The sequence below is a fragment of the Kogia breviceps genome, chromosome 12 (genome assembly GCF_026419965.1).
Source record: "Kogia breviceps isolate mKogBre1 chromosome 12, mKogBre1 haplotype 1, whole genome shotgun sequence".
Lineage (NCBI taxonomy): Eukaryota > Metazoa > Chordata > Mammalia > Artiodactyla > Physeteridae > Kogia > Kogia breviceps.
In genome coordinates, this window is record NC_081321.1 from 61,631,417 (window position 1) to 61,736,271 (window position 104,855).

The 104,855-nt window shown below is 38.9% G+C and overlaps 1 protein-coding gene across 1 annotated transcript; it reads left to right on the forward strand.

Annotated features, from left to right (window-relative positions):
* The first annotated feature begins 16,371 nt into the window (after positions 1 to 16,371).
* Positions 16,372 to 62,138, forward strand: GLIPR1L2 (GLIPR1 like 2). Its single transcript, XM_059081730.2, has 7 exons — positions 16,372 to 16,611; positions 30,741 to 30,986; positions 32,803 to 32,906; positions 51,677 to 51,762; positions 53,902 to 53,928; positions 54,011 to 54,219; positions 61,539 to 62,138. Exons 1-7 carry the CDS (start codon positions 16,378 to 16,380, stop codon positions 61,635 to 61,637), a joined length of 1,005 nt encoding a protein of 334 aa, XP_058937713.2. The 5' UTR covers positions 16,372 to 16,377; the 3' UTR covers positions 61,638 to 62,138.
* The last annotated feature ends 42,717 nt before the right edge of the window (positions 62,139 to 104,855 follow it).

The following is a 104,855-nucleotide window of genomic DNA, read 5'->3' on the forward strand; positions in this document are numbered from 1 at the left end:
CGTGCCCTGGTCCGGGAAGATCCCACATGCCGCGGAGCAACTAAGCCCGTGAGCCATGGCCGCTAGGCCTGCGCGTCCAGAGCCTGTGCTCCACAACGGGAGAGGCCACAGCAGTGAGAGGCCCGCATACCACACACACACACAAAAAAAAGACATCAGATAAGTTGCTCAAACCCCTTAAGTACAAGATTATTATATATAGAATATATAGAAACCAGGGCTTTTTGCAAGACTATCAAGAACATATTAAACTTTTAATATGTAGGTTAAATGCAGGTTAAAAAAATTGAAGAAGTAAAACAGGATCTTCTCCAGAAGAAAATATGCAAATATTGGCTTTTATTTATAAAACTCTTTATTCATACTATATAAATATTTACAATCATATGGGAAGATTTGCAAACAATATTTGTCTTCTATTAAACCAAAAGTAAACAAGCATCCTCATTTGAACTTGTGTTCAAAGACACCAAGGTTTTACTTTAAAACTATTTGAACCGTTTTGCCATGGAAAATAAAGCACACACTTATAGAAACCTTCATTCTATTTTCCCAACATTATTACACTGATCTAAATGTCACATGGTAGATCCTACAAATAATACACAGCCAGATGCTAAATGGTTATGAAATTATCCTGTCTATTACTACAGATACTAGAATATTATATTTATGTGCATCTGTTTGGATCTGGAAAATTTGTTTTGAAATAAAAGAGATCAAATAATCCCATAACTTTTGTTACTCTTTCAGCTAAACACCATGTGATTTAGTCAGTTCTAAATAGTTCCTACATGCGTTAGAAAAAAAAGCTGATATGCCGCATCTACTTACAATTTATCATTTTTTTACCTACAGTAAAATGCTAAGTAAATACAACCATCAAACCTCCCTGAAAATACATTATTCTTATTAAGAGTTAACTGAATGAAGAATTGTACCTAAGTGCTCTCATAAAGTATGGCCAGTAGTATCATAAACTATGTTTTCAAACCTTCGTAAAATTCAAGATTCACCTTTGTGGTATGCTTGTGGAAAGCCATTAAATTTATTATGTTTACTTTGCTCTTATATTCATGAATGGTGAGTTTAGTGGCCATGGCTCACGGGCTTAGTTGCTCCGCGGCATGTGGGATCCTCCCGGACCGGGGCACGAACCCACGTCCCCTGCACCGGCAGGCGGATTCTCAACCACTGCGCCACCAGGGAAGCCCTATTTGGGTCTTTTTATACATCTTTTACATTTTGAAATTTTCTCAGTAAGGTCTTGCATCTTAAATTAGATTGCTTGGTAATCTATAGTTGATATTATAAATGGTATTTTTAAATTATATTTCCTAATTGATTTTTTTGCTGATCATAGAAATATAAATTCAAGTCTTGTTCTTTCTTCTAATCTTTATATCACTTATTTGTTTTATTAATATTAATAGTGAACTCTCTAGTGCAGTGTTGAACATAAGCTGTAACAGTAGCACCATTCTCTTATTCCTGACTTTAAAGACAATGTTTGGCCATTATGCATATTTGGTTTAGATTGTTTTTAATTAGTCCTCATTGCCAGGTTATGGAAGTTTTCTCTTTTCCTCATTTTGCTGTGAGCTTTTATCTTGAATAAATGTTTAATTTTACCAGATTTTTCTTCTGCATCTCTTGAAATGATCCCCAATTTTTTTCCTTTAATGTCTTAATGTTGTAAATTACTTCAAATGATGTTTTTCTCTTCTTTTTTTTTTTTTTTGGAAACTATTTGGAAATAATATTTTGTAACTTTTAAAAAATTACTTGTGCTTTAAATTCCTCTTTGAGTAAATGCAATTTTTAAAATTGCCCCATTTCACAAATATTTTCAAGTTATTGTAAAGAGGTAGGTACATGATGTTTTTTTAAAATTTTTATAATCTTTTATTATATTCTCTATCCTGTTTCCATTTTGTTTATTATTTCTCTTATTATTTTTTCAAACTTTTTTGAACTATGATTGACATACAAAAGCTGTATATATATTTAGTGAATACAACTTAACCAGTGAGATTTATGTTTTCATATAGATATTGGGAGTTAAGTGATAGCTCAGTAATCTGAGTTCATTTTAAACTATTCTTTCATTCCCATGATAAATCCAACTTAGTCATGAGGTTTCTTTTCTAGATGGCTAAATTCTTGTTAACATTTTACTTGTAATTTTTGCATTTAATTTCAGAATTATGATTGGCCTGTAGTTTTCCTTCTTCATTTCTCCTCATATGATTTTGACTTCAAGGTTGTATTAGCCTCATAAAAGGAGTTGAAAGTTGGTAACATTACTTCTATTAATATTTTGGTTATAGTTTGTGTAAGAGTCTCACTTATTTTTTGAATGGGAGAAATTTTCTGTAAAACTATTTTGTTCTGGAGTGTGTGTGTGTTTGTAAATGTTTAATTACTGATTTAACTTCTTTAAATGTTATGTGATACTCAGGTTTGGGGGGGAAATTAGCAAATTTTTGTTTTATTCAAGTTTTAATGACATTCTCTTATATTTTTATCTCTGCTATATCTGTTGTGTTCCACTTCTTTAAGTCCTATGACTTTTGACTTATACTGATCAATTTCTATAGAAAGCCAACTTTTATCTTTTTTTACTTCCTTTTTGAGAACAGGAGATATAACACAATGGTTAAATATATAGGCCTTGTAATCAGATAGCTTAACTCAGGAGGTGATTAAGAGGATTAAATATGATAAACCATACAGAGTGACTTAGGCCCCAAAAAAGTAGGTTCTCAATAAGTTTTAGCTATTAACATAGTTAAGTTCCTCATTATTTTCTATCATTTGAACCTTTTTATCACACTAATCACTCTCTGAAATGATATTTTTAATCACTTTTATTCATTTATTCAATTTTAAAATTGATGATAGATTTTCTCCCCTTACTCTTCTGTAAGGAAAAGAACTTTATTTTTTTCCCAATCACTATTATATCCAAAACCTAGAATCATGCTCAATACATAGTAGACACACAAAAATGAATAAAAATAAATGAAATAAATAAACTCTTAATAAACAGCAGAATCCTGGTACCCAAACTCAATATGAAGGAATTATTATCTTTTTCGGGGACTTTAAATGGGTATGATAGAGTGCCAAAAATAAAATTAACTACTATATATAGTTTTATCTATTTCAGGCCTTTGTGCCTTCAGTATGAGAGATGTTCTAGAAATATTTGTTGACATGGCATCATTGTCAGGGCATATCATACAGATTTTTAAGTAGTGTGGGATTTGCAGAGAAAGCTTTAGTTTTCTTAAATTAAAAAGCCAAGCTAGGGCTTCCCTGGTGGCGCAGTGGTTGAGAATCCGCCTGCCGATGCAGGAGACACGGGTTCGTGCCCTGGTCCGCGAAGATCCCACATGCCGCGGAGCAACTAAGCCCGTGAGCCATGGCCGCTGGGCCTGTGCGTCCGGAGCCTGTGCTCCGCAACGGGAGAGGCCACAACAGTGAGAGGCCCGCATACCGCAAAAAAAAAAAAAAAAAAAAAAAAAAGCCAAGCTAAGTTTTCTAAGTTGATGATCTTATTCAAAAAGCCACAAAAGCAAATGAATGATTTTAATTTGTAATATTTTTTTTCTATTTTAGAAAATAAAGAACGTGATAAAACTCGAAGTACGTATCAGAATATTTCAGTATTAATTCAATTACTTCCTCTCCTTGAAACTAAATTGAGCTCTTAACTATTGTTTTTTATTGACAGCATATCCAAATTGGAATCCACTGGGGATAGCACCTCAGCTGATAGCATGTACTCCATTGTACCTGATTTCTGTTTTTCTGAGACTATTTTAATTGTCATTTATGTACAAGGGAAATTCTCAGACATGACAACAAAGGAATAGTTTATGGTTAAATGTAACTCTTATCTGTTTAATTATTAAAACTTCTAAACTCTTATCTGTTATCTAAATTTAATGTCTGTTTTTAATTCAAGATGTACTGTAGTATAGAAGAAGGGTAGCAGTTTAAAAAAAAAACTTAAGGTGATTTAAAAAATTTTTACATGTATCAAAAGATTCCTGTTCTCTAGTATTCTAGATTGTCATTTTAGTTAGAGTAAACTTAAAGAATTAAACATTTTAGATATTAGATATTTTCCTTATATGCCAATAGTTCCCTTTAAGAATTCCATCAACATTATTCAGAAACAAAACGTTATTAAGTTTCAAATAGCATGTAATGTCATATTATGGTCATAGTCAATAGTTGGGGAAATGGATGAGAACAGATTAAACTCAAAAGGGAAATCAATTAAATTTTAAACCTTTGAAAGGTAAATATGTGTTCTGAAATTAAAATCACACTCCTTTAGGATTAAGAGATTTTAATCTCTTTTAGGAGATTTTATTTTTAAATGTACCCTGTATAAAGTAACAGGATGTAGGTATACCTTTTAAAACACTGTACAGAATTATCTGTAGTATAGTTAACAACATCTCTACAAACCAAAGAACTGGTGAATTCTGGCATTTCTTTTGTCTGAAGACCGAAAAGAAAAAAAAAAAAAAAAAAACAGTTTATTCAGTTAATTCAGTTTTTAAAATCGCTTATGTTGAATGATTGACTCCTATGGACTAAATTATCTAGATCTTTTTCTTCTCAACTAAAGCAACCACTAACTTCCCTCAGCTATAAATATTAAAAATCGTAATATTTTTATGATGCAAATGTATTTTTATGATGGTAAAATGTAAATGTGTTTTCAATGTATTTTTAACATGATTGAGATTTACTTTGTATATACTTCCAAATACCTAGGAATTTCCACATAGTGGAGTGATTGATGTTATTCTTAAAAGAGGAGCCAAGTGGTTTTATATTTCAAATCTGCTTGTATTACTCAAGGTTTTCCAGAGAAACAGAACCAACAGGGAAGGGGGTGGGGGACACAGGTGAGGAGAGAGAAAGGAGAAATTTTAAGGAATTGGCTTACACGATTGTGGTGGCTAGCAAGTCCAAAATTTGTAGAGCAAGGTGGCAGGATGGAGACTCAAGACTTGCTGCTGCAGTCATGAATCTGAAATCTGGGAAATCAGGCAGAATACCTATGTTGCAGTCTAAAGGCAGAATTCATTCTTCTTCAGGAAATCTGTCTCTGCTCATAAGGCCTTCAACTAATTGGATGCAGCCCACTCACATTGTGGAGGGTAATCTGCTTTACTTAAAGTCAACTAACTGTAAGTGTTAACCACATCTAAAAAACACCTTTACAGCAATATCTACACTAGTGTTTGAACAAATATCAACCAGCATAGTCTAGCCACACTGACACATAAAATTAACCATCACACTGCTGTTCAGCATCATGTACATGGAGTCACTATCTTTTTAGTAAAATAAACTATTGCTGTTTGCTTAACTATTGCATGGTTAAAATTTAGGTTCATGATTAATTACTCCTTAACTTGCAGTTTGAAACAGGCTACAGGTAAATTGACATATACATAGTATACTTTTCTACCTGTTTTATTGTTTATTGTTTATTGTTGTATTGTCTTCATGGATTTTTTTTTTCTTTTTGCTGCATCGGGTCTTCATTGCTGCACGTGGGCTTTCTCTAGCTGTGGCAAGCAGGGGCTTCTCATTGCGGTGGCTCCTCTTGTTGCAGAGCATGGGCTCTAGGCACAGGCTTCAGTAGATGCAGCACACAGGCTAAATAGTTGTGGCTCACAGGCCCAGAAATTGTGGTTCATGGGCTCTAGAACGCAAGCTCAGTAGTTGTGGCACATGGGCTTAGTTGCTCCATGGTATGTGGGATCTTCCTAGATGAGGGATCGAGCCCGTGTCCCCTGCAATGACAGGTGGATTCTTAACCACTGCACCACTAAGGAAGTCCCTTCATGGTTTTTAAATAAACTTTTTTCAGTAATTAAAATCTTCTGATTTTTAATATAATTACTCTATTACTTCTTTAGATTCCTTAATCATCCAGGACCATATAAGTTTCTTTAGGTGAGATGAATTGAAATTCTACAGCCCACATTAAAAAATGAATTTTTATAGAATTATATTCTCTGATTTTGGAGAAATATTTGTCAGAGATTATTATATTAGCACTGCTACAGGAACTTGCAAGTAGTGGCATTTCTCAGATAATGGGGTCTCTACATGCAGAGATTTCCATCTACTCTGAAGCTGTGAGCAGAGGCTGGGCAGGTGGAGTGCCTCTGCCTTATCAGTGGGGTTTCCTCCCAATAGCAAGAAGAGAAAATTCTGGACCAAGAAAATGTCTTTTCCTTGTGATCATAACCACAGTCTCTTGACAGGATATCTTAGGAGGCCTGGCATCACTTTGATTCTTTTACTCTGAGCAGATCTTGCTCTTGATAGTGACCATAAGTAACCCTTGTATTTCACTCAGTTTGGAATTACTAGAAAAACAAGTCTGGATTCGGCCTTTTCAAATTACTTGAGGCCAGTGAACTCAGGATTTGAAAAGTGCATTTTTCTGGGGATCCTTTTGTCCTACTAGGCTATGTTTCAAGTTTCTAGAAATTGCCTAATCATATGGAGGTAAAGTGATCAGACTTATCAGTCTTAACTGGGCCTAGTGTATCCCATTCTTACCCCTTGAAGGATGGTGAAAAGATGATTTAAACAGTAGTCTCTGTAGGTTTTTTGATTATGCATCCCTATTGGTAAAAAAGTATTGTAGAGTGACAAACATTCCTGGTTTGCTTGGGCCTGAGGGGGTTACTACAACATAGGAAAACATGATAAACCCAGGACATTCCCTAACGAACCAAGAAGTTGGTGACCCTAAGCTAGAACCAAGAGTATGTATGTACCATTAAATTATATGTATCATGTGTGGTTTTATAATAGAGTAATATTGTTTAGCCTCCATGTCTTTGTATTTTTTACAGTTTTTTTCATGTAATTGATATCTAGTCTCATAGCACTGTGGTCAGAAAAGATACTTCACAACAATTTCAATTTTCTTAAATTTTCCAAGGCTCGATTTGTGACCCAAGGTATGGTCTATCCTGGAGAATGTTCCATGAGCACTTGAGAAGAAAGTATATTCTGTTGTATTTGGATGGAATGTCCTATAAATATCAATTAAGTACATCTTGTTTAATGTGTCATTTAAAACTTGTGTTTCCTTATTCATTTTCATTTTGGATGATCTGTCCATTGGCAAAAGTGATGTGTTGAACTCCCCTATTATGATTGTGTTACTGTCGATTTCCCCTTTTATGGCTGTTAGCATTTGCCTTATGTATTGAGGTGTTCCTATGTTGGGTGCATAAATATTTACAATTGTTATATATTCTTCATGAATTGATCCCTTGATCATTATGTAGTGTCCTTCTTTGTCTCTTGTCACAATCTTTATTTTAAAGTCTATTTTGTGTGATATGAGAATTGCTACTCCAGCTTTCTTTTGATTTCCACTTTCATGGATTAACTTTTTCCATCCCCTCACTTTCAGTCTGTATGTGTCCCTATGTCTGAAGTGGGTTTCTTGTAGACAGCCTATATACGGGTCTTGTTTTTTTATCCATTCAGCCAGTCTGTGTCTTTTGGTTGGAGCATTTAATCCATTTACATTGAAGGACATTAAATAACCAAGAGATCACTGAAGAAATCAAAGAGGAAATCAAAAAATACCTAGAAACAAATGACAATGGAGACATGATGACCCAAACCCTATGGGATGCAGCAAAAGCAGTTCTAAGAGGGAAGTTTATAGCAATACAGTCCTACCACAAGAAACAAGAAAAGTCTCAAATAAACAACCTAGCCTTACACCTAAAGCAATTAGAGAAAGAATAACCAAAAAAATCTCAAAGTTAGCAGAAGGAAAGAAATCATGAAGATCAGATCAGAAAGAAATGAAAAAGAAAGGAAGGAAACAATAGCAAAGATCAATAAAAGTAAAACTGGCTCTTTCAGAAGATAAACAAAATTGATAAACCATTATCCAGACTCATCAAGAAAAAAAGGGAGAAGACTCAAATCAATAGAATTAGAAATGAAAAAGGAGAAGCAACAACTGACCCTGCAGAAATTCAAAAGATCATGAGAGATTACTACAACCAACTATATGCCAATGAAATGGACAACCTGGAAGAAATGGACAAATTCTTTAAAAAGCACAACCTTCCGAGACTGAACCAGGAAGAAATAAAAATATAAACAGACCAATCACAAGCACTGAAATTGAAACTGTGTTTAAAAATCTTCCAACAAACAAAAGCCCAGGACCAGATGGCTTCACAGGCGAATTTTATCCAACATTTAGAGAAGAGCTAACACCCATCCTTTTAAAACTCTTCCAAAATATAGCAGAGGGAGGAACACTCCCAAACTCATTCTACAGGGCCACCATCACTCTGATACCGAAACCAAAGATGTCACACAAAAAAAGAAAACTACAGGCCAATATCACTTATGAACATAGATGCAAAAATGCTCAACAAAGTACTAGCAAACAGAATCCAACAACATATTAAAAGGATCATACACCATGATCAAGTGGGATTTATCCCAGGAATGCAAGGATTCTTCAATATACGCAAATCAATCAATGTGATATACCATATTAACAAATTGAAGGAGAAAAAGCATATGATCATCTCAATAGATGCAGAGAAAGCTTTCAAAAATATTCAACACCCATTTATGATAAAACTCTCCAGAAAGTAGGCATAGAGGGAACATACATCAACATAATAAAGGCCATATATGACAAACCCACAGCCAACATCATTCTCAATGGTGAAAAGCTGAAACTGTTTCCTCTAAGATCAGGAATAAGACATGGTTGCCCACACTTGCCATTATTTTTCAACATAGTTTTGGAAGTTTTAGTCATAGCAATCAGAAAAGAAAAAGAAATAAAAGGAATCCAAATCAGAAAAGAAGAAGTAAAGCTGTCACTGTTTGCAGATGACATGATACTATACATAGAGATTCCTAAAGATGCTACCAGAAAACTACTAGAGCTAATCAATGAATTTGGTAAAGTAGCAGGATACAAAATTAATGGACAGAAATCTCTGGCATTCCTACACACTAATGATGAAAAATCTGAAAGAGAAATTAAGGAAACATTCCCATTTATTATTGCAACAAAAAGAATAAAATACCTTGGAATAAACCTACCAAAGAAGACAAACAACCTGTATGCAGAAAACTATTAGACACTGATGAAAGAAATTAAAGGTGATACAAACAGATGGAGAGATATACCATGTTCTTGGATTGGAAGAATCAACATTGTGAAAATGACTCTTCTACCCAAAGCAATCTACAGATTCAATGCTATCCCTATCAAACTACCACTGGCATTTTTTACAGAACTAGAACAAAAAATTTCACAATTTGTATGGAAACACAAAAGACCCCAAATTGCCAATGCAATCTTGAGAATGAAAAATGGAGCTGGAGGAATCAGGTTCCCTGACTTCAGTCTATACTACAAAGCAACAGTAATCAAGACAGTATGGTACTGGCACAAAAACAGAAATATAGATCAATGGAACAGGATAGAAAGCCCAGAGAGAAACGCATGCACATATGCTTACCTTATCTTTGATAAAGGAGGTAAGAATATACAATGGAGAAAAGACAGCCTCTTCAATAAGTGGTGCTGGGAAAACTGGACAGCTACATGTAAAAGTATGAAATTAGAACACTCCCTAACACCATACACAAAAATAAACTGCAAATGGATAAAGACCTAAATGTAAGGCCTGACACTATAAAACTCAAGGAGGAACACTCTTTGATATAAATCACAGCAAGATCCTTTTTGACCCATCTCCTAGAGAAATGGAAACAAAACAAAAAATAAACAAATGGAACCTAATGAAACTTAAAAGCTTTTGCATAGTAAAGGAAACCATAAACCAGAAGAAAAGACAACCCTCAGAACAGGAGAAAATATTTGTAAACGAAGCAACTGACAAAGATTAATCTCCAAAATATACATGCAGCTCCTGCAGGTCAATGTCCAAACAACAGCCCAATCCAAAAATGGGCAGAAGACCTAAATAGACATTTCTCCAAAGAAGATATACAGATTGCCAACAAACACATGAAAGAATGCTCTACATCAGTAATCATTAGAGAAATGCAAATCAAAACTACAATGAGGTATCACCTCACACCAGTCAGAATGGTTTTCATTAAATCTACAAACAATAAAGGCTGGAGAGGGTGTGGAGAAAAGGGAAGCCTCTTGCACTGTTGGTGGGAATGTAAATTGATACAGCCACTATGGAGAACAGTATGGAGGTTCCTTTAAAAACTAAAAATAGAACCACCATATGACCCAGTAATCCCACTACTAGGCATACACACTGAGAAAACCGTAATTCAAAGAGTCATGTACCAAAATGTTCATTACAGCCCTATTTACAGTAGCCAGGTTATGGTAGCAACCTTAGTATCCATCAACAGATGAATGGATAGAGAAGATGTGTCACATATATACAATGGAATATTACTCAGCCAAAAAAGAAATGAAATTGAGTTATTTGTAGTGAGGTGGATGGACCTAGAGTCTGTCATACAGAGTGAAGTAAGTCAGAAAGAAAAAAAGAAATACCGTATGCTAACACATATACATGGATTCAAAAACAAAAAAACAAACAAAAAAAAAACGGTTCTGATGAACCCAGGGGCAGGACAGGAATAAAGACGCAGATGTAGAGAATGGACTTGAGGACACAGGGAGGGGGAAGGGTAAGCTGGACAAAGTGAGAGAGTATCATTGACATAAAAACACTACCAAATATAAAATAGATAGCTAGTGGGATGCAGCCACATAGCACAGGGAGACCAGCTCCATGCTTTGTGAGCACGTAGAGGGGTGGGATAGGGAGGGTGGGAGGGAGATGCAAGAGGGAGGGTATATGGGGATATATGTATACATATTGCTGATTCACTCTGTTATACAGCAGAAATTAACACAACATTTTAAAACAATTATACTCCAAGAAAAATGTTAAATTAAAAAAATATATTTTTTTAAATACACAAAAATTGAACCTGAAAAGGATGACATAAAAATGAATTTTAAAATAACTGCTAAAGAGATGTTTTGCCAGGAAGATGAGTCAAACAATCAACAGTGTGTGCTTGCACTTGTATCTTTACAACTATAACTGATATGCAATATCCTTTCAGCTATTTTTTCAAGACATATCATTTTGGGATGCTTGGCTTGGTTAAAACTAGGTAATATAATCTGTAATTCAATTCACCTGAGTTCACATACTGCAGCAAAAGAAACAAACAAATCCCCTAATCGTCACTCACAGGGGAACTCCCATTTTCCTTCAGAAAAGCTCCATACCACTTGACAATTCCCCCTAGTCAAAAATCACCAGAAACCACCCTGGAGGTGCATACATTGTGCTTGCTCCTTGTAGCTAGTGAGACCACACTGATTATCATAAGAATAATTCTATAAATATGTATTAAGAATGCATACTGTGGTAAAATGCTAAGTGCTAAAAATGTAATTTAGTCCTTGTCCATATAATAAGTGAAAATGAGATAGTATTTATTAACAGTATTAATTTCATAATAGTAATAACTAACACTAAGTAACATTTCTAATGTGCCAAGTACTTAGTGCTTCACATATAGTAATTTATATAATCCTCTCAACAATTCTTTGAGGTAGATGCTATTAATTTTCATTCCTTGAGCTACTAATAGATTTAAACATTTTCATAAACAACATTCAGATTTATAACTATGTATTTTGAGACTTATTAAGATAGTCTGGGGGAATGCTATCCTTTGGTGGAAGAATTCCTAGGAGTTGTTGCATACATAAAACCATGCTAAATAAATATTAAGCTGCAGAATACAGGAGTAATGTAAATTGAGAAGTCAAAATTGTATATAAATTTTTTTAAAATTTTATATAAATATTCCCAGACTTATACTCAATTTTATGACTTTGACTTTCAGATAGAGTAGTTCCTGAGACTCAAATTCATACTGGAATCTGGATGCATACAATCCATCTTATCAATATATGATAAGAATAGAGGCAGTATGAATATTTCCACTACACAGTTTTGCCTCTTTTGTGTTTTTTGGTGGGTTCTTTTGTTGTTGTTGTTTTGTTTTTCTAGTGGTCAATGCCTGTTCATCTCCTTCATTCATTTTTCTAATGGTGCTTGTTCATTTTCTTAGAAATTTTAAATGATTCTTAAATGTGCCTTAATAGCACATCAGTGACTTTAATCCCTTGATATTTATCTAGCAAGTATCTTTCTCAGTTGTCCTTCATTTACATTTTAATAAAGTCCATCTTTCCACTCTTGAATATTGGATTTTATTTGTAGCATCATTTTGGTTTTCTCTTGTAATGCTTCTCATGCACGATTTTCATAATTTGAGTTTCTGAATTATAGGAAAGATCAATCAAATGAGGACTGATAGAAAAGTGAAAAAAAGTAAGAAAAAAATGAATAAAGTAAAAAACAATATATCTTCCCAATACCATCTATACAGAGAACAAAATTACACCCATCAGTATCTTTAGCCTTATTTCATGATCATTCTCCTCACATACACATTCAAATAACATATTTTTGAACTTGCTAGCTTTTATCAAAATCAGAAAAGGTATAGAATTAGAGTATTATTTCCTTAAAATTTCAGGCACAGTGTACAGAAACTGAAAACTTAAGGAAGTCTAAAATCAACTGAGATAAGCAAGGTGCTTAAAGTCTATTTACTAAAATTGCCCTTATTTTTTAAGTGAAAGCAATATTTTTGTTAGACACAACAGAAAAGTAAATTGGTGTTCAAAAAGTACATTGGTAGCAGAACTTTAATGAAAGAACATAGTGACATTTAATTTTCACAATGCTTATAAAAAACAATAGATGATTCTGTTGATATCCTCCAACAATTCCAATGCCTTCAAGAAACAATGTGTAAATTATTTCAACACTTTAAAAATTAAGAAAGTTAAAACTTCTTTGAGCTGAATAGCCCCAAATTTCAAAGTTTAAAAAGTCATAAGCTATAAAAGCTTATGAGGAAACTAACACATCTTTTGATACTGATGTATAATCTGTGATTTAAGACATAAGATGTCAAACAGTGACTAAATAATCCTCAAATGTTATATGCATCTTTAAAGTTTTTGAAAAAAATATATTTTAAAATGTAATACATTTAAAATATTTTTTGTATGAAGTACATGATGTCAGCCAATTCATTGACAGATCTGAAAGGTTGAATGTTTGAAAAACATCTTCAGCAAGCTTGGCCTCTTTCTACACAAACCAAACTAGACGTCTTCATTTCCTGTTCCTCTGTACTCCTGTGTTAGTCACCTGAGTTTGAAAACCAGCTCTAACACTTACTGGCTGGGTGACTTTAAACAAATTACTTTACTTTGCTTTTTCTCAGCTTTTCCATCTGTAAAATGGAGATAATAATAATATCTGTTTCTTAACAATGGGGTACCATCTCACACTGGTCAGAATGGCCATCATTATAATAATAATAATTGTCTATAAATAATAAATGCTAGAGAGGGTGTGGAGAAAGGGAACCTCCTTACACTGTTGGTGGTAATGTATATTGGTGCAGCCACTATGGAAAACAGTATGGAGAGTCCTCAAAAACTAAAAATAGAGTTGCCATATGTATGATCCAGCAGTCCCACTCCTGGGCATATATCCAGATAAAACCCTAATTTGAAAAGATACATGCACCCTATGTTTATAGCAGCACTATTTACAAGAGCCAGGACATGGAAACAACCTAATTGTCCATCAACAGATGAATGGATAAAGAAGATGTGGTGTATATATATATATATATATACAATGGAATATTACCTAGCCATTAGAAAGAATGAAATAAAGCCATTTGCAGCAACATGGATGGACCTAGAGATTATCATACTAAGCACACTAAGTCAGAAAGAGAAAGACAAATACCATATGATATTACTTACATGTGGAATCTGAAATATGACACAAATGAACATATCTATGAAACAAAAACAGACTCACAGATATAGAGAACAGACTTGTGGTTGCCAAGGGGATGGAGAGGTGTGGGAGAAAAGGATTGGGAGTTTGGGATTAGCAGAGGCAAACATATATAGGATGGATAAACAACAAGGTCCTACTGTATAGCACAGAGAACTATATTTAATATCCTGTGATAAACCATGATGGAAAAGAACATGAAAAAGAATATTTATATATAAATATAACTGAGTCACTTTGCTGAACAGCAGAAATTAAACACAACATTGTAAATCAACTATACTTCAATAAAAATTTTAAACATAATATCTGTTTCTTAAGGTTTTTATGATTTAAATGAGTTGATATTTTCCAAACATTTAAAATCTCACCTGATAGTTCTGGAAACAACACAGTGAATGTAATCGACACTGAATTTTCCACTAAAAATGGTTAAAATGGTAAATTTTATGTTATGTATACTTTACCACAATAGAAAACAAACAAAATAGCTCCTGACACACAGCAAGAATTTTTTAAATTTTAAAATAGCACTTATTACTCTGTATTATATTTATTTGATGATTTGTATCACCTTTAACTAAAAGCTTCATGTGGATAGACTACGAATCTAATTTGCTGAGAATTTGTAGATCTAACACCTAGCATGGGTCTGACACATAGAGGTCCTAAAGAAATACTTAGTAAATTAATGAGTAAGATGACCAGCAATGGAATGGGCTGCCTAAGAGATGGTGACTTCCCTGCTAACATAATTATTTAAGCAGAGGATATGGTGATCTCCTGTCAGTGATGTTTCAGATATGTCTAATACAGTGGGACGAGGAAAAGGCTAAAATTTCCTCCTAATCTAAGTCTGCATTATTGTATTTATCTTGTGCTTTAATATAGCAGTTTTCATATCTAACAACAGTACCAACATAATAAAGGAATTCCATCTTTCAGCACTTGCCGCCTTGACCCCCCACAATACGCTCTGGTCATACTAAAACACTTTTAGCCTTTTTTGATCTCCTAGCATACGACATGCAGTTTTCTTTGTTTAGAATGCACTCTTTAAATTGTGTGCTTCACTTTCTTGATGTCACACTCCCCAAACAGGCTTACCTGGTCCTCAAAAAAGGGTGTTAGTTGCCCCACACATTATGCCATAGCACTTTGGCTTTATATTTATCCATGGTATAAAGTCACCGATTTGCTAGTTCTCTAGACTGTAAGCTACTTGGAAGCAGGGTTTGGGTCTTGTCCACTGGCCTTTCTCATCCACCTAACACACTACCTGGTAATACATATTTATTAAAAGAATTAAGGCATGAATGAAACCATCTTGTGAAGTCTACTGCTTTCAATTGTGTACACCATAGATAATGTTTAAAAGCACATTTATTTTTAGATATTTTTTTGTCAAGCAGTTGCAATGCTTTCTTTGTGGCAAAATTCTGTTCCTGTGTCAATGATTCTGAATATCTCCTTAATGCTATCCAAAACAATAAGTGATATGCAAATATGTACCCCAAAACGAATATGTGTTTTTATTTTGTGCCTACAACTTACATTCTTCAAAGCAAGTTTTCTTGAGCCAAATACTTGAAGCTAAAGAAACCAGGCCAAAATCTGCTAGGACACTAGCCATTTTTGTCTGAAAGAAATGAAAACCAAAAAAATGAGTTCTTACCTACTGTTAACATGACAATTTGTCAGAGAAGATGAATATTGATATTCCAGACATGCTGGTGAAAGAAAACAATGAAAATATTTTAACTTTATGAGAATTTGATGATCCCTAGTCTACCCCCTACCTGCTGAGCTTTCCACTTTTCCCATTTATCCTGCGGTTTCCCACAAATGATCATTAAAACATTGAGAAAATCTCAGTGGGGAAGTTGGCCTAAAAGAGGATATTCTTCCATCCAGGAGGAAAATAAAAGGAAGGTCTTGTATTAAATTCCCAACTTAACAAGTAAGGATTTTTTTTTTTTTTGGTTGAATTTTCATCAGTGTCACAGAAGAATTAGAAGGTTCCTCAGACATGTTACTTATTCAGCAATTGGCATTTACTGGGCAGTTGACACATTAATAAAGGATGACACATCATCTAGTGTCAGAAATCGACTCTGGATATTTAACTACATTAGTTTAGTGAAAAGCTTGCACTCATTTAACTCAAGCCTCTGTTGTGGTTAGTTCTGCAGACAGCTTTCACGGGCCTTCACTCAGTTCTGGCTTCTCTTCATCCTTTTCCCTCCGCTCGCGGGGAGGCGGGGCCAGACGTACCTGCACCGCCCCTCCTCGTTGATTGGCAGGTCGCTGGGGCGGGCCGGCGCGTGCGCACTGGCCTGGCCAGGGCCAGTGAACCATGGAGACCCCGAAGCGCTTCTCTCGGGAGTGGTGCGACCAAAGGCTTCCTCGGTCTCAGACGGTTGTTTGGAAGGTGTGGCTTTGTGAGTTCTGGCTACTACTGCTGGGTTCCGGTTTGAACGCGCGCTTTTTGCCACACGAAGAGGACGTAACGTTTATCAACGAGTACGTGAACCTCCACAATGAGCTCCGGGGCAGCGTCATCCCCCAAGGGGCTAACTTGCGCTTCATGGTGAGGCCCTAAGGCGGTTGCCCAAACCTCCAACAGCCCCTCTCAGTACCTCCCCCTCGGCCGTGGAGAGTCAGGGTCACTGCTCTGAGCCTTAAGGATCGCGGACAACCGCGCTTAGAGTTTGGGTTTTTAAATACATATAAAGTTTATATGTTCAAGGATAAAAACCACTGTCACTCTAACACATAGTTATTACCAAGGGTTTGCACAGGGCTTCGACTAGGGTGAGTAGAGGTACTCACCAGAGCTGCAAAATTTAAGGGAGCTTTAATTCGAGAAAATGATAGTTTAATGCAATTTTTTAAATTTAAAAATCAATGCAAAAGTATTATTGATGAAACAGAATCACTTTAAACAAAGACGGGATCTTTGAGCTTGAATTTGGGAGAGGCAAGTGAGGCACTCTCAGGATAATGCAAATGAAAGGTCAGATTATGTTCTTATTTAAAATTTTGAATTTTTATCATGGATGTTTTCACACTAGTTTTGCCTTTTTAAAATATTTTTTATCTTGATTATTGAGTTTTTTGGTATCCAGCCTAAATTTTGCTCCCTAGAGGGTGTTTCATTCACCTCATTCTAGACCCGGCCCTGATTTTGCATTCCCTTACAATATAGTTCTTGCTTCTTTCCCATTTTTTTCCCCGTATTTCTTTGAAATGTCTCATTAGCTGTTCCCCTGGTGCTATAGAGTCTTCATGATTGTCATTAAAAATAAAGGCAAAAGGTACTGAGTAAATATCGGGCAATTAGGAGCTTCCAATTTATGTTGTAAATATTACAAGGACTGTCTCCCTAGATATGTCTTTTCTTCCTTCTGGATTAGTTCCTTAGGAAAAATTCCAGAAATGTGATAAATAAAGTATGTGATTTTTTTTTTATTTATACGATACGTAGCAATTGCTATACTGAAGGACTGTGCCAAATTAAGCAAATATCAGCAGTGTAGAAGTACAGTAAGTCCCCTACATACAAACGAGTTCAGTTCCCAGAGTGCGTTCTTAAGTCCAATTTGTTCCGAAGTCCAACAAAGTTAGCCTAGGTACCCGACTAACACAATCGGCTATATAGTACTGTACTGTAATAGGTTTATAATACTTTTCACACAAATAATACATAAAAAACAAACACAAAAAATAAAACATTTTAAACCTTACTGTATAGTACCTTGAAAAGCACAGTAGAACAGTACAACAGTTGGTGTACAGGGGCTGGCATCGAGTGAACAGGCAAGAAGAGTTACTGACTGGAGGAAGGGGAGGAGGTGGGAGATGGTAGAGCTGAAGGACTGTCAGCAGTAGGAGATGGAGGGGAGGCTGCAATTTCACTAACACCTGTAGTTGATGGCACAGGTTCTGGTTCCTTGCTGGATTCAATTCTGTCTACCCTCTTGAAAAAGCAATCCAATGATGTCTGGGTAGTAGCTCTTTTGTTCTTGTCACAGATGACATGGTAGCACTGGATTGCATTCTGAACAGCTGCTGTAACTTTGTGTACCATACTACGTTCAGGTCCTGTGCCTTAGAAACTAACAGTGCCTCCTCAAATAAAGAAAATCCCCTTACCATTTCCTGCATCGTGAATCTCTTCTGTTCTTTAGTTACTTCTTCTTCCTCTAGTCTCTCTTTGTCTGTTCTCTGGGCCTCCAATTCCATCAGGTCTTCATTAGTAAGCTACACAAAGTAAGTACACAAAGCACAACCACTTGTAGAGGATGCACGCACATGACAATGTACGCCAGACACGTGAACTAATTTACTGGACTGGACATGTGACATATCATACGTACATGTGACTGGACATACCACATCTGACTGGCTTGGGCATTTTCAATCACTTGCTAAACTAATAAATTATAAAAGGGAACTTTGCTTTAATGTTAATTTTAAAATGTTATTTTGATTGGACGTATTTTGTTCTTGTTCATTTTCTTTACCTTTTGAATTGTCAGTAAGTTTCCTCTTCTGTTTATATATTTTCTTATAGAAATATATAAATATTAGCATTGTATTTGCTGAAGATAGTTTTATCCAAGCCAATTTTAATCTTTTGAATTTAATTAGAATTTGAGGATATTTGAGAGTTATATCTATGATTTCCCACCCATTGTGATTAATTCTGTTTCTTCGAAGTTTGAAGATTAGCGTTCCTCCTGATAATGAATAAACACAAAATATTTTTAATTCAACTTTTTATAGGTTTTGTATTACTAATGTTTAAATTTTTATTTCAAACATAAAGCAAAGTGAATAATATAAAGCATAATATTGTGTCCCCTCAATATATATCTTAATATATGAACATTTTTGAAGGAATAATGTTTAGGGTACAGTTTAAAGCTCCACTCTAAATTTTATCCTTCTCTTCTTTCTAAAAATTTGTATATATTTTTCCCATGGATTTTACTTGGATGTAAATAATAACTATAAATAGTATAGTCTATAATAATAGTATGGTCTACGTAGAACTTTTCCTTGACAGGTTTGGAAATCATACATTTTATCTTTATTATTTATTGGTTATGCTTAACATTTTAATGTATCTACTTTACAAAGTCCAAAGTTAATCAACATCTATAACCTCCTTCTAAATATTAAAAAGATATTACAACACATAAATTCTTTGTCTTCTGCCCATGTCCATGCTGTTGTTATTGTCACCTAGTATTTTTGTTCTACCTTGTTTTTTTTGTTTGTTTGTTTTTTAAATTTTATATTTATTTATTTATAGAAATAACAATAAGTTTATTCAAATTCACACTATGACTTTACCACAGGGAAAAGGCAGCTATTAATACATTAGAAAATAAACTAAAGAGACAACTACAATTGATTTGGACAATAATACATGTATGGATGTTAATTTCATAGTATCTAGAAATTTATATGAGCAATGTTTTACACTTATCTATATCACAATTTTAATTTAAATCAGATATTTGGGAATCCATCCAAAATACTTTATTTATATTGTTCATTTCTAACCAGTAAAATACACACATACCAACTGTATATTTGTTTTCATTCCATTCTCTATAGCTGTTATAATTCAACATAAGGTATTATGTTCTTTTATTTTTAAACATCTTTATTGGAGTATAAATGCTTTACAATGGTTTGTTAGTTTCAGCTGTATAACAAAGTGGATCAGCTACACATATACATATGTTCCCATATCTCTTCCCTCCTGCGTCACCCTCCCTCACACCCTCCCTATCCCACCCCTCTAGGTGGTCACAAACCACCTAGCTGATCTCCCTGTGCCATGCGGCTGCTTCCCACTAGCTATCCACCCTACGTTTCGTAGTGTACATATGTCCATGCCACTCTCTCACTTTGTCACAGCTTACCCTTCCCCCTCCCCATATCCTCAAGTCCATGCTCTAGTAGTTCTGTGTTTTATTCCCGTCCACCCATAGGCTCTTCATGACATTTGTTTTTCTCTTAGATTCCATATATATGTGTTAGCATACAGTCTTTGTTTTTCTCCTTTTGACTTACTTCACTCTGTATGACAGATGCCAGGTCCATCCAACTCACTACGAATAACTCAGTTTCATTTCTTTTTATTGCTGAGTAATATTCCACTGTATATATGTGCCACATCTTCTTTATCCATTCATCTGTCGATGGGCACTTAGGTTGCTTCCATGTCCTGGCTATTGTAAATAGTGCTGCAATGAGTATTGTGGTACATGAGTCTTTTTGAGTTATGGTTTTCTCAGGGTATATGCCCAGTAGTGGGATTGCTGGGTCGTATGGTAGTTCTAGTTTTAGTTTTTTAAGGAACCTCCATACTGTTCTCCATAGTGGCTGTATCAATTTACATTCCCATCGACAGTGCAAGAGTGTTCCCTTTTCTCCACACCCTCTCCAGCATTTATTGTTTCTAGATTTTTTGATGATGGCCATTCTGACCAGTGTGAGATGATATATCTCATTGTAGTTTTGATTTGCATTTCTCTTATGATTAATGATGTTGAGCATTCTTTCATGTGTTTGTTGGCAATCTGTATATCTTCTTTGGAGAAATGTCTGTTTAGGTCTTCTGCCCATTTTGGGATTGGGTAGTTTGGTTTTTTGTTATTGAGCTCCATGAGTTGCTTATAAATTTTGAAGATTAATCCTTTGTCAGTTACTACATTTGCAACTATTTTCTCCCATTCTGAGGGTTGTCTTTTGGTCTTGTTTATGGTATCCTTTGCTCTGCAAAAGCATTTAAGTTTCATTAGGTCTCATTTGTTTATTTTTGTTTTTATTTCCATTTCTCTGGAAGTGGGTCAAAAAGGATCTTGCTGTGATTTATGTCATAGAGTATTCTGCCTATGTTTTCCTCTAAGAGTTTGATAGCGTCTGGCCTTATCTTTAGGTCTTTAACCCATTTTGAGTTTATTTTTGTGTATGGTGTTAGGGAGTGTTCTAATTTCATACTTTTACATGTAGCTGTCCAGTTTTCCCAGCACCACTTATTGAAGAGGCTGTCTTTTCTCCATTGTATATTCTTACCTCCTTTATCAAAGATAAGGTGAGCATATGTGCATGGGTTTCTCTCTGGGCTTTCTATCCTGTTCCATTGATCTATATTTCTGTTTTTGTGCCAGTACCATACTGTCTTGATTACTGTTGCTTTGTAGTATAGACTGAAGTCAGGGAGCCTGATTCCTCCAGCTCCATTTTTCATTCTCAAGATTGTATTGGCTATTGGGAGTCTTTTGTGTTTCCATACAAATTGTGAAATTTTTTGTTCTAGTTCTGTAAAAAATGCCAGTGGTAGTTTGATAGGGATTGCATTGAATCTGTAGATTGCTTTGGGTAGAAGAGTCATTTTCACAATGTTGATTCTTCCAATCCAAGAACATGGTATATCTCTCCATCTATTTGTATCGTCTTTAATTTCTTTCATCAGTGTCTTATAATTTTCTGCATACAGGTCTTTTGTCTCCTTAAGTAGATTTATTCCTAGATATTTTATTCTTTTTGTTGCAGTGGTAAATGGGAGTGTTTTCTTAATTTCACTCTCAGATTTTTCATCATTAGTGTATAAGAATGCCAGAGATTTCTGTGCATTAATTTTGTATCCTGCTACTTTACCAAATTCATTGATGAGCTCTAGTAGTTTTCTGGTAGCATCTTTAGGATTCTCTATGTATAGTATCATGTCATCTGCAAACAGTGACAGATTTACTTCTTCTTTTCTGATTTGGATTCCTTTTATTTCTTTTTCTTCTCTGATTGCTGGGGCTAGAACTTCCAAAACTATGTTGGATAAGAGTGGTGAGAGTGGGCAACCTTGTCTTGTTCCTGAACTTAGTGGAAATGGTTTCAGTTTTTCACCATTGAGGATGATGCTGGCTGTGGGTTTGTCATATATAGCCTTTATTATGTTGAGGAAAGTTCCCTCTATGCCTACTTTCTGCAGGGTGTTTATTATAAATGGGTGTTGAATTTTGTCAAAAGCTTTCTCTGCATCTATTGAGATGATCATATGGTTTTTCTCCTTCAGTTTGTTGATATGGTGTATCACATTGATTATTTTGCATATATTGAAGAATCCTTGCATTCCTGGAATAAACCCCACTTGATCATGGTGTATGATCCTTTTAATGTGCTGTTGGATTATGTTTGCTAGTATTTTGTTGAGGATTTTTGCATCTATGTTCATCAGTGATATTGGCCTATAGTTTTCTTTCTTTGTGACGTCTTTGTCTGGTTTTGGTATCAGGGTCATGGTGGCCTCATAGAATGAGTTTGGGAGTGTTTCTCCCTCTGCTGTCTTTTGGAAGACTTTGAGAAGGATAGGTGTTAGCTCTTCTCTAAATGTTTGATAGAAATCGCCTGTGAAGCCATCTGGTCCTGGGCTTTTGTTTGTTGGAAGATTTTTAATCACAGTTTCAATTTCATTACTTGTGATTGGTCTGTTCATATTTTCTATTTCTTCCTGGTTCAGTCTCAGCAGGTTGTGCATTTCTAAGAATTTGTCCATTTCTTCCAGGTTGTCCATTTTATTGGCATAGAGTTGCTTATAGTAATCTCTCATAATCTTTTGTATTTCTGCAGCATCAGTTGTTACTTCTCCTTTTTCATTTCTAATTTTATTGATTTGAGTCTTCTCCCTTTTTTTCTTGATGAGTCTGGCTAATGGTTTATCAATTTTATTTATCTTCTCAAAGAACCAGCTTTTAGTTTTATTGATCTTTGCTATTGTTTCCTTCATTTCTTTTTCATTTCTTTCTGATCTGATCTTTATGATTTCTTTCCTTCTGCTAAATTTGGTGGTTTTTTTTGGGGGGGGTCTTCTTTCTCTAATTGCTTTAGGTGCAAGTTTTGGTTGTTTATTCGAGATGTTTACTGTTTCTTAAGATAGGATTGTATTGCTATAAACTTCCCTCTTAGAACTGCTTTTGCTGCATCCCATAGGTTTTGGGTCATCATGTCTCCATTGTCATTTGTTTCTAGGTATTTTTTGATTTCCTCTTTGATTTCTTCAGTGATCACTTTGTTATTACATAGTGTATTGTTTAGCCTCCATGTGTTTGTATTTTTTACAGATCTTCTCCTGTAATTGATATCTAGTCTCATAGTGTTGTTGTCGGAAATGTACTTGATACGATTTCAAGTTTCTTAAATTTACCAAGGCTAGATTTGTGACCCAAGATATGATCTATCCTGGAGAATGTTCCATGAGCACTTGAGAAAAATGTGTATTCTGTTGGTTTTGGATGGAATGTCCTATAAATATCAATTAAGTCCATCTTGTTTAATGTATCATTTAAAACTTGTGTTTCCTTATTTATTTTCATTTTGGATGATCTGTCCATTGGTGAAAGTGGGGTGTTAAAGTCCCCTACTATGATTGTGTTACTGTCGACTTCTCCTTTTATGGCTGTTAGTATTTGCCTTATGTATTGAGGTGCTCCTATGTTGGGTGCATAAATATTTACAATTGTTATATCTTCTTCATGGATTGATCCCTTGATCATTATGTAGTGTCCTTCTTTGTTTCTTGTAATAGTCTTTATTTTAAAGTCTGTTTTGCCTAATATGAGAATTGCTACTCCAGCTTTCTTCTGATTTCCATTTGCATGGAATATCTTTTTCCATCCCCTCACTTTCAATCTCTATGTGTCCCTAGGTCTGAAGTGGTTCTCTGTAGACAGCATATATATGGGTCTTGTTTTTGTATCCATTCAGCCAGTCGGTGTCTTTTGTGGGGCACATTTAATCTATTTACATGTAAGGTAATTATCAATATGTGTTTTCCTGTTCCCATTTTCTTAATTGTTTTGGGTTTGTTATTTTAGGTCTTTTCCTCGTCTTGTGTTTCCTGCCTAGAGAAGTTCTTTTAGCACTTGTAAAGCTGGTTTGGTGGTGCTGAACGCTCTCAACTTTTGCTTTTTTGTAAAGGTTTTAATTTCTCCATCAAATCTGAATGAGATCCTTGCTGGGTAGAGTAATCTTTGTTGTAGGTTTTTCTCCTTCATCACTTTAAATATGTCCTGCCACTCCCTTCTGGCTTGCAGAATTTCTGCTGAAAGATCAGCTGTTAACCTTATGGGGATTCCCTTTTATATTATTTGTTGTTTTTCCCTTGCTGCTTTTAATAATTTTTCTTTGTATTTAATTTTTGATAGTTTGATTATTATGTGTCTTGGCATGTTTCCCCTTGGATTTATCCTGTATGGGACTCTCTGTGCTTCCTGGACTGGATTAACTTTTTCCTTTCCCATATTAGGGAAGTTTTCAAGTATAATCTCTTCAAATATTTTCTCAGTCCCTTTCTTTTTCTCTTCTTCTTCTGGGACCCCTATAATTCGAATGTTGGTGCGTTTAATGCTGTCCCAGAGGTCTCTAAGTTCTTTTCATTCTTTTTTCTTTATTCTGCTCTGCAGTAGTTATTTCCACTATTTTATCTTCCAGGTCACTTATCCGTTCTTCTGCCTCAGTTATTCTGCTATTGATCCTACCTAGAGTATTTTGAATTTCATTTATTGTGTTGTTCATTGTTGCTTGCTTCCTCTTTATTTCTTCTAGGTCCTTGTTAAATGTTTCTTGCATTTTGTCTATCCTATTTCCAAGATTTGGGATCATCTTTACTGTCATTATTTTGAATTCTTTTTCAGGTAGACTGCCTATTTCCTCTTCGTTTGTTAGGTCTGGTGGGTTTTTACCTTGCTCCTTCATCTGCTGTGTGTTTTTCTGTCTTTTCATTTTGCTTAGCTCACTGTGTTTGGGGTCTCCTTTTTGCAGGCTGCAGGTTCGTAGTTCCCGTTGTTTTTGGTGTCTGCCCCCAGTGGCTAAGGTTGGTTCAGTGGGTTGAGTAGGTTTCCTGGTTGAGGGGACTAGTGCCTGTGTTCCGGTGGATGAGGCTGGATCTTGTCTTTCTGGTGGACAGGTCCACGTCTGGTGGTGTATTTTGGGGTTCTGTAGCCTTATTATGATTTTAGGCAGCCTCTCTGCTAATGGATGGGGCTGTGTTCTTGTCTTGCTAGTTGTTTGGCATAGGGTGTCAAGCACTGTAGATTGCTGGTCGTTGAGTGAAGCTGGATATTGGTGTTGAGATGGAGGTCTCTGGGAGATTTTTGCCATTTGATATTACATGGAGCTGGGAGGTCTCTTGTGGACCAGTGTCCTGAAGTTGGTTCTCCCACCTCAGAGACACAGCCCTGATGCCTGGCTGGAGCACCAAAAGCTTTTAGTCCACACGGCTCAAAATAGAAGGGAGAAAAAATAGAAAAGAAAGGAAAGGAAAGAAGGAAGGGAGGAAGGAGGAAGAAAGAAAGGAAGACAGGAAGAAAGAAAGGAAGAAAAGAAAAATTAAAGTAGGATAAAATAAAGTTATTAAAATAAAAAATAATTATTAAGAAGAAAAAAATTTTTAACTAAAAAAAGGAGGGGGGGGGACGGTCAGAACCCTAGGAGAAATGGTGAAAGCAAAGCTATACAGACAAAATCTCACACAGAAGCATACATATACACACTCACAAAAAGAGAAAAAGGGGAAAAAAAATAATATGTCTTGCTCCCAAAGTCCACCTCCTCAATTTGGGATGATTCGTTGTCTATTCAGGTGTTCCACAGATGCGGGATACATCAAGTTGATTGTGGAGATTTAATCCGCTGCTTCTGAGGCTGCTGGGAGAGATTTCCCTTTCTCTTCTTTGTTCGCACAGCTCCTGGGTTTCAGCTTTGGATTTGGCCCCGCCTCTGAGTGTAGGTCGCCTGAGGGCGTCTGTTCTTCGCTCAGACAGGACGGGGTTAAAGGAGCAGCTGATTCGGGGGCTCTGGCTCACTCAGGCCAGAGGGAGGGAGGGGTACGGATGCAGGGCGAGCCTGCGGCGGCAGAGGCCAGTATGACATTGCACCAGCCTGAGGCGAACCGTGCGTTCTCCCGGGGAAGTTGTCCGTGGATACCAGGACCCTGGCAGTGATGGGCTATACAGGCTCCCAGGAGGGGAGGTGTGGAGAGTGACCTGTGCTCGCACACAGGCTTCTTGGTGGCGGCAGCAGCAGCCTTAGCGTCTCATGTCCATCTCTAGGTTCTGCGCTGATAGCCGTGGCTTGCGCCCGTTTCAGGAGCTCCTTTAAGCAGTGTGCTTAATCGCCTCTCCTCGCACACCAGGAAGCAAAGAGGGAAGAAAAATTTCTTGCCTCTTCGGCAGCTCCAGACTTCTCCCGGACTCCCTCCCGGCTAGCTGTGGTGCACTAACCCCTTCAGGCTGCGTTCACGCAGCCAACCCCAGTCCTTTCCTGGCTTCCGACCGAAGCCCCCTACCTTGTTTTTAAACTCAAAACATTTATTGGTTTTTTTTTTTTATTGTAAAATATAGATAACATAAAATTTACCATTTTAACCACCTTTAAGTGTACAGTTCTATGACATTAAATACACTCACATTGTTGTGCAATCATCACCACCATTCAACTCCAGAACATTTTCATCCTACTCAATAGAAACTCTGCACCCATTAAACACTAACTCCCCATTCCCTTCTTTCTGCTGACTGCTACCATTCTACTTTCTGTCTCATAAATTTGACTACTCCAGGTACATCATATAAGAATCATAAGTGTTTCTCTTTGTGACTGGATTGTTTCACTTAGCATGATGTGTTTGAGGTTCCATTCTGGGACTTCCTTGGTGATGCAGTGGTTAAGAATCCACCTGCCAATGCAGGGAATCTGGGTTCGAGCCCTGGTCTGGGAAGATCCCACATGCCTCAGGGCAACTAAGCCGGTGCACCACAACTACTGAGCCTGCACGCCTAGAGCCTGTGCTCTGCAACAAGAGAAACCACTGTGATGAGAAGCCTGTGCACTGCACGAAGAGTAGCCCCTGCTCTCCACAACTAGAGAAAGAGCACACAGCAACAAAGACCCAATGCAGCCAAAAAATAAATTAATTTAAAAAAATTTTTTTTAAAATTTCCATCATTTTAAAGGCTGAATAATATTCCACTTTATGTATATACCACATTTTGTTTATCCATTTATCGCTACATGGACAGTTGGGTTTCTTCCACATTTTGGTTATTGTGAATAATGCTGCCGTGGACATAGGTATGTGAATAAATATCTGTTCAGTTCCCTGCTTTCACATTTACTAGGTGTATACCCAGAAATGGAATTACAAAAACATGTACAAATTCTACGTTTAATTTTTTGAAGAACTGACATTCTGTTTCCCATAGTGGCTGCACGTTTCACATTCCTACCAGCAATGCACAGGGTTTCAATTTCTCCACACCCTTACCAACACTTGTTTTAATGGGTGTGAAGTGGTATGTTATTATGGTTTTGATGTTCATTTCCCTAATGATTAGTTATGTTGAGCATATTTTCAGGTGTTTATTGGCCATTTGTATGTCTTCTTTGTAGAAATGTGTGCACAAGTTCTTTGGTCATTTTTTGGTCAGGTTGTTAGGGTCTTTTGGTTAGCTGAGTTGAAGGAATTCTTTATATATTCTGAATAAAATCCCTTGTCAAATATATGATCTTCAGATGTTTTCTCCCCTCCATAGGTTGCCTTTTCATTCTGTTAATAGTGTCCTTTGATACACAAAAGTTTTTAATTGTAATTAAGTCTGATTATCTATTTTTTTTAATCTTGTTGCCTGTACTTTTGGTGACATATCTAAGAAATCATCGCCAAATCCAATGTCATGAATCTTTTCCCCTTTATTTCTCATAAGAATTTTATAGCTTTAGCCAACAGGTAAATAAAAAGGTTCTCAACATGCCTAATCATCTGGGAAATGCAAATTAATGTCTATCACCAAAAAAGACAGGAGATAACAAACATTGGTGAGGATATAGAGACAAGAGAAGATTTGTGCATTGTTGATGGGAATGTATATTCGTACAACCACTATGGAAATCAGTGTGGAGGATTCCTTAAAAAGTTTTAAAAAGAACTACCATATGATCCAGAAATTCCACTGTTAGGTATAAAAACAAAGGAATTACAACAGAATATCACAGAGATGTCTGCACTCCTGTGTTCACTACAGCATTATTCACAATAGCCAAGATATGGAAGCAACCTAAGTGCCCATCGATGGATAAATGGACAAAGAAGTGGTGTGTATATATACAATGGAATATTGTTCAGCCATGAGAAAAGAAGGAAATCCTGCTATTTGCAACAACTTGGATGGAACTTGAAGGCATTATGCTAAGTGAAATAAGCCAGACAAAGATAAATATTGCATGGGATCACTTATATGTGGAATCTGAAAAAAAAAAGTCAAACTCATAGAAACAAGGGAGTAGACATTCCAGTCAGTGGCAGCAATTCCACTTCTGGGTATTTTTCTGAAAGAAAAAAACAACAACAAAAAAACCCACTAATTCAAAAGGTATCTGCACTCCTGTGTTCATTGAAGCATTATTCACAATAGCCAAGATATGGAAGCAACCTAAGTGCCCATTGATAAATGAATGGATAGAGAAGATATTACTCAGCCATAAAAAAGAATGAAATCTTGCTATTTGCAACAACATGGATGGACCTAGAAGGTATTATGCTAAGTGAAATAAGTCAGACAGAGAAAGACAAATACCATATGATTTCACTTATATATGGAGTCCAGAAAACAACAAACATAATCAAACAGAAACAGAGTCATCGGTAAAGAGAACAAACAGGTGATTGCCAGAGGGGAGTGGGCAGGGGGGATGAGTGAAATAGATGAGGGAAATTAAGAGGTACAAACTTCCAGTTACAAGATAAGTGAGTCAGGGGAATGAAATGAAATACAGTCAATAATAATGTAATATCTTTGTATGGTGACAAATGGTAACTAGACTTGTGCTGATCATTTTGTAATGTATGGAAGTATTGAATCACTATGTTGTTCATCAGGAACTAACATAGTAGTGTTGTAGGTCAATTATACTTCAAAAAACAATGAAAACAAAAAAACTCATAGAAAAAGAGATCAGATTTGTGATTATGGGGCTGGGGGCAGAGGGAATTGGATGGAGGTGGTTAAAAGGTACAAACTTCCAGTTATAAGATAAATACTAAGGATGATGTCCAAATGATTAATATAACATTACTGCCGTATGTTATATCTGAAATTGTTAAGAGAGTAAATCTTGAGTTCTCATCACAAGGGAAAAAAATTTGTTTTTATATCTCTATGAGATAATGGATGTTCACTAAACTAATTGTGTTAATCATTTCATGATGTATTATGCTGTACACCTGAAACTTACACAGTGCTATGTGTCAATTATATCTCAATGAAAATGGAAGGAAAAAAGCCCACTTAGAATAGTGACATGGTTCATTGTAAGCATGTGGTGTGTAAACAATATGCAAAATTAGGCAGTAGAAAGATGGTCCATGGAGCATTGTTTGCAAATGGCAAAGAATCTGAAGGGCCATTAATAATGGAACAGTAACCTTTATTACATGCTGCTAGCCATACTATGGAATACTATGAAAAGTTTGCAAAAAATTAGGTAGATATAGTTGTGCTAATATGGAACAATCTCTCTAAGTGAAAACTGCAAGTTATGGGCCAATAATATTGTGTATGGTATGATTAAAACCGTGCAAAGACAAAAATCACAAAATACTCATCTAAAACACCCTAACATATCTTATATATGAATGTGTGTGTATATGGAGCTAGAGAAATTTATACATAAACAATTTTTTTAACAATGGTTACCTCTGGGGAGGGAAATAGTGTGGGGAGGGAGGGGATATGCTAAAGTTTTCTATAATATATTTTCTGTATTGTACTTCTGTATAATCTATGAAATTAACCAAGAAAACTCTAGAGAAATCTTAGTATTGTTTTTCAGAAATGTTTATTTTCAGATTTACTGTAACGTATATATATTTACCATGTTGGTTTTACAAATATTTTGTTGATTTTTCTATTTGTGTTGTTTTTGTTCTTGTCCTTAACTAAACAATGAATTTAATGAGGCTCTAAATATGTCAGAAATACACATTTCTGGATATTTCCATAAATGGAGGGGAGCAGCATCTTGTGATATTTTCTTTCATTTCTGGGAACATCCATAAAACTTTACATGTGCCTCTTTTATAACATTTACCAACTACCACTATGTGTTAAAATTATATATATATATAAATTTATATATATATATTTGTATACATATGTATATGTATGTATATAATATCCCAGGTTTTTTTCCTAACAACAGTAAGCAACTAGAGGACAAAATTTATGTTGACTTCATATTTTATTCCTCACAATACAATAATTTGCATATAATCAGTGCTCAATAAATAGTTCTTAAATATTTTAAATTATTGTATTATTACATATAAAAGGCATGAGATTAAAAATACACATTTTCTAAATAGACTACATGTAAGAGTATTATAACCATTTGCATCATCTAACAATCTGATTTTTTAATTACAAATATATGCGTAAGCCTTCATCTCAGGAAATAGTTTTCATTTATAATTGTCTCAAAACACTTTTTCTCCTACATAAATTCCACAAACCAGACTCATAAGCACAAAATAAGAATTGTTTTCCTGACATCTAATTATGAGAACTCAAGGAAAATAATTTAGAGCACAATAAAAAACCCTCAGTGTTGTTATTTTTTCTTCTTTACTTTTTGCATTTTTTTTTTCAGACTTGGGATGTAGCGTTGTCACGGACTGCTAGAGCATGGGGAAAAAAATGTGTGTTTGAACGTAATATTCATCTAAAAGAAGTAAAAATGGCCCATCCTAGATTTAATGGTATTGGTGAAAATATGTGGGTCGGCCCTGAAAATGAATTTACTGCAAGTATTGCTATCAGAAGTTGGTTTGCACAGAGGAAAAAGTACAATTTTGAAAAGAACAGTTGCTCTGATAACTGTTCTAATTATCTACAGGTATCTAATTTTATATTATTAATTCAATAGACTTTAATTGCTTTACTACTAAGTTGTTATTGGGTTTCAGTTTTATAAATAAGCTCAAATGGTAAAATTATTACCTCTAATAGAATCAAAATTCTAATCAGTCCTAGATCTTCTGAATGTTCATAATTTCTTCTATTATTTGAACGATGCAATTAAAACATTCCTTTAAATATAGTAAGTCTAATCTCCATACCCAAAGATGAAAGGTACCTTTCTAATATAATGCACACTGGAAAAGAAAGAAACTAGCAAATAAAAATTAGTTTTAGTTTATTGACTATAAACATAAGTAAAAGATGATTGTTTTTGTACAGATCAGTACACATACTACTATATAACTGATTAAAATATTTTAAATGCAAATACATATAATTATTTTCCTACCTCATGTCTAACAATTCACTCTTACACTTTGTACTCCAAGAATACTGAACCACTTTTTATTTCCTGTACAAACATTTGTTATTTCACATATTACATTGTTTTATAATCATCTGTTTATATATCTAATACTACACTAAAGGCAGGAGGGACCTTGTCTTCTTATCCATGTATTCTCAGCACAACAACATGACATTATTTAGGTCTTCAATAAATATTTGTATCAGGAATCAAGAAACTATTGAATTAACTTCCAAGCTCATTTAAAAGATGATTATTTACAGTCAATAGACTCTAATGTAGAACTTAAAATCTTGGAATTTTTTCATGTTGAACTCATGTCTTCCTGTTCCATCAAATGATTTATGTTTCAAAAATTTTTTGATCAATTTTTTCTCCTAGAAAGAGTGGTTCTCTACTGTCTTACTTATGTCAAAGCTAGACTCCTTAATATGACTTCAATACTCTGAGTAAAATAACCAAGTCTACTCCCTGACCTACTCCTCTGTATTTTTTCCTCCTTAAGTCTAGTTTCCTAGACATTTTCATTTCCTGCATTTGACCTGTTTAACTTCAACTGTTACAGACATTCTATTCTCTATTCTTTTAATGCATCATTCTATTTCTTTTGGAATCAGTAAGACTTGAGCTATAGAGAAAAGGAAAACAAATGGTTTCTCCCTCTCCCACAGAGGTTAACAAAACAATTTTTTGTTGTTGTTCACTTGTAAGTGTTAGGAATATTAAAGCCATTCAGGAATTTCTGGAATATCTTTAATTATTCTCATATTTTCACTCCAAGACCTATTTTGCAAAAAATATTTTATAGGAACCAGCTCTTTTACTCGTATTTTTAATGGAAGGCCCAGACTTCATTTTATTTTGTAATGGAATTTCCTCAATAAAAGAAAAGAAAAATGCTGATAACATTCAATTACTTTCTACTCTTGTATTTCTTTTCCTTCCCTTCTATAATCTTACTGTCCCCTCCTTTTTTCCTTTTTATTCACAACTTCCATTCTTCCAAAACGTTTTGTCTTCTCATTTCCCCTCTTCCTCTTTGCCAATAACCTAGAACTCTCAGATTCAACAGAAGGTCAAAAATTGATTCAGCAGGTGTCTTCCTTTGGCTCTAAAACATTATTCTGGTCAGCTTTTCTCAGACTCTTTATCCTAAGAATACAGTATTGGTAGAACCTATTAAAGTGTTTCTCTAAATACAGTTTTGGAAACGCTTCCCTAAATCCATGATAATTCTCTACCTGCATCCAAATGAAGAATTGTTCATATTCCTTGAATTGCTTCGTTAAAGGTCCTATGTGTATTGAATATACTATTGTTTATACTATGGCAGAGTAAATGTTTAGAATTAAATTTTATGTTTTCTTTGAAAATTTTATTTTAGCTTGTTTGGTACAAGTCTTACAAAGTTGGTTGTGCTGTTACTCCATGTTCAAGAATTGGACATATTAAACATGCAGCACTTTTCATATGCAACTATGCACCAGGGTAAGTTCCTTTAAATTTTTTAAATAATATAAAAATAAATTGGGGATTTTTCAAGGTTAAGTTTTCCTAACTTTCAACATATTCTAAATGTCTTTGCAAACTATAAAAGAATTGAGTATCAGATAGAAATTAAAGACTTTGTATTGAAATATTTTAAATTTCATAATAAAATAAGTCATATTTAGGCATACTGATTTTATGTATAGACTAGCCAAATATTACTTCTTGAGAGAATTTTAACTTTAGTATTATTTCACAGTACCTAGCCTAATTAACATAGGATTTAAATTATTTTCCAAAATTGTTTATCTCCATATTTATTTTTTAAAAGTCCAAAGAAAATAAGGTTAAGTGTGTTGAAATGTATGTTGTAAGAATTGTTTCAAGAGTACATCAGTTTTATAACATGAGGGACACTTTTAGTTGACTATCCTCTAGAGAGTGTATTATTAATTGGGGCTAGTCTCATACATATAAGGAATCGTAATAACTCAGAGGTGGAAAAGTACTTTACAAGTCTTCTAGTTAAGCTATGCATATGAAACTTGAATTCTTAACACTTACTTACCATGTGGTTACTTACCTGTACCTAAAAACTTTCCAATGATGGGAGGAAAACTACCTTCCAAAATAGCTTCCATCTCTGGAGAACTTTGTAGGAAAGTCTCAAGTTTTCTTACAGGTCGATATGATACTATAAGTAATACTGTTAAAACATCTAACTGAAGTGAGAAAATATCCTAATCAACATGCCAAGAAAAATTGACTACCTGCTAGGATTGAGAAGGAATTTCTTAAAAATAAAATGCTTCTGGGACTAAACCAAAAAGAGAAAGAAAAAAAAACATTGATTACTAATTAATGATTGTATTCCCCTAGATAGGGAGAACAACAGAACTATGATGTAAGTCGGATTAGATTCAGAAACTCCTTCTTAAATGGAAGCTTTGCTGGCTTTGAACATAGGCATGCAAAACAAGTTTGAAATGTAGAGTAATTGCAAAACTTTTTTGGCCTCTTTCAGTCCTACAGACTGGACGTACTGGGATGATATCTATTACATGGAGAAACTTTGGAAAGTTAACTACTGATTGGTATTGAAAATTCAAACAGACCACTGGGCATGGGTGGTGGGGAAGGAAGAGGTTCCTCTGGGGTACTAGTCTTCATTTATGTACTCAGCAATTACATACAAGGCTCTGATCTGTCTACTGACAAACCAATAAAGACTGACCATACTTAGTTTGTAGTCTTGGAAGAGAGACAAGCAATAAATAAGTGAACATAGAAAGAAATGATATTTAATTAAATAATAAAATATGCCATAGAAACAAAGCACAGTAAGCAAATAGGGAATAACTAATATAGAATATGTACCAGGATAACTGCAAAAGGAGGTGGCACTTAAACTGAAAGCCAAAAGATGAGGAGATGGCTAAAGAATATTTCAGGTAGAAGTGAGAGCACATGTAAAATCTCTGAGCTTGGAATAAGTTTAGCATGTTTGAAAAATGAATAACTGTGGTCAGAGGTAGGAGACGAGGGAGAGAGTTAGGTGACAACTAAATCAAGTAGAATACCATAGGCCAGGTTAAGGATTTGGGGGTTTATTCTACATAATGGCAAAGTCATCGGAAAGTTTTAAGCAAGTAAGTGGCATGATCTCATCTATGTGTTTTTTTTCTCCCTATTCTTTTTTCTAAAAGTTTTTTTAAATAAATTTATTTATTTTTGGCTGCATTGAGTCTTTGTTGCTGCACACAGGCTTTCTCTAATTGTGGCGAGCAAGGGCTACTCTGTTGTGGTGCACAGGCTTCTCATTGCAGTGGCTTCTTTTGTTGCAGAGCATGGGCTGTAGGCACGTGGGCTTCAGTAGTTGTGGCACTCGGGCTCAGTAGTTGTGGCTCACAGGCTCCAGAGCACAGGCTCAGTAGTTGTGGCACATGGGCTTAGTTGTTCCACGGCATGTGGGATCTTCCTGAACAAGGGATCGAACCCACATCCCCTGCACTGGCAGGAGGATTATTAACCACTGCGCCACCAGGGAAGTCCTTCATCTATGTTTTGAAAAGAAAACTTAGCAATAAAAGATTGCTCTTGCTGTTGTGTCAATAATGGAGTATAGGAAAACAAGGGTACAAAGAGAAACAAGCACAATTAGGAGATTGTTTCTGTAGTGCAGGCTATAAACTGGTATCTTGGATTAGGATTTTAGCATATGGATTGATTTTCTATTGCTGCATAATAAACCACAAACTTAGTGACTTAAAACAGCAGTCATTTATTATTAAACAGTTCTGTAGGTTATAAGTCCAGGCACAGTATAGCAGGATTCTCTGCTCAGGTTCTCAAAGGCCAAAATCAAGGTGTTGACTGAGTTCTTATCTGGAGGCTCTAGGGAAGAATCTGCTTTTAAGCTCCTTCAGGTTGTTAGCAGAATTCAATGCCTTGTGGTTATAGGACTTGGGTCCCCATTTTCTTGCTGGTTCTAAGCCAGTGGTTGCTCTCATCTTCTAGAGGCTGCCCACATTCCTTGATGCGTGGTTCGCACCATTGATGCATGGCTCCCACCATCTTCACGTCCACAAAGGCACATCAGGTCCTTTCCACGATCCAAATCTCTGACTTCTCTTCTGTGACCAGCCAGAGAAAACGCTCTGCTTTTAGAGTGCCCAAGTGATTGGGTCAGGATATTTTCCTGGATAATTTCCCTGTTTGAATGTCAGCTGTGCCAAATAACATAATTGAATCATGGGAGTAAAGTCCATTACATTCACTTTCCTCAGAATTATGCAAGGCATGTATAGCAGGGGTAGGGGAGCTTGTGCTCCATTTTAGAATTCTGCTTACTATACCATGGAAATTGTGAAAAAAGGTCAGTTTCTGGATATATTATGAAGGTAGAGCTAAAAATACCAGTTGATGGATTTGACTTTAGGGATAAGAGGTATAGAATAAACTATGGCAATACCCATGCTTTTAGTCTGAACAACTGGATAAATGATGATACCATTAACTAAGATAAGGAAGAACATCAGAAGATGTGTTTTATGTTTGGACACATGAGGTAGAAATATACATTTGATCTTAGCCAAAAGGCCGAGAAGCGATAGGTAGAAATATAAATGTGGAAAATGTAAATGAATCATGAGAAGGAACTAGCTGTATGAGAGCTTGGGATAGGTTTTAAAGTAGAGGAAACTGCTAGTATAAAGGCCCTGACATAGAAATGAGTCACAGTCCTGAACAAGATCCCCTTATGAAAGAGTGAGTATGGAGACTTAATTTAAGGACTAAGTCCTAGAGCACTACAGTATTTCAACTTCAGGCAAAAGAGATAACAAAGGAGAGTGAAGAGGCTAACAAGATAAGAAGGAAACCCAAACAATGCTGTTAAGCGTACTTGGAAATCAAGTGAAGAACGTGAGTCATGATGCCCAAAGTGGTTAACTGTATGAGATGCTCCTGAAAGAATTAAAAAAAGAAAAAAAAAAAAAAAAGATGAGGAAGGAAAGATGACATTTCCGTTTGATAAAATGAAGGTATTTGGTGACCTTAATAGCAGTGGTGGGTGCAGGGATATCCCATGACTATAGTGATAAGATGAACCTACTAGTTGTTAGGATTACTCTTCTTTCCACTCACCTGTCCCATAGGCTTCTTTTTTTTTTTGCGGTACGCGGGCCTCTCACTGTTGTGGCCTCTCCCGTTGCGGAGCACAGGCTCCGGACGCGCAGGCTCAGCGGCCATGGCTCACGGGCCCAGCCGCTCTGCAGCATGTGGGATCTTCCCGGACCGGGGCACGAACCCGTGTCCCCTGCATCGGCAGGCGGACTCTTAACCACTGCGCCACCAGGGAAGCCCCATAGGCTTCTTTGTCTTGAAATTTCTATCAACCATTTTTTCCTTGATACAAACTTTGGAAAGTCCACTTGTGAAGGATCTAGGTTGGCACATATGTGAGTCAACTCAATTATGAGTTGACTGAGTCAACTCAGTCCAAGTTTTATTTGATATGTACTCAAAATAGGCAGTCATAGGTATCTTTCTTAAGAATCATTGGTAGAAAAATCAATTCATCACAGTCTTATAAAATACTTCGTAGAAGTGAAAGTAAGAAAGCCAGATTGGGGACTTCCCTGGTGGTGCAGTGATTAAGAATCCACCTGCCAATGCAGGGCACATGGGTTCGAGCCCTGGTCTGGGAAGATCCCACACGCCACAGAGCAACTAAGCCCATGTGCCCCAGTAACTGAAGCCTGCGTGCTCTAGGGCCCACGTGCTGCAACTACTGAAGCCTGAGTGCCTAGAGCCCATGCTCTGCAACAAGAGAATCCACTGCAATGAGAAGCTCACGCACCGCAACAAAGAGCAGCCCCCGCTCGCCACAGCAACTGAGCAGCCCCCGCTCGCCACAGCAACTAGAGAAAGCCCGTGCGCAGCAACAAAGACCCAACACAGCCAAAAAAAAAGAAGAAAACCAAATTGAAAATTAGAATGTGTAATGGACTGAATGGGCCCCCTCCCCAAAGGATGTGTCTAGTTCCTAATTCACGGAACCTGTGAATATTGTTACATGTCAAGAGTAAATATTGCCTTATACGGCAAAAGACATGTTTAAGATAAGGATCTTCAGAGGAAGCGCTTATCTTAGATTACTCAGGTGGGACCTAAATGTAATTACTTGTGTCCTCATAAGAGAGAGGGAGGAGATTTCAGCACTAGACACACAGAAGAGAAGGAGGCAATGTGACTGTTGAGGGAGAGGTTGGAGTGATATATTCACAAACCAAGGAACTTCTGGAGCCACCAGAAGCTGGAAGAGTCAAGGAATTCCCTCTCTGAGCCTTTGGAGGGAGGATAGCCCTGCCAACACCTTGATTTTGGACTTCAGGCCTCCAGAACTGAGAAAATAAATTTCTATTTTTTTAAACCACCAAGTTTGTGGCATTGTTGAAGTAGCCACAGCAAGCTAGTACAGAATGGAAGAATAAAACAGATTTGGCAATAAGGAAGATATGAGTCAACCACAATCTTGAAAAATTTCAGAATACAAAGATGTAGAATAGAAGTAAAAATATATATAGAAAAAGAAAGGAACCATGTAGGGTGATAAATTTATAAATTAGTGCTCCTAAAGAACAGAGAATAAATGGAACAGAAATAATCATCAAAGAAAAGAAAAGAATAAGCAAAAGAAAAGAATCTGTACAGATACCTATATAAAGATTAAGATAGCTTATAATGTATCAGAAAAAGTGAACTGAAACAATATTTACATATGTCATTTTCTAGTGATTATTTTTCAGTTTCAAAGATAAAAAATTATACCTTTCTGGGAATTCCCTCGCAGTCCAGTGGTTGGACTCCGTGCCTTTACTGCCGAGGGCATGGGTTCAGTCTGGTCGAGGAACTAAGATCCCACAAGCTACGTGGTACAGTCAAAAAGTAATAATAATAAAATAAAATAAAATAACATACATTTCTAAGAAAAATAAAACAAAGTAAAATAATACAGTATTAATTAGATTAGCCTTGAATTTCGGTATTGAAGGGGGTACAATCAAAGATGAGCATTAGAATTTAAACTTAAGTGATAAATAATTTTATTAACTGAGTTAGGAAAAGATGTAGGGTGGAAGAAAAAAGGATTTGTTTATTTTTAGACATGTTGCATCTGCAGGTTCCTGCAGGATCTTTTATTTATTTAAATATGTTTACAGTAGGTACATTTAAACAATAACTAAGCAATAGAATTCCACATTTTTTACATGGTATTCATCCTGAAAACACTTATAGACTGTTGGGAAAGAAATTTTTAAAAAAACAAAACACAACGTTAACCAAATAATACAACATCTGTATTTTAAATAGAAAAGATCTGTTGTAAAAGCAGGTATGAAATCATAGAAGCAGTTAGCCAGGATACAGATTCAGAAGCAGTTAAGTTTGATGCATAGAGGTGTATTAGAAGGGAAAAGAGGCCAGTGGAGGAGGTAAGGTTCTGAGATTGAAGAAAATGACTTGAATCTAAAGCTGGACCTTTAAAAGAAGTAAATTATAGTGTCCAAAGGTATTTAGTAAAGAAAATTTTCTTTATTTAAAAATTAAGGAAATGCAATCTGGCAGGTGGTGCCATTTTCTTTACTTTATGAACAGACAGCTAGAATGTTTCCCAGCCTCCCTAGAAGTTTGGTTGGGCCATGTGACTAAGCTTTGGCCAGTGGAATTTAGGCCACTTCCAGGCCTGGCCTTTAAAAACTTCCTACATGATCCTTCACACTCTTGGTCTTCCCTCATCTACTGGTTGGATACAGAGGATCTGGTGGAGGATTAAGATGTCCTAGAGGGTGGCAGAGCCACAAGATGAAATGAGCCAGTGCCCCAGAATCACTGCATGGAGGAAAACTCCTCTACACTACCAAAACCTGTACTGTACCATGACATGGATTCTGCCTACATAACATGGAAATAGTGAGGAAAGGTCAGATTCGGGATATAATTTGAAGATGGAGCTAACAATACCTGCTGACAGATTTAACTTTAGGGGTGAATGGAATATAATTATCAAGGACGACACCTATGCCTTTAGTCTCAGCAACTGGATGAATGGTGGTGCCATTAGACAGATAGGGAAGACTTGTGGAGGAGCAGAGCTTGAGAGAAGATCAAGTGTTTTGGTTCAGATACATTTGGTGGAGTAATAAATGTGAGAAATGTGAATGAATCAAATGAGGGAGCTAGTCAGATGAAAGTCTAGGATGGGTTTTTAAGTACTGGGAACTGCAGATATAAAGGCCCTGAGGCAGAAATGAGTCACAGTCCTGAAAGAAATCACCTTGTGAGAAAATAGGTATGGAAAGCAGGACAGAAGAGACTTAAGGACTAAACCCTACATCACTACAATGTTTCAACTTCAGGCAAAGGAGCTAGCAAAGGAGTATAGAAAGAGACTAGTAAGGTAAGAGGGAAACTAGAACTGTGCTGGTAGATTTTTAAAATAACATTTAGACTTATTTTCTCATCAGTCTCTATTATATATGAGGTGGCTCTCTTTCCATGCTTTTCTGCATGCATAATAATTTATGATTCAATGATATATTATTGTGATCATTTTAGACATTTTGAATAGCAATTTCAATACGTAAAATGCAAACAATGCATATAACCCATTTCAAGTCTGACAGTATGAAAAGCTATGACAAGTTCACAATGTGCAGTGACAACCATATCACGTTCACTGCCTGGTCAACTGTGATTTTAAGATGCCATCAATGTTACGATGCATCTCAATTTCAGAGGTGCTAAAATAAGAAAAGATGTACACCTTAGAATTATGAGGCACAGTACATAACTGAAAGAAAAGATTTACAAAACAATGTGTATCCTTACTATGAATGATAAAATTAAAACATGTTATTAATATATGAAATAGTATATTATTCACAGTTAAGTACAGCTTTCTAGTCTGTCTCATATTTTAAAATATTGGATGTGAACTGTGAAGCACTAAATTTGATTTCATGACCTATTAATAGCTCATAACTTGCAGTTTGAAAAATAGTAATGCCAATTTAGAATATTCTATATAGATATTTGGCAACGAAGAAAAGGAAGGTGTGTAGGTGTGAGAATTGAGTGAAAGTTTTTGTTTTATGACTTTGGTTTCTAATGTATTTTTATATGCTAAAGAAAGCCATCATAAATAGAGAGTGATAGAATATATTAGAACATATGAGAGATGGGGGAAGAATTGAAAAAGAAAGTTCTATCTGGAAAAAAACAGGAGGAGAGAAGTATAAGAAGAGAAAATTAGAGAAATTCTTAATAGTGAACATTTTTCTTCCTTTCTTTCTCATGAGGGTTTAATCTATTTTATTGATCTTTCAAAAGAAAAGATTTAGGGGGTTATTTATCCTTTCTCATTCCTTTGTTTTGAGATATTTAATCTTCCAAGTACTTTTTAGGGAAAGGGGCTGTTATATGTTGCTGTTTTTATCAAAATATACTTCATTCATTTATCTTTAATCCTACTTAATAGTGAAGATATTTACAGTTATATATTTTCCTTTGGTTACTATTTTTACTAGAACTTAGGATCTCGTATGACATAGTCTCTTTCTCATTGCTTTCTATGTATTGTAATTTTAGGTCATTTAATAAATCATATTTAGTACTTGATACATATTCATGTTGGAAAAATCTATCCAAGGAGAAAATAATGTTCCCATCCTTGTCTTTCAGCTACTGTCTCCAAAATTTTATCCTAAAGGATATATTCTGTGCATATAGAAAAGTATATCTATCTTTGTGTATGTGTGTCTGGGTGCACAAATGAGTGCATTTCCATAATTCAAACAGGAGCACACTACGTTTCTTGTGATGTCCCTTAATTTTTTTACTTGATATGAACTGGAAGTCTTTCCATTTGAGTACGTGAAGAGTTTCCAGATTCTTTTTAAGAATTTCACAGGGTTTTTTTTTAGTGGATGTACAAAAATTAATTTGAATAATGCTCTCCTTCTGATGGACGTTTAGGCTATTTTATTAATTTTATTTCAAGCAGTAATTATCCAGTTAGATATGTAATTCTGACATGAGTTAGTAGCTATAATATAAACATATAGTCATGAAAACCCTAGGTCAAAGAGAATGTGTACTTTTAATTTGCATAGATATTACTAAATATCTATTCACCATAGTCACGCCAGTTTTTCTATTACAACTTTTTTTAACATCAGCATATAAGGGGGGCTATACTTAAACTCCCTTGCTAAGATAACATATATTCAAATATTTTTCTATTTACTACTATGAGTTATGTATATATTTAATTTTCATCTTCTATTTTTCATGAGTTTAAGTATTATTTTTTATATTTTAGAATTTTTGGATTTCATTTACTGGGACCTGAGGGTTCCTGCACATTTACTGTTTTTCTCATAAGTTGTTGGACTTTTTTTTTTTTTAACTTGTAGGAGTGTCTTATGTACAAGAAATTAGCTCTTTTAATGTAATATAATTTACAAATATTTTCTAGTTTTATGTTTAACTTTTGACGTTATTTATAATGCAATTTATTTTTGCCAAATAGAATTATTTTGTTTCATTGTAGAAAAAAATGTATCAATACTTTTTTCATGGGTTTTGAGGTTTGTATCATACTTAGACAAGCCTTCCCCAGATATTATTATCTCACATTTTCTTCTAACGATTCTTTTTTTTTTTTTTTAACATTTAAATATTTGATCCACTTTGCTTCTGGACATTATGTAAGCTGGTATAAGAATTAGCCCCCTGCTTAAAGTAACTATAAAGACTGGACAAAACATATAAAATAACTGTTTTTAGGCATTAGAAAACAACCAGTACAGGGCTATGATCCTTGCAAATATAAAAGAACTCAGTGGGAACCCTATATTTGCCTTGGTTTTCTCTCTGTGAGCATCCTATTGTACAAACCATAGCCAAAGCAAGCAAAGATTGTGTATTTTCTGGGCAAAGGAGATATCAGTGTTGATTGATGTTAAGTAGTCTAGGATTTAGGACAGGATCCCAAAGAGGAGCGGGCTGCAGAGAAGGACCCCCAAAAGTCTGTGTACAAGTTCTCTGCAAGTCCTTGGGCAGCTCCTAAGCTGCACTCCTCAAAGCAAGATTCTGGAAGGATTAGATAGGAACAGTTACTTGCAGGCTGAAGACCTGCACAGAGATTTCAGAATCTGCACAGTGCTGAGAAGACAGAGCTGCAGTTTGGCCCTAGCCAAAATGGAGAGGTGTTGACGAAGAGCCTGACCAAGCAGAACATTAAAATCCAAAAAGTATGTATCTGATTTTACAAAAATTTCAAACTAATTAAAGACTAAAGAAATACTATAGATAATAGCCAAAGAAAAATTGATATACTGGAAAATGTATGTGTGGAATATATGGCAGAGACAGTCCCCTTAATTTACAAAAAATTCATACAAATCAAAAAGAAAAAGAGAAACAACCCAAGAGAATAACATGCAGAAGATATGAAGAGGTCATTTACTAAAAAGAAAAGAAAATGGCCATGAATCGTATGAAAACATATTAAGTCTCACTCATAATTGAAGTAATTCAGGTAAAAACAAAAATAAATGATCACTTTCCACTCATCCATTTGAGAATATAGAAAAGCTTAATTGATACTCTGCATTTGTGATAGGGCAATAAATTGGTACAGTCTTTCTGGGTTTGGCAGTGTAACAAAATTTAAAATATACTTACCATTTGATCTTGTAATCTCCTTATCAGGGTTTTATCTTAGTAATATCTTCATGAAAGTTGGCCAAGATATACATACAAGGATACACTTTGGAGCATGTTTTAATAGCATGAAACTGAAATTTAAAAAACCAACGACTCCAGTAATAGGGGACTAAGCAATTAGTTTACTGTACATTATTGTGTAACCATTGAAAAAACTGGTGTACTTTTCTATGTACCAGTATGGAAAGGTCTCACTCGTTAGGTGAACAAGTAAGATAAAAAACAATAAGTAAGAACGGGTCTTTTTGTTATAACAGTTACTATTACCAAAAAATGTAGTGATTCAAGATAAAAGTGGGAAATTTCAGTTTGGTGGGTAGCTGTGCTCCATTAGTCATTCAAAGACCCAGGTTGCTCCTATTTTGTTTCTTCACCATCCACTGGGGGCAGTGTCTTTGTCCGCATGATCAAATCCAGGCCACAGACATAAACTAGCTCAAGCTCATAGTAAGGGAAAAGAAACATGTTGGCAGCATGAGTGCCAGGTGGGGAGTGGTGCACATCACTGCTACTGCCATTCCATTGGATATAAAATTAATCTCATGGCCACATCTAAGTTGCAGGAGAGGTTGGGAAATGTACTGAGACTAGCCATTAATGTGCCAAGCTAAAATACTGTTATTTCAGTATTTCAAGAGATACTTAGATTGACAGCTAGCAGTCTCTATCACAAGCATGTAAGTACTGAGAATTTTTATGAAAAACTTTCTTCTGGAAGGAATCATAAGAAGCTGTTAACAGATGTTATCTCTGCAGAAACAGATGGAAAGTGGAGGATGGAGACATTTTTTCCCCTTTAAAGGTGCCCTTTTCTGCTTCCTCCTTTCTATCATATACTTATAAATAATATATATGTGTTACTTTTGTTTATCTTTTACATCAGCAAGGGATGTCTGGATTGAGATTGGAGACATATTTAAGACATTTCCAGAAGGTATAAATAACAAGATTTGCAGGTCATTGTATTAAGTAATCAGAGAGAGGAAGTAGTCAAGGAAGATTCTCAAACTTATGATCAGGCATGAATAGTATTGGCATTAACTGCAAAGGGGAACACTGAACATTTAGGGAGGGAAGATAATGAGTTCCATTTTGTACATAATGAATTTGAGTTGGCTGTGAAATACTCCCTTTGAGATGTTTAGTAAGCAGGTGGTTATTTAGGTCAGAAGCTCGTAAGTGAGGAATGGCATAGAAGAAATATTTGGAGTGCCAGGAAACATAGGGTAATTTAAATCATGGGAATAGACGAGACAGCTTAGCAAGAGAGTATGGAATGAGAAGAGAAAAGGACCTGTGGAATGTCATGCCCACATTTAAGGGCAGTTAGTGGAAGATAAGTGGGAGACCTAAGAAGAGTGGCCAGACAGGTAGAAGAAAAAGCAGAAGAGTATGGTATCAGGGAAGGTGTGGGGAAAGAATATTTTTAAAAGGAAAAACTTGTCCAAAATTTCAAATTCCAAGATGTCAAGCAAAGTCAGGACTTAAAAATATCAGATCTAAAGCGAAGTTCATTAATAAACATAGGAAAACTGTTTCTATGGAGTAGAGGAAACTGATGCCAGGTTGGAATGAATTGAGAACTGTTTTGTTGTTGTTGTTATTTTGTTTTGTTTTTAAAATGGGGAAGATGTGAGCATATTTAAGTATTGACATGAAGGATCTAATACAGAATAAAAGTAATTCTTTATAAAGAATAAAGGCAGCGTATATGTAAAGATACAAGTCCCTGAGAAAACAGAAGGCTTTAAAAGAGAAAAAGGAAGGGTTTAAAAGAGCTTAATGCTAAAAAAAACTATACTTAAAAAAAAAAAGCAGAACCGTAGGACAAATGGTAAAAGCAAAGCTATACAGACAAAATCTCACACAGAATACACATACACACTCACAAAAAGAGGAAAAGGAAAAAAAAAAAAAAATATATATATATATATATATATCATTGCTCCCAAAGTCCACCTCCTCAATTTGGGATGATTTGTTGTCTATTCAGATATTCCACAGATGCAGGGTACCTCAAGTTGATTGCGGCGATTTAATCCGCTGCTCCTGAGGCTGCTGGGAGAGATTTCCCTTTCTCTTCTTTGTTCGCACAGCTCCCGGGGTTCAGCTTTGGATTTGGCCCCACCTCTGCGTGTAGGTCGCCTCAGGGCGTCTGTTCTTCGCTCAGACAGGACGGGGTTAAAGGAGCAGCTGCTTCAGGGGCTCTGGCTCACTCAGGCTGGGGGGGATGCAGGGGTACGGATGCGGGGCGAGCCTGCGGCGGCGGAGCCCAGCATGAAGTTGCACCAGCCTGAGGCGCGCCGTGCGCTCTCCCGGGGAAGTTGTCCCTGGATCCCGGGACCCTGGCAGTGACGAGCTGCACAGGCTCCCGGGAGGGGAGGTGTGGAGAGTGACCTGTGCTCGCACACAGGCTACTTGGTGGAGGCAGCAGCAGCCTTAGCGTCTCATGCCCGTCTCTGGGGTCCACGCTGATAGATAGCCGCGTCTCGTGCCCATCTCTGGAGCTCATTTAGGCGGTGCTCTGAATCCCCTCTCCTTGCGCACCAGGAAACAATGGTCTCTTGTCTCTTAGGCAGGTCCAGACTTTTTCCCGGACTCTCTCCCAGCAGGCTGTGGCCTACTAGCTCCCTTAAGGCTGTGTTCACGCCACTAACCCCAGTCCTCTCCCTGGGATCCGACCTCCGAAGCCCGAGCCTCAGCTCCCAGCCTCCGCCCGCCCTGGAGGGTGAGCAGACAAGCCGCTCGGGCTGGTGAGTGCCGGTCGGCACCGATCCTCTGTGCGGGAATCTCTCCGCTTTGCTCTCCGCACCCCTGTTGCTGCGCTCTTCTCTGTGGCTCCGAAGCTCCCCCCCAACCCGCTGCCTACCCCCCACCCCCACCCCGTCTCCTCCAGTGAAGGGGCTTCCCAGTGTGTGGAAACTTTTCCTCCTTCACAGCTCCCTCCCAGTGGTGCAGGTCCCATCCCTATTCTTTCGTCTGTTTTTTCTTTTTTTTTGCCCTACCAACGTATGTGGGGAGTTTCTTGCCTTTTGGGAAGTCTGAGGTCTTCTGCCAGCGTTCAGCAGGTGTTCTGTAGGAGTTGCTCCACTTGTAGATGTATTTCTGATGTATTTGTGGGGAGGAGGGGGATCTCCACGTCTTACTCCTCCGCCATCTTGAAGGTCCCCCCAATGGAATAGGATAGAAAGCCCAGAGATAAACCCATGCACATATGGTCACCTTATCTTTGATAAAGGAGGCAAAAATATACAATGGAGAAAAGACAGCCTCTTCTATAAGTGGTGCTGGGAAAACTGGACAGCTACGTGTAAATGAATGAAACTAGAACATTCCCTAACACCATACACAAAAATAAACTCAAAATGGATTAAAGACCTAAATGTAAGGCCAGACACTATCAAACTCTTAGAGGAAAACATAGGCAGAACACTCTATGACATAAATCACAGCAAGATCCTTTTTGACCCACGTCCTAGAGAAATGGAAACAAAAATAAACAAATGGGACCTAATGAAATTTAAAAGCTTTTGCACAGCAAAGGAAACCGTAAACAAGACAAAAAGACAACCCTCAGAATGGGAGAAAATATTTGCAAACGAAGCAACTGACAAAGGATTAATCTCCAAAATATACAAACAGTTCATGCAGCTCAATATCAAAAAAACAAACAACCCAATCCAAAAATGGGCAGAAGACCTAAACAGACATTTCTCCAAAGAAGATATACAGATTGCCAACAAACACATGAAAGGATGCTCAGCATCACTAATCATTAGAGAAATGCATATCAAAACTACAATGAGGTATCAACTCACACCAGTCAGAATGGCCATCATCAAAAAATCTACAAACAATAAATGCTGGAGAGGGTCTGGAGAAAAGGGAACCCTCTTGCACTGTTGGTGGGAATGTAAATTGATAGAGCCACTATGGAGAACAGTATGGAGGTTCCTTAAAAAATTAAAACTAGAACCACCATACAACCCAGCAATCCCACTACTGGGCATATACCCTGAGAAAATGATAACTCAAAAAGACTCATGTACCACAATATTCATTGCAGCACTATTTACAATAGCCAGGACATGGAAGCAACCTAAGTGCCCATCGACAGATGAATGGATAAAGAAGATGTGGCACATATATACAGTGGAATATTACTCAGCCATAAAAAGAAATGAAATTGAGTTATTTGTAGTGAGGTGGATGGACCTAGAGTCTGTCATACAGAGTGAAGTAAGTCAGAAAGAGAAAAACAAATACCATATGCTAACACATATATATGGAATCCAAAAAAAAAAAAAAGAAAAAATGGTTCTGAAGAACCTAGGGGCAGGACAGGAATAAAGATGCAGACCTACTAGAGAATGGACTTGAGGACACGGGTAGGGAGAAGGGTAAGCTGGGACGAAGAGAGAGAGTGCATGGACATATATACACTATCAAATGTAAAATAGATAGCTAGTGGGAAGCAGCCGCATAGCACAGGGAGATCAGCTCAGTGCCCTGTGACCACCTAGAGGGGTGGGATACGGAGGGTGGGAGGGAGACATAAGAGGGAGGAGATATCGGGATATATGTATACGTATAGCTGTTTCTCTTTGTTATACAGCAGAAACTAACACACCATTGTAAAGCAATTATATACTCCAATAAAGATGTTTAAAAAAATGTAGGACCAACAACAAAAAAAGTGCAAACAATTAATTATATGACTTTTGAACTTAAAAAAAAGAGAGAGAGAGAGAGATTAGCCTTAGAAAGAATGAGGAGCAGTTCTTCAGTTGTATTAGAAAGGAAGGAGAGAAAGGGTAGGTATATTTGTCATATTTAGTGACAGAAAATTTCTTGAGTTCCAGTCTGATAGCTGTTATGATTCTCTGTAAAGTAGAATAGATCATGTCCTGAGAATAAAGGGAGAGACAGTGAAGCTGGAAGTTTGAGAACTGGGAAGATATGAAATAGTTATTATGGAACATGAGAGCAGAAGCTGAATAGAGAATGATAGAGATATTCTCCACCTAGTTTAATGATTTTCCTCCAGCAGCACCCAGCAGCCCTGAAGCAGGCATGGAACATGCAGACAGTAAGATTCCTTCACTTTTTCCAACACTGGGGTTTTGTCAGGTGGATGTAAAGGAAAATAGTGCAAGCGAGTTTCAGGATTTTAGGTAGAGAACATGCAAAGTGATGGACCTAACCTGGATTGAGAAAAGACAACACGATGGATAGGGAGAAAAATAGGAGAGAAAGTACACTGTGGAACCAGTGAAATTAATGGACAAGGGTGACGGGAGTAACTGAGTTAGCAACCTGAAAGGACAGGAGGTTGCAGTCAATGAGTGGAATGTGTGATTTTGTGAGTTCAGAAGTAGAGCAGATTTAGGAGATAACAAGATGTAGAATGTGGCTACAAAAGTGACAATTATGGAACATTAGGAAGTTTTATGATGGTGAAGACATCCAATAACATAGAGACCAAGTTATTGGATGAATTACCATTAGCATATTGTAATCCTCTAGGTCCCAAATTTGTAGACAATGGCACAATTTTGACTAAAAAGCAAAATGGTGAACTAGCTACCAAAGTGAATAAGGAGGCATGATCAGAAGGTAGATGGTATCTTGGGGAGGATTAGAGGATGGTACAACTACATAACATCAGCCTCAAGGAGCTTTATAGGTGTTTAACTGTGTTCCCTGGTCCTTTAGGTGCAAGATGTGGAAGTGAAGGGAGGAGATGTGACCAACTGATTTTCACAGAAAGTGATATAAAGTGAGGTAGCTTTGCATATACAGGGATAATTTGAGGCAGAAAACAACAGGATCCATGCCTTCCTTGACCTTGAATAGGTCCAAGAAGTAGTCATGGAGTTTTGGGCAAAGACAAATATATTAGATGAATCAGAAGAAGAGCCAGATAGAATCTCTAAAAGATAATCTTTGCTGCTTATTGCATTGTATTTTTCTCTAGCTTATTGGGATAGATTCTTTAAGTCTACTTAAGAAATCTTTAGATGTTAGGATATGAACCAGAAGCCAGCACTGTGATATTTCTCAGTGCCATATGAATGTAGTAAAAGTGAAAAGAGTTACTGTAGGTGGCCTAGTTATTCTGGTTGTATAATATGGAAAAATCAATATCTATTTGATGTACTCTGGCCATTGTTCCATGGACAATATACAGACTATATGAGTCTGCACATGGAGAACTTTGAAGAGAAGAATCCATCTACAAATTGTAATTTCTAGATTGTCAATCCATGGAGCTGGATTATCTCCTTCATGAGCAAAGTGACAGGCAATAAACGTTTCCATCACCACCAGAATTGTGTTCGCATTCTGGAACAATGTAGATCTATTATAAAATTTGAATAATGGTTTTCTAATGGACTTTGGGTTGGGCATGGGAATAGTTTTACCGATTGGGCTACCCAGGTGACACGTCCTTATCTAGGGCCTGGACACATATCCTATAGGTGGCAATATACTGAAGATATGGCCAGATGCAAGTCTAAGAAAAGTTCCAGAGGACAATGTTCAGAGTCAGGACTTGGTCTCAGCGAACCCCTGGGCTGCTTCTCGGAAAAGGCAAATGCCTAAAGACGGAGAATATAATCTATTTCTTCAGGCACCACCAGGGCAGCTATGAAATTTCAATGGATTTTGCTAGTTTGTAGATATTTATCTGTTGTTTCCTCCTAATCCAGCACAATAATTCCAATTGCAGTTGTGGACTTGTACTGTAGATTCAGACTCAAGTTGCTTTAGGTTAAACTTTTTAGAAACTCAGAACAACAGGAAGATTAACATGAGAGAGTATTAGCTTGCCATTTCTGGCTACCTAATATAAACAGTTTTATAATATTCATATCTCTGAAAAGGAGGGCCCATTGTATTCTAGCACAATGTGAATTTATTTATTTTGATTAATTGATGTATTTATTTACATATTTATTTGCCTTTCCAGAGTTATTCCAGGCCATGGTTATCAGACATTATAGTCATGGGATGATTGGCCTATGCTCCAGGTTTTGGGGGTTTTTTCTTTCACATCTTTATTGGAGTATAAATGCTTTACAATGGTGTGTGAGTTGCTGCTGTATAACAAAGTAAATCAGCTATATGTATACATATATCCTCATATCCCCTCCTTCTTGCACCTCCCTCCCACCCTCCCTATCCCACCCCTCTACGTGGTCACAAAGCACCGAGCTAATCTCCCCATGCTATGCAGCAGCTTCTAACTAGCCATCCATTTTACATTTGGTAGTATATATACGTCAGTGCTACTCTCTCACTTCATCCCAGCTTCCCCTTTACCCCTGTGCCCTCAAGTCTGTTCTCTATGTCTGCATCTTTATTCCTGCCCTGCCACTAGGTTCATCAGTACTGCATTTTAAAATTCCATATATATGTGTTAGCATACAGTATTTGTTTTTCTCTTTCTGACTTACTTCACTCTGTATGACAGATTCTAGGTCCATTCACCTCACTACAAATAACTCAATTTCGTTCCTTTCTATGGCTGAGTAATATTCCATTGTATACATGTGCCACATCTTCTTTATACAATCATCTGTTGATGGACACTTAGGTTGCTTGCTCCAGGTTTTAAAGGCAGTCTGTATAGTGAGTAGCTTTTTGCTTAGGTACAAGAACAGAGGTCCCCCACCCCAGGGATTTTGGAACAGTATAAGCTCTGCTTTTGTGTTGGAGGCATCTGTTTCAGTGATAAAGAATTAAGGCAGTAAAAGTAGACTATGGTATTAGGTAAAGGTGATTGGATCAATTCTTGGATTTCTTGACGGCTAGTATTCTGGCTGGGATCCATACAAAATTCATTTCCTTCTTGAAATGGTTTGATTGTGGAACAGTGAAATAGAGAATGATATATGATATGCAAATAACAATAGATATCTCTATATCCTTGATGTACTTGAAAGCTTGCCATTTGAGGGTATCAGATACCTTATTGGGTATCATCAAAAACTTCTGATAAGATGTGACTCAGAAATTTGATATTCACGTTTTTGAATATGTATTTCTAAGGTTTGGCCATTCTTCTAGATGGCCCAGAGTGGCCTAACCAGGGACCTAAATGCCTAATGTTTGTTTTTATAGCTTGCAAATATACACTGAGTAAATAAGCAATCATGTTTAAATAACCACAATTAATGACCCTCTTCTCACTCAAAAATATCTTTTGATACAAAATAAAATGAAAGAAGCTTTAAAACTCCCTCATATTTAAATTACAATACTTTAAAATTAATGGGAATTAGTTTCAGAAGACAGTATTTCTGGGGGGAAAAAAGAGGGGGAAGGTTACATCTCCAATTTAAGTACTCCCTTAAGTCCATTTTTTAAATTAAATTGCCTTTATAAATTAACTAAAAATTGGTTAACCATATTATTTAAATAACATAAAATTTGAGACTTTTTCTAACAAAATGTTTTCTGCTTTTTTGTAGAGGAGCTCTGTCAAGAAGTCCTTATCAACAAGGATTAATGTGTTCTCGATGTAGCAGCTATGACAGATGCACAGATTTTCTATGCAGTAAGATAAAGAAAATAACTGAAACATGAAAAAATTCCATAATGCATTGGATGACAAGAAAAAGAAGTGGTGAACACTAGTCTTTCATTGTCATGTTAATATTGTTCCTTTGTTCAGAATGGTATTGTTATATTATCAAAGGTGGTATCAAACAGTATCATTTTTAGATTTTTTTAAACTACACAACCTCTTCTGCCCTCTCTTACTATTATTCCTGCCCCTAAGTACATACTAGACTCTGAAAGAAGGAAAGAGAACTAACAGTTATGCCCTGAAAAAGCTTCTCAGTTAATTCCTGAAATAGCAGCCTGTTTGAGAGTGACTGCTCTAAAGGATAGGATATTCCAGAGCATTCAGAAAGAGGAAAGAAGTAAAGTAGCAAATATTTAATAGCCTTTTATTTTCATTTTTCCCCTAAACATTCAAAAGATAAAAGTAGAAAATATGTTTTATTAAATTTTTCTTTTAGTTTTTCTAAACATGAGAGCATATAATCCAAAAGTATAACTACATCTGGAATATATGATGCTTAGAGGAATGTGGTAGGGGATAAAGTCAGACAGTAAGTAAGGGGCATATTAGGCTTTTATGTCAAAGAAACTAGTGAACAATTTCATTATAATGCCACTGCTGGAGTGACTCCACCATAACATTTCTTCCCTTGCTTCATTTGAATCAAGATGCAAAACCTTGCTCTTCCTCTTTGCCTTTTCTTTCTCTTCCTGAAAATATCCAGACCTAAAGCCATTGGGTAGGTCAGAAAGAGGTAGGCATCCACACAGAGGGCATCCAGATGTGACATGTTAGAACCTAAGCAAGAAGACAAGGGATACATACATGATGTGGTAGGCATGGGGAAAGAGCCTAAGTAGGGTGAGAACAGTGTCTACATGGTATGGCCTTGTATGGAAAGTTAGAGCCCTCATGGAATGAGGTGAGTTTACCTGCATGAAGTCAGGCTTGGGGTATAAGATCAGGGTAAACGGATGTCCATGCGGGAGTGGCTCACTATGTGGTGTCAGAGTCCAAGAAAAGTGAGGATAGAATCCACATGGGGTGGGAAGGAGAAGCCTGACATAGTGTATCATTTAAAATAACTTCAAAGGTTCACCAGAAGGTCAGTTCATCTCCAAGGTGCCTGAGGAGTGATTTCTAAATTTTCCTCTAAGGGAACCATCATTGCAAGACAAAGCCCTGGTTGACATTGGGCTCTTTATGGGTGAGACTGCATTTATTCTCCCACTCTCCTTTCTAGTGGAATCTGGGAATGATTGTTTGACCTTCTCTGCCCAGGTGAGCAGAGGAAGGGAAATTTATTTCCTGAAAAGTATTATGATAGCATTGGGCTAGATAGCAAAAACAAGGAATACCAGGCTCTGTAGTTAACCTTGCCATCTAGGAAATGAAGAGCAACTGAAAGCTTCTGAAAATAAGAATTAAATGAATAAAATGAGTAGATTCAGAAAATTAATTTTGAATGATCTTGGGGGGAAGTGGGGAGAAGAGAGATAAAAATAAGAGATGTTATAACAGGACATTGTAAATTAAATATACTTCAATTTTTTTAAAAGAGAGATGTAGAATTCTAGAATGTCGAAGATGGAACAATCTTTGAAAGGCAGGAGTGGAGTGGCTTATATAAGTTGACAGGATTTAGAGATAGAATTAATACTAGAATCCACACCTCTTCCTCCTATACTTCCGTGCTCTCTCTGGTAGACGAGGAGGACTTTTTTTTTTTTTTTTTTTTTTTTTTCAGTACGCGGGCCTCTCACTGTTGCGGCCTCTCCCGCTGCAGAGCACAGGCTCCGGACGCCCAGGCCCAGCGGCCATGGCTCACGGGCCCAGCCGCTCCGCGGCACGCGGGATCCTCCCGGACCGGGGCACGAACCCGCGTCCCCTGCATCGGCAGGCGGACTCCCAACCACTGCGCCACCAGGGAAGCCCATGGAGGACTTTTACTAAAAGAAAATATGTTGTACTTTACAATTGGCTACTGGTTGAAGGGGAGACATCAAAGATGAGAGCATGGTGCCTGAAAACTAGGAGAATGATATTATTATTGTTGAGAAACATATCTTATATTCTAAAAAAAGAAGAAATTTTATGTAACTTTATGAACTTTCTTTTTCTTTCTAGGTAACACAGATCGTGACCAAGCCATATGTATGTATTGTTGTCCTTTATTTCTTGAACGATTTCACTACTTTATGTGAAATCCAGCTTTCAATTACTTCTTTATTTACAGATTACCGATTTTGGTATCCAAGATGGGAAGTACCCCGGCCAATTGTGTGTGATCCACTGTGCATACTTATTTTATTTCTGAGAATGCTGTGTTTTTCACTAAGTGCCATAATTGTTTTCATAATACAGTCTCATTTTCCAAATATATTATTGGAAGAAGAGATGGTTTTTATCCCTGAGGTAACTGGGCCCACAAAGGAGGAAGAAAAGGTAGAGAAAGAGGAAAAGGAGGAGGAGGAGGAGGAGGAGGAGGAAGGGGAGGGAGAGGGGGAGGAGGAGGGGGAGGAGGAGGAGGAGGAGGGGGAGGAAGAGGAGGGGGAGGAGGAAGAAGAGGAGGGGAAGGAGGAGGAGGAAGAGGGGGAGGAGGAAGAGGAGGAGGGGGAGGAAGAGGAGGAGAATGGGGGGGAGGAGGAGGAGGAGGGGGGAGGAGGAGGAGGAAGAGGAGGAGGACAGGAAAAAAGAAGATAGAGGAAGAGGAAAAGGTGGAGGAGGAGGTGAAGGGGTAAGATTTACCACTATCATAGAACAAAAATGTAATACAAAAAAGGCAAAAAATAATAATAATAAACACTGAAAAAAAAACCCACTGAGCTTAACAAAAAAGAATATGCACAAACCACAATTGCAACACCTTTTATTCCCTTCTCTTTCCCATATTTATTCAACAAATTTAAATTTGAAAAACAAAGAAACAAACAAACAAAAAACATGTATTTTATAGTAAGTACTGTAAGGCAAGTTCTTGGACACTAAGAACAAATAAAGATGCGATGACAGAACTACTAAAAGATTTGACCAGTCTAATTAATCTTAAGATTTCAAGGTTATTCTGATAAAGAATGAAATTTCCACTTTCTAAATATGATTCTATCTCTGTGTTTTAAGTATTTTTAAATGGGTTAAAAAATTCTTGAGTATTAAATAAGATTATACATGTAAGGTGCTTAGGACCATTCCAAGTTCAGGACAACTGTTTGATAACTTTTGATTTTGTTGTTTTTATCATTCCTATCACAGTTGTTATTGGTGGTGATGATGGTGGTGATATTTTCCATGTGTTATCAAAGCTTCTAATACCATTATTTATCTTTGTAGTATATGTTTTTTGGAATGGCTTAAGTGGTATTTGTACATGCTGTTAGGAGACAAATTTATTATTTCTACTTCATGTTCAATATTTCATTAAAGCCTTGCTGTAATTCTTTACTAGGCTATACAATTCGTTGACACCAAGGGCTAATAAATGTCAAAAGTTTAATTATTTGTGATTGAGCAATATGGCTGCTTCCAAATTTATGTTATAAAATAAAAAATATTTAATAGTTATTTACTTATAGTTATTCAATATCTATAGTAAAAGTTCATAAATTAGTAATATAAATTAACTGCTTACCACTTGTAGTACTAATAAATGAACTGAGTAAAAATGCATAACATAAGCAAAATACATCAAATGGTATAAACTTGATGTTTATTAACTGTATTATATCAAGAGCCTGTTCTTAAATGGGACAACATGAGAATTATATTAAAAAGCAATGAACTATCCTCTTGTATTTGATAGTTTCTGGTTTTTTGGTTTGTTTGTTTTCACTTGCTTTGTTTTGTTTTTCAAGAGCTCTGAGATAGATTAGATATAGATATAGATATAGATATATAAAATTTCCATGAAGTCAGCCTCTTTTCTACCCAGCCTCCTGAGAAAAAGCCTGAGATAGAGAAAAGGGCTGGTTCTCTACAGTGATTTTATTTATTATTATTATCCTATATTTGTGTGTCATTTCATAACTTCTGAATTGCTTTCACATAATTATTTAATACTCAAAGAACTCTGTGGAGTTGGTATTGCTTCCACTTTTAAACTGAGAAAACTGATTTTGCATTTGCCAAATGGTTCAATCTAGGACTGAGAACAAATTACTTTCCGAACATTCTGATGCATTTATAAGCATAAATTCCTCACCATACCATGTTCTGTTCCCACTGCGACAAACCTTGCTCTGTATCTGTAATCTGACTCCTACCCCTCTACATCTATTCTTCGCCATGTTCTCTGGTGATTTCATGGAATATGATTGCTATAGGCCAGTGGTTCTTAACTGGGGGCAATTTTGCCACCTCTCCACCAATGACATTTGGCAGTGTTTGGGAACATTTTTGATTGCCACAACCAGGAAGGTGCTGCTGTTTTCTAGTGGGTAGAGGTCAGAAATGCTGCTAAACATCCTGAAGTACACAGGACAGCCCTCACAACAAAGAATGATCTGGTCCAAAACACCAATAGTGTCATTTTGTTTTTGTGATTCTGTCTCCCTAGTTTGGGTGATGGTCCACTGACCACAGCTGGGCCCAGTCATGGTGTTTGGTTTGGGGATCCAGACAGACATTTAGCCACCAAGGTCCTCCTTGGTGGCTAAAATTTTAATATGTGAAGCTCTGAGGCTATGTAGCATACCACATGGAAAGAAAGAATGAAGTTCAAACACAGAGAGAGGCAGTGAAAGACTGTTTGTTGTCTCTGATACCTAATTTCATCCCAACGTTTCACATGAACTGTTTTGTTTTGTTTTTTCAGAATATATCCTAATTCCATCCAGTAAGTTTTCCTCTTTTCTTAGGTTATTTTGAATTCAATTCCTCTGATTCAACTGAAGGACATTCGTACTACAAGTTTATTTTAATTAAAATTTTCATTATTCTGAAATAGCATGAACAAAAACTCAATTTATAGATGTTCTTCATATCATCGTGTGGTCAAAGGAACAGTTTCTTCTTAAGTTTTATTTCCCAAATCTTTGTTTTTGATATCATCTCTAGCTCTCCTAGAACCACACACCCTATGTGCTTAGAATACTCTTTTTTATCTTCTTTTTTCTTTTCTTTTTTTTTTTTTTTTTTTTTGCCGTACGCGGGCCTCTCACTGTTGTGGCCTCTCCCGTTGCAGAGCACAGGCTCCGGACGTGCAGGCTCAGCGGCCATGGCTCACGGGCCTAGCCACTCCGGGCATGTGGGATCTTCCCAGACCGGGGCACAAACCCGTGTCCCCTGCATCGGTAGGCGGACTCTCAACCACTGCGCCACCAGGGAAGCCCTCGTTTTTATCTTTATTACACAAGTCACAGGTGGACTCCTTCAGCTAGATCAAGGGATTATTTGTATGAATCCCAGAGGTGTCTGGGAAAAATTTTCCATGGCTCTGAGTTCAGGAATGTACTTTAACCAGGATATTCTAGCATAGATAGGCTAGGGTGATAGATGAGGAATTGAATTCAAAATAACATAAGGAATTTGCTTAATTCCTTAAAGTACTGTGTATTCTATTCTGCATTGTATAACTGAGAATATAGAAATGCACCTGGCCCTGGTTAGGTAATCTCCAGAAAGTGTCTATACTAACATTATGTGCAGGTTCGCCCCGGTATATGACTAGGCCAGAAGAAGACAGATATGCTTCTAGTCCTTCAGTCATTTACATTTTTTTTTTTTTTTTTTTTTTTTTTTTTGTGGTACGCGGGCCTCTCACTGTTGTGGCCTCTCCCGTTGCGGAGCGCAGGCTCCGGACGCACAGGCTCAGCGGCCATGGCCCACGGGCCCAGCCACTCCGCGGCATGTGGGATCTTCCCGGACCGGGGCACGAACCCGTATCCCCTGCATCGGCAGGCAGACTCTCAACCACTGCGCCACCAGGGAAGCCCCAGTCATTTACATTTTAACCTCTGCAACCATACATCTTCTGATGTGGAGGTGTAGTACTAGGAAGTTTGCACTCTTTGGTGCTGGAGAATGTTGCTACTCTCTGCCATATATCCTGACATCCTTTTGTGTCCTTTACATGAGTAAAAACTTTGATGTTCTCAAGTGTTTCTGCCTTGTTTATCCATCAGTCTATTTACATTGTTATTGTAGCAGTTGTGCAGAATAGAAATGACACAAAGACTCCATATCCAATATGGATAAATCTCTGTTGGGAAAACTTTCCGATAATAAAGGGGACAGAGATGATACCATGTGGTACCATGTTGGTTTTCTATTTGCCTTTGATTTAGCTAAGGGCTGGAAAAGAGTGTGAAAGAATCAGTATACTTAGTGATCCAATGCTATCCTGAGTCCTCCATTTAAGTGGTCAAAGATCATGTTTGTTATTCCTTAAAACCAGATAAAAGTGAAGATAGTTGGGTTTGCTATAGGTTCCTCCATTTCCCTTAGCAATGGACTACAGTGCTGTGTGGTAATAGACACTACACAAATGGAGTCTGGGGAAGAGGAGCATGTTTACAAGGAACAACACACAGCAATGGAGGGAGGAACTACAGTCACAGGGCTTGATGACTCTAGAGGTGGTAGGACCTGCAATTATTTATTATAATCATGAACCCTCTTCTAGATCATTCAACACAATGTTGCCAGGAAACCAGATTAGTCAGCTTCAGGGGACTGGGATGGAGTGAGGGGGCACTGGACAGTACCTTTCTTTGCCTTCCTTAGCAGAAGTTCAACATTTTTGTCCTGAAAGAGGAAATTGCCAAAAGCACATGCCCACTTAAATTCAAAGTACCACCTGAGTGAAGGAAATATGATTATGGGCACCTAAAAATATTAAAATCTAGGACTTCCCTGGCGGTCCAGTGGTTAAAATGCTACACTCCCAATGCAGGGGGCATGGGTTCAATCCCTGGTCAGGGAACTAAGATCCCACATGCCGCACAACACAGCCAAAATGATAATAGTAATAATAAAATAAAAATATTTAAAATCTGAGGAGTACTAATGATATTCCCCTCATTAAACAGACTTTATAGACCTTATCATTAGAGAAAACTATAATCACTAACCTTCTGACTCACTCAAGCTGGGACAGTGCAGTGTGGTGACAAACCTGTGCAATAAAAACAAACAAAAAACTAGCCAGCTATAACTTATAGTTTAAAGGAGCCCAAAGCTTGAAGAGCACAAAGTCACCCAATGGGTCCTTGGGAGTGAGGGTAATAGGGCCACTCCAGCTTCCACCCCTTGATTCCTGGTCCCACGGCATATGGCGGCATATCCTTGCAGAATATTGCCTCTAACCCGGCATGCTAGCTGCACCTTCAAAAGACCATCCCAATGCTTTATCAGGCCAGAAGTTTTTGCATGGAGTGATATGTCAAATAATCAGTGGATTCCATAGTCAGTGTCCCCCTCCTGAAAATCCTCCATTGTGAAGTGAGACCTCTGATGGGATGCTAGCTTGTGTGGTATTCTCTTCCTGTGGATCAGGCACTCCGGAAGTCCACACATGGTGGTACTGGCTAAGACTCTGAGAGCAGGAAAGTCAAACGCATACCCAGAAAAAATGTCAGAATGGGTGTCTGTTCCAATGAGAATGAACCACTGGCTTTTCCAGGATGGAAGGAATACAATGTAGTCAACTTGCCACCAAGTGCCAATTGGTCTCCTCAAACAATAGTGCCATGATGGGGACACAACATTCATCTCCATTGTTGGTAGATCGTAGGTAGAGCAATACCTAGGTCAGAATTGATAAGTGAAAGTCCGTGCATTTGAACCAATGTGTGGCATACATGCCTTTTATTTGTCCATCGTGCTAATTCTGGCCTGGCTAATGTCAACTGATTGAGCCAATTTGTCTACTTGGTTATTCAATGCCTCTGGTGGGCATTATTAACCTGTAAAAAGTCTCACACACCATTCCCACTCCACTCCCATATCTCCATTCACATTCCTTTGCCCCAGACCCTCTTATTTCTGATCTTTCAATCCTTTTTCTTCTAAACTCCTGACCTCTGGTCAGGCATTTTCTACTGTCCATGTATCCATATTAATTCCCATCTCAGGCCATTCATGCTTCCATACAAAGTGGTGACCAGGTAAACCACTCAGAACTCCACCTTCAAGATCTTCCCTTACCACTGTCTTTCAAGGCCACACCTGAGTATGGCTGTAATGTAGCCATTGTACATTTTCAGCTTGCACTCACGTGCCAAGTCAACCAATTGGTAAGCTAAGATTTGGCTTTTTTCCTTACCTTTATCTACAGATACAGTACCCCCCCACTCAATATAGTCATCAGTGTGAGTTGAAAGAGGGGTTTTGGTGTAACTGTGGTGAGTGAAATGGACGTCTAAGTTGCCCGCTCATGTAGCTTATTCATGTCCTCTTGTCCTGCTTGGATCAGTAACAGCTTTCCTGGATTTCTGGGTACAGTACTTGTCTCAGGGTACAATATAACACAGATCCTAGGGCAAGGACCATACATCAATAGTGAGGAGAGAGAAGGATGCAGTGGTGAAAGAGTAAAAGGTGTTAGACTAACAAATGAGTAACAAATTCTATTATGAGGAATACCAGAGTCTATGGATGGTATGAGCGAGAGTTACCTAACTCTGCTGCTGCATTAGGAGAGAGTAAGGAAGGGTTCATTAAATGGAAACCTTGGAGTAGTCAAAGCTGAAAGACACAGGAAAGTTTTAACAATACAGACTTCCTTGGGGGCACAAAAGGAAATTGTACTTTTGGCTGAAAGCAGGGAGAGTGCTACAGGAAAGAACACTGGGCTTTGAGACCAAACCATTCTTGATCCAGCTACTCACGGTTTTCCCTTTGAAGTACAATCATAGACCTTCTACAGAGCACACTCAAGACTACAGTTGACCGGTGTATAACACAGGTTTGAACTGCCCTGGTCCACGTATCTGTGGATATTTTTCAGTAATAAATAATACAGTACTACATGGTCCATGTTTGGTTGAATCCGCTGATGCAGAGCCATGGATACACATGGCTGACTATAAATTATACATGGATTAACCCCCATGTTGTCATGTAAGCTACTAATGAGGGACTCCAATAATTTTAAGATCAAAGATTCCAAGAAAAACCTGGGTATTGTCAGAAAAGCATTTAAACAAACAAACAAAAAAAAACCACAAGCAGCTCGTCAAAGCAAATTGATTAAATGGAAATGATATATTCAGAAACATGTCCACAAATAAGAGGAAGTCACTTTCCAGGGGCCAAGACTGTCCTTGTGAGAGGATTTACTTCTGACATTGAAGGCTTGTACTACACCATGTGAGTTTCTGTATTCAGAAAAAAAAAAAGTGAGGGAACTTAGTTTATGGATGGCAATGCTTGGTTAATGGAGAGGATTTGTGTCTGAAAGAATACCAGCTAACAAAATTTCTAGTAAAAGAAAAAAAGATGGGGTACCTATTCTGTACCTATTTTAATGCTAAATTTATTATTTATATTCTAGTAAAAATTATGAACATTAATTTTATTAAACATATATTAAATATTTACCTCTCCTTAAAAAATAGATTATAATTGCAGCTTTAGAATGAGGTGTTCTATTGAACTATTTATATAACTTAAAAGCAAGACAAAAATCGTATTTTTGTAAATATAATAACTTAAAAACTTTGTTCTATTCTAAAATCTCAGTACTCTGTGTTTATTTATTTATTTACTATTTCTACTTCTGATTCCCTTAGAGGGATATAATCATGTTTATGTTGCTACCCTCCCAGGATGACACCCAAGAAAACTTTCCTCTAAGCAGGTTCTGTCTTATTATTGTCCTCTCAAGTTCTGGAACTCAAGAATTAACATCCGGTCTTCCCTGGTGACACAGTGGTTAAGAATCTGCCTGCCAATGCAGGGGACACAGGTTTGAGCCCTGGTCCAGGAAGATCCCACATGCCATGGGGCAACTAAGCCCGTGCACCACAACTACTGAGCCTGAGCTCTAGAGCCTGTGAGCCACAACTACTGAGCCTGCATGCCACAACTACTGAAGCCCGCGCGCCTAGAGCCTATGCTCCGCAACAAGAGAAGTCACCGCAATGAGAAGCCCATGCACCACGACGAAGAGTAACCCCTGCTCGCCACAACTAGAGAAAAGCCTGAGCATGTCAACGAAAACCGACTGCAGCCAAAAATGAATAAATTTTTTTAATTAAAAATTTTTTTAAAAATAAAAAGAATGAACATCCCTCAAATCTGGGTTGAATGCTATGTTAGTTTCCTAGGGCTACAGTAACAAACTACCACAAATTGGGTGGCTTAAAACAAGAGAAATTTATTCTCTCACATTTTTGGAGGTTAGAAGTTCAAAATTAAGGTGTAGATTGGGCCGTCCTCCCATTGAAGCCTCAAAGAGATTAAGCTTCCTTCCCTTTCCCAGATGCTAGTAGCCCAAGGCATTGCTTACCTTGTGACAGCATGATTCCAGTCTCTGCCTCCGTCTTCACATGGTCTTCTCTCTCTACGCCTCTGTGTCTTCACATGGAATTCTCTTCTCTGCATCTCTTCTCCACTTCTTATAAGGACATTAGTCGTATTGGATTACAGTCCACCCTAACAACCTCATCTTAACTTGATTACATCTGTAAGGACCCCATTTCTAAATGTCATTCTGAGGTTCATGGGGTTAGGGCTTCCACATATCTTTTGAAGTGGCTCAATGCAATCCATAATAGGTGCCTTTACTAGGGATGCTGATATCTCTCTGAATAACTTCTGTTAAAGTAGCTTTTATCTTTCAGCCTCCTACGCAAAGCAGAAACTAGCTGTCTCTGTCATATCCCCAGTCTGATATAGGCACCATCCCTTCCTTTCTTTTTCTTCTTCATGCTTAGAATGTGGATGTGAAGCTGTAGATGGAGTACCTGTCTTGTGACCATGAGATAAGAAGCATGAGTGGAAAAGCCACATGCTAAAGATGATTAAGCAAAAAAATAGGAAGAGCTAGAAACATTGACATCATGTTGCCACTGCACCAGCCCTGGACTCGCCACCTTTGGACTTACTATTATTTTAGAAGAAGTATAGCCAATTGTAGTTAAGCCACGGTAGATGAGTTTTTGTGCAACCCTCCCCCCCTTCAAAAACAACCTCAAAACAAAACCGCTGTGTTAATGGCCTGCTTCCCCTGGCCTAATTGCTCATGCAAGCTTAATGAAGTCAATCATGTTTATCAGTGATTTGGTACTGGCACATCTTAGCAGCTCAACACAAGCAGCTGGCATCTTACTTTAAATAACAAATAGTATATGTTTTAGTTCTGCTTTTTGTTTTCTTTCTGTTTTAAATCAAAGGGTGACCTTCTCCATTTCCACACCTATTTGCAAAGTTGTCAGTTACAGTCTCATCGGTGACAGGTGTCCGCCTCACAAAAGGACTATCAGTACCAGGTCACCTGTTCACGGTGTCTGACTTCATCTTTGCCGACTTTGATTCTAGATGTCAAATGACCTCAGACACTGCCCACTGACAAATTTCCTGTTTTGGTTTCTGGTTTGACTGGCTAAATTTCTCAATCCTTTCTTTCTACCTGGTTCAGCTTTCCTAACACTGACTTTGGCAGAAGCTTTTAACTCTCCTTACAACTGTCAGCCTCATGGCATCCTGGCTGAGCCCACCTACAATGAGAAAGGCTGACTGAGGAAAAAAAATTGACAGAAAACAAAAATCACCAGTATCAGGAATAAACAAGGGACACTACTAGAGGTCTAGATAAATTAAAAGAATGATACGTGAACATAATGAATAACTTTTTGTCAATAGATTCAACAATAGATGGAACGAGCAAATTCTTGAATGAGTCCACTTCCAAAACCAACATAAGAATAAAGAAAAATATTTGAAATGGCCTCCTGTCAAAAATTGTGAAAGGTCTGAGACTGTATCCTGCCGGCAAGTTAACAAGTTAGTCAAGGATACTGAGAGAAAATGCAGGACTTCTGGGTCAGAGACAAAGGACAGTATTTTACTCACAACAATGATAGCAAAGCTTTTAAAAACATTTTTGTTTCTTAAATTTTATTTATATTAAAGTTATACATATGCATACTTTAAGAAATCAAATAATCCTATAAGGCCTGTAATAAAAACAGAGCATAGTTGCCCAGAACCACATCTGACAAAACATGCTTTAGAAGATGCTTTAGTAATGAAACTGAAAAAAAAAAAAAAGTTCAAAGGAAACAGCTAAATTGCTGTTGAAACCACCATTTCCTTAGGGTAGAGCAGGTGCAAAATAATTTCCTTCTCAGAAGTGAGAAGTTAACTAGACTAAAATGTGTAGCTAGTTGAATAGTGTTAACATTGGATAAGTCTCAATGCTACAAGATTATATTGGCTACATTATCTCTTTGACCATTTATATCTTGTATTCCTACCTGTAACCACTCAGTTTATATTTAGAATGCCTAACAAGTTTAACTCAGGAATGACTACAGCTAGCAGTGTTATTCAGTATAATGTAAGCACTTCGCAAACACAAGCATTAATCTATTAATATTTATTCATCTCTGGATGTTTATTGATTTGGAAAGTACATTTATATTGTGTTTGAATTTATAATGATTTTGAAAATGTGGCCATCATAATTATACTAGTACTGTTATCAGAAAAGGACTGTTTAAAGAAAACATACATTAAATGAGGGTCAAAAATTCAAAATAAAATGTGGGAGAAAATTATTTAAATGGGGTTTTCTTTTAAAAAATGAAAGTGCAAGGATTAGGTGTTAGTGGTAAGGGAATAGGAATGTTTGAATTGGAAGTAATTGTATATAAGTTTATTAACAAATTTGTGTGTGTCTTATGACTGCTTTAGACCTGTGCCACCTTGTAACTGTGGTGACTGAAATATGAATACTTGGATAATGAGGGTGCTATATTTTAATTGTTATGCAAGAATATGTTAGGACAGAATCTATAGAACCTTCTGATAATGAGGTGGACTAGGCTTGTCACTCAGTTCTTTCTAATTTTAATCTCATATTGATAAGAAACTAGAATTTACTATATAGTTTGGAGAATTATAAAAAATGAAATATTCTTATTAGTACAGTTTTATACACAAAGTTCCTAGGTGATAATATTCCTTAACTCTATCAGTCCATACTTTTGTGTTAGTCATGGGTTATTTACTTAAAACATCACTGTCTAAAGAAATATAATGCAAGCCACACGTGTTATTTTAAATTTTCTTGTAGCTACTTAAAAAAGTAAAAAGAAGCAGGTGAAATTAATTTTAATACTAGATCTTATTTAGTCCAACAAATTCAAAATATTATCATTTCAGCACATAATCAATATTAAAAGTATTAAGGAGATGTTTTATATCCTTTGTTTCATACAAATTCTTTAAAATCAGATGTATATTTTACATTTCAAATACCTCTCAGTTTAGACTAGCCACATTTCAAGTGCTCATGTGGCTAGTGGTTATAACACTAGACAGCACAGATTTAAAGACTGAGCTCATGAAAGTGCTTTAGCTCTAGAGCACATCTTATCCAATATCTAAGTAAGCTGCTGTTTACTTTCTATGATTTGAGGTGGGGATTCCAAATTAGAGGGTGTATTGACTGAATGTTTGTGTCCCCTCCAAATTCATATGTTGAAGCCCTAACCCCCAGTGTGATGGTATTAGGAGGTGGGGCTTTTGGGAGGATGAGGTCATGAAAGTAGAGCGCCCATGATGGGATCAGTGTCTTTTCTCTCTCTCTTTCTCTCTCGCTCCCCCTTTTCCTTTACCTCTCCCTCTTCACCATGTGAGGACAGAGTGAGAAGGTGACCTTCTGCAAGCCAGGAAGAGGGCTTCACCAAGAGCCGAACCAGCTGACACACAGATGGTGGGACATCTCAGTCTCCAGAAATGTGAGAAATAAAATTCTGTTGATTAAAACATTGGGAAGAGCTGATTAAAAGCAGTGATGGGTTGTTACAGTGTGGACATTCTAATTCACACCAAGGTGTGTGAGTCATTGGTGTAAAGAAGAGATATAACCTTAAGTTTAATTCACTTCTTTCATTTACTAACTGTGTGAACGTGAGCAACTTACTTAATGCTGGCCCCCAAAGGTAGCTGTATAATACATACTTTCCAGGACCATAATGAAGTAAACATTAACTGAGAACAGGCTGGGTCATGCTATGCCATGTCATGGATCTCTGTCCTGTGAATGGACCATAGTGAACTGGCAGAAGATACCTGCCTCTTGGAGTAAGTGGAGTAGTCCAGCATGAAATTAGTAGGCTTCCCCAGTCTTGGGCAGGGCAGAAGCTAAAGGCAGAAAGCAAAGGCACAGGGCTAAGGTAACTGCACGCCAGCTCCCTCAACCTCTCCACGTGGCAGCTGATTTTCTTGCACACAATTTGCAGTTTGTACAGAGATCTTAGCTCAGCTGCTGAGGCCAGTAGTATAAACACTGAAGCATATGAGTCATTCTCTGAGGTTACCCCAGCAGAGAGGCCCTGAAGGAACTTGATAGAGTACACGGTAAAAACTTCTCTCTTGCCTTACGAAATCAGAACAGCATTACTCCATAGTGACACAGAAAAGGAAGCACCAGGCAGACTTTTATGCTGAAATTGAGTTAACTCAAACCTGGACTCTTATGAAATTAAGAAATGCAACAAGAGGAGGTGAACCCTCAGTAAATGTTTTCCTCTGAAACATATCTATGCTAAAGAAAGTGTTTAGAAATATTTATAGAAAGACAAGTGCCGCTATGTTTAAGAGTTTAGAAATGTTATGTTACTCAATTCTCATGTTAACATTATCTTTGAATTCATACTTTTAAAAGTGACCACTCTGTTTAAGTATGAGCAGAATTGATCCCAGTGCTTATAACTTTGTTTGGGTGCTGTTTCTTTTACCATATCGTACAACAAATCCAAGGCAAAATTTAGAAATTCCACTGTGGCCTCTTCTTTGGACAAAATATGCCTCAAAGTCAGCTAAAGTTAGGAGATGATAAACTAAAATCCGGCATAGAAAGGGAGAGAAAATGGGAAGCACTCAAATATGCATATTGACAAGACAGTCTCCCTGACCAAACTCTTTAGTCAGACCTCTCTAAACCCTGTTCCTGACTAGGCTTTGACTTTGCATACTTATCCTCATCCTTGTGGAATGTGCATAGCCCAGTTGTAGCAAGAATCCTCCCAAACCAGTTTAGAGAAAATCTCCCCCACTCTTCAGATCTGATCACTCTAAATAGCTCATCAAATATCTCCTCCCCCACCCGTGCCACCTGATTACTCTGTCCTGCTACTAGTAATTTTCCATCCACCAAATCTCTCCCCTACCCCAACTCTGTGCCTTGGCTATAAATCTTGGCTGCCTTGTATTCTGAATTGAGCTCAGTTCTAAACTGAAGTGTCTTCAGGGAAGCAACCTAAATGTCCATCAACAGATGAATGGATAAAGAAGATGTGGTACACATATACAACAGAATATTACTCAGCCATTAAAAAGAATGAAATAATGCCATTTGCAGCAACATGGATGGATCTAGAGGTTGTCATACTGAGTGAAGTAAGTCAGGAAGAGAAAGACAAATACTGTATGATATCACTTATATGCAGAATCTTAAAATGATGCAAATGAACTTATTTACAAAACAGAAACAGACTCACAGGCTTAGAGAACGAACTTATGGTTACCAGGGGGGAAGGCTGGGGGGAAGGGATAGTTAGGGAGTTTGGGATTGACAAGTACACACCGCTATATTTAAAATGGATAACCAACAAGGACGTACAGTATAGCACAGGGAACTCTGCTCAGTGTTATGTAATAACCTAAATGGGAAAAGATTTTGAAAAAGAAAAGATACAAGTATATGTAAAAAAAGAAAAAAATTGTTCTACCTCCAATGATAAAGGGTAAATTAAAACAAAAGGAAAAAAAAACAAATGAAGTCTCTTTTCCCCTATTGCAATAGTTTCTGAATTAAATCTATCTTTACTGCTTTAACTAGTGTATGGCTCTGGTTCTCTTTGACAATATGCACAAACAGGTACATATATACACATAGTTCTGATGTTAAAGATAATATATGGTCTCAATGTCCATATGATGATGATGGAAGTATAAATTAGTACAAGTTCTGAGAGGGTAATTGGACATTCTGTATCTGAAATCTTTATAACACTCATACCTTGTTACTCAGTAATTCTATTTCTAGGAATCAATCCTACTATATATGCCTTATATATAAGCAGCATTATTTATAATAATGCTGCATTATTTATAATAAAGAAAAATTGAAAAGAATCTGAATATCCAACAATAATTTGCTATGTAAGTTATGAGGCACTCATAATGGTTTGAGGAAGCATTGTGCAGCCCTCAAAATGTTTGTGAAAAGTCATAATAACAAAAAACATACTTATGAAATGGTGGTAAGTAGAGAAAAAAGGAAGATACTAAATTGCATAAAATTATGCCCTCATTTAACAAATTTCTGCATGTGTATTATATAGATATTGAAAACATACATATGTATGTGAATGTATATATATGAACGTAAAACACTGAAAGAAGTACACCAAAATGTTAAAAGGTGGGGAGGGTCTTCTGAGGTTGGCTGATAGATTTTTTTTTTTTCCTCCTCAAAAAGTCAGGATTCTTGGGACTTCCCTGGTGGTCCAGTGGTTAGGACTTTGCACTTTCACTTCCAAGGGCCCAGGTTCAATCCCTGGTTGGGGAACTAAGATCCCGCAAGCCACTGGGTGTGACAAAAAAAAAAAAAAAGAAGAAGTCAAGATTCTTAGTTGCAAACAAAAGAAGCCACTCTGGCAAAATTCAGCAGAAAAATCATTTATTAAAACAAATAAGGTAGCTGACAGAAGATTGAGGGGGCTAGAAAAACAATCCCCAGACTCAGCTTCCTAAAGCAATGCCCAGGTCTGGTTGATAAGAAAACAATCATCACTGCTGATGCTATGTAAGAAATGCCAGCAACAGGACTTTTCTACAACTGCTGGTCGTCAGCAATTCTAGAAAGCTACTCTTAAACTGCACACCCCAGAAGCTGTACATGTCGGAAGACACCCATCCAGCAAAAATGGAAAAAATGCGGAGGCTATTTCCTCATGTTGCTCATCTCCTCATGTTGCTGATCAGAGGAGTGACATAACTGACTTACACTGTAAAAGGATAATTCTGACTGCTGGGAGGAGAATATAATGTAGGGGATAGGGGAGGAAGTGAGAAGACCGCTTAGGAGGTCATTGTGATAATCCAGGTGAGAGGTGAAGATAGATTGGTAGAAGGGGAATGGTGAGAAGTGGTTGAATTCTGGATGTATTTCAAGGGTGACTCCTAAATGTTGGCCTGAGAATTTGGAAGACTGGGCTGTAATGTACTGAGATGGGAAAGATCATAGGTGGAGATTGTAACCAAGCAATGGACTGGTGTGCCTACAGAGCAGAAAGTCAAACTCTGACAGCAGGTGTTTGGAGCAAAGTAAGGGTTTATTGCAGGGTGATTTTGCAAAGCTTTGTGGTCTTATTTTAGGCAGTTGTGAGCAAGAGACGGTGAGGTGTGTGTTACTAATCTAACTTGATGTGGTTGGCTCTGCTTGAGAAGAAAACTCTGGTGTCTCAAGAGGAAGCAGTCTACACTGATATCAGCTACTTCTCCTCCTAATCAGTGTGATCTGAAGGTCTCCAGCATTTGTACCAGAGCAGATGTCAGGTGTAGTCTTCTTTAGCTGTGAAATGTGTACCCAAGGCTCAAGCCCCTGAAGTTTGACTGCCATCTAGGTAGTGAGGAGGACCTTTCAAGGAGATTCAAGGGTAGTCTTTGTTCTTACTGATTCCAAATCAGAAGGATGGGAGAAAATCGGAAATGTTAGTTTGGAGAGTCCAGATATTTGAGGAAATTAGAATTCAGGATCCAGTCCAGTTTACAGATATGTACAAATCCACAGAGATAATGAACAGGATTAGAATCTAACAGAAAGAAAGGTAAAAACATAACTTTCCTCTCTACCATCCCCCCTATTTTTATCAAAGATAACCTTGGTAAAACTAATTTGTTTGCATTAAACTTGGCCTGTTAATTTATATTGACTATATAAGCTCTTTTTAAGACTGCCTTGCTGAAACTAGGTACCAGGTTGATTTTTCCAAGGGGCTTTATTGGCTCCATATTGTCAACCTTAGTTGCTTAAAGCTGTCTGGTCATATCTGAGTCTATGCACATCTCTGTCAAATATGACAATCCAGTCAAATCCTGGTAATATGGCCCATGTTTTCAACTGTCCTGTTACAAGGAGAACAGATTCTCATTGAACTTATGCAAATAACTAACTGTATTGCCATGAAAAGAATACTTAAGGGTTTCCAAATTCTGGAGGGATCAGGTAGGGAGAAAAAGTAAATATTTCATCTTTGTTTACAAAGGTATACTTTATGAAAATGCTGCAAGACATAGATAGCTTGAGAGAAGTTTCCTTAAATTTGGAAAAGCAAAACATAAAAGAATTGGCAATGTTTAAAATAGAAAGTCATAAAAATTATAATCATCCTCATCAATTTATTCAGTCTGATGTAATTAATACTTGTTCTACTTGAATCTAGTTGTTCCATTAGTTTGGGAAATTTTACCCAGTTCAGTTTTAGGATCTTAAAGTTATCAGAAACCTGTACTTGTCAAAATCCTTTGCATGAATTTCTCTGAAGTTGACATATTTTTGCAGAAACACTTCTGCAAAAGCATCTGAGTAAAACAGTAACTCTGTAAATGACAAAAGACCTTTGAAAAATGTTCATTATTAAAGATCTGATGAGAGTGCATTATAATGGAATTTTCAAGGATATTTGGTTATTTCTGTAACACATAATGTTTTATGATAATATCTGATCAGTTCACCCAAGATGGTCGTTCTCTTGTTCTCTGTGCAGCCCTTTGCTCCCGGTTCTGCTTTACCTACACCCTCCTCACAGGAGTGATCTTTCCTCTTAATCATAGATCCTAATCAGTAAACGCCTCGATACTTGTCCCAGGCCACAGCTAGTAATTGTTCTAAAGATGAGGGATAGCTTATCAAAGGGACAGACAGTTACGGGCACGCTCCTCTGCTGTTTTCCCTGGTAACCAAAGAGACAACCTGAGGTCAATTCCCTCTATAACTGGTAACTTCTCCCCTTTGCCCCGTTGCCCCCACCCCTTACCCACCAACCCGGAGCAAGGACTACTGCCAAGTCCTGCCTGCTGTCGGCCACACACAGTGGGGTGTTGCTCCAGGACCTTGCTTCAGGCACTGAAGTCCCTCCCCCACGCCCCACCCACTAAACCATTGACGTCTCTGTCACTGACTCTGTAAGAGTGAACAAACTTTGTACTCTGTTTCAAGTTAATCACTAAAACGATGTTGCCTATAAGCTTAAATTATACATAAGGGTCCATCTCCCGGGGAACTCTGCCTCCCAGGTAATGAGCATTAAGCTAAAATACCTTCGTTTAGCTCACAGAAAACACCCTGACCAGGCCCACCTGTGAATGACAGCAGGAGGGGAGAAATTAACACATCCCCTGCAGAGGCTGATGGGAAACCAGGAAATGCGGGACTTCACTCCCTCCCCTTTTAGTATACAAGAAGCTTGAATTCTAACTCAGGCAAGATGGTTCTTTGAGATAGGAGCTCACCATCTTCTTGGTCTGCTGACTTCCCAGATAAAGTCAGCTATTCCTTGCCCTAACAATTCCTCTCTTGATTTATTGGCCTGTTATGTGGCAAGCAGTACAGGCTTGAACTAGGAAACAAATTGTGGCACAGCCAGCCAGGATCCTTGCTACTCCTGGCTAGCCGGCCTGATTGGGGAATTTTCGGGTAAGACCCTAGCAGCTGCGGGATCACTTGTCCTGAGGATCTTTCCTTCAAAATTCCCCAAAGCCAGAAACTAACACAACATTGTAAAGCAATTATACTCGAATAAAAATATTAAAAAAGAAAAAAATTCGCCAAAGCAGCCCCGGCTGCCCCAGTGCTTGGCATTTGGAACAAGGAATCAACATTTGGGAGCAGCTGACAGGCTCCACGCAGTAGGGTAAGTCCGTCCAGTGTGTACAGCTGGAAACTTTATTTCCTCTCCATCTGGGGCTTTTTCTCTGGAATAAGCGAATCTGTTTTGTATTTGAGTAGGGTACCTGTTGGAGAGAGGAAAGTGTTTTTGGACTTTTACCGGATTTGTGAACTGGTTCATTTGTTTATTTGGATACTAGCATTTGTGTGTGCAGTTTGTGTTTTGTTTGTCTTGAATTTCTGTCTTTAAAAATGGGGAGGGCTTTTCTGGTGGCGCAGTGGTTGAGAGTCCGCCTGCCGTTGCAGGGCACACGGATTCCTGCCCCAGTCCGGGAAGATCCCACATGGCGCGGAGCGGCTGGGCCCGTGAGCCATGGCCGCTGAGCCTGCGCGTCCGGAGCCTGTGCTCCGCAACGGGAGAGGCCACGACAGTGAGAGGCCCGCGTACCGCAAAAAAAAAAAAAAAAAAAAAAAAAAAAAAAAAAAAGGGGGAATGTTTCAACTATCCCTACAGAAAGTCCATTGTGGCGCGTTTTGGATAAGTGATCGGAGTATAGCTGTGAACTCATGCATGACAGGAAGATGCTATTTTATTGTAACAGTGTGTGACCACAGTGCCTGTTAGGATCCCCACAAGGGGTGTAGGCAGGGTTCTCTTGGGACCCTGTGCACCATGTACTGCTACTGTTGCTGTGTTAATTATGTTGTTTATGGTCTCCTGTGTCACTGGTATGTGTAAAACCCCAAGACCAAACTTGAGGGTTTATTTAGGATTTTCTGTTTGCCCTTTGGGTTTTTCATTTTGTTTAGTACTGTTTCTCCATTTACACCTGATCTCGGGTGGCCTCGGCCTGCAGCGGCTTGAAGCAGGGTTTCAGTTCCCGGCTAGTGATTGAGGTCAGGACACAGCAATGAGAGTACCGAATCCTAGCCACTAGCTCAGTGGTCAGTGACAAGGCCCTGGCCCTATCGCTTTGCAGAAAAAGAATTCCCACAAAGACGGAAAGTAGTGAAACAAGTAAAGTATTTATTAGGAGAAAAATGAAGTACAGTACATGTGGATAGACACACGGGCGGGCTCAGAGAATCGCACCCAGGTGGCAATTTGAATCACTTTTATGTGGCATTTCCTTTGGCCAATCATTTTGATTTGCCTGGTTCAAAGTCTGTATTTGGTATAGCTCAGGATTTTTCCCATGTGTGCACGCTCGTCTCTTAGCCAAGATGGATTCTACCGAAGAGACCTGAGGGTAGGTTTGGCAACTTGGCCTCACTTGCCTTTTGACCTCCATGGAGCCTTTCTGCACTTGTGTAGTGGGGGAGGTCTCCTGACTTTGAGAATGAAGAATAGGTGGCCTCTTATCTTCTATCTGGGTGGGGCGCAGCTTCAGCTCTCAATTGTCCCGTTTTTCTGGTCTCTGAGTATGGAACTCTGACTATTTGCCCCGAGGGCCCATTTGTCTCCCCCCCCCTCACACCCAAATCAAGCTTTGTGATATTTAAACTTTTACTGATGTCAAATGGAGGAAAAGAACTGGAAATAAAAAACACCTTTCCTTGTTGAAGAGGGGGACATTCCCAGGAAGAAAAAGTTTCCACTTGGTTCCTAAAATCAGCAAAAGCTACCAATAGAAATAGACGTGTGTTTTCCATAAGTATTAGTAAAAAGGGCTTGGCCATCTAAACAGGTGAGCTTGATTTGCCTCATCTGCCAGAAACCCCATTTGAATCCAGTCTATTTTGTAACTGAGTTTTCTGTTGTTGTATCTGATTCATGGCTGAAATTTTGGAACGGGAGCTATGAGGTCTGTGTTTGTAGGTGTGTTGTAAATGTTTGGCATTACCGATGTTAATTTGTAAAAGAGCTCTGCTTGATTGACTGAAAGGAAATGAAGTGCTTATATAAATGCTCAAAATATAAAACTGGCCAGAATAAATTTTGGGTTCATGTGATCTAGGAAATATTCAGTATTGAATTAATATCTAGTATTCAAGTTAGCTTGAGCTTGTTGGTTTGATTAATACGGACCTATCTTTAGGGTTATCAACATTAAGTATAATACTTTTATTATACCCAGGTTTACTAGAAATCAAATAAGACCTTATTATTCCTGTTACAAAGTTTGTCAGCAAGGAAAGTAACAATATGACAAAGCTTTTAAGTAAATAAAATAGAGGTAAATGAGGTAAGAGTTTTAGGTGAACTCTATAGGAATAATTATGTTTTGGGAATGTCTATCTATAATAGCCTCTCCAGATTATTGTAACTTTAAGTTAAAAGAAGAGAATTCATTGACTATCGGGGTCATTTCAAATAGGACAAAATATTAGAACATAAGTTTATCAATGAGGAAATGCTGGTATGACAGTTTACAATTACTTGCATCTTGGTTTTCACTAGAGATTAAGGTTTTAAGGTGAAGCATTATAAGGGAGATATTTCAGTATGAAAAAATGTAGGATGTTTGTCTTCAGCAAAGAAGGAATGAGGAATTGAAACAGGAGGGAGGAGGACAGAGCACAGCCTTTGGAAGAATGACATAGGCTGAGAACATGACACCAACTGATGAGAAACAAATGGGTCCAAGATGGCGGACAAGTTGACAAGTCTAGTTTCACTAGACCTTGAGCCTCAGTTTAGCTCATTGTAACACATCAGCGAGCTAAATGACACACCCACAGGCACCATGACAGTCCTAAGCCTGACCCTAAAGGTCAAAAAGTGAGCGGTGGCCCAATTTCTGGTCATCCCCACCCCTCCCCCAGAATAGCTGGAATATTCCTCCTGCTCATTAGCCTATGAAATTATCCACCCCTATAAAAACTGACAACTCCATACGCTGGTGCCTTTCTCATCTTCTGTGCTGGCCCACACTCTGTCTGTGGAGTGTGTTTCTCTCTAAATCAATCCACTTCTTACCTATCACTTTGTCTCTCACTGAATTCTTTTTGCCATGAGACATCAAGAACCTGATGTTTCATTAAGTCCTGAAACAGGTGTGTGATCTCCGTTGGAAGACTGTGGGTTTTGCCTGGGTTCGAGTCCTGGCCGCGTGGGTTCAAGTCCCAGTCTGACGTGCATGGATTCAGCGTGAAAATACATTTTGTTGTTGTTTGGGGTTTTGTTTGTTTGTTTGTTTGTTTGTCCCCAGTACGCGGGCCTCTCACTGTTGTGGCCTCTCACAGGCTCCGGACGCGCAGGCTCAGCGGCCATGGCTCCCGGGCCCAGCTGCTCTGCGGCATGTGGGATCTTCCCGGACCGGGGCACGAACCCGTTTCCCCTGCATCGGCAGGCGGACTCTTAACCACTGCGCCTCCAGGGAAGCCCGAAAATACATTTTGTTAAAGGGAAAAAGGCGGTTCTGTCCTAGAGCTGGTTGTTTCTAAATGGAAAAGAAAGGAACAGATGAATAAGGATACAGAAAGTTGTGGAACGCTTGTGGAGGAGGAACGCTGAAAGAGTTTTGTGCGTTGTCAGGATTGACGAAGGTAATATTGAACTTAAATAGAATTTTAAAGGTGAAGTGGTACAAAACCTGAATTTGGTTCTCTAAGAGGACAAAGTTTTCTTGAAATATTGAACTTACGGTAACTGAGTTTCTTTAAGTGATCTGTATTTGCCATTGAGATCTTTTATTATCACTGGTTAAAATTTTTGATATTTTTGACAAGCTTCCCAAAGATCAAATTCTAAATGAAGCTCACTTGACCTCTAGTTAACTTCTGAGATTTTCCAGAGGGTCCCTTAACACCTCAAATTATTTGGATTCTTTCCATCTCAGAGAGAGGAATATTAAACTAACTAGGCGTACTTGGTATATTAAATTATGTGGGAAGCACTGTCAAATAAATGGTGATAAAACTTCTTAGATTGTTTCATGGGTAAACAATATACGCAGTCTGGAAATTATATGGAACTTCTAAAGTCCTGGAATATCCTGGTAAATGGTATCGCTAATAATTTTAGTAATTATCTTAAACTGTATGTCAGAGCAGTAACCAAGTTTCTTTTCAATTGCATTGTAATCGGGCTGGTTGATGCCAAAGCAAAAAGGCATCCCTTTAATGGTTGGAGATGATCAACTGCTATTTATGGTTTTACAGTGACTTTTGAAGGACTATAGCAATTTTGTACAGAAGCGGGGAAGAATGATGAAATCCTTTATGTTTAAGTATTTGTGCTATTATGTCAGGGAAAATAAAAGGAAAGGAATGAGAGTTGAGAATATGTTGATGCAAACCTAACTCCACTGATTGAGCTCACCACTTCCCCTCCTTCTAAGGATCAATTAGAAAATCCTGTGTTGACATAGAGAACTGACTTATAGTTGCCAAGGGAGGGGGTGTGGAGGAGGGATAGATTTGGAGTTTGAGATTAGCAGATGCAAACTATCATATATAGAATGGATAACCAAGGTCTTACTGTATAGCAAAGGGAACAACAGTCAATATCCTGCAATTAACCATAATGGAAAAGAATATGAAAAAAGTTATACATAACTGAATCACTTAGATGTACAGCAGAAATGAACACGAAACTGTAAATCACATATACTTCAGTAAACTTAAAACAAGAAAAATTCCCATGTTTAGTTTCTGGGTCACAGGAACTTGGTCAGGTATCGCCATCTAGGACTCACCAGGGCACCCAGTTTGGGCCAGGAGCCACTCCCAGGGCAAAGCACTTTCCATTCCTGTTACCTTACAGGAGGGCTAAATGCAAATGACCAGCCAGCTGGGTTTCTCAGACTTGTTTAACTGGAAAGATTGCAACACTCATTTATAGGGAGGATCCTCTACACCTGAAGGCCAACTGGCAGCACCCATGGCTGAGGCAAACTGGAGCCCCAGTGAGGGAAGAATGCCCTTATTAGAGCACCACTTATTAGTGCATCTTGGCAGGGCTTTGAAAGAGGGAACCAAAGCAAAAGAGTTTGAACAAAATTCAAGAAACTCAGCAAAAAACAAATGAAGACCTCTCTGAATTTTTGGAAGGGATTTATCAGGCCTACTGACATCATCTTAATGCAGATTGTGAGGCCCCTGAAAACGTAAGAATGGTAAACTTGCCCCTTTTGGGGGGGCATGGGGAGGGCCAAGTGCTTCAGATACCAGGAGAAATAGCAAGAATTAGATGGTGCATTTGGAATAACTCCTCCTCCGTTGGTGGATGTTGCTTTTAAAGTGTTCAACAGGGTGAACAGAGGAAAGAAGATGCAAACAAAACGCCACTTTTTTGGCAGCAGTATTGGATTCGCAGAAGGCTCGTTACTTAAAGAGAGGTAAGCCGCTATTGGAGAAGGAACATGCTTCCTGTAAGGAGAAAGAACATTGGAAAACAGATTGCCCTAGACCAAAACATAAGAAAAACAGTAAAAGACTCTCTCACATAGTAGAAAGAGAGGGGAACATGATGAGCAAAGAAGCCCAGGGGCTCCCTTGGACTTGAGGCGCCTAATTCCCCACAGGAGCCCCGTTTAAAAATTGACAGTGGGGAATGAGCGGATTAACTTTCTGATGGCCCTCACCCTGAAGCTTTCCACCAGAATAGCTTGACATCACAGTCTAAAAATAATAAAAAGGCTGCCGTCAGACCTCCCCAGATGGGGACTCAAAACAGAGGAACCTGCCACACCGAGGACTGGAAAATAGACTTTACTCAAATACCCTGAACTGCAGGAAAATTCCTGATAACCTGCTAGTGTTTATGGATACTTTTTCAGGATGGATGGAAGCATATCCCACCTGGGCAGAAGTCTCTGAAGTGGTTAAAGCCCTCCTAAGGGAAATTATCCCCGGATTTGGGTTAAGGCATTAAATCTACTTTCATTCTGCAGGCCACAATCAACAGGAAAAACCAAGAAAGTGAATGATACGTTAAAAAGGAACATCTCTAAAATATGTCAAGACTAATTTAACCTGGGATTAGGCCTTGCCAGTCGCCCTGATACAGACCGGTGGCACCCAGAAGCAGGTTTAAATTAAGCCCCTTTGAAATATTGTATGGTAGGCCATTTCCAGGTGTCTTCCCAGACGAGAGAATCTATAAATGCTCTAAGAGACCCAGCAGTTGCCAGTTACATTAAAACTTTGGGCAGCATAGTAACCTCTTCATGAGTTTGCCCCCAACAGGTCTGCCTATCCAGCTGAAGTAGATGGTAGTTTCATTGTAGCTGGAGAAGAGTCAACCTACCTATTTATGTCCAAATAAATAGCACAAGAGTTTAGCATATGTATTGGGAACTGGAACAAAAACCCCAAGTTCAAGGACAAATTAGACAACAAAGTGCTAAGGGGTTTCAAATAGTTGTAGATAAAAGAGCCCTGACTAAAGATTCTAAGGAATATTCATCACCTCCATTCAGCAGAAAGCCAGGGAAGTCTTCCTCCCTTTCCCCACAAGACTGTGGAAGGGATATTGACAGTAGGGTACTGTGATAGGGAAGAACCTTTTGTATTTCAAGTCAATCACTAAAGCTGATGGGAAGTTGCCCATCAGCTTAAGTTATACATAAGGGTCCATCTCCCGGGGAACTCTGCCTCCCAGGTAATGAGCATTAAGCTAAAATACCTTCGTTTAGCTCACAGAAAACACCCTGACCAGGCCCACCTGTGAATGACAGCAGGCGGGGAGAAATTAACACATCCCCTGCAGAGGCTGATGGGAAACCAGGAAATGCGGGAGTTTACTCCCTTCCCTTTTGGTGTACAAGAAGCTTGAATTCTAACTCAGGCAAAATGGTTCTTTGAGATAGGAGCTCACCATCTTCTTGGTCTGCTGACTTCCCAGATAAGTCGGCTATTCCTTGCCCTAACAATTCCTCTCTTGATTTATTGGCCTGTTATGTGGCAAGCAGTCCAGGCTTGGACTAGGAAACAAATTGTGGCACAGCCAGCCAGGATCCTTGCTACTCCTGGCTAGCCGGCCTGATTGGGGAATTTTCGGGTAAGACCCTAGCAGCTGCGGGATCACTTGTCCTGAGGATCTTTCCTTCAAAATTCCCCAAAGCCAGAAACGAACACAACATTGTAAAGCAATTATACTCCAATAAAAATATTAAAAAAGAAAAAAATTCCCCAAAGCAGCCCCGGCTGCCCCAGTGCTTGGCATTTGGAACAAGGAATCAACATTTGGGAGCAGCTGACAGGCTCCACGCAGTAGGGTAAGTCCGTCCAGTGTGTACAGCTGGAAACTTTATTTCCTCTCCATCTGGGGCTTTTGCTCTGGAATAAGCGAATCTGTTTTGTATTTGAGTAGGGTACCTGTTGGAGAGAGGAAAGCGTTTTTGGACTTTTACCGGATTTGTGAACTGGTTCATTTGTTTATTTGGATACTAGCATTTGTGTGTGCAGTTTGTGTTTTGTTTGTCTTGAATTTCTGTCTTTAAAAATGGGGAGGGCTTTCCTGGTGGCGCAGTGGTTGAGAGTCCGCCTGCCGTTGCAGGGCACAGGGATTCCTGCCCCAGTCCCGGAAGATCCCACATGGCGCAGAGCGGCTGGGCCCGTGAGCCATGGCTGCTGAGCCTGCGCGTCCGGAGCCTGTGCTCCACAACAGGAGAGGCCACGACAGTGAGAGGCCCGCATACCGCAAAAAAAAAAAAAAAAAAAAAAAAAAAAAAAAGGGGGAATGTTTCAACTATCCCTAAAGAAAGTCCTCTGTGGCGCGTTTTGGATAAGTGATCAGAGTATAGCTGTGAACTCATGCGTGACAGGAAGATGCTATTTTATTGTAACAGTGTGTGACCACAGTACCTGTTAGGATCCCCACAAGGGGTGTAGGCAGGGTTCTCTTGGGACCCTGTGCACCATGTACTGCTACTGTTGCTGTGTGAGTTATGTTGTTTATGGTCTCCTGTGTCATTGGTATGTGTAAAACCCCAAGACCAAACTTGAGGGTTTATTTAGGATTTTCTGTTTGCCCTTTGGGTTTTTCATTTTGTTTAGTACTGTTTCTCCATTTACACCTGATCTCGGGTGGCCTCGGCCTGCAGCGGCTTGAAGCAGGGTTTCGGTTCCCGGCTAGTGATTGAGGTCAGGACACAGCAATGAGAGTACCGAATCCTAGCCACTAGATCAGAGGTCAGTGACAAGGCCCTGGCCCTATCGCTTTGCAGAAAAAGAATTCCCACAAAGACGGAAAGTAGTGAAACAAGTAAAGTATTTATTAGGAGAAAAAAAGAAGTACAGTACATGTGGATAGACACACGGGCGGGCTCAGAGAATCGCACCCTGGTGGCAATTTGAATCACTTTTATGTGGCATTTCCTTTGGCCAATCATTTTGATTTGCCTGGTTCAAAGTCTGTATTTGGTATAGCTCAGGATTTTTCCCATGTGTGCACGCGCATCTCTTAGCCAAGATGGATTCTACCAAAGAGGCCTGAGGGTAGGTTTGGCAACTTGGCCTCACTCGCCTTTTGACCTCCATGGCGGCTTTCTGCACTTGTGTAGTCGGGGAGGGCTCCTGACTTTGAAAATGAAGAATAGGTGGCCTCTTATCTTCTATCTGGGTGGGGCGCAGCTTCAGCTCTCAATTGTCCCGTTTTTCTGGTCTCTGAGTATGGAACTCTGACTATTTGCCCCGAGGGCCCATCTGTCTCCCCCCCCCACACACACACCCAAATCAAGCTTTGTGATATTTAAAACTTTTACTGATGTCAAATGGAGGAAAAGAACTGGAAATAAAAATCACCTTTCCTTGTTGAAGAGGGGGACATTCCCAGGAAGAAAAAGTTTCCACTTGGTTCCTAAAATCAGCAAAAGCTACCAATAGAAATAGACGTGTGTTTTCCATAAGTATTAGTAAAAAGGGCTTGGCCATCTAAACAGGTGAGCTTGATTTGCCTCATCTGCCAGAAACCCCATTTGAATCCAGTCTATTTTGTAACTGAGTTTTCTGTTGTTGTATCTGATTCATGGCTGAAATTTTGGAACGGGAGCTATGAGGTCTGTGTTTGTAGGTGTGTTGTAGATGTTTGGCATTACCGATGTTAATTTGTAAAAGAGCTCTGCTTGATTGACTGAAAGGAAATTAAGTGCTTATATAAATGCTCAAAATATAAAACTGGCCAGAATAAATTTTGGGTTCATGTGATCTAGGAAATATTCAGTATTGAATTAATATCTAGTATTCAAGTTAGCTTGAGCTTGTTGGTTTCATTAATACGGACCTATCTTTAGGGTTATCAACATTAAGTATAATACTTTTATTATACCCAGGTTTACTAGAAATCAAATAAGACCTTATTATTCCTGTTACAAAGTTTGTCAGCAAGAAAAGTAACAGTATGACAAAGCCTTTAAGTAAATAAAATAGAGGTAAATGAGGTAAGAGTTTTAGGTGAACTCTATAGGAATAATTATGTTTTGGGAATGTCTATCTATAATAGCCTCTCCAGATTTTTGTAACTTTAAGTTAAAAGAAGAGAATTCATTGACTATCGGGGTCATTTCAAATAGGACAAAATATTAGAACATAAGTTTATCAATGAGGAAATGCTGGTATGACAGTTTACAATTACTTGCATCTTGGTTTTCACTAGAGATTAAGGTTTTAAGGTGAAGCATTATAAGGGAGATATTTCAGTATGAAAAAATGTAGGATGTTTGTCTTCAGCAAAGAAGGAATGAGGAATTGAAACAGGAGGGAGGAGGACAGAGCACAGCCTTTGGAAGAATGACATAGGCTGAGAACATGACACCAACTGATTAGAAACAAATGGGTCCAAGATGGCGGACAAGTTGACAAGTCTAGTTTCACTAGACCTTGAGCCTCAGTTTAGCTCATTGTAACACACCAGCGAGCTAAATGACACAGCCACAGGCACCATGACAGTCCTAAGCCTGACCCTAAAGGTCAAAAAGTGAGCGGTGGCCCAATTTCTGGTCATCCCCACCCCTCCCCCAGAATAGCTGGAATATTCCTCCTGCTCATTAGCCTATGAAATTATCCACCCCTATAAAAACTGACAACTCCATACCCTGGTGCCTTTCTCATCTTCTGTGCTGGCCCACACTCTGTCTGTGGAGTGTGTTTCTCTCTAAATAAATCCACTTCTTACCTATCACTTTGTCTCTCACTGAATTCTTTTTGCCATGAGACATCAAGAACCTGATGTTTCATTAAGTCCTGAAACAGGTGTGTGATCTCCGTTGGAAGACTGTGGGTTTTGCCTGGGTTCGAGTCCTGGCCGCGTGGGTTCAAGTCCCAGTCTGACGTGCATGGATTCAGCGTGAAAATATATTTTGTTGTTGTTTTGCGTTTTTTTTTTTTTGTTTGTTTGTTTGTTTTTCCCCAGTACGCGGGCCGCTCACTGTTGTGGCCTCTCACAGGCTCCGGACGCGCAGGCTCAGCGGCCATGGCTCACGGGCCCAGCTGCTCCGCGGCATGTGGGATCTTCCCGGACCGGGGCACGAACCCGTTTCCCCTGCATCGGCAGGCGGACTCTCAACCACTGCGCCTCCAGGGAAGCCCGAAAATACATTTTGTTAAAGGGAAAAAGGCGGTTCTGTCCTAGAGCTGGTTGTTTCTAAATGGAAAAGAAAGGAACAGATGAATAAGGATACAGAAAGTTGTGGAACGCTTGTGGAGGAGGAACGCTGAAAGAGTTTTGTGCGTTGTCAGGATTGGCTAAGGTAATATTGAACTTAAATAGAATTTTAAAGGTGAAGTGGTACAAAACCTGAATTTGGTTCTCTAAGAGGACAAAGTTTTCTTGAAATATTGAACTTACGGTAACTGAGTTTCTTTAAGTGATCTGTATTTGCCATTGAGATCTTTTATTATCACTGGTTAAAATTTTTGATATTTTTGACAAGCTTCCCAAAGATCAAATTCTAAATGAAGCTCACTTGACCTCTAGTTAACTTCTGAGATTTTCCAGAGGGTCCCTTGAACACCTCAAATTATTTGGATTCTTTCCATCTCAGAGAGAGGAATATTAAACTAACTACGCATACTTGGTATGTTAAATTATGTGGGAAGCACTGTCAAATAAATGGTGATAAAACTTCTTAGATTGTATCATGGGTAAACAATATACGCAGTCTGGAAATTATATGGAACTTCTAAAGTCTTGGAATATCCTGGTAAATGATACCGCTAATAATTTTAGTAATTATCTTAAACTGTATGTCAGAGCAGTAACCAAGTTTCTTTTCAATTGCATTTTAATCCGGGCTGGTTGATGCCAAAGCAAAAAGGCATCCCTTTAATGCTTAGAGATGATCAACTGCTATTTATGGTTTTACAGTGACTTTTGAAGGACTATAGCAATTTTGTACAGAAGCGGGGAAGAATGATGAAATCCTTTATGTTTAAGTATTTGTGCTATTACGTCAGGGAAAATAAAAGGAAAGGAATGAGAGTTGAGAATATGTTGATGCAAACCTAACTCCACTGATTGAGCTCACCACTTCCCCTCCTTCTAAGGATCAATTAGAAAATCCTGTGTTGACATAGAGAACTGACTTATAGTTGCCAAGGGAGGGGGTGTGGAGGAGGGATAGATTTGGAGTTTGAGATTAGCAGATGCAAACTATCATATATAGAATGGATAACCAAGGTCCTACTGTATAGCAAAGGGAACAACAGTCAATATCCTGCAATTAACCATAATGGAAAAGAATATGAAAAAAGTTATACATAACTGAATCACTTAGATGTACAGCAGAAATGAACACGAAACTGTAAATCAAATATACTTCAGTAAACTTAAAACAAGAAAAATTCCCATGTTTAGTTTCTGGGTCACAGGTACTTGGTCAGGTATCACCATCTAGGACTCACCAGGACACCTAGTTTGGGCCAGGAGCCACTCCCAGGGCAAGGCACTTTCCATTCCTGTTACCTTACAGGAGGGCTAAATGCAAATGACCAGCCAGCTGGGTTTCTCAGACTTGTTTAACTGGAAAGATTGCAACACTCATTTATAGGGAGGATCCTCTACACCTGAAGGCCAACTGGCAGCACCCATAGCTGAGGCAAACTGGAGTCCCAGTGAGGGAAGAATGCCCTTATTAGAGCACCACTTATTAGTGCATCTTGGCAGGGCTTTGAAAGAGGGAACCAAAGCAAAAGAGTTTGAACAAAATTCAAGAAACTCAGCAAAAAAACAAATGAAGACCTCTCTGAATTTTTGGAAGGGATTTATCAGGCCTACTGACATCATCTTAATGCAGATTGTGAGGCCCCTGAAAACATAAGAATGGTAAACTTGCCCCTTTTGGGGGGGCGTGGGGAGGGCCAAGTGCTTCAGATACCAGGAGAAATAGCAAGAATTAGATGGTGCATTTGGAATAACTCCTTCTCCGTTGGTGGATGTTGCTTTTAAAGTGTTCAACAGGGTGAACAGAAGAAAGAAGATGCAAACAAAACGCCACTTTTTTGGCAGCAGTATTGGATTCGCAGAAGGCTCGTTACTTAAAGAGAGGTAAGCCTCTATTCGAGAAGGAACATGCTTCCTGTAAGGAGAAAGAACATTGGAAAACAGATTGCCCTAGACCAAAACATAAGAAAAACAGTAAAAGACTCTCTCACATAGTAGAAAGAGAGGGGAACATGATGAGCAAAGAAGCCCAGGGGCTCCCTTGGACTTGAGGCGCCTAATTCCCCACAGGAGCCCCGTTTAAAAATTGACAGTGGGGAATGAGCGGATTAACTTTCTGATGGCCCTCACCCTGAAGCTTTCCACCAGAATAGCTTGACATCACAGTCTAAAAATAATAAAAAGGCTGCCGTCAGACCTCCCCAGATGGGGACTCAAAACAGAGGAACCTGCCACACCGAGGACTGGAAAATAGACTTTACTCAAATACCCTGAACTGCAGGAAAATTCCTGATAACCTGCTAGTGTTTATGGATACTTTTTCAGGATGGATGGAAGCATATCCCACCTGGGCAGAAGTCTCTGAAGTGGTTAAAGCCCTCCTAAGGGAAATTATCCCCGGATTTGGGTTAAGGCATTAAATCTACTTTCATTGTGCAGGCCACAATCAACAGGAAAAACCAAGAAAGTGAATGATACGTTAAAAAGGAACATCTCTACAATATGTCAAGACTAATTTAACCTGGGATAAGGCCTTGCCAGTCGCCCTGATACAGACCGGTGGCACCCAGAAGCAGGTTTAAATTAAGCCCCTTTGAAATATTGTATGGTAGGCCATTTCCAGGTGTCTTCCCAGACGAGAGAATCTATAAATGCTCTAAGAGACCCAGCAGTTGCCAGTTACATTAAAACTTTGGGCAGCATAGTAACCTCTTCATGAGTTTGCCCCCAACAGGTCTGCCTATCCAGCTGAAGTAGATGGTAGTTTCATTGTAGCTGGAGAAGAGTCAACCTACCTATTTATGTCCAAATAAATAGCACAAGAGTTTAGCATATGTATTGGGAACTGGAACAAAAACCCCAAGTTCAAGGACAAATTAGACAACAAAGTGCTAAGGGGTTTCAAATAGTTGTAGATAAAAGAGCCCTGACTAAAGATTCTAAGGAATATTCATCACCTCCATTCAGCAGAAAGCCAGGGAAGTCTTCCTCCCTTTCCCCACAAGACTGTGGAAGGGATATTGACAGTAGGGTACTGTGATAGGGAAGAACCTTTTGTATTTCAAGTCAATCACTAAAGCTGATGGGAAGTTGCCCATCAGCTTAAGTTATACATAAGGGTCCATCTCCCGGGGAACTCTGCCTCCCAGGTAATGAGCATTAAGCTAAAATACCTTCCTTTAGCTCACAGAAAACACCCTGACCAGGCCCACCTGTGAATGACAGCAGGCGGGGAGAAATTAACACATCCCCTGCAGAGGCTGATGGGAAACCAGGAAATGCGGGAGTTTACTCCCTTCCCTTTTGGTATACAAGAAGCTTGAATTCTAACTCAGGCAAAATGGTTCTTTGAGATAGGAGCTCACCATCTTCTTGGTCTGCTGACTTCCCAGATAAGTCGGCTATTCCTTGCCCTAACAATTCCTCTCTTGATTTATTGGCCTGTTATGTGGCAAGCAGTCCAGGCTTGGACTAGGAAACAAATTGTGGCACAGCCAGCCAGGATCCTTGCTACTCCTGGCTAGCCGGCCTGATTGGGGAATTTTCGGGTAAGACCCTAGCAGCTGCGGGATCACTTGTCCTGAGGATCTTTCCTTCAAAATTCCCCAAAGCCAGAAACGAACACAACATTGTAAAGCAATTATACTCCAATAAAAATATTAAAAAAGAGAAAAATTCCCCAAAGCAGCCTCGGCTGCCCCAGTGCTTGGCATTTGGAACAACGAATCAACATTTGGGAGCAGCTGACAGGCTCCACGCAGTAGGGTAAGTCTGTCCAGTGTGTACAGCTGGAAACTTTATTTCCTCTCCATCTGGGGCTTTTGCTCTGGAATAAGCGAATCTGTTTTGTATTTGAGTAGGGTACCTGTTGGAGAGAGGAAAGCGTTTTTGGACTTTTACCGGATTTGTGAACTGGTTCATTTGTTTATTTGGATACTAGCATTTGTGTGTGCAGTTTGTGTTTTGTTTGTCTTGAATTTCTGTCTTTAAAAATGGGGAGGGCTTTCCTGGTGGCGCAGTGGTTGAGAGTCCGCCTGCCGTTGCAGGGCACAGGGATTCCTGCCCCAGTCCCGGAAGATCCCACATGGCGCAGAGCGGCTGGGCCCGTGAGCCATGGCCACTGAGCCTGTGCGTCCGGAGCCTGTGCTCCACAACAGGAGAGGCCACGACAGTGAGAGGCCCGCATACCGCAAAAAAAAAAAAAAAAAAAAAAAAAGGGGGAATGTTTCAACTATCCCTAAAGAAAGTCCTCTGTGGCGCGTTTTGGATAAGTGATCAGAGTATAGCTGTGAACTCATGCGTGACAGGAAGATGCTATTTTATTGTAACAGTGTGTGACCAAAGTACCTGTTAGGATCCCCACAAGGGGTGTAGGCAGGGTTCTCTTGGGACCCTGTGCACCATGTACCGCTACTGTTGCTGTGTGAATTATGTTGTTTATGGTCTCCTGTGTCATTGGTATGTGTAAAACCCCAAGACCAAACTTGAGGGTTTATTTAGGATTTTCTGTTTGCCCTTTGGGTTTTTCATTTTGTTTAGTACTGTTTCTCCATTTACACCTGATCTCGGGTGGCCTCGGCCTGCAGCGGCTTGAAGCAGGGTTTCGGTTCCCGGCTAGTGATTGAGGTCAGGACACAGCAATGAGAGTACCGAATCCTAGCCACTAGCTCAGTGGTCAGTGACAAGGCCCTGGCCCTATCGCTTTGCAGAAAAAGAATTCCCACAAAGACGGAAAGTAGTGAAACAAGTAAAGTATTTATTAGGAGAAAAAAAGAAGTACAGTACATGTGGATAGACACACGGGCGGGCTCAGAGAATCGCACCCTGGTGGCAATTTGAATCACTTTTATGTGGCATTTCCTTTGGCCAATCATTTTGATTTGCCTGGTTCAAAGTCTGTATTTGGTATAGCTCAGGATTTTTCCCCATGTGTGCACGCGCATCTCTTAGCCAAGATGGATTCTACCAAAGAGGCCTGAGGGTAGGTTTGGCAACTTGGCCTCACTCGCCTTTTGACCTCCATGGAGCCTTTCTGCAGTTGTGTAGTCGGGGAGGGCTCCTGACTTTGAAAATGAAGAATAGGTGGCCTCTTATCTTCTATCTGGGTGGGGCGCAGCTTCAGCTCTCAATTGTCCCGTTTTTCTGGTCTCTGAGTATGGAACTCTGACTATTTGCCCCGAGGGCCCATCTGTCCCCCCCCCTCACACCCAAATCAAGCTTTGTGATATTTAAAACTTTTACTGATGTCAAATGGAGGAAAAGAACTGGAAATAAAAATCACCTTTCCTTGTTGAAGAGGGGGACATTCCCAGGAAGAAAAAGTTTCCACTTGGTTCCTAAAATCAGCAAAAGCTACAAATAGAAATAGACGAGTCTTTTCCATTGTATTAGTAAAAAGGGCTTGGCCATCTAAACAGGTGAGCTTGATTTGCCTCATCTGCCAGAAACCCCATTTGAATCCAGTCTATTTTGTAACTGAGTTTTCTGTTGTTGTATCTGATTCATGGCTGAAATTTTGGAATGGGAGCTATGAGGTCTGTGTTCGTAGGTGTGTTGTAGATGTTTGGCATTACCGATGTTAATTTGTAAAAGAGCTCTGCTTGATTGACTGAAAGGAAATTAAGTGCTTATATAAATGCTCAAAATATAAAACTGGCCAGAATAAATTTTGGGTTCATGTGATCTAGGAAATATTCAGTATTGAATTAATATCTAGTATTCAAGTTAGCTTGAGCTTGTTGGTTTGATTAATACGGACCTATCTTTAGGGTTATCAACATTAAGTATAATACTTTTATTATACCCAGGTTTACTAGAAATCAAATAAGACCTTATTATTCCTGTTACAAAGTTTGTCAGCAAGAAAAGTAACAGTATGACAAAGCCTTTAAGTAAATAAAATAGAGGTAAATGAGGTAAGAGTTTTAGGTGAACTCTATAGGAATAATTATGTTTTGGGAATGTCTATCTATAATAGCCTCTCCAGATTTTTGTAACTTTAAGTTAAAAGAAGAGAATTCATTGACTATCGGGGTCATTTCAAATAGGACAAAATATTAGAACATAAGTTTATCAATCAGGAAATGCTGGTATGACAGTTTACAATTACTTGCATCTTGGTTTTCACTAGAGATTAAGGTTTTAAGGTGAAGCATTATAAGGGAGATATTTCAGTATGAAAAAATGTAGGATGTTTGTCTTCAGCAAAGAAGGAATGAGGAATTGAAACAGGAGGGAGGAGGACAGAGCACAGCCTTTGGAAGAATGACATAGGCTGAGAACATGACACCAACTGATTAGAAACAAATGGGTCCAAGATGGCGGACAAGTTGACAAGTCTAGTTTCAGTAGACCTTGAGCCTCAGTTTAGCTCATTGTAACACTTCAGCGAGCTAAATGACACACCCACAGGCACCATGACAGTCCTAAGCCTGACCCTAAAGGTCAAAAAGTGAGCGGTGGCCCAATTTCTGGTAATCCCCACCCCTCCCCCAGAATAGCTGGAATATTCCTCCTGCTCATTAGCCTATGAAATTATCCACCCCTATAAAAACTGACAACTCCATACCCTGGTGCCTTTCTCATCTTCTGTGCTGGCCCACACTCAGTCTGTGGAGTGTGTTTCTCTCTAAATAAATCCACTTCTTACCTATCACTTTGTCTCTCACTGAATTCTTTTTGCCATGAGACATCAAGAACCTGATGTTTCATTAAGTCCTGAAACAGGTGTGTGATCTCCGTTGGAAGACTGTGGGTTTTGCCTGGGTTCGAGTCCTGGCCGCGTGGGTTCAAGTCCCAGTCTGACGTGCATGGATTCAGCGTGAAAATACATTTTGTTGTTGTTTTGGGGTTTTTTTTGTTTGTTTGTTTGTTTGTTTGTCCCCAGTACGCGGGCCTCTCACTGTTGTGGCCTCTCACAGGCTCCGGACGCGCAGGCTCAGCGGCCATGGCTCCCGGGCCCAGCTGCTCCGTGGCATGTGGGATCTTCCCGGACCGGGGCACAAACCCGTTTCCCCTGCATCGGCAGGCGGACTCTCAACCACTGCGCCTCCAGGGAAGCCCGAAAATACATTTTGTTAAAGGGAAAAAGGCGGTTCTGTCCTAGAGCTGGTTGTTTCTAAATGGAAAAGAAAGGAACAGATGAATAAGGATACAGAAAGTTGTGGAACGCTTGTGGAGGAGGAACGCTGAAAGTGTTTTGTGCGTTGTCAGGATTGACTAAGGTAATATTGAACTTAAATAGAATTTTAAAGGTGAAGTGGTACAAAACCTGAATTTGGTTCTCTAAGAGGACAAAGTTTTCTTGAAATATTGAACTTACGGTAACTGAGTTTCTTTAAGTGATCTGTATTTGCCATTGAGATCTTTTATTATCACTGGTTAAAATTTTTGATATTTTTGACAAGCTTCCCAAAGATCAAATTCTAAATGAAGCTCACTTGACCTCTAGTTAACTTCTGAGATTTTCCAGAGGGTCCCTGAACACCTCAAATTATTTGGATTCTTTCCATCTCAGAGAGAGGAATATTTAACTAACTACGCGTACTTGGTGTATTAAATTATGTGGGAAGCACTGTCAAATAAATGGTGATAAAACTTCTTAGATTGTATCATGGGTAAACAATATACGCATTCTGGAAATTATATGGAACTTCTAAAGTCCTGGAATATCCTGGTAAATGGTATCGCTAATAATTTTAGTAATTATCTTAAACTGTATGTCAGAGCAGTAACCAAGTTTCTTTTCAATTGCATTGTAATCGGGCTGGTTGATGCCAAAGCAAAAAGGCATCCCTTTAATGGTTGGAGATGATCAACTGCTATTTATGGTTTTACAGTGACTTTTGAAGGACTATAGCAATTTTGTACAGAAGCGGGGAAGAATGATGAAATCCTTTATGTTTAAGTATTTGTGCTATTACGTCAGGGAAAATAAAAGGAAAGGAATGAGAGTTGAGAATATGTTGATGCAAACCTAACTCCACTGATTGAGCTCACCACTTCCCCTCCTTCTAAGGATCAATTAGAAAATCCTGTGTTGACATAGAGAACTGACTTATAGTTGCCAAGGGAGGGGGTGTGGAGGAGGGATAGATTTGGAGTTTGAGATTAGCAGATGCAAACTATCATATATAGAATGGATAACCAAGGTCCTACTGTATAGCAAAGGGAACAACAGTCAATATCCTGCAATTAACCATAATGGAAAAGAATATGAAAAAAGTTATACATAACTGAATCACTTAGATGTACAGCAGAAATGAACACGAAACTGTAAATCACATATACTTCAGTAAACTTAAAACAAGAAAAATTCCCATGTTTAGTTTCTGGGTCACAGGTACTTGGTCAGGTATCGCCATCTAGGACTCACCAGGGCACCCAGTTTGGGCCAGGAGCCACTCCCAGGGCAAAGCACTTTCCATTCCTGTTACCTTACAGGAGGGCTAAATGCAAATGACCAGCCAGCTGGGTTTCTCAGACTTGTTTAACTGGAAAGATTGCAACACTCATTTATAGGGAGGATCCTCTACACCTGAAGGCCAACTGGCAGCACCCATGGCTGAGGCAAACTGGAGCCCCAGTGAGGGAAGAATGCCCTTATTAGAGCACCACTTATTAGTGCATCTTGGCAGGGCTTTGAAAGAGGGAACCAAAGCAAAAGAGTTTGAACAAAATTCAAGAAACTCAGCAAAAAAACAAATGAAGACCTCTCTGAATTTTTGGAAGGGATTTATCAGGCCTACTGACATCATCTTAATGCAGATTGTGAGGCCCCTGAAAACATAAGAATGGTAAACTTGCCCCTTTTGGGGGGGCGTGGGGAGGGCCAAGTGCTTCAGATACCAGGAGAAATAGCAAGAATTAGATGGTGCATTTGGAATAACTCCTTCTCCGTTGGTGGATGTTGCTTTTAAAGTGTTCAACAGGGTGAACAGAAGAAAGAAGATGCAAACAAAACGCCACTTTTTTGGCAGCAGTATTGGATTCGCAGAAGGCTCGTTACTTAAAGAGAGGTAAGCCGCTATTGGAGAAGGAACATGCTTCCTGTAAGGAGAAAGAACATTGGAAAACAGATTGCCCTAGACCAAAACATAAGAAAAACAGTAAAAGACTCTCTCACAGAGTAGAAAGAGAGGGGAACATGATGAACAAAGAAGCCCAGGGGCTCCCTTGGACTTGAGGCGCCTAATTCCCCACAGGAGCCCCGTTTAAAAATTGACCGTGGGGAATGAGCGGATTAACTTTCTGATGGCCCTCACCCTGAAGCTTTCCACCAGAATAGCTTGACATCACAGTCTAAAAATAATAGAAAGGCTGCCGTCAGACCTCCCCAGATGGGGACTCAAAACAGAGGAACCTGCCACACCGAGGACTGGAAAATAGACTTTACTCAAATACCCTGAACTGCAGGAAAATTCCTGATAACCTGCTAGTGTTTATGGATACTTTTTCAGGATGGATGGAAGCATATCCCACCTGGACAGAAGTCTCTGGAGTGGTTAAAGCCCTCCTAAGGGAAATTATCCCCGGATTTGGGTTAAGGCATTAAATCTACTTTCATTGTGCAGGCCACAATCAACAGGAAAAACCAAGAAAGTGAATGATACGTTAAAAAGGAACATCTCTACAATATGTCAAGACTAATTTAACCTGGGATAAGGCCTTGCCAGTCGCCCTGATACAGACCGGTGGCACCCAGAAGCAGGTTTAAATTAAGCCCCTTTGAAATATTGTATGGTAGGCCATTTCCAGGTGTCTTCCCAGACGAGAGAATCTATAAACGCTCTAAGAGACCCAGCAGTTGCCAGTTACATTAAAACTTTGGGCAGCATAGTAACCTCTTCATGAGTTTGCCCCCAACAGGTCTGCCTATCCAGCTGAAGTAGATGGTAGTTTCATTGTAGCTGGAGAAGAGTCAACCTACCTATTTATGTCCAAATAAATAGCACAGGAATTTAGCATATGTATTGGGAACTGGAACAAACCCCCCAAGTTCAAGGACAAATTAGACAACAAAGTGCTAAGGGGTTTCAAATAGTTGTAGATAAAAGAGGCCTGACTAAAGATTCTAAGGAATATTCATCACCTCCATTCAGCAGAAAGCCAGGGAAGTCTTCCTTTCCCCACAAGACTGTGGAAGGGATATTGACAGTAGGGTACTGTGATAGGGAAGAACCTTTTGTATTTCAAGTCAATCACTAAAGGGAAGTTGCCCATCAGCTTAAGTTATACATAAGGGTCCATCTCCCGGGGAACTCTGCCTCCCAGGTAATGAGCATTAAGCTAAAATACCTTCGTTTAGCTCACAGAAAACACCCTGACCAGGCCCACCTGTGAATGACAGCAGGAGGGGAGAAATTAACACATCCCCTGCAGAGGCTGATGGGAAACCAGGAAATATACGGGACTTTACTCCCTCCCCTTTTAGTATACTAGAAGCTTGAATTCTAACTCAGGCAAGATGGTTCTTTGAGATAGGAGCTCACCATCTTCTTGGTCTGCTGATTTCCCAGATAAAGTCGGCTATTCCTTGCCCTAACAATTCCTCTCTTGATTTATTGGCCTGTTATGTGGCAAGCAGTACAGGCTTGGACTAGGAAACAAATTGTGGCACAGCCAGCCAGGATCCTTGCTACTCCTGGCTAGCCGGCCTGATTGGGGAATTTTCGGGTAAGACCCTAGCAGCTGCGGGATCACTTGTCCTGAGGATCTTTCCTTCAAAATTCCCCAAAGCCAGAAACTAACACAACATTGTAAAGCAATTATACTCGAATAAAAATATTAAAAAAGAAAAAAAATTCCCCAAAGCAGCCCCGGCTGCCCCAGTGCTTGGCATTTGGAACAAGGAATCAACATTTGGGAGCAGCTGACAGGCTCCACGCAGTAGGGTAAGTCCGTCCAGTGTGTACAGCTGGAAACTTTATTTCCTCTCCATCTGGGGTTTTTGCTCTGGAATAAGCGAATCTGTTTTGTATTTGAGTAGGGTACCTGTTGGAGAGAGGAAAGTGTTTTTGGACTTTTACCGGATTTGTGAACTGGTTCATTTGTTTATTTGGATACTAGCATTTGTGTGTGCAGTTTGTGTTGAATTTCTGTCTTTAAAAATGGGGAGGGGGCTTCCCTGGTGGCGCAGTGGTTGAGAATCCGCCTGCCGTTGCAGGGCACACGGATTCCTGCCCCAGTCCGGGAGGATCCCACATGGCGCGGAGCGGCTGGGCCCGTGAGCCATGGCCGCTGAGCCTGCGCGTCCGGAGCCTGTGCTCCACAACGGGAGAGGCCATAACAGCGAGAGGCCCGCCTACCGCAAAAAAAAAAAAAAAAAAAGTGGGGAATGTTTCAACTATCCCTAAAGAAAGTCCTCTGTGGCGCGTTTTGGATAAGTGATCGGAGTATAGCTGTGAACTCATGCATGACAGGAAGATGCTATTTTATTGTAACAGTGTGTGACCACAATACTTGTTAGGATACCCACAAGGGGTGTAGGCAGGGTTCTCTTGGGACCCTGTGCACCATGTACTGCTACTGTTGCTGTGTGAATTATGTTGTTTATGGTCTCCTGTGTCATTGGTATGTGTAAAACCCCAAGACCAAACTTGAGGGTTTATTTAGGATTTTGTTTGCCCTTTGGGTTTTTCATTTTGTTTAGTACTATTTCTCCATTTACACCTGATCTCGGGTGGCCTCGGCCTGCAGCGGCTTGAAGCAGGGTTTCGGTTCCCGGCCAGTGATTGAGGTCAGGACACAGCAATGAGAGTACCGAATCCTAGCCACTAGATCAGTGGTCAGTGACAAGGCCCTGGCCCTATCGCTTTGCAGAAAAAGAATTCCCACAAAGATGGAAAGTAGTGAAACAAGTAAAGTATTTATTAGGAGAAAAAAAGAAGTACAGTACATGTGGATAGACACACGGGCGGGCTCAGAGAATCGCACCCTGGTGGCAATTTGAATCACTTTTATGTGGCATTTCCTTTGGCCAATCATTTTGATTTGCCTGGTTCAAAGTCTGTATTTGGTATAGCTCAGGATTTTTCCCCATGTGTGCACGCGCGTCTCTTAGCCAAGATGGATTCTACCGAAGAGGCCTGAGGGTAGGTTTGGCAACTTGGCCTCACTCGCCTTTTGACCTCCATGGAGCCTTTCTGCACTTGTGTAGTCGGGGAGGGCTCCTGACTTTGAAAATGAAGAATAGGTGGCCTCTTATCTTCTATCTGGGTGGGGCGCAGCTTCAGCTCTCAATTGTCCCGTTTTTCTGGTCTCTGAGTATGGAACTCTGACTATTTGCCCCGAGGGCCCATCTGTCCCCCCCCCCTCACACCCAAATCAAGCTTTGTGATATTTAAAACTTTTACTGATGTCAAATGGAGGAAAAGAACTGGAAATAAAAAACACCTTTCCTTGTTGAAGAGGGGGACATTCCCAGGAAGAAAAAGTTTCCACTTGGTTCCTAAAATCAGCAAAAGCTACCAATAGAAATAGACGTGTGTTTTCCATAAGTATTAGTAAAAAGGTCTTGGCCATCTAAACAGGTGAGCTTGATTTGCCTCATCTGCCAGAAACCCCATTTGAATCCAGTCTATTTTGTAACTGAGTTTTCTGTTGTTGTATCTGATTCATGGCTGAAATTTTGGAATGGGAGCTATGAGGTCTGTGTTTGTAGGTGTGTTGTAGATGTTTGGCATTACCGATGTTAATTTGTAAAAGAGCTCTGCTTGATTGACTGAAAGGAAATTAAGTGCTTATATAAATGCTCAAAATATAAAACTGGCCAGAATAAATTTTGGGTTCATGTGATCTAGGAAATATTCAGTATTGAATTAATATCTAGTATTCAAGTTAGCTTGAGCTTGTTGGTTTGATTAATACGGACCTATCTTTAGGGTTATCAACATTAAGTATAATACTTTTATTATACCCAGGTTTACTAGAAATCAAATAAGACCTTATTATTCCTGTTACAAAGTTTGTCAGCAAGAAAAGTAACAGTATGACAAAGCTTTTAAGTAAATAAAGTAGAGGTAAATGAGGTAAGAGTTTTAGGTGAACTCTATAGGAATAATTATGTTTTGGGAATGTCTATCTATAATAGCCTCTCCAGATTTTTGTAACTTTAAGTTAAAAGAAGAGAATTCATTGACTATCGGGGTCATTTCAAATAGGACAAAATATTAGAACATAAGTTTATCAATCAGGAAATGCTGGTATGACAGTTTACAATTACTTGCATCTTGGTTTTCACTAGAGATTAAGGTTTTAAGGTGAAGCATTATAAGGGAGATATTTCAGTATGAAAAAATGTAGGATGTTTGTCTTCAGCAAAGAAGGAATGAGGAATTGAAACAGGAGGGAGGAGGACGGAGCACAGCCTTTGGAAGAATGACATAGGCTGAGAACATGACACCAACTGATTAGAAACAAATGGGTCCAAGATGGCGGACAAGTTGACAAGTCTAGTTTCACTAGACCTTGAGCCTCAGTTTAGCTCATTGTAACACTTCAGCGAGCTAAATGACACACCCACAGGCACCATGACAGTCCTAAGCCTGACCCTAAAGGTCAAAAAGTGAGCGGTGGCCCAATTTCTGGTAATCCCCACCCCTCCCCCAGAATAGCTGGAATATTCCTCCTGCTCATTAGCCTATGAAATTATCCACCCCTATAAAAACTGACAACTCCATACCCTGGTGCCTTTCTCATCTTCTGTGCTGGCCCACACTCTGTGGAGTGTGTTTCTCTCTAAATAAATCCACTTCTTACCTATCACTTTGTCTCTCACTGAATTCTTTTTGCCATGAGACATCAAGAACCTGATGTTTCACTAAGTCCTGAAACAGGTGTGTGATCTCCGTTGGAAGACTGTGGGTTTTGCCTGGGTTCGAGTCCTGGCCGCGTGGGTTCAAGTCCCAGTCTGACGTGCATGGATTCAGCGTGAAAATACATTTTGTTGTTGTTTTGGGGTTTTGTTTGTTTGTTTGTTTGTTTGTCCCCAGTACGCGGGCCTCTCACTGTTGTGGCCTCTCACAGGCTCCGGACGCGCAGGCTCAGCGGCCATGGCTCCCGGGCCCAGCTGCTCCGCGGCATGTGGGATCTTCCCGGACCGGGGCACGAACCCGTTTCCCCTGCATCGGCAGGCGGACTCTCAACCACTGCGCCTCCAGGGAAGCCCGAAAATACATTTTGTTAAAGGGAAAAAGGCGGTTCTGTCCTAGAGCTGGTTGTTTCTAAATGGAAAAGAAAGGAACAGATGAATAAGGATACAGAAAGTTGTGGAACGCTTGTGGAGGAGGAACACTGAAAGAGTTTTCTGCGTTGTCAGGATTGGCTAAGGTAATATTGAACTTAAATAGAATTTTAAAGGTGAAGCGGTGCAAAACCTGAATTTGGTTCTCTAAGAGGACAAAGTTTACTTGAAATATTGAACTTACAGTAACTGAGTTTCTTTAAGTGATCTGTATTTGCCATTGAGATCTTTTATTATCACTGGTTAAAATTTTTGATATTTTTGACAAGCTTCCCAAAGATCAAATTCTAAATGAAGCTCACTTGACTTCTAGTTAACTTCTGAGATTTTCCAGAGGGTCCCTGGAACACCTCAAATTATTTGGATTCTTTCCATCTCAGAGAGAGGAATATTAAACTAACTACGCGTACTTGGTATGTTAAATTATGTGGGAAGCACTGTCAAATAAATGGTGATAAAACTTCTTAGATTGTATCATGGGTAAACAATATACGCATTCTGGAAATTATATGGAACTTCTGAAGTCCTGGAATATCCTGGTAAATGGTATCGCTAATAATTTTAGTAATTATCTTAAACTGTATGTCAGAGCAGTAACCAAGTTTCCTTTAAATTGCATTGTAATCGGGCTGGTTGATGCCAAAGCAAAACGGCATCACTTTAATGGTTGGAGATGATCAACTGCTATTTATGGTTTTACAGTGACTTTTGAAGGACTATAGCAATTTTGTACAGAAGCGGGGAAGAATGATGAAATCCTTTATGTTTAAGTATTTGTGCTATTACGTCAGGGAAAATAAAAGGAAAGGAATGAGAGTTGAGAATATGTTGATGCAAACCTAACTCCACTGATTGAGCTCACCACTTCCCCTCCTTCTAAGGATCAATTAGAAAATCCTGTGTTGACATAGAGAACTGACTTATAGTTGCCAAGGGAGGGGGTGTGGAGGAGGGATAGATTTGGAGTTTGAGATTAGCAGATGCAAACTATCATCTATAGAATGGATAACCAATGTCCTACTGTGTAGCAAAGGGAACAACAGTCAATATCCTGCAATTAACCATAATGGAAAAGAATATGAAAAAAGTTATACATAACTGAATCACTTAGATGTACAGCAGAAATGAACACGAAACTGTAAATCAAATATACTTCAGTAAACTTAAAACAAGAAAAATTCCCATGTTTAGTTTCTGGGTCACAGGTACTTGGTCAGGTATCGCCATCTAGGACTCACCAGGACACCCAGTTTGGGCCAGGAGCCACTCCCAGGGCAAAGCACTTTCCATTCCTGTTACCTTACAGGAGGGCTAAATGCAAATGACCAGCCAGCTGGGTTTCTCAGACTTGTTTAACTGGAAGGATTGCAACACTCATTTATAGGGAGGATCCTCTACACCTGAAGGCCAACTGGCAGCACCCATGGCTGAGGCAAACTGGAGCCCCAGTGAGGGAAGAATGCCCTTATTAGAGCACCACTTATTAGTGCATCTTGGCAGGGCTTTGAAAGAGGGAACCAAAGCAAAAGAGTTTGAACAAAATTCAAGAAACTCAGCAAAAAAACAAATGAAGACCTCTCTGAATTTTTGGAAGGGATTTATCAGGCCTACTGACATCATCTTAATGCAGATTGTGAGGCCCCTGAAAACATAAGAATGGTAAACTTGCCCCTTTTGGGGGGGCGTGGGGAGGGCCAAGTGCTTCAGATACCAGGAGAAATAGCAAGAATTAGATGGTGCATTTGGAATAACTCCTTCTCCGTTGGTGGATGTTGCTTTTAAAGTGTTCAACAGGGTGAACAGAAGAAAGAAGATGCAAACAAAACGCCACTTTTTTGGCAGCAGTATTGGATTCGCAGAAGGCTCGTTACTTAAAGAGAGGTAAGCCACTATTCGAGAAGGAACATGCTTCCTGTAAGGAGAAAGAACATTGGAAAACAGATTGCCCTAGACCAAAACATAAGAAAAACAGTAAAAGACTCTCTCACATAGTAGATAGAGAGGGGAACATGATGAACAAAGAAGCCCAGGGGCTCCCTTGGACTTGAGGCGCCTAATTCCCCACAGGAGCCCCGTTTAAAAATTGACCGTGGGGAATGAGCGGATTAACTTTCTGAGGGCCCTCACCCTGAAGCTTTCCACCAGAATAGCTTGACATCACAGTCTAAAAATAATAAAAAGGCTGCCGTCAGACCTCCCCAGATGGGGACTCAAAACAGAGGAACCTGCCACACCGAGGACTGGAAAATAGACTTTACTCAAAAACCCTGAACTGCAGGAAAATTCCTGATAACCTGCTAGTGTTAATGGATACTTTTTCAGGATGGATGGAAGCATATCCCACCTGGACAGAAGTCTCTGGAGTGGTTAAAGCCCTCGTAAGGGAAATTATCCCCAGATTTGGGTTAAGGCATTAAATCTACTTTCATTGTGCAGGCCACAATCAACAGGAAAAACCAAGAAAGTGAATGATACGTTAAAAAGGAACATCTCTACAATATGTCAAGACTAATTTAACCTGGGATAAGGCCTTGCCAGTCGCCCTGATACAGACCGGTGGCACCCAGAAGCAGGTTTAAATTAAGCCCCTTTGAAATATTGTATGGTAGGCCATTTCCAGGTGTCTTCCCAGACGAGAGAATCTATAAACGCTCTAAGAGACCCAGCAGTTGCCAGTTACATTAAAACTTTGGGCAGCATAGTAACCTCTTCATGAGTTTGCCCCCAACAGGTCTGCCTATCCAGCTGAAGTAGATGGTAGTTTCATTGTAGCTGGAGAAGAGTCAACCTACCTATTTATGTCCAAATAAATAGCACAGGAATTTAGCATATGTATTGGGAACTGGAACAAAACCCCCAAGTTCAAGGACAAATTAGACAACAAAGTGCTAAGGGGTTTCAAATAGTTGTAGATAAAAGAGGCCTGACTAAAGATTCTAAGGAATATTCATCACCTCCATTCAGCAGAAAGCCAGGGAAGTCTTCCTCCCTTTCCCCACAAGACTGTGGAAGGGATATTGACAGTAGGGTACTGTGATAGGGAAGAACCTTTTGTATTTCAAGTCAATCACTAAAGGGAAGTTGCCCATCAGCTTAAGTCATACATAAGGGTCCATCTTCCGGGGAACTCTGCCTCCCAGGTAATGAGCATTAAGCTAAAATACCTTCCTTTAGCTCACAGAAAACACCCTGACCAGGCCCACCTGTGAATGACAGCAGGAGGGGAGAAATTAACACATCCCCTGCAGAGGCTGATGGGAAACCAGGAAATGCGGGACTTCACTCCCTCCCCTTTTAGTATACAAGAAGCTTGAATTCTAACTCTGGTAAGATGGTTCTTTGGGACTCGAGCCCAACATCTTGGTCTGGTGGCTTTCCAAATAACGTCACTATTGCTTGTCCCAACAACTTGTCTCTTGATTTATTAGCCTGCCAAAGGGTGAGCAGTACAAGCTTAGACTGGGTAATATCTCCGGGCTCTTTGTGTGATCTTGAGGCTGGGCAAGTACAGGACTTACAGGCCTGAGGAATGCAGCCCAATAGATAATAACTGGCATTAGGACTGATAATATTATATCAGGACATAACCAGATTTTCAGGAATTTCACATAATTTCCAAAACACTTATATACCTATATAAACACAATGTAATCCTAGATCACATTAGCTCAGTTTCTGTTAATTTATGGAAGTGCTTTTTAAGCCACTTAGATAGAGCTCTTCTACAAATTAATCTTAGCAATACCATCCAGTGGTAGATATATATCTCACATTTACTATCTATATAAACACACATGAACATTCAGACAGATGCAAAGCCCTTATAGACTTGTTCTAAAATTTCAGCCATGAGACAGGTACAATCATGTAAAGCTCATTAGTTAAAAAAGTTGAATCTAAGTTTGTCTGGTAGATGGAATAAGTTAAGGTTACCTGGTTAACGCCTTTCAGTAATATCTGTGGAGAAGTACTTAAAAGATTTTTCTATTTACCCAAGTTTCAAATTACCTTTCCCCCTTTTGTTTTCCTTCTAACAAGAATTACTTCCTTTAACTTTATAGAATATTTATATCTCAAAGCACAGGGAAGGAAAGCAAGTTCCTCCAAGAAGGACTTTGGCTTCCCAAGGCTAATATTTACAGACCTCTGAGAGGGGAGGTTTGGGGATTGGTAAAGGAGTAAGTGAACTTTGAACTGCCTCCAAAACTTCATTTCTAGTTTTACAAGGAATTTAGAGATAAGGAATTAAGAGCAATGGTCTTTCAGCAATTGGGTTGTAACTTAAATGACACCAGAGGTTGATCCACCCAAAATCCTTTTATGAGTGTTTTAGATAGTTCTTTCTCTCTGGGGACATGGTTTCACTTTAGCTTAAGGAGGAGGCTTAAAAAAATTCCCTTTAGGCTCTGAATATCAGTTTCCAATTCAGCCAAATTTCTGATCATAAAGTTATTAAATCCTTTCAGAGAAAAAAAATACCGTATGCTAACACATATATATGGAATCTTAAAAAAAATGGTTCTGACTCCTAGAGAATGGACTTGAGGACATGGGGAGGGGGAAGGGTAAGCTGGGACGAAGTGAGAGTAACATTGGCATATATACTCTATTAAATGTAAGATAGCTAGCCAATGGGAAGAAACTGCGTAGCACAGGGAGATCAGCCCCGTGCTTTTCAACCACCTCGAGGAGTGGGATAAGGAGGGTGAGAGGGAGACGCAAGAGGGAGGGGATACGGGGATATACATATGCATACAGCTAATTGACTTCGTTATACAACAGAAACTAACAACACTGTAAAACAATTATACTCCAATAAAGATGTTGCAAAAAATAAAATAAAATAATAAAGTTATTAAATCCTTTCAAATAGCTTACCAGGTTTCAGCTGGAGCAGACAGTAACTATTTCGGGCAGTATTAAATAACTCCATGGACCCAAAAGGCATCTTAGTGTGCAAGTTACCACCTTCCCAAGATCCAAAGTCACTCCCATAGATAGCTAAAGAACCAATAGCCTGCTTGTCCCAGGCAGGCAGAAAGCCACGCCAAGCTCTTAGGACACAAAACTAGACAAGCATGAAGGCAATAGTTGTCCTTGGGAGAGGAAGCATCAATAACCAATAGGTCTGGATTTGGAAAGAAAGGGACAACGTGAAATTTTACTTTTCTCTCTCAGCTGAGCATTACAGAGATTCAGGAGATTGTGGTAAGAATTCTCACCCTTCAGCTGGCTTCTGCCAGTTTTCTCAGGAGTCCCCTCTGCAGACTCTGGTTTCTTATTCATTTTAATTTTAACTTCCCTTGGCTGTTTAAGAAAATAGCATAGCACTTTCCCAGGGAATCCCTTGGAGTCCCATCAGTTCTGGAAGGGGCCTATAAGGGGGCATACCTTTAGGGGTGGATTATGAAGGCATTTGAATTGATGTTGACAAATCATCATAGGCCCTTGAAGGGCAACCTCTTTTCTAGTGTCCCAGTTGATTACAACTAAAACAACAGTCCCTAGGTCAGCGTTTTAATGACGGCCCCTAGGAATGTGCCCTGTGGGGGGGCCAGGTAGTTTAGGTGCCTGGCCCTGAAGCTGTTGTACCTGTAAAGCTAATGGTTTGGTGAACTTTTACTTATGATCTCCTGTCTTTAAATCTTCACTTGTCTTCTGCAACAATCTTTTTTTTTTTCCCCCATGAAGCTATTTTGGAATTTTGAAGCCTTTTGGATTCCTCTGTGTACTAATTAAAATAGGTATCCCATTCTGCTTGCTTAATTTGGGAACCCTTACTTTCAAGTGCACTTTTTAAATGATCTTGTCTAATATGAATGTTCTGTCATGGTTGCCTCTGAGCCCCACACAAGGAGATGCTTACCCTAGGTCAATATAATGGAAAGGAATGCTGGTATAAATTAGGCAGCCTGAACATAATTGAAATTATAATATATGAGTACCTTGTGAGGTGATTTTTTGTGCATATGTGTGGCAACAATAATTCCACCATAGGTTTCTGTAATGTTTCTTTACTTTTTAAGAGTTGCCATTAGATATTAATACCTCCCCCTTTTTAAAAATTTCATTTCCCATCTTCAAGCAGTTTGGTTTGTGTGTGTGTGTGTGTGTGTGTAATTAATTAATTAATTTATTTATTTATTTTTGGCTATGTTGGTCTTCGTTTCTGTGCGAGGGCTTTCTCCAGTTGTGGCAAGTGGGGGGCCACTCCTCATCGCAGTATGTGGGCCTCTCACTGTTGTGGCCTCTCCCTTTGTGGAGCACAGGCTCCGGATGCACAGGCTCAGCGGCCATGGCTCCACGGGCCCAGCTGCTCCGCGGCCTGTGGGATCTTCCCGGATCGGGGCACGAACCCGTGTCCCCTGCATCGGCAGGCGGACTCTCAACCACTGCGCCACCAGGGAAGCCCTAAGCTATTAACTTCTGATTGGAGTATTTTCAGGGTTTGCATAGCAGTATTGAACTCTTCTTCCATTACTGCAGAGAGATTGCTTTTTCCAATTCATAATATTTAAAGCTTGGGAGTAAGATACTCAGTGCTGAAAAGACATTGGGATTGTGATACACAGCAGATTCCCTGTGATTTCTCAGCAAGCATGTTTATGTGGCACAACTTTATGAACAAAGGAACTCATGTTTGTAATTTGGCTGGCATTTAGGGTGGAGTATTTGGTGACAGAAGGAGACTGGTATCCAAATCCACATGGTCCTGACCATTTAGTCAGGAACCCTTTATACATTTGGTTGTCACATAAAATAAAAAGACTAGAGTGGTTTACAGACAAGGTTAGAATGGAAGCTGTAATTCCCAGGCTCTGGGGTATTCCATGACTTTTGCCAGTGGTGCTCTAGTGTCCAAACGCCTCCATTCTCCATGTGCTCCTGTCAACATGTGAGAGTGAAACAGATTGCAAAATAGCTGATATAGGAGGTCTGTTGTCTGGTTTTGGCAGCTGTAAAGCTTATTTCTGTCACCTAACCAAAGTAAGTCCAGATTTTTTATCCACCCGTATATAGTTTGTGGTTTGGGGGAGCTTAATCATGGAGGCAGCTGCAATATCCTAAATTGTACAAGGGTGACTCCTGAGACATCCGGAACATGTGGTGATTTGGCAGACATTTGTTCCCAAAATGGTGGTGCTAGAGTCATTTGCAATTTCCTTGAGAGGTTTAAAGATGTCATCTGTGGAATCAAACCACAGAATTTGATTTGCATTATTGTCCTGGTATGTCACCCAAGAAAGGTCCAGTGTCATGTTTGCTTTTAATGCAAAGGGAAAATTTTTCACCTATTTATCTGGGTAAGGGACAGTCTTTGGGCTTCTACAGATTTTTTTCTGGGGCCCAAATGACTCACTAAAAGAAGATGCAGAGGGATGATTTTCTTGTCATGGGTATCATACCCTGCCACTCATCCATCTCACGGACTTAGCCCACCACGTTCACATCAGCAGGAACCAAGACTAGTCCAGGCTCTTTTGCACTATCCAGATGTTGACATAATCAACAGTCAGGCTGTTTGGTAAATTAGCATAAGGGGGTAAGGGAGGGTTAGTAAGAACAAAACACAGGTTGAAAATGAGCCCAGAGTGGAGACTTAGAGGAGAAATAAGATAGAGACAAGCACTCTCCAGCTAGCCTTCTAATATAATAAATGATTAATAAATGCATAGAAAGGGTGTGTTAATAAGAAAAAGTGTTTTTCTGTTTTTTGGGTTATTTTTTAATGTGTGTGTATAGGGAGTCTTAAAAGTGGGGAAAGGGAGATAGGTGAAAGTGAGGCTTCTTGATCTGTGATCTTGGGAAAAGCTGTCTACTTCATGATGCTGGCTGCTTCTGGGGCCTGGGAATTGGCCCTGGAAATCTATTAAAGTCACCTGGGAGATCTGTCTCCCACTTGTCTTGAGAGGGATGTTCTGGGCCTATATTGGCATGGCTTGCATGGATCCAGGAGAATTTTCCTTTTGACGACAGTGTAGGTGGTTGGCAGTACTTCCTAAGGTCCTTCCCAGGGAGGTGACAGCACATGTTTTCTTCTAAAGACCTTGATGTACACTTGGTCTCCTGGTGGAAAGGATGGCGAGGCTTATCAGTTGGTGGAAGCCAAGCCCCTTTTACCTTCTTCATGTACATTTGTTGTTGTATCTAGCTAGTCATATCATCAGGTTGTTCACTTAAGTTCCCATAATCTTCACTTAACCCAGGAATGGAAGGTTTAGAAATACCAA

What these genes read in the sequence shown, in the direction of transcription:
- GLIPR1L2 (XM_059081730.2), top strand. Translation starts at nt 16,378, where the DNA reads ATGGAGACCCCGAAGCGCTTCTCTCGGGAGTGGTGCGACCAAAGGCTT. An exon ending in ATATGCAACTATGCACCAGG is followed by an intron (nt 32,907 to 51,676) that starts GTAAGTTCCTTT and finishes GCTTTTTTGTAG; the next exon opens with AGGAGCTCTGTCAAGAAGTC. An exon ending in CCACAAAGGAGGAAGAAAAG is followed by an intron (nt 54,220 to 61,538) that starts GTAGAGAAAGAG and finishes CTACCCTCCCAG; the next exon opens with GATGACACCCAAGAAAACTT.